At 42.7% G+C, this 144,179-nt stretch overlaps 1 protein-coding gene across 2 annotated transcripts; it reads right to left on the bottom strand.

Annotated features, from left to right (window-relative positions):
- Positions 1 to 23,362: 23,362 nt before the first annotated feature.
- Positions 23,363 to 129,463, bottom strand: negr1 (neuronal growth regulator 1). 2 transcript variants are annotated; one of them, XM_076151314.1, is made up of 8 exons: positions 129,075 to 129,463; positions 95,014 to 95,252; positions 77,493 to 77,618; positions 65,906 to 66,037; positions 54,000 to 54,120; positions 51,185 to 51,333; positions 43,436 to 43,477; positions 23,363 to 23,589 (listed from the first exon to the last, which is right to left on the bottom strand). In XM_076151314.1, exons 1-8 carry the CDS (start codon positions 129,242 to 129,244, stop codon positions 23,489 to 23,491), a joined length of 1,080 nt encoding a protein of 359 aa, XP_076007429.1. In that variant the 5' UTR covers positions 129,245 to 129,463; the 3' UTR covers positions 23,363 to 23,488. The 2 variants fall into 2 exon arrangements, with proteins under 2 accessions (XP_076007429.1, XP_076007430.1); XM_076151315.1 differs by lacking the exon at positions 43,436 to 43,477.
- Positions 129,464 to 144,179: the final 14,716 nt, after the last annotated feature.

Here is a 144,179-nt window from a genome sequence, read left to right as displayed (position 1 = left end):
AGTCTCGACGGAGCTGCGTCTCGTATCTAAAGGGTCAAACTGAACCGGTGTTTAGAAGCAAACACAACAGCAAACGCACAAGCATCTCATTCTGACCTTTTATACTTTACACTGTGTGGGTTTGTATATTCATGTACATATCTCCCTTACTTTGCCACGGAACTTACATCTCTAAAACCTGTGAAATACAGAAAATACATATAAATAACAAAGGTCTGCGCCTGACTTCAAAACAGCCTCATTTAGCAATCCAAACCCCCTTCAAGGTTCCTCACCTTTGCATGATTGCATAGTTCAACAGCAGACACCAAAATAAACGTTTCCTTCTGCCAAAAATCACATGGCTGCAGTCTGATTGCGCTATTGTGCCCGTGCGTGTGTATGTGTGTCTGTGTGTTTGTGTTTGCTTGTTCTGCGGCTCAGCGGATGGGTGTGGCTGAACGCTGAGGTGAAAGGATCAAAAATAAAGAAAAAGCAATTTGATCCCACTGTCAGTAAAGCTCCATGTATACTGCTGCTGTGGGAAATACTGACACCATTTGTTTCTGTTATTGAGCCGTGGCTGTAATATCTGCGTCTCTCCGCTGGTTCCACACGGAAATTGTGGGTGTGTGTGCGTGTGTGTTCAAGTGTGTATTGCTGATCCAAGTCATTTTCATGTGTAAAAGCAGCTGTGGCACATTTTGACCCTGAGCAACTCCAAAATGGTCATTGTTCTACAGTATTCATGATTGACCTGAACCTTGGGGTCATGAAGTCCTCGGCTATCAATTGTGAATGTTCAGTAAGCTTCTTGTTTAGGTTCAGTGTCTGTGTGTGTGTGTGTGTGTGTGTGTGTGTGTGTGTGTGTGTGTGTCTAATAGACCAAAAAGTAGCGGTTTGTGAGATGCAAATTGTGTTTCTGGCTGGAGGATAAAACTATCTTTAGCGGGAAGGCAATTGTGTTATTGTCTAATTGCTTCATGACCTCAGAGCTTCAGCCAGGGAAAGGTTGAATAAACTCTCACTTACCAAACAAATCTTATGTGCAAATCGTTACAGCGATATTGTATAAAACAGTGAATTAGTGAATTTGTACATTCATGGCATTGAAGGACAATACTGCAATATAAAGACACATCTGCCACATCTAAACATGGATACTGTAGAGGAGCAGACGGAGGATGTAGGAGGTTAAAAACATGCGTGGCCTCATCCACGCTGCTCCATCCTCATCATTTGTTTTGTTTGCCACAGTAGAAGCTTAGTGTAGAGACATCAAAGTCTCTTCCACAGGTACGGCAGGCTGCAATTTAACCAGCAGCGGGGTTGTTTGCCGTTGTCATCCAATTAAAAACAACAATGTTTGCTGTCTTACCTCTACTTAGTGAGTGTGTGGCGTGTGTGAGGGCGAGCGCTCTTTGCTGTGCTGTACGTTCCTCCATATGCCATAGAAGCTCCCGGATGCACCCAAATCGTAATGGGATTCCCTTTCACATTCTGCACAAACGGAAACCGCAACAATCCTTTTGCTGTGGCGCTCAATCTATCATACAATGGCACATAAGCTCACTCTATAGGACAGCGCACCTATTAGCGTGTACTTAATGTATCTAATCTATCACGGTGGACATTCAATCGTTTCCTTTGTCGCCTCAGACGACTGCGACGTCGCCATTGTGGGCTCCCCTGCTTCCCTCTCTCTCTCCTTCTCTCTCTCTCTCTCTCTCTCTCTCCCTCTTGCAGGCTTGATGCGAGCATATCTCTTTTACAGTCTCATTTGACGGCAGCGGAGTTAATGTGGCAGGTGCCAGTCGATCCACACACACACACACACACACACACACATGCACACACACATACGCACACACACACACACACACACACACGCACACACACACACACACATAGGCACACACAAATAGGCGACAGGAGAGGAAAGCAGGCAGGCGGACCACAGTGGTTTAATTGGAATAATGTATGAAATGACTCCGGCTGGCAGGCAGGCAGTGTTAACTCTCAGCTGTAGCAGCTTCGACAGAGATCAATGCACCTAACCTCAATTCAAGAAAACATTCTTTAATGGATCCCCCCGAGGATCCGCACAGAGCCTCTTCCCTTCTCCGGCACTTATTTATTTATTTTAATCTTTTTTTTTTTTTTTCCTTCTTCTTCTTTTCAACTGCAGCGCACACTTTTTAATTATCCGCCTGAGGATTACCAGGCCAGTGGGAGAGGAGGGGATTTTTTTTCTCCTTCTTTTTTTAACGCTGTCACACCAAACAATACTGTGTTCTCCTGTATTCTGCTTTCATGCTGATGTTTTTTCCGAGTCGTCACGTGTTTCACTTGACAGCGTGATCTCCTGCCGCCTTTTAACTTTACCTCATCAGCCATTTTTGAACATGAATGTCGCCTGTTTGTTGATCAAAAAAGAAGACTTTACATTAGAACGAGACGTATCAATAGAGTTGAGTTCCCCAAGTATTGCAGTGCAGGATATCTAATTGTGTCTCTGTGTGTGTGTGTGTGTGTGTGTGTGTGGGTAATCGGTTTAAGAGATGGGACGGTTCTCCTTCGTTTGTTAATATTGTGTCGCTTTTTGGTCGTATTTTCCTCCCACGCTTCAGTTTAAGTGTGAAACTAAATCAAATACACAAACATCCGTGTTATTTGTTGAGCTTTTACAGCGTCGCTCACAAAGAGCTACTACTAAAGAGAACTACTACATTAGGTGTGCTCCGGTTTATTGCTTTTCTCTGGCATTTAACTCGCAGTCGTCTTTGTGTGTTCCTCGCTGTTCGGCGGCACAGGAACACACACGCACTCGCACTCGCACACACACACCAACCAAAAAAAAGTCAGAAAACCACAAGAGTTGACTGACAAAATATTTGCAGATGCGACACAAGCTAGCATGCTGATCCCTCGCTGAGAAACAAATATCTGATAAGAATTGTGTTGTAGTTTACAGTACTACTTCTTCTTTTTTTTGCCTCTTGAGGGATATCAATTATTCATAACGGCGGATTCTCAGTCAGGAAAATGATTCCAAACAATTTCTGCATTTGACAGAGCTCCATTAGGCAGTCACACTGTGTCGAGGCTCGGCTGGCTTATTATCCCTGGTGCCTTCCTGGTTGTCTGCTCCGCTCCACGTCTGTCCAAATGATTTAATGATTTAAGGTGAATAACTAAATGCAAATATCCGTCGTGTAGCAGAGACGGTTTCAAATGTCTCCGTTATGACTGTCTCCTTTCATTACCAAAGGACATAGAAATGCTTTTAGGAGAGGAAAACAATTACAACACTATTGGCATTTACGACGGCGCCATGCCTGTGGCTGTCACTGAGCCAGTGCAGCGATGGAGGACAGTCACGGAATGTTGCCAACCACATGTACTGTGATCTAACATCTTGCAAGTATTTCATGGTTGAACATAAGAGTTGGAATTCCAAGGTCACAGAAGCAGCTTTGTCAAGTTGGAATCTCACTGGTTGGGTCCTGTGATGTTTAATCTTCGTATTTCACAGGGAAATATTTCTTGTTGTAGAATTTTGGGAGGACGTCTCGTGCAGCCTGAGGTCGTGGAGTAAATGTCCTATTTATTTTCCCGCATAAGCTCCGTTCATATGGTAAATGTTCCTCTGGGGAGCGGCGCGTTCGTGTGTCCTCCTCTGCGTTTGGCTCTCGTGCGGTAATTGAAATCGCCGAGGACGGGCCGTTTTTTTTGTCGCGTGACGAAACCGCTCGGTACGTTTATGAGAAGTGCTCCTGCAGCTGCTGCACAGGTCCTCATTATGGTGTCACACAAAAAAATAGGCTACAGGCTACACACACAGCGTGAGGGCGTGTAATGGCTGGAAGGAACAGGCCCCAAGAATGTAAAAATGTTTGATACATGTTAAGAAAAATCATTTACTAACCGGGCAATAACAACAACAACCACACTGTGATAACAAGATCAACAGGCTGCTCACTTACACAAAACAAACGTGGACATGCGTGAAGTATTCAGTTGCATCCGTGTTGGCTTGAGAATCCGTGTTGGAAGTGGACGGAGCTTATTAGTCGGCTTGATTGACATTATTATCAGTCATTATTACACGACCGCTGTGCTGCAGGGCTCACACTTGCGATGGCCACAAGCTATGCGCATATTTGTTTGCATATTCATGCATAAATAAATCAATAATGCAGCGAACGCCAAGAGTACGGGCTGACAGGTCGGCGGCTGCGTGTAACAGATGTGACAAAGCCTTCCCGTACGCATGGATCACTTCCTGTCACTTCACTGCCGCATCATCCTCCGGCCACAGCGGACGAGAGGCATTGATCAAGAATCCAGAGCTGTCACCGTAACCTGTCGCTCTCACTACTGTACCTCAATCTGCCTGCTGAGAGTGAACCCAATACTCCTTCCTGTCCTGTCTTACCACTGCTGCTGCTATTACCAATAATAATAACAACGATAATAATAATGATAAAACTGTAACTTCAATCATAAATCACTGTGATGATCTTCTTTCAAGTTTTACCAAAGGAATAGATGCTTTCATTAGCTTCATTTCAACTACACTACCCATAATTCTGTTCACGTAACGTCTCGTCTCTTGAGTCAGATTCATTCTTTGTGGTAAAGAAACACAAATGGCTGCTTTGTCCTGGGAAAATTGAGGAGCTGAGTTTCCCTCAATCTGCCGCTACATGTGGCTGCTTCTATTGTGGCTCTATTATGGTTTGCTGAATGCAGTGATTGTACCAGTGCTGCCAGTGAGGTATCTGTCCTCTAGATATGCATGAAGGACTCGTATTGTAGTTTGATGTGGCATTTCCGTCTGGGCTACGCTTTGATCTGAAATCACTCTTATTTAGAGAAAGAAACTAAGATTGTAACATTTCGCATATGTAAAATATCCTAAAACATTATTCAGCACGTACCTTTTTAAACCAATTCCCCCTATAAGGTTAATAATGCAACTTCAGCTCTTCTGCCTCCATGTGATATATATTATGCATCTTACATGTCACAGTCATTTACACATTTGACACAAACAAGTATGGAGCTGCGTGGTGAAATGATGGACACGAGTCTGTGCGTGGACACATTTCCATATTCTTGCTGATGTCGATGCCTCATTCATTAGGCTGCCTTGTTTTGTCGCTCCATTGATATCAACCAGATAGCAGCAATCCATTATGTAGAGCTCAGATCTGATAGTTGACTGTCTGCAGTAGGTGTGTGTGTGGGGGGGGGGGTGGAGGGTAGATACTGTTCCTGGGGGGCTACATGAGAAACCAACACTGCAGTGACATCATGTGCTTCTCTAACCTGGTTACTCAGCACCTTTGGCTGTAACCTGGTTTAGGTAACAAGGTTAGACGATGATTCTGGCATTCTGCTGAGGTAACACACACTCACCTGGTCGTGGAAACACTTGACCAGAGTGTGTGTGTGTGTGTCTGTGAAAAAGAAGAAAGAATATGAAGAAGGTAAATTTTGGAACGGAGGAAGTGGAGCGGATCCTAACATCTACCAGAGATGAAACTTTGCTTTAAAACACGGTGAGCAACAAATCCTCATATTTACTGGAGCGAAACTGAGCTAATTTTAAACTTTAAAACTTTGAGTGTCAGGGGGGCTGAATTCTTTGTAGAAAGTATACAAACAACTATAAGGTCAGGCTGGTTTGAACCCACATATCAATGCAACTTTATATGTATTTACAGAGGACGTGTAGTAATGATAATATAATATTTTTAATAACATGTGGTACGATTCCACCCCAGACCACCTGCGATTAAGACCCATCATGTGTTTAGATGGATGGAAACAGCGCAGTGCTAATTATCAATAATCCAGTGGGTGGTAAATGAGTGAGGTGTAAGTGTAACAGCACACTAACAACCCCATCATTCAAAAGGATCCATCTTTGCCTGTAACATCCTCTGACTCCTCACTTCACAACTGCCAAGAGAGGAATCAGGTTCCTTAGGTGGTGAGTACAGTGATCTAACTTAACTCCTTTAACTTCTAAGATAGAAATTCGATTGGGAGGTGTTTGCTTTGTGTTAATACAGCTGTTTGTGTGTTGATTTGTGTGTCTTGATGCCTTTTATGAAAACATCTGGGGAAAATCGTTTGGACAATTGGGCATCATAATGGAGCTGAATGTACCGGAGCATCACCTCTGTGTTTGTGTGCACATAATTGTCTTCAATGACACCTACAAACGTTACTTATTGTCCTCAGCTTTTTGACACTGGGTGAAGCAGAGCCAACTGTTCTTTGTGAAAGGAATTACGCTGTCAGTCAGCAGCTTTGTGTGAGATTGTTCTGCTCAGACCTGTGCCTGGGTTAACATACAGAGGAGAGGAGCGAATGAAAGAGAGTGTAGAGCTGCGATTAGCTGCTTATTATGTCAAGGTGCTGTGGCAGAGCTGAGGCGCGGGGCCATAGGCCATCATTATTTTAGACACCCACTCTGAAATCATTAATGAGCCCCTGACTCATGGAGGAATAAAGGGGAGGAAGGAAACGTTCAGCATGAAGAGCAGAAAGCAACAATAAGCTTGGTCATAAATATCAGATGTTGTTCGGTTATCAAAGGATTCAATTATCAGTTTAGTCGCTACAAAGCTTTTAGTGTTTTTATTGTGATTCGTCTGCATTGTTGTACTGTGTTTTGAATTAGCAGTAACAACAGTGTTCCTCACAGCGCATTGAACTATAAGTGCTGAAGTCGGGCTCTTAATTGCAAAATCTTCTGCTGTTTACACCTCAGCCTGCCCGACCAAGTCACATCCATCTGATCACCGCAGCAGAAAACACTTTCACCTGGAGACATTTTGCCACTTTACACATGCGTCTCCTCAGGGAGTGCGTTTGTGAAGACAGCCAATTTATCAGATAATAAAATAATGATAATGGTAATTTGATTAATTCCCCCGATCGTGAGCCGTGCACTTTCAACGCTGATTGCCATGTAAACACGATCTCTGTGTGATTTTCCAGCCTGATAGCTGCATGACAGAATGAAAGCGCTGCACGTGTGCGCCAAGGTCTGATGAAACAATAACTTTAAGCCGCTCTGCCACTCAGGCTTTACTCCCGCTTCTCATAGTGCTGCTCCACTAACAACCGCTCTCTTGTCTGCTGTGAAACATTAGCCATCAATTAGACGCTGATTAAGAAGCATCCAGACTTTGGCACCTAAGACCACATTACATCCTGCATCACATTCACTACAGTCGAGTGATTTCAGAGGATTGAAAGGAAAATGCAAATCAGTTTTCAATTTGGAAAAGTAGTGCAGGCTAATTGAATTGACCCTAAAAGTGTCTTTTACTCAAGATTAACGCTGCAGTGTGAATCAGAGGCTTTATTTGTAAAGGATCAAAATGGATAACTACGCACTTATACTTTCACCAAGGCAACCACTTCTGTTATCTACTCATAATATAAACCTTATTTCCATTTCATGGCAAATCAAGCAAGCAAATAGACCCTAGCTGACATAATTGTTGCGCTGCCAGAGTCGCTTTGTGTCTCAGCTCGGCCTTGATGGGGAGAAAATATAAACCTCAACGTTTAATGTCTGCAAATGTAAAGTAAAGTACAATACAGATTCCATGTTTGTTTTGATAAAAGGTGACAGCAGTTTCACAGCTTCTGTCTCACATTCACCAGTTAGCCTGCTAGCATGACATAGCAGGTAGCCTCTTCTTATCACGTCCCTGCTTTCTGTCACTGACTGTGTTTCTCATCTTTGTGGCTACGTTACTCTTCATCCTTGGTGTTACCTGTTGTCATGGCGCGTGCCAGGAAGTGACTCAGCACTCTGGAAGCAGGTACACACATACACACACTCTCACTCTTGCATGGAAGCAGAGTTTTGGTCTATCAACTTCAATGACAGTAAAAACTCTTCATCCACATAAAACTAACTGATGCACAAGTGATTTGTGCCTCATCCTCACTGCTTTAGCTTAGTCATGCGTTTGCTAGCACAGCAACACATTCAGCAAGCTATTCAATGTCAAGACAGTTTGTCTCAGCGTTATACTTTTATAATTCACAAGCTTTCAGGCAGACAAAGTCCTTTTTTCTTAACACAAGGGAACATCGGTGGGATTTGACATTCAGAACAGGACGTCAGTGTGGTTGAGATGTACACGATGTGCTGAACACTGCTAACACCAACAGGATCTCATTGCTTATCTGTGCAGACACACGCAGATGTTGCTGCTGTTATATTGCCTCAGTGCGATGTCGTCCACCCTGCAGCTGCCACTATAAATGATCACCTGTCATATCCGTGACATTTCAGTGAAGGCATATGATGTGATGATACTGGAGATTTGTACTTTGGGTGTTTTTGGGGGGTGGGAGTTGCATCGCCATCGACCCCCGGCTACTGCCTCAATTTCAGGCTTTACCAGGCTATTTTAAGAGGGCGGGTGACATCGTGAGAGTGCTGCCAGCGTCTTGTCTGAAGAGAGATCAGAGGCTGATCTGAAATGCACCACCGTGCCAAATATGCACCGAACGCCACGTGTTTGAAAAGCGCTCTGGGTGGCGAGTCCATTAAGAGGAAGCGGCACTCTTACATACAAAAGCTCCGAGCCTGAGCGGAGAATCTAAAACATTGAACAAAGGCAGAGCTTGATTAAAATCTGGATTCAAGCCTGTACAAGCGAGAATAACCTTGACTCAGATGATAATAAGAAACACTTTGTGATTGCTCGGAAATTTGGAAAGTTCTGTGACAAACAAGAGACCAACCGACCAGGCAGAGTTACAGCTCACGTCTGCAAGTAAGCTGCATTCCATCTCTCTAATCACCCAGTTTGTCCGACTGCTGGCCGAGATGTGAGACAGAGAAGCCAAAGAGGGACGCCACGTTGTTATTATTCGCATCTGGAATTCTTTCTTCTTCGCCCCACGTTTCCCAATGATCAGTATTTGCTGAGAAAATCCCAGAAACATGATTCATCACCGGGCAGAACTGCTGAGTGGAAGGGAAAGATAGAAAGTCTGACTGTGAACGATCGTTCAGACCAACTGCAGTGAAAATCCTACATCATGTTTTCACCAGTCTAAGTCAATAAATCTTCTTAAGAATAAAACTGCTGCACACTCAAAGATGTTATAAAATCAATAAGCAGTCCACTTTGAATTTATCGTTCTATGCACAAAGTCAACTGATGTCGAAAATGTTCAGACATCAAGGGACAAAGAAGAAGTTTCATATCACAGTGACTTCTTTCATACTCCACATATGTTGGAAATAGAAATCATAAGCACTTTAAGCTAATTAACAACAAACACAGCCGATATTGTCCTCACATCACATTCTAGTTTGCATTGTCTGTGCAACTCAGAAAGCTCTGATTAATTTCTTTCTCTTTGGATCCATTTCAAAATTTCAAGATTTCAAAAGTCAGATTTGTCTAAATCGATGCTTTTATTCATGGTTAAGTTCATAATGACTCACTTAGACAAATCATAACCTGATTTCCAGTTTTCAACCTGCGCTGCCTTTGTGAACCTCATGTGAACTCATATCTCTTGTTGAATAGTTTAGCTCAGAGGTTTGAGAGTTGCAAGGACAGCTGGAACACTGAGAGACTCAGGCTCAGACTCAGACTTTGGTGTCTTCATTGGACTCAGGAAGACAGACGGCGCTGCCTCGGCTGTGCTTTTGTTTCGGCGAGATGAGAGGAACACGTGATTTCCACCAAAGGCCGCCAGATTGACTTTGATACGCTCCTATCAATGCTTCAAACGCTCTGACAAACAACCAGGCGAGGAAACATCTTCAGTTTTCAGATGCATAACCAAAACTAACACAACTACGGAATATCGTCTGAATTCTCCCCCTCCAGCTTTAGGCGGAAACGTCAAAACACCCTGTTGTGTTACAGTACTAACATTAATTACTGTGATTGACATTGTGTAAAGGCTTTTAAACTAACTCTTCAGGATGGTTCCCCCCCTCCTCCTTTGTTTTGATAGTTTGAGCTATTATTACCCTTTTAATAGCATGCCATTCATTCCACTGCCATTTTCTTGTATAGGGAGGTGCCTAGCTAACAAAGGGAGAAGAGAACCCATTAAAGCAGATGACTTTTTAATCAACAGGAAGATACCAAGGCACCAAGAGGCACAACTTCTATGAAACCCTCTTAAATCATCCAACAAACACAATTATCACTATCGTTTGCCTGTGAGCTGAGCCTGGTCCCTGTTAGTCCATGGTTGACATTTACTTTTATGTGATCAGAGCACAACTCCAAAAGATAAATCTACACTAAAAACTTTGGGATTGTTTTATCAGATCAATGCAAGAGATAAAAAAAAACTTGAATTATTTTCATCAAAAGTAGATTTCTGAAGCTGTTGTTTTGTGTTTGCTGTTTTAAAGCTGTGAAGTCAACAAATGAGCACTGAGCTTCTTTCTGGTTTGTTGCCAGACCACAATGCTCAGCAGATTCGTCTCAGTTTAGAGATACAGGGAGGATTTAAGTCCATTTATTCATGAATTCTGTGGCAGCATATACAGCAGCCATTGTTCACAGCTACTTCAAAAAGCAGTTCAAGTTTGGATTAATGAGCCACGCCCACTCACCCTTAGGGAGCCACGCCCACTCAACCTTGGCAACCAAATAAAGCAAAGGACAAAGACACAACTTTTGTCTGACTTGGTCCTGGAATTGTTCCTTTAAATTTTTGTGACAGTTGATTGTGTTTGTAATTGTACAAGGAGATACAAAAACATTGCTTTGGAAAAATTCAAAATGTGGGAAAATCTAGCTTTTGCACAAATAGGTGTGGCCTTTTTGAAGGAATCCGTGGGAATAGTGTTTAGATTCTACAATGTACAGTTAAAAAGTTTTAATGGTCTAAAAGATAAACACCAAAGTGGTGATTACAGCGACCACCTCAGGCTGACCAGCATGGCTTCTTCCCTGCATCTTGTCCAACATGACCACCAAGTCTCATTTCATTCTGTCGTTACTTTCTGACTCATCCTGCTTACAGACAGACAAACAAGACTGAAAGCTCCGGTAACAACTGTTTAATTTTCTCAACATCTGTGTGGGAGGCGAAATGAAAGAAATCAACATTGTATATTTAATGCTTTAGAAATAATATGGAGCTCAAGCAGTGCGTCTGTGATTCCAGATGACAATACACCAGGCACACAGTCTGGGCTCATGCAGTGTCTGGATTGGTTTAATGGCTGTTTCTCATGGGCTGCCAGTTCAGGCAGATATGCGACGTGCTGACAGTTCTGAAGCTATTTGGTGAAGTCCAACAGCTAGCTGCTGAGGACCACAACAAGAGTTGATTAGCAAAGGCATGGCAGGGATGCTGCTGTGTAAAGCTGTACAGCTGTACTGACAGCAAGGTATCAGCCGGATTCAAGCAGCTGGAAAAACAAGAAAGTTACGAGGGGCCACCAGTAACAAGCAAACAAGCCCTGCTGCAGTTGTGCGCAGGCAACAGTTGTGCAGCTCCCTTGACAGCTTTATTAGCGCTAATGACAGGTTGTGTTATTGTGTCTTGCAGTCCAGGTGCATCTGTGCTGCAGGGCAAATTAACCACCGGACCAGCATGGACGCACACCAGAGTGCAAATTACACCCATTCACAGGTAAAATAAGGGAGAACACGGATACAGAAGAGAGCAAAACCTGGACTCGGAGGTGTAATTAACCGTTTGACATCCGGCACTGTGGTTGTTGTTTTGCAGCCCATTCTTACACTGTTTGGTTCCCTGTTTGTTCTTCCCAACCCCAGATTGAAAACAATCTACAGCTGATTTGAGCAAACAAGCGATGATAAGCCCGTCCTGTGATCCTCATCCAGCACGAGATGATGAAGATGGAGGAATTCCAGCACCTGGATAAAGATGAAGACGGATATTTTACTCAGGAGTTGGTGGAGAACAAATCAGATCAGGTTGACAGCAACATGAATCAACTCCTAAAAAAGTTGATTTGCACTGGAAACTGGTTAAATATTTCATTTAAGTTTTAAGGTTACGTATTTTTATACAAACTTTTCATCCTGCTGCATTGTTTTATGTGGAATTTCCTTTGAAGTTGTATCATACATGGCCTGACTGCTGTTGCATTGTATCTTTAAAAACGTAGGATGAAGGCACAAAGCTTCTTTTTTGGCTTTATTCTGTAAACCAACTTCACAAGCTGTATTTACAGACCACAGGGAACTATATTACTGAGCTGAACTGTCGGATCACCTTCTCTGTAACGACTTGGAGCCTGACTCTGAGTCTGTTTGTCATTTTAGAGTGCCAATTACAGATCCAGCCAATACATGGGGGTCCCTCGGCCCCGTTGCCATAGCGCTTGCCCCAATGTTACAAATCCTTGTACTTTCTTGCACATTGTGGTGCAACATTTATCAATCTCTTCCGTCTTTATGTCTGCATTGTAGCTCCTGTTAGGTATTTTATGTGGATATTGGTGACAGTGGCTGCAAAACTATTAAGGTAACTTGAACTATATTAACTTGATAATATTGTGCATAATATGTGGCATTTAAGACTCACAAGCAGATAAAACTGACACAATAAAATTTGATGTGATCTTCTTCCTATATGAATTTTAAGGTTGTAAATTTGTGTTGAGTGTTTGTGCACGGCGAGCTTATGTTCTGAAATGCCAACTGTGGCTGAGTCAATTTACTTACTCTATTAATCTAGGCTCAGTGCCATGGTGCTCAGGTGCCACTGACGAGATGTATTCAGAAAATGAAAACATTTCTATGAATAACACAATTTATTCCACAAATGATAGGCTGTGAAATATGGTGCACAGCACTTCAGAGCCATCAAATGGAAGCTTCAGGGAGCAATGCTGGAGGAGGCATTATCAAGCATGTCAGCATGGCCTGTCTAAAATAAATATCATTTGCATCTTTCTTCTATTTATCATCTGTTGCATTATGCCTGCTGTCCTCACTCGTGGCTGATTAAATTTCCATTAGCCATGCTTACGCCTTGTGCCAGGGAGCGAGCTGCTGAGAAATGCTTTTCAAACGTGGTTGCTCTGCGAGTGTAGAGGAGGTTGGATAATAACACGGTGGCCTGGATTTGGGGATATAAACCACGTGAGTGTGTCATTTTGATTGTCTGTCAGTGGGAGCATGAACATAGAAAGAATGAAGCTGTAAAAGATTGAGGACGAATGGGTGGACTGTTAAAAAAAATAATATTTTTCACTAATCAAGTATTTAAAGTGAACTGCTGCTTGAATCATTAAATCTGTGTGAGAACAGACACAGAGACCAGCATTTACACTGAAATAGGGCAATTAGTATTCGATTTTATAACTTACAAGTCCATAAACTTCTCCAAAAATTTCAAGCCCAATACCACCATTCACCACAAGGGGCACCTGTACCTCACCTGTCAATCATGTCTGGGGATCTCTTTGTGGAGGCAGGGCTGAGGTGCAGCAGGTCAGATGGTGGAGAAGGGAATCAGTCGTTTAAAGCCTCATCTTCCCTCACTTCTGCTTACATCATTAATGCGCAACAATTAAATAATACAGCTCCGATTTATGCCTCCCATTTTTAAACTTGTTTCATTGGCACTGGGGCACAATCGTCCTCTTTTATCACAGTCTTCAGTCCAGCAGATCTGTGACACTTATTGCTGTTTTACAGGCATTTACCCTCATAAAAAAAGATCTAATAATCAAGCTGGAATAAAAAAATATTCAGCAAAGTAGATTTTTACTGTTTGACTACACACAGATGTGACATGAAACATCACTAAACTAAGGTTCACATTATCCCATGTTGTATTATGTCCTCGTTTCATTTGACAGATTTCTTTTGCCAAAACAAAAAAGCTGCGTTTCATATAAAATATCAAACATTTATTTTTTTTATTGTGCATCAAAGTCAATACCAGCCAAACTTCACGCTTCATTTGTTTTGTTACTGATGTAATTATCTCCCTTTATTAGTATTTTCGGCGAAGTTCAGTTTGTTTATATTGCTGAGATGCACAATATTATACATTAACATAAATTTACACAAATGAACCCTTCACATATTAGAACAAATAATTCCAAAGGAGATATTTACCATCAATAAACCACTGCTAAAGTACACATTCACTCTTTTCTACTCTTTGTTGCTGACTTGCGTTAGACAGCGTTAATAAGGTCATAATAATAATCATAACAGTGCCTCGTGTGGAAATCTGCTGCTGTAAGGAAACTGAGTCTTTCCCAGAAAACAAAGCCCTCAGCCACAACATTGGTTTGTTGAAAGTTAAAAAAAGAAGAAGAAGAAAGGAAGTCTAACTTTAGTTGTAACAGACGCCGAGGCCGAGCAGATTGAGGGTTCAACTCCATCAACCGAAAGTCCAAAAGGCGCCTTGGTGCAATCTCTGAGGAAGCAGCGTCAAGCATCTGACAGAGAAGAAAGGAGAGGAACGAAGAGAAGGAGCGACTCATAGATCTTACAGATGACCACTCTCATTGTTCATCAAGTATGAAGCTGCTGCTTTGTGAACCTGCAGGTCTCCTTGGTTTCCTTAATGGCCTGCTGGATTGATTAGTGCAGGGAGGATGGGCGGCGGCGATGGCGTGGCCCCGCTGCCTCATTACTCTGGGTTTTGCAGGTGTTGTGGACGCTTCGGTGCCCGTGCCGCGTTGGCACGTGGAAGACAGAGGACAGAGACCAGAGCCACCTCGTTCATCTTGCGAGCTGTGATGGAGGTCACGCAGGAAAGCACTCTTGCTCAGAATAAGTCTCCGGGAGTGACAGATGGAGTTGCAGTGTGGGAGGGGAATCGGCTCAGGCTCAAAGTGTTTCATTTGTTTCTCATCTCGCCCAGGCAGCTGCATGAGTACTTCTGATGACAAGGCTTGCCAGGCTCACCGTATGCTTATATAAGGCTCCCCTGACTCTGACTGCGGCTTTGAATTTTACTACATCTTGATGAAACTGCCGGCATGTGCGCTGATTGTGAGCTGCTTGTATGTCAGTGACTTTACATTCATACAGCGCAGCAGACAGCAGCACTCTGCACTCTGATGCTATTTTACAGAGAGGAAATGCAGAAGAATACAAAAATATATTTATTCTGTTGTGACTGTAGTGACGTACATATTATTATTTCTGATGGAAATACTACAATATTTACTCCACTGCATCTATCTGTTGCTGTGGTTGCTATAGTTCTAGATTGAACATGTCATATTGCTGTCAGGTCAAATCTTCCACACGCTTTAATCAAACTTTTTGTCAGAAGAAAATCATTGCGTCTCCAATTTTACATCCAATTTTCATTATAGATGCATTAATGTGAGGTAATGAATCAGTGATTTAATAGGCTGGCAGGGATCATCCTTCACACTGATTCATCTCACCGTGGAGACTGGACCGTAGCAATGGAAGGTTCCATCTGCCGTAAAGGATTCAACCCCTCAATGTGCAAAATAGTTTATGTGCATTACTACGTTTTGACCACAAGGAAATGAATCTGAATGCTGGCCTGCTCCTTGAGTGTTGACGGCGGTGCAGACGAAAGTTGGAATATTAATCTAACATCTGAAAGCTTGTTACCTGTCAAATAGGAATGACATCATTTTGCCAAACAGGTGAGTTTGTCCTGAGCTGCCTTCCTTCCTCACATGACACAGTCTGCAGGCGTGAGGGCACCAGCAGGTCGCCCAGCCTGTCACCAGCGTCCTAATTACTGCTTTACAAACGGAGATGCAGCTCTCATTACTTTGACTTTCACATCACAAATACTCAAATTCTCCCGACAACTCCTGTCAAATACCGTTCAATCTCCTTGCAGAACAGTTCTGGATCATAAACTCTCCCTCCTCCCGCTCTCCCGTTCTCCTCAGCCGCCGTCTCAGGTGAGGAGAGGGGTCGACCGTCACACAAACGCTGCCGTCCTGCCGGTTGAAAGGACTTCATAATGAAGCTGTTTGACTGGAGCGGTTGTTTGCGTCTCTTGCATTTGTCCACCTTATTGTTGTACAGTGCTTTATCTTGACTGATCTCTGCAGGCTTTAATTACTGGACCACTTAAAGTGTGCTGCAGAGTTCATCAGTGCTCTGTAACACTCAACACACGACTGCCAAGAATGAAAGGAGGCGGTAGAGGGGAGTGTGTATGTGTGTGTTAGTGTGTGCGTGTGTGCATGGGGGGATGGGGCAATTAGAGTGTAGAGCAGCTTCCACTCAACTCGCACATCTCCGAAGAATTCTGTCCTCACATTTTGGTTCCACTCAATAGTTCAGCCTCTGGTTTTAACCATTTGTCATCGTATCAAACTCCCCATTGCCGGTGTGACTGAGGCTCTTAGAGGGGCGAGAAAAATCGACTGTTAGGGTGTAACGGTGCATTCAGAACAGCTGGTACCTAAGGAAACCTTGCCGTTTCATTGGCTGGACCTCTGTGAAGCGACTGATCAGAGGAAATAAACTAAAAATAAATAAATAAACCGTTTTCTTTAAGTGAGAGAACTAATGGAATATGTTTCACTGTTTACCAAAGCAACACGTTTCAAATTAGAGTGGCACGTCTGTATCAAAATAAAACTCTGCCTGCAAAAACAACGGAAATATTTGACAAGTTGCTTGAGTTACATACGACATGTGTTGATGTTTCTCTTCCAAACACAGCGAACACGCCTTCTGCTGCTGTCAACAACCGCTCAAATGTCACAAAGTATCTGTGCATTAGAAATGACTCGGGGCTATTTTTAGCTCATAAGCATGTTTTTATGAATAAATTATCCCACAGTGCTTCTGCTGCTGCTTCTGCTGCTGCTGCTGAGCGACAAAGATCTGTCAGAATGGAGTGAAACCCTGCAGATATCAGAGTTAAAAAGTAAAACAGGTCAAGTTACAATTCCATCATCAACTGCCATTTATTAGTATCAAACCACTGCTACAAAATTACATCAAACATGATGAGAATGGACTTGCATACGTGCTATACACAATGTAAGCTTTAAAGTAATCGAAGTACATGGATATTCTTATTTTTGGACAAATATCAATATATATAGATATATATAGATATACTGTATATCAATGCCACTTAAAGCCATATATATCATTCAAGTGATCTAGAGCCTATAAATGTACAACTATATCCCTGGTGGCTAAAGGACCTTCGTACACATGAAAGGAAACACATTCATTTCAAACTTCTCATCACATCGTTTTTCTCAGCAGAACGACTTTCAGAACTTGGAACAGAAAAAATGAATGGTACAGGAATGTTCCATGTTCCAACCTGCTTGTAATGTCCAAATGTCATTTTTTTGGACAAAGCAACATAACAATATATAACATAAACACAAGCAAAGGATGCGTTTGGAGAAACAAAATGAAAGAAACGAAGAAGAAACAGACTCATTTAAGCCGTTTTACTTATTGAGAGAGGATTAAATTAAATTGACTTTTCTTTTATTCTGCTTGAAATACTGTTGCTAAGCAGAACAGTCCTGTCTTGTCACTCAAGTGTAATCTGCCTTTCTGAGCCCCGAAAACACAGAAACTGAGATAATATTTGGAATAATACAAAGGATATTTTCTTTCCTTTATGGCAACCTGTTCGATCCTTCATCAAACCTTCCATCCTTGGGTGTGAAAACACTTCTGACTGTGTGATTGAGCCACGGGAGCAGACCTGCTTAGATAGCTTGCTGTAAAAAAATAAAAAAATAAAATAAAACCAAAACAACGGGGCCATTATCTCGGGGCTCTGCATCGCTGGCTGGTAACTTATTTTCCAGTTCAGGACAGGTTGACAAATACTCGATGCAACTTTCTTTTTTTAAAACGCCACGTCTCCTCCGCACTGGCAGCTGCCTCGCTATCAGAGAGGGGGGGGGGCATTGCAAAGAGAATCAAGAGTGAGATGCAGTCACGCCCGTCACAAATTACTCTCTGGTTAGGTGTAACTGTCGCGAAACCCTGCGGCCTTTTTCAAAAACCCTGACACTTTTCCCCCGTTTAGCCCTGCATCCCGCCTGCTTATGGAGATCTTTCCCTCTTTCTTTCTCTTTGACAGGACGGATGGTGTTTTCCAGCTGTGCGACAACACATATCTAACAAAATGAATGCCGGCACTCAAGAAACAAGAGGGGTTGTGTGTTTTTTTTTTTTTTGATACTGTCAGCTCAGTATGCTGCTCAGGGAGTTGAGGGGCGAGCGAGCTCAGGCGTTGGCGGCGGGGCAGCAGCTCCAGTGTATGACACAATCCCCCGGTTACAAGTGACAAAGGCACAGGAAGGCTTTCATTAACCTCGGGGTGGGAAAGATCACCTGTCTCCCAAACTCCCCCACAGCCTCCTCTCCTCTTCTCTCCTCTCCCTCCTGACACGCCGGCGAGGAGGCGAGCCGGCGTGGAAGCAGAGGGCTTTGACACCATGATGATCACACTATCTATCTATCCATAAACCACACTATACGTTTTCATATATATGTATATATTAATCTGAGGCGTAACAACATACGATACCAGTTCCAATCTCAACAACAAACTAATTGGTTGGATATTTGTATGACTCGCACAACAAAAGGGACCTGAACAGTAAAGCTCGTCACGTCTATTTCATCATCTACGCCTTAACGGTGTTGCCGCCACTTGCAATACATTGCCTCACTTTCGATCATTGACTCCTATCTGCCATACAGTGTGTTTGTGTGTCTGTGTGTGTGTGTGTGTGTGTGTTTGTGTGCTTCCGTTTGCTCGTTTGAGTTTGTTGTGATGTTTGTCACATCCAGTCACACTCCTCCCCCCCCGCCTCCCAGTCCAAACGCAGTTATGTCCGTCTCAGGAAAGATGAAGGAATTTCGCCTGTGGCCTTGATGAGATTCAACCTATGTACAAACGCGTTGAGATTTATCTTCAACAAATGGTAACGCTGATTTAGTAACGAGAACCTGACAACATCTGAGCTCAAACTCTCAATACGACGATGACGATTACAATCTGAGCCCTGCTTCTGTTTCCTCTCCTCTGGAAGGTAAATACACGTCACTCCATCCAGACGCTAACCATGATATCAGTTACAGTGTTGAACAGATTCCGCACATAAGATAACATATTTGAGATTTAAGTGCGTTAGAGCTGTAAACGCATCTTAGAACAGATTGTTTGCGTGTTTAAAGATCGCAAACAGCAGCTTAAGCTTGAGCTGTTTCCACGTCTAAAATTGGGTTTTGGTTTTGGTATTTAACTGATTGATAAAATACCTGAAGGCACATTCAGTACAGCGCTCATCAGCCCTCCTGGATTAAGCTCGCCTGGCTGTTCACACACAAGTCAACAAATTCAAGCTTGTAATGAAGGTATTTAGAATTCAGACAGAGCAGGAGCATGATGATGATGTTGATGCATCAGCAGAGGTTCAGGAGGAAAGCTTTGAATCAGGCTTACAGAGCCACAGGGGGGGCGGGTTGGGGCGGGTTGAGGACCCGGGTCTGGCCTGGCCTGGATGGAGGAAATGTTAACCATGAATGTTTAAAAGCCTCTTATCGGAAATTGAACATGTAGAGTTCTTTTCTTTCCTCTCAGCTGTGTTTCTATCTGTAAGAGGATCTGTGCGCGTGGATGCCAGCTTGTAAATCAACATGACGTTTTCCTACGAGGTGGGTCACAGCCACGGGTAAGTGCTCGGCTCATAGGACGCTCAACAGCCCGGCGCTGTCGGGGAAAATCTCACATAAACAAGCAAAGCCACTCTTTAATCCGCACCGCATTGCATTCTGGGGAGGGAATGAGCAGCGGCGTGTGTTCGCGAGTATCCGCAGAGCAAACACGGAGCGACTATGCCGTGTAAACGTTGAGTTAATGCGGCGAACTGTGGCGTCTGACCATCTGCGCTCAGTCTGGGTTACAGTGAGTGAAGCTGTACTGCTCATGAACTCAGATATGGGTTTAAGTATTGTAACATGAAGACTTTTATTGCAAATAATAGTGATCGGATAAAAAGGGACTTATTAATACCATTATGGAAAATAATCAACATCCAGTACATTTCAGAAGGAATACTATCACGGTCGCAACTGCCTGGACAAGCAACCGACGTCCGACTCCAGACGCTCAACCAGTGTGCCACAATAATCATGACGAGCAGTTCAACAGTCAAGTAATATCACAGAAAAACAAAAAAAAAAGTAGGAGGTTATGAACTTTTAGACCGAGTCGAGGGGAAAACTTGCTTCCATTCACCAAAAAACAAAAAAAGGAAATGTTTGTCAAATGGCCACCTCAAAAAACACAGGTTAACTTTGACATGCAGCACAACCATTCGCTCTGCACATCGTCAAACACGCGAGTGTGTGTGGAGAACTAGGGACTACACACCGGCTCTAAAGATCAAAAGGTATCCTATTTTCTTCAAATATACACACACATCGATTCTGTTCTATAATACTGTTTATATTGGTTCACACCCTCTTTGTTTCAAAAAGTAGATAATTTGATTGCAAAAAACGTCGTTCTTTTCAATGTACTCACTCGTCTGACAAAATCAACTGAGATCAAACGGAAATCAACAGCAGTGATGGCATCTAAATGAACCAGACAACATTATTAACTATGCCATACTTCAAATAAATGTCACACATCCAGGTTTTACATGTCTCAAATGTGTGTGTATGTGTAGTGTTTTTTTTTTTGTACATTGTTTTCATAAAGGAAGGAAGGAATAAATATACTTCTGACCCATTTTCAATATACCTTAGAACATTTAAACAAGATCACATGGTGCAGTATTTCATAAGTTGTAAAACAAGTCCATAACAATTCCAATACAAACAAAGTCGATCAGATTTTTTTTTTCTCCCAAAACCAAAAAAAGAATAATCACCACATCAACATAAAAGCAATAACAGTGTTTTTGTGCTTTCAGACTTTTTAAACTGTGATGGCTATTTCTCTATATAGGTTTGCAGTTTACAAGTTCATTTGGAAATACTGCGTGAACTTGGGTGCTGTTAGAAAGTCCCCAACCCCCCGCCTTTCCCCCCCACGACCCCGCCCCCAAATAAAAGAAAATCACCTTTCAAACATATTAAGCTTTATGATAAATACTGCATTTTTATCATTCTGGCTTATTTGAAAACTTTGAAACTTCTTCTTCTCATAGGTTTCATTTTTAAAGACACCAGCTGAAGTTTTTGGGTACGTTTTTTTTAAGTTCTCTCACGCGTCCAACGTGTCCGCATCATCTGTAGGAGGCTAATTTAAATGTCTGTGGTACTATTAAGGCATTGCAGTATCTCTCTTTAAACCATGGCCTGGAGTTACTGGAGGATGAATATGTTATGCTGACGCTCAGTCCATTACAGTAACACTGGTTCGGAGCCTTGATATGGTCACGTTTGGATGAAAAGCTGCACTTTCTCCCCCCTTGTTTAAAGACCGTGTGGTTCATTTCGATCATTGAAGGCGACTGTCGATGGGCTCGTACGCGCCGATCGCCTGTTTTGTGTTTGCAGACCGAGATGAATGTTTAAAAGCTTTATTCTCTTTTATTCTATTCTGCCGCCTGCATTTAAAGTGAGTAGGAATCAGAGAGGGATCCAAGCGGGTTTGAGCACTCGACTGAACTCTTCTGGAGATCATCTTCTCACCCAAACACCAACATCAACTCTGCCTCTGCATTTACCACAAAACCTCTCTAGAGTTCGGTTAATCTCAACAACCGAAGTAGACGTGTTTCCCCTAAAAGAGGCTATTAGGAATTTTCCAACGACTGAAAGGATAAATAAATAACTGCAGCACTGCAGAATGCCGCTTCCACAGAAAAACATGTTGAAATCCGACAATTACAGAACCAAAGATTCAAGCGAAAAACTAGTGCATCTGTCTCAGGGGCTTTGGGGCGATGACAGTCAGACCCTACACACACTTCCGTACGCGTTTCTGTGCAGATGATGATCAGTAGGTACAGAGCAAAGTGCGCTGACGAGAATGTACAATCTGCAGCTTTGGGAAGGAAATAAAAACATCTAATTTGTGTTTTGCTGGAGGAACATGTTCTCGAAGGTGTAGCAAAACATTCCCCTGTTTCTCTTTTCCATCCGGAACAGATTGAAATGATGTTCACATAGGCGAAAGAAACTGAGTGTATAGTATTGACCTTTCGAGAAAAATATGTAAACATAGGGCAGCTAAGTTCTTCCCTTCACCCTGTACAAAGTCTGTTCTGGTTTCCATGGTAAGTGGTTAATGTTCTTGGTCAAATGAGAGAAACTGGTCCCACTTCAAACAAAAACCTACACTATATTAAAATATAAAGTTACAATACAGTTTACTTTGCTACTTTGATGGCTGCCTGATCGAAGGATGTGAGGCAGGGAGAGTGACTGAAGGAATCCGCTTCATAATACAAACACCGCACACCTTCAACACTGTTCATCCATCTATCACCGAGTAATCAGGACAATACACATTCTGGAGAAAGTCCTTCATTTTGTTCTTCTTCTTCTTCTGTTTTATCTTTTTTTTCTTCTTTTTCCTCTATTTTTTTAAGCACAACCCATAATCAAAAGTTGTATTGTTAGGAATCTAAATATGTGTTTTCCTTGTGTTTGATAATCCATAATACATTCAATACAACATGTGTATGGTAACTCTGTGTACTGACAGATTGGCACAATTGCTTCTTTTAGCATATGTACAAAAAAAGAGGCGAGAACAGTGTCAATTCTGCACCGTCGACCTCCTGGATAAAGAGAGAGAGAAGGAGAGAGAGAGAGAGAGAGAGAGAGAGAGAGAGAGAGAGAGAGACAGAGAGAGAGAGTAAGAGAGAGAGAGAGAGAGAGAGAGAGAGAGAGAGAGAGAGAGAGAGAGAGAGAGAGAGAGACAGAGAGAGAGAGAGAGTAAGAGAGAGAGAGAGAGAGAGAGAGAGAGAGACAGAGAGAGAGAGAGAGACAGAGAGAGAGAGAGAGAGAGAGAGAGAGAGAGAGAGAGAGAGAGAGAGAGAGAGACAGAGAGAGAGAGAGAGAGAGAGAGAGAGAGAGAGAGAGAGAGAGAGAGAGGTGTGGGAGTAACTCTTTTTGGGAAGGATTTGGAGCTTTTTTTTTGATGTGACTGGAAGTGGAGTGGGAGGAGCGAACACTGATTCACAAGGTGGTCAGTCAATCAAGAAAAAAAAAAAAAATCAAATCAAATCAAATGAAAAAATAGAATAAAGAAGAAATAATACAAACATCTTATCGTATTTACATGACAGAAATTTCACCGGGAAAAAGAAGAAAGAAGAATACTTCCCCCCCCCCGCCGCCCACACAGAGTAGTGCTGATTATTCCCCCCCCCCCCCCCCCCCCCCCCCCTCCCCTCCCCCCCACGCCTTTCAAACTAACTGTACCAGGTTGGACTCCAGTCGTCAGCAATGTCAGAAAAAGGAATCATAAATGCTCTTGACAGTCATTGTGTGTGTGTGTGTGTGTGTTGTGTGTGTGCGGGCGCCGTCCTCTGCTAATACACACTGATGTAGGAGGAGAGAGCCAGGATCAGGTATCGGCAGGCCAGGGGGACGTGCGCGCTGCCGGAGCTCCCATAGGGTGCAGTGTTGAGGGCTGTGGGCAGGAAACAAGAAGGAGGAGGAGAAGAAGAAGAAGAAGAAGCTGCAGTTAGTCACCATCACACTTTCAGTTTCACTTTCACCGACTCACTGACCCGCATTCAGCCAAGCACACAGAGGAGCAGGATGGACCCAAACCCCTTAACTAAGAAAAAGTATGGAAAATGTTGTTGTAAACTAAAATAAAATGTTAAAATGATTTGATTCAATCAACGAAACAAACAAAACAACATCATGTCTCTGTGGCGCCTCCTACTGATGGAATCTGTTGATATCTCATCTTCCAATCAGGTTTCATGTTCTCAGGTGGGAGGAGTTGTGTAGGCGGGTGGGAGGAAGAGGAGGAGGAGTTGTGTCTGTTTGGATTGTTTAGTTTGAAATGATGAAGTGTATTGTAAGTAGTGGAGCAGAGTACAGGAATATAGAAGTAAAAAAGTGCAGGATCTGAATACTTTGCTCCTCAGCAGAGTCATATTAGAACAAATTCCGGAATGTTGTTCCCTGGTTCCCATCCCTCCTGTAGCCGGGTGTCAGATCATTTCACCCTTCCTCTCTTTCATATTAGCTTCCAACAAACTGTGAGTGGAATAGATAAGGTTTATATTGAGGTTTTTACTTCACTCTTTTCAAAGGCGGCTTTGTTTTGGGCTTTTTTGTCTTTCCCGGACCAGCAGACAGCCACAGTAATATGAACAGGTCCCTCCGGAGAGCCGCGTCAGGCAGCGAGAGGGCAGCCTTTCATTTAGAGCGGCTACCCTGCCTCCCGCTCGCTTCCTTCCTCTTCCAGCAAGCGTCTCAATAAAGCACACCTCACACGTTACAAACACTCTCATCGCACATACCTGCACGTATAGGTCACATGCATGGAGACACACACATATACACACACGCGTGCACCGTGCAGCTCTGAAGCTCAGCAGTGCAAACAGCCGTTGTTCTATCAGGGGAAATCATGCGGCGTACAGCCCATATCAGCAGGGTGCCTCTATTTACACGGCCATGTAATTAGTTCACAATGTTACTCCTCTGATGTGGACCTCACGCTGCACAAACACACACCACACACACGCCCGCTCGCAAGCAACGCCAACGTTAGCACACACACCGAGGTGCTTCGCTTGATGTTTTGGCGTGAGCTGGAACGTTGCGTGTGCATGTGGTGCTTTGATGCCAAAAGAGCGCCAAAATTCCAATGTGATGTTTTTTTGTTACGATCCCGCGCCGGTTGTCAATATTACGACATACGGCTGTTGTGTGTGTGTGTAGCAGCTGCAACATAATAGCTGGTCGGCGAGTATTTCCACAGGACGTGCCGGAGAGAGAAGACACACTTGCTATTATCGTCTTGTGTACCTCGGCGATCGCTTGATATTTCCGGACGTGTTCTGGTGCCACCGAAGTTGTTTACCTATTATAGGGAAAACTATAGCACCCACTGACACTCTGGAAGGCAACAAACAGAGAGGGAGGGACGGAGCTGAGGAGAGAGGAGGAGGAGGAGGAGAGCAAACGGGTACAAATCCCGATGATGTGTGTGTTAGATGCATGGCTAGCTTGTGTGAAACCCCCAACACACACTCTTTCTCCTTGTCTCTCCCTTTCTATTTCTATCGTTGTCTCTCTTTCTAACACCCCCCCCACTCCTCTCTCCCTCTCTATCTCTCTCTCTCCCCCTCTCTCTTCTTCTATCCTTAGCACAGGATAATGACACAGTTTTTCCTGGGCTGTGAGAGTGAGCTGAGAAACGGTAACCATGGCAACAACTCCTGTCCTGCTCAGCCCGGCCCGCTGCCTGAGCCGGAGCCGGCGCCCGAGCGTTTGTTGCGTTCGCATTGTGCTAGCCACACGAGCACAATAATCATTTGGCAGAGGGGGAGGGAGGGAGGCAGTGGGTGTGTGCGTGTGTGTGTGTGTGTGTGGGTGGGAGGGGGATGAGGTGATGGGGGCGGAGCGGGCGGGTGAGTCACTAGATGGGGAATATGCAGAATTTCACTGATCCCCCCTCCCCTCCCTTCCTCTGGTTCAGATTCCCTGTCTGATCAGTACCGGTGCATCATCTCGTACACAGCAGCTTAGGGAGCTCACGGTGTAATTACTGGATCTGCACTGTGACTAATGTGGACTGAGAGAGCAGCTCGCCCAGTAACGACGACAACGACGCCGACGCCAACGACACACTGTACCTCTCCGCTCAGAGCGCTTCAGGGGAGGAAAGTGTCAACCTGTGTCTGGGGACAGGCAGCATCAGCCGAGTCTAGAGAGTTCTTTGCTGCGTGTCGATTCCGGGCTTGTTTCATATCTCCCCCAAATCACTCGGAGAGAGAGAGAGAGAGAGAGGGGGGGCGGGAAAAGTAGGGCCTCGGATGTTTCCACTGTACTGGTGGTAACTTCCAATTCTAATTAACTCCCCGAACCAGGAAATGCCTGCTACGCCATTTTCCTGCTCATCAACATGACGCGCATATAAAGGGGGAAGAAAGAGGCAGAAAAGAGAGACAGAGATAGTGTATATGTGTGTGTGTGTGTGTGTGGGCAATCAAATGAAGAGATGTGAAAAACGACAGTGATTGAAAGAAGGGGGGAGGGCGAAAACGAGCCGGCGGCGGGGCGAACCTCTTTGGGGTTTGAATTTAATTGCTGCGTACGTCCTCGTCGTGGAGATACAGCGACGTACGAGAATCGCAGACAATACATCATAGAGAAACCAACAGTGTCAAGATGTGCAAATGCAGGGAAGAGGCGCTCGGCGCTCCAAAGGGAAGAGGACCGCGCAGGAGATAAGTGGAGATGAAAGTGATACAATTCAATTACTGTTGGACACCAGAAGTGAAATGAAAAAAAAAATACAAAAAAATGGAAGCATCCGGCAGCCCAGCAGAGATCCACGTGAAAATAACAATCCCACTTTCACTTTTCATGATTCTGGAGTGCTATCTGCCTTAAATAGCTTGTTGGCAGCGTGAGCCGGATCTTTCTCTCTCTGTTTCTTCCAGCCCCCCCATTTCAATTTTCATCTGCAGCAGCTTTGTCACCCGCGTATCACAAACACAACAAACGCTTAGGCCGCTAATGCCCGCCGGCATTGATACCGATAATGAATTGGAACTGGAACATGGAACGCTGTTGTGAGGTTTGCGTTGGGCACAATCTCAAGGTTTCGGCACCATGATTCCCTCAAACTTCATCACTGACGCTTCTCACAACGCGCCTGCTCTCCATTCAACAATATTTAGCGGCTACTATGGTAGTTCGTACCTACGCCAAGGCCAAGCAGCGTGGCCTATGTGGATGGATGAGGAATGTAGGGGAAAAGTTTGACGTATTGTTCAAAACGTATAGGACATAAAAGTGGTTATTACAGTGCCACCATCAGGCTGAGCAGCACAAATTCAATGGGCTGTTCCTTGGATCGTCACCAACCTGCCCACCAAGATTCATTGAAAACTATCAAGAACTTTTTGAGATATCCTTCTAAACATGGCCTGCCTGGCTCAGGTGCCCAACATAGCAAATATTCAAAGCAAAGGCAACACACGGGTCAACCTGGGCTCATCAAATCTTTGGAAAATGACACGAATGTTTGAAGAAATATATTGATGCCGCTCTTCTTCATAATCACAGAGACGGCAGCCTTCCACCCTCACAGATCCATTGAACATCACACGTCTGTGACAGGCTGAGGCTCAGAGACAGTCTGTTAACATCTTCTGCTGGAATCCAAGTGGAAATGAAATGACATTTCCCTAAAAGTCTCAGGCTGTTAGCATTATAATGGCAGCTGTTGGGTTTGTGTTACATTAACATGAAATACGTTATATTTAATGTTATTTCTCCACACAGGTTTGTTTATAAATTAAATAGGTTATTGGACATGACACCTGAATTGAACTTGGTTTTTGTCTCCTTTAGGTTCCTTACGAAGGCTCTGCTGCCATATGCTCCACCATGACCTACTAGTTTCCATGGTAACCACATATAAATACCCTAATACCTAAATATGTTTTCACCTTTTTGTGTGGTGGAAATGACAGTGACCCTGAAGGGTCACTGTCATTTGTGACAGTGACAGGTGTTAAAGAAAATAACCTTGAAAACACAAACATATCTTCCAACGCATTCATCAGATAATGTCAACATCGAATTCAAAATGGTTCCAAACATGTTGATGGTATTAGTATAAGTAATACTCACTCCAAATGGATCATATTACAAATCATTGAATGTCTGAATGTATTGAATCTATTGGGTTGAGTCTTCAGGTCGTTGCTTATAGGCGATCGGTGTTGTCGGTCGTTCTTCAAGCAGCATTTAACGAGCGGCACACAGATGACAACAGACCAGGATGCAGTGAAACCCCCCCCCCCCCCCCCCTCACCATCCCCCGACTCGTACAGGGCTTCAGCGATGGGGGCGGGGCTCAGCGTCCTTGACCATCAGTCAGTGGCCTCCAGGTCGTCCCCTCTGCAGCTCCCCTGGGAGAGCCCACATGAGACACTCCTGAGCCAGAAGTGATCCTGTACACGCCGCGCAGTAAATCGGGCTAAAGCTCTCAATACGTAAAGGTTCAGGCCGGCGACCAAGGCACTGCCTACATGAAAAGCGTTTCTCATCACACCATTTGGTCTCAATGGAATATCACACTCATGCTTTAAAGTGCACTTTTGTAGGAGACATTTTCTGACAGTGAACTACACCGGGCCGAGACACACACATTCCATCTGATTCCTCTTCTGTAGCGCTCGGCCGTAATGAGGTGACGCACAATTGAGCCGGTGAGCCTCGACTCATCTGTCCGTCGCTCCCAGCATTCCTCCCGTTTCCAGGCGAGCAAAACGTTCATCAGAGGCTCTTGACCAGTTATGATGTTTGATACTCATCACCTTCATCTCCCGCAATGATGAGTACACACTGTGGGTCCTCTGAGCCCTTGCTCACATGGACCTTGGAGCTCATTAACCCCACCAATCATTTGCATTAGTGCGGGTAATGAAAAGCCTCCATTAATAAGATGGCCTTCAGAGATCGTTTACTTCTCCTCCGCCTCCCAGTCCAGCCGTATCCTCAGCCCCTCACCCCTCCTACCTTGCCTCCACATTGAGCTACCTGCGGGTTATCAACACCCCGCAGAATGCTCCTCGGGCCTGGGCTCTAATAGCTCCACTCGCCGTCTGTAGTCTCTTACTGCAGAGAGTGAGTGAGTAAGTGAGACGGGTCACCTGATAGCTCACTGAGCTAGTTGAGCGAAGAGGCAGCTCTCGATCGGCAGCAGGCTTTGGCCTTCAGCTTGACTTAATCAACGTCTCTGTGGGAATTCTGGACACATAAGAAAAGCCTCGGCACAGTGTGAGCTCGTGGAAGGAATCCCGGCAGTGGAGACATATCCGGCACTCGTTGTACAGATACTGTTCTTTTTCATTATTGATGGAGTCTCTCTCACTGTCCTCTCTCTCTCTCCCGCTCTTGTTCCCGCTCGGCCTCCCTCAGTATATTGCCTATAAGTCTGCGTTCCCTCAAAAGGGCTGTGCACTGCATATCTATCTCTGTCATTTGAATAGCCCAAGTGCCGAGAGAGAATTCCCAGTTCGGAATGACCTGCACGTGCGATTATTGCACAAATCAATTCAAGGACATTCTTTACCCGGGAAATCAATGAGGTCGCAAATGATGTGCTTCATGCTGTATGCTGCCATGATGGATAAATCACCATTTTAGAAACGTTCTCAGAGCAGCGTTCATTCATCTGCAAAATCCTCATCAACGCGGGAATAGAGACAATGAAACAGCGCCGACTAAGCAAAGGGTTTAATCACAGAATTTCCAAAAGTAATACAGTAATTATGACTGTATGACTTTGACTGTTCCCTCTAATTCTGTTTAATGTAAGAGGCTTATTAAAAAATGCACAGGGACGCAAACAAATGGCGTCAGCATATTGTTTTAACAAGTTCACGCTTTTCTTTCCCGTCTCACTCCTCCTCTCTCTTTCGAATAATCTCCCTCTCATACTAAGGGGTTCTCTCTCCCCCTTTCGCTCTCCCTCCACTTTTTAATGCTTATCAAGGTTTTATTTCTGTGCGAGTCCCGGTGCAAGCTCAAGGATTCTGCCGAGTCAGCTGCTGCTTAGCGTCTGGGCCCCTGTGATGACGGTGACAATCTGGCCGGTTATGAGCAATGTCTTATTATGACAAACCCAACGCTTCATGCATTTCCATGAGCTGCTCCATACACACACACACTCCATACAGAAAGATAGTATCTGATCTCCAGCCATGTGCTAACCCTCTCCTCTCTGGTTTGCCCTATCCTTTTGCCCGTTCCCTCCTAAAATAGCAATTCCCTGCCGTTATGTATGTAGGCTTATGATAAGACAGCTCTCTCTTATCAGTTTCCATTATGGTGCCGATAACACAGCAGGGCTGAACACACAGGGTTAAGTGCATTTTCCTCTCGATGGCTATAAGATAACTTTATCACAGCAGACTTCCTGGGTATCGCACTTCACCTGAGGCTAGTTGACGCAAACTAGAATGTGCTGCTGCTTAGTATTGCTCAAATTTGATCAGATGGGCAAACAGTGTGTGTTGCGATCTATACTTTTTGTTCATATTTACCTACCGTGAGCTGTTAATTGATTTCTAGATCAATTCAGCCGTTTGCAGGGATTGTTGAACCAAAAAGGGCCAAATCAATCGGCTAGTGATTAGCATGTGCAGTGGATTATGTCTAACTGAGACACTGTATAAGACCAGAGGAAAAGCTACACACAGCATATGTTTACATTAATTATTGCGAGCTCAAAGTCTGCTTTGGATAGTGAACGCCCAACGGCTGTGTGAGTGTCACACATGAAATATTCTTTTATTATGCCAAGACAGAACCGCGGGCACTCGATACACTCCAGTTTACTCCCCACCTTTTTACTGGCTGCCTCAGGGAGCCTCAGATAAGCTATAGTGTCCTGAAGTGAACACCATTCATTCAAAGGGGTATTTCATAAAATGGTTGCAGATAGTTACTGCCAGTTGCTGCCGGGGTCACACACACACACACACACACGAGAGAGCCGAGAATCATTCTGCTCTGTGTTTGTGAATATCTGTTTCTTTCTCTCGAATAATTTGGTTAAATGATTTAATTGTTGGAAAATTGGAGATTTGGACGTTTAATTCTCTGCACATGTTTTGAGACGCGCGCACACACACACACACACACACACACACACACACACACACACACACACACACACACACACACACACACACACACACACTAATCCTGCTGTCACGACCCTCCTGACAGCTCTGGGAGATTACTGCAGGGAATGAGAATGAATCTCTATTATACTCAAACTGGAAAACTAATTGTGGCTCTGTTAATTAATTCTTAATCAACTCTGTCTGTCATCTTGGAGACGGTACACAGACGGTTTTGAAAAAAAAAACACGAAAAACAACACCCGTTTAGGCTGGACAGAGTGAATTTTCTCCATGTTTTGGTCTCAAGTTGACACATTTCTGCTGCTTTCTGCACTGGGCTGCAGCAGATGGGGAACAATTAAACACAAGTTCAGCCCTGGAGTTCTCGATTTCATTACCCTGTTAAAGATAAATAAATAAAATCACGTACATTCCTCTCTTTGGTCTGTGATTACGTCGGGGCTTTCAGGTCAATCTGAACAGCCCGGCTTGTTTTGAAACCCTCAGAGGCGTCAGAACGTGCTCAGAGCAGACGCATCAAGGTTGTCCTGACGCAACCAAAAATTGCTGACGGTGTGCAACCGGGCAAATGGAAACAGTGGGTGTGTTTGCAAATTAATTATGACACACCAAATTTGCTCTGAGTGTGTTTCGGGCTATAGGTTATTCAAGATTTAGATTGCCGAGTCGTGCGCTGCCACTTGCATAATTAATGTCGAACACTAATGGATTGTTTGGGGTGCATGAATAAAATAGTGAGGCGCGAGTATGAAACGTGTCAGATAAAAAAAAAACCTTCAACTCTTTACATCCCCTCCTCCTCCCACAACACACACACACACATTACATTACAATCATTTGGCAGACGCAATTGAGGGTTCCGTGCCTTGCTCAAGGGCACCTCGGCAGGGACTCGAACCGGCGACCCTTCGGTTCCCCAAGCGGAAGCTCTACCACTGAGCTACTGCCTCCCCACACACACACACACACACACACACACACACACACACACACACACACACACACACACACACACACACACACACACACACACACACACACACACACACACACACACACACACACACACACACACACACACACACACACACACACACACACACACACACACACACACACACACACACACACACACACAGGGCTTATCCCCTCTGCCATCCTGACACTATTGATGTGCGGCTTTCATGGTTGCATAAATACCGCAACCAATGATGGTGACTTTCGCTTTGATGTGGAACGGCGCTTTGGCGGCTGTGGCCCATAAGCCTGTTGAGTAACACACACTCTTTTTTTCTTTCTTCTTGCGCTCCTGTTTTTCACCTGCAGTCAAGCATTATTGACGGGGATCAGTGAGGGGAGCGAGTGTGCCTTTATTGGCAAATCAGACGGGTGGATTGACCCCTGCTTACACTCAGCTGTGTGCCAAGAGCTGCAAATATCAATACACGTATTAATCATCATATTCTTTTTCCAGAAAGCAGACCGGATAGATGCGTATACATCCGGTATTCATCTGCAAATTGACTCGAGGCTTATGTGACGGTGAATGAGAACACGAGCGGAGAGGAGATGAGTCGAGTCGCACGATCGGGGGATTTCACGTAAAAGTGAACACCTACGCACATTCGCATATTTTCATGTTGACAATACACTTAATGCAGCAGCCCATGATACACACGGGCATAAAGCAATGCCAAGTCTTTCTATGGGGAAAATTGACAGAATCAACAACAATTATTGCAGTAAAGAGTTAAAATGCAAATATCCCTAAGAGTTTGAAAGCAATGACAGGATGTGCAGGATAGAGGACTTTATAGAATAAAACTTTAGACCCAGCCTGAAACAAATCTGTGGTAATGTGAATTTTACAGCAGATAAGCCATTAATGATTGAATTACAGAAAATGTTCAGTGAGTCCGGTGTCAGGTTCTCTCCATCACTCTGGCCAGTGGAGCTCTTGGGCCCGAGGTCCTGTAATGGACCGGTGCAGACCTCTGGTGCAGGGTCACAAAGTATCCACATAAAAGTGTTTAACGCCATCAATGTGGAAAGTAATGATCACACAACCAATTTCAAACCTGCTGTTTTATTGGTGAATAAGACCCTGGATCCAATTACTGAGTTCCTCTATCAACGTTCATTTGTCCCGTATAATGTAAAAGGAGAAGAGCGAATCTGAGATTAATTAAATCTGTACTTTCCCATCAGGACTATTTGTATTGTTGAAGCTCCGTTTCCAATGAGAACATTGTCCTGGAAACACACTGTGTGGTTGAAAGAAAAGCTTATATATACACATTCATTCTTACAAAAGGAAAACAACAACAGCAACTAGCTATCATTTCCAACACACTGTCCTTGTATGATTCATGATAACTGTCTTGTTTAAGGCCAGCAGCACTCAGCATCTTGTATGCTGTAATTGAATAATTTTTCACCTTGAAAAGCAAATTAGTCAACCTGAAGCCCCAATGCAAGGCAAGGCATCCCCACAACCACACCGCTCTCACTTCACTCCATCTCAGCCTGACACGTCCAGCCTCAAAGTCACACTTAATGACTGCAACCAGACTTCAACCTCTGAAATCAAACCACTTCCAAAAGATAAAACATCACAAGCTAACTTTTTGGTAAACCTACATGGATCATCCATATGTCAACAAACAGAAGAAATCTTACACAAGTACATTTTAATTTCTTGGAACACCTGTACAAACAATAATAAAGAAAGAAAGACTAAATATTCTGCTTTGCCTTCTGCTAAAACACACATTCCATGTTGGGATACACATATTTGGCGAGCGGCCCATAGGGAGCAACCCAGCTAGCGCTCAGATGAGCTGAGGCGAGATTGCCCTAAGAATCAGATATGTAAAGCTAATTCGCTCGTCTCATTTTAAATGTGTTGAGACGAGAGCAAGCCCAGATGCTTCGCAGGCGCTAATTAACGGCGTCAGCGGTGACAGGACTCTGGCTCGTGAGTAGCTCAACCCATTGATCGCCTCAACCACCTTAATTCAGCACAAAGGGAGGGAGTACAGGGAGATGAAATAGCTGTTTATCACTTCAGAGGACAGGGCTGCTTTTGGGGCGGCGGGGGGGGATATTGAGTCCCAAGATTATTTGCCAAAGGCATCTCTCAGCGTGTTCACTGACCTTTCTTCATCATTAGTGGATGTAAAGAGGGTGGGATCCTTGTCAGAAAGCCTTGAATAACTCATCACACACAGGGGCCAGGGGACTACTAAAGGGTTAATAGTTTCAGTTTGGACCCTGCGTGGCTTTACACTTAAACATTGGCGTTTTGAATACGCCGCTGAGGACGACAGGCCAGACAGAGGGGCACTGCGTGTGGCGCATTAAAGGGTTTGTGTGTATCGTTAGCTGTCAACAACAACCCCCTAGCCATCTTCCACACACACACACACACAACAGCATTAAAGTGCTCATTTGTGTGGGTGTTCATGTGTGCGAGTGCGCCGCCGATGCACCTTTCTTCAGCCGCTGGGGGAGTGTATGAACACACGCTATCCTTGAAAACCTAACCATGTTAGGATAAATGCTCATTTGTGAGTAGGTTTTCATCATTTAACAGAGGCCTGGTTACTGCTGAGAGCGCCAAACAGTTTAGATATCAAGCTGAAAGAACTAACCTTATTTAACGGCCAGGCATGGCAGCCGTTTCCCCAAAGAGAATGGCATTTCTGAATGTCACGACCTTTTCTAACCGCATTTATAAACCTCCAAGGTCTTCAAGGTGTGGTTTGTCAATAAAAAAAAGGGAAGGATTTTGAATACACGTAAGGGGTTTGGTAAGAGACGGGAAGGAAATGCAAACGCTTGGCTTTCAAACGGGCGGCTTATTGTAAATACTGTCACCGCGTTGTTGTGCTGGGAGATTTTTCCCGAGGCTGATGACAGTGATTGAAGTGGCGAGTGTGTCGGGTGAACTTTAGTGCATCACTTTAAATAGCAAAAATGCGAGAGAAATATAAAGAGACAGGAAACGCTTTGGGGATATGTGTGTGTGTGTGTGTGTGTGTGTGTGTGTGTGTGTGTGTGTGTGTGTGTGTGTGTGTGTGCGCGTGTGCAGAGGCAAAAGTGTGTGACGGTCAGTGTAGGTTGATTTACAGATGCTGGTAAATTCCACTGTCCAGGCCTCCTCAAGAGATAATTGGGTGCCAGATTAAAACATTGTGCAGCACCACTGTAACAACAAAACATCAAGAGAGGAATTCATAAAAAGAAGAAGATGAAGAAGAAGAAGATGAAGGATCAGGCATCTCAGGTGTGATACGAGTGAAAGAGTCGTGCTGGTGAGAAAATGAATCAAAACCCCACCCAACACGTCTCTGAGCCTACATTTCACCTTCCCCCTCCATCTGCATGAATGAGGCGACCCGGCAGAGTTTATCTCCAGGCTGCTGCGGTTACAAGTGAGGGCTCCAATTATGCTTCAGGCAAATGTGCATGAATTGTAAATTAGAGGATACAGTCGCTTATTTCCTGACGGATAGACATTTTGAGCTCATGTTTAACTGATGGGAGTGAGGTGAGGACCTAGCAGGAGACCTCTTGACGTCCTGCCTAAGGACTCTCGCTTCTTCTGATCAGAGATCCCCGAGGCGACGTTTAAGAGTGCGGTGACCAATGCTTTGTAGAAAATGGACCTTGACGCCTTTGTGATGCTAATTCTCCAAAGATTCCATATAAATAAACGTTACCTCACTTTACCTAAATAACTATAATATCTGTGGGTTTCTTAAGTGACTGGTGCTTGGATCAATCAATGCATAACCTCAAAGAAAATGCATGCAGTAACCTATCCCACTGTGCCACACATTAAAGAATCAGTGTCTCACTAAGAGCTATTAATACATTCTGTACCTACAAAAGGCTGTTGCTATTTATTCCCAGTGGTTTTCATCTCGCAAACTTATTTCACCTCTGCTGTCACTAATCTGCTGGCAGAATTAAAAAAGCCTGAAAAGGACGCGTCCAGGGATTTCACTAAAATAACATCTCAAATGTAGTTTTAAAAATCATGGTGCTTGTGTATTTGCTGTACAAAAAGCCAAATAAAGCCTCAAATAATCATTTCTGTGCAAATTTGGGAGGCAAGTGTTTAGCAGAGGTTACTTGTGGAGGCGGTGGGCACAGTATCTTTACTCTCCAGGCTTCTTCCACTGTCAGTGTCAGTCAGGGTCTGTTTAGAACGGGTAAACTAATTACTGTGTAATTCTCAACCCTTATCGTGGAGTGACATATAGGCAGCCCACCCTCCCAAGATTCAAATACATAGGGGGAAGACATGTCATGGGTGGGCAGCACTCCAGAGGTTAAAGTATGCATGGGATAGTTGGAAACAAAGACTTTACCCCCTCTGGCACAATCACATGAAAGACAAGTAATCTGTGAGCAGCCAGCTGTCATATATGAATATATATGAAACTCCACAACAAGCTGTCGACCTGACACTCACACGGAGTGCGAGAAAATGCAAATTGCCTGATAAAAGCTGTGAAATAAATCTGTATGTCACCAGCATGAGACGTTTCCGACATTGCAGGATTCTTCACTGGGAGGGCGTAAAAGTCAGCCGACACACCATGTGATGTCTAAATGAAACTTTGCTATCTTAGCTGCACATCCAGTGTGGAGGCTCAACCGGTAGATGAGAGCTTCCCTCCTTGCAACCCAGCGAGGCTCGCAGAGGCCATTTACCGTATTTCCAGGGCCAATGACAACATGTCCAAAGCCTTCACTCCATTACCACTAAAAGTGTTCTCCCTTTTACCTTAAAATTACAGCCATTTAACTCTGCTGAAGAGTGCTCTCCACGGAGATGGGAGAGAGGGAGACCTATAGCACCGCACAGCGTGAACCCAGTACAATCTACAAATTGGCCAAAAAGCCATTTTTTCTGATTTACCATGGCCTCTACTGTAAGTGTGTGGCTTTCTTCAATCATCCTCCTTAATGCACTAACCATTAGAGTCTGTCCAGAAAGAGAATATACCCTGGTGTCTCAATTATAGACCGAGCCTGAATCTCCACAGCAGCCCTTTCGTGCCCATAAAAGGAAATGACTATCCATTTTCTGCTCCAGCTCTCACACAGCCACTGCAGAGCTCTGTCTGTCGCTGTCCGCACCGGCAGCCATCTTTCCGACTGAATCATCCTATTAATCACCCTGACTGGTGACTGTTGTGCCAATTAAAGTTGGGAAAAGATTTGAATTGACAAAAAGCATCCCCCCCCCCCCCCCGTCATGGACAGCGACTTCACTTTTGTTATCTCTCCTCCTCCTTCACCAAACTTTGGCTTCATCAAATGAGAGTTTTAAAAACAGTTGTAAATACGGCTTCAGAAATAGAGGGTGTTGCAACCTGAAAGGGCTGCGGCGCGCCATGTGCTTTGATCTCCTGTGTGCAGAGATGAGGCTCGGCAAATGCAGGAAAGTAATGCCGGAGGGAAAAGTGACAGGCTTTCTGCAGCAAGCTGAGCTATAAAAGGCATAAACAAACACATAAGAGAGCAGATTTGTGTCATTATTATTCTTGAGAAATACCAGAACAAGATGAAGCTATAAACATTGGGTATGGGCGAAAACAGAGCTGTTTGTGATGTTTTTATCCGCAATTATATGTGTGTGTGTCCGTGTGCATGTGAGAGTGACAGCATGAGCAGGTTGGCATTAAATAGCAAAGGAGATGGTGGCCGATAGCGTGGGAGAGAGTGAGACAGTCAGGTTTGCGAATTACAGTATCAAGTGAGAAAGGGCAGTGTCATCATTTGTATCAGAGACAGACAAACAGGTGAGGGAACGCAGAGAGAATGAGTCTTTACAGGGATCAGAGGGGAACAGCGAGGGCGAAGGACTGTGAAATATGAACAATAATCAGCATATGGAGTTAAGGTTGGAGGAAAGGGAGCTAAACAGGCCTCTGTGCCAGCTCAACATGTGCTCTGAATGCTCGGGATAGATAGATAGATACTTTATTCATCTCCTTGGGGAAATTCAGGAATTTAGCCTCTATGAGAGTGTCAAATCAGCAAAGAGTCTCACACAATAGATCTTAATTGATGCTTTTCCCCAGATTGAAAAGATTTCCTTTGCTAAATCATATGTTAAGTATGTCATCATTATCCAAACAAAACTACGACGACAAAAGCAACAGCAGACTTAATTTTGGTTAAGAGGGCCCTTCCAGCGCAACAAAAACCAAACAAAACAAAATAATAAATCTCAACAGTTTGGCAGACATTTCGCTAATCAGTATTGCCAGCAAATATTGCACTTTCCCTTAATTGAAGGTTTGTCAAAGAAATGCGGACGGAAAATGGGGACAATCATACAATTCCTGTTATGAATGATGTCAGAAGGCACGGCCACTGTTCAATTATCAATCAATTATATTAACTCGTGCACTCCGGCTGCATTCAGAGCCATGTTTAAAAGGAGGATTTGTGGTCCGATTGTTGCATATATTAAAATCCCTAAAGTAAAAATGGTGAATATTAACTTTGTGCAGTCACAGTAACACTCTCTCTCTCTCTGCACAGCTGCGTCTATAGATCTACAGTCCCACAGGTCCAAGGAACAAAATGTATATGTCCATTGTCTACATACTGTACATTGTGTCAGATTGGGGGAGGAACACTCGGACTGGGAATTAAAGTGGTGGAGAGACGGTGTGAAGGCTCTCCGCCCGTTCCTCTTGATCTTGTATCACCGTACATCTAATGAGGCCAGACAAAGGGGAAAAAAATGGACTTCACTTCTTGCACTTCAACAACTCTACTCTGTTAGGACACATCAGGCGACTCTCCAACTAGACGCCTGTGGTATCTAATCAGTGGGACAGATTCCATTCCTTTTGCATATTTCATAAGAGCAGGCTATTTATTCTGCCATTAGCTGTTGGTGACTCACAAAAGCACCGAGTCCTTGTGTAGTTATACCAGTGACTATATGGTAATGGGCACTTGACACAGCTCATCCTGAGGCTGCCGGTTCTGGCTACAGATGCCCTCCAGTGGTCAAGTGGAGAGGAATAGTGTTCAGTAGCATTGTTAACGCTCCAGTCACCTTTTTGCTGTGTGAAATGCTGATAGGAAGAAGTTTTCAGAGACTGCGAGCTCTTGTCACAGTAAAAGTCTGAATCAATATCTTGTACCTGCATCTGAGCAGGGGACCGAAAGACACACACACACACACACCGGCTTCCAAACGCTTTTAGTCGAGCACTAGTTGGGGAAAAGTCTGCTTGCAGGTTGATGTATACGAATTGGGTTTGGTGCTGTGGGAGGAGGCAGAGTCTCTGCTGTGTGAAGATAGAGCCCAGGGAGTGTGTGGAGGAAAAAAAAGAAGCTTGTTTTATAATCTGGTACCTGGTTTCTATTTGACTCTCTTGGAGTGTCAGGCTGCTTATCTGTGGAGGTGAAACCCCCTCAAAAAAGACATGCTATGGGAGCTGAACCCAGTTTAAGTTTGAGGGGAAGTCGTAGGAGTCGAAAGAACAGATCGGCGCCGTGTTACGCAACTGCTGATGGGCGCAGAGATAGACGGCGATTGGTTTGATTGACTGTGCCTGGGGTGAAGCGAGACACGGGCAGACATATCCGCCTGATTCAATCAGGTCCAAGGTATCTAATATCCATCTCTGAGTATTATTAGTGTCCTTCTGCACAAGGTTAAAAATAATCTTCATGGGAAATCTATGGCACACTTTAACTGTGTAATAAAGTCTAACATTCTGGGTTTTTTAACACCCTTTAATTAAGGATGACCCTGTATTTGAACTATCAATAATAATCAGCATTCCAGTGATGTGGAGATGTAACACATGTTGGACCATATGTTTAGGAATAGATTGCACTAACTTAGTATGCAACGGTGCAAAGCCCGCAGGCAGGGACGCTCTGCCCTTTATGCAGTTGTATTTTTAAGGGAAAACGAGCATAAAGGAATTCTCTACACAGTCATTAGCAAATAGACGGCAATATTCAGACAGGGAAGTTACTCCTCCTTCACAATGGACTGCCTCGGTTGGACAATTTTAAACTGAAAACGTGTTAATTTGTGGATTAGAGGATTGTTGATTCAATTCCGGGCTCCTCCTGGAGAGAGTGTGGAAGTGTTGCTGAACTGAACCCCTAACTGCTCCTGGTGTGCAGGCTGGCTCCTTGCATGGTACGTGCCTCCCATCAGTATGTACAGTCCATATATACAAGTACAGTCCATAGAATTCAAATTGTTTCCTGCAGCAAAGGTTGCATCATCACTGCAGATCCAATCGCCCTGTCTTGCTCTACATAGTTTCAAAGACAAACTAATTTTGCTTGTGAGCTTCTTTGAACAGTTAATGCCCATGGGACAATTATGATGGAAAACTTTGTTGTTTATTAAGGAGGGTAATATCAACAAAATGTGCCGGAGGATTCAATTGGAGAGGTAAAAACATACCATAAGGCTGTTTAAAGTTGTCAGTCATCAGCCCACTTTCAGGCTTTCATCCAATGAGCCAAGTATCCTTTGATTAAAGAAGCCTTAAATGCTTAGTCAAATAATTTGATTAATACAGCTCGGCTCTGTGTGCCTTGGGGAGGGAAGGAGTCACTTCCGAATATTCCGAGGACTCGGGTAGACTCCGTAATTAGGTAGATTACCACTTTGATGTTGTGTCCTGGACCTCTATTAAAGAAAAATGAATGATTGGCCCTGTGCCTAAATCAATCAAAGAGTAGCTTTTATTAGGCGAGCGAGATTCCAAAACAATTACACTTATAGCGCTATAATCCGATTCTTTGTTCCTTTTGCAAAAATGCACAAAGAGAAAATGTGGCCTGTCGTGGCAGATTAACAGATCGCAATCTTTAAAGGTTGCTCCGTTATGTCTCGCCTCGTCACAAAGCAGATCAGTGTTTTATGGCCTCTTCCAAGACATTACCAAGACACATAAACCTCCATGAACTCATTAATCTCTCTTCTTCCTGTCTCCCAATGCTTGAAGCCGGATTGAGGTGGGAGGGGGGGGTCAAATAAGGCTTTGCATGTCAAGCTTCCAAGATTCATGACGGCATTAGATTTCCTCCTCTGTAATTACGCCTGCCTGATTAGAGCAGAAATTACAGGAAAAAAAAACAATTAATTCACAATGAGGATTATTCAAAGCAGACATGAGGACTAAAGGCAGGATTAAAGGGGAAAAGGGGGAAATCACGCGTCTTCACAAAGAAACGCAAACTGAATTTGGTTTATTTGAGTTAATATGATACGTTATGTCAAACGTGTGGAATAATCCTCCAATCACAAAGTCAGATTTGCTGGAAATTCAATACACCAGTGAATCTTTACATTGTTTTGTGACTGTCGAGCGATTTTCAGAAACAAAACTGAAGAGAAAACCAGTGGGACCGTATCCTGTTATCACTTCAATAGATCTACATTTCCTCGCGATGACAGGAAGGCACCACGCCAGCTGCTGTAGGTTATTGGAGACGTGTATTATGTTTCATTGAATACATACGGCCCATATGCTAAAGATAAAACAAGCTTAAGACCTTAAGACCTGCTTATTACAGCTGCTAACGGAGGGAGGCGGCGTGAATTCTCCTCACGCCGGAGACAAAAAATAATGCTGTTGAGCGGCGGTGACAAGTGTGAACATATGAGTGCATGTAGAGGTTAAATGTGATTTGTTATGTGGATTTATCAGGATTTACAGGGGTCAGTTATCTCGTGTAGCTGCGGCGGAGATGATTTCCGTGACGAGTTCAGCTTCGTGCAGGATTTTAAATACCTACAAAGCACCACAATCCTTCAAATAAGCTCATAAACTAACAATCTAACATGCAATGGGATAGAATAAACCTACATAATTCAGATTTTGAAGGATATAAATTGACTGGTTAGACAAAAAACCACACACATACACAACGGTTAATGCTGATGCCTATTAAAGTTGATTCCTCTTTAGTGGTTTTGTGGTCATTTACACTCGATCAATGCGTTGAAATGTGCAGTGCCAGCGCTGTGAGGAATGGAAGCGTTTTTCCACCTCAGATCTCCCAAATCACAGCGTTCCCTTCATAGCACAGTCGAGCATCTAACCAAACCCCTTCACGGTCAATAAAAGATAATAACACGTTGAAATTAATGATGAAACTTGATTAAGGAGATGGTTGGCACGAAAGAAGCATTTGTAGGCGTCTCATTTGATTCTCTTTGCCAAACTACTTACTGTACTGAGGCCCACCGTCAAAATATTAACTTCAAATCCAAGTCGGTGCAAAAACAAGAACACAGAGACACCGAGCGAGTTTATCTCCATGATTGAAACCGCTGGTGTTCCTTTGGACCATGAAATTGTCATTTGTTCTGCAAGTGTTACATCAAATGAGAGTTCGGGGCCATGCCAGGACTATTTCGCTGATGTCGGGCTTATTCCAACTTGTTATCAGACAGAATCTCCATGTATAATTATATTTGGCTCAGAACAAACAGGTAGGAGAATAAAAGGCGTACACATGCTAACCCAGAGCTACGCTACATCGCCATAGAGTGCTGCCTATTCATGGCAAAGATGAAAGGTCACAAAATGACTTTAAAAATTCATACGATAAGGCATGTAAGTGCAGGTGAGTGTGTTCTGTGAATATTTCAGCGTTTCGTTCCATTATATGAACCCGTGCGAGCAAAAGCTTACATGAATGTGCGTGCGTGAACAGCATTAAGCAAAATAATGTAACCGGCATGGGAGATTACATTGTGTGACTTGCTTAAAACCATTAGAGAGGGAGAAAAGACGACCCGGCAGAGAGGATTACTCTGGGCTGGAATGTGGAAGCGGCAGACGAGAGCGAGCGAGGGAGGAACAAGGGCGGCATTGACAGCGCAGCGCCAGCAACGGCACCCAGCAGAAGAATAGGCTAGAAAAGACGGTGGCCGAGCGCCAATTGATTGCTCTAGAAAGAGCGGGAGGGAGGAGGAGGAGGAGGAGGAGGAGGAGGGTGTGCACAGGTTGAGAGAAAGGGAGAAAGACAGAGAGAGAGAGAGAGCAGAGATTCCATGTTGCAAGTAACAAACCAAAGGGCCTCGCCTCTGACTGCATCCTGCCTTTGATGTACGCTGCATTTAGCATTAAGGAGCGGGAGAGTGGTGGAGAAAGCCAGCGAGAGGAAAAGGCCATCAGCATTATGAAAAGCATCAGGCCCAGAGGCACATGAAGCAGCCACTTTGATGACGCTACTGTTTGCTCCACGAGGGGGAGGGTGGCGGTGGGTGGATTTGTAATGGAAGGGGAACAGGAGGGGAGGGAGGGAGGGAGAGAGGCAGAGAGGCAATGATACAGGCTGCAGGGAGGGAGGAGGAAATGTAGCCAGTCAATAGAAGCCAACCCAAAAATTAACTGAGAGAGAGAGGAAGAGAGAGAGAGAGGAATGCACAGAAAATAGAGGAGGAAGGAAGGACATACAATGAAGCTGTACACCCCAGCAGGCATTCCAGCCGGGCCGACTGAGATCAAACCAGGATGGAGAGGATTTTCGGGGGTTAAGTTAAGTGCGAGGCGGCGGACCTCGTTTGCTGATCTGGTGTACAGCACAGTGACATATACTGACCTGGGCTTGAGACAGCACTAGTGGTGGTGGGTTCAATAATTGCTACAGGGGGGAGGAGAGGAGGGGAGGAGGGGAGAGGGGGGGAAGGAGGGGGAGGGAAAGAGGACATTCATGTATTATTAACAGAATGGAAGACGTAAAAAAAATGAAAAAAAAAGAAGAAGAAGAAGACAAAATAAGAGAGAAAATGCATGCAAAGGACAAAAGGACAGGGGATGGAGACAAATCCTCTCCATGCATTAAGGACTGGTGTCTCTGTGGCAAGATGCAACCTCTGGCATGCTTACAAACATTTCATCCCTCCGTTTGCCCCGAGAGTTACCGCTTCTCCAAAAACAGAGAATGAGTCCATTTGTGCTTTTGTTCGATTTCCTGATTCGTAGGTTCAGATTTGCTTAACGCCCTCACTCTCAGGAACCTCCCGAGGTTCTCAGGTTAATCGATTCATTCAGAGTAGGAATCAGAGGGGAAACTGGGGTTGATTCGGCTCGGTCCTTTAGAGGAAAGGAGGCGACCAAGTCGACGAACGCCCCACTTGAAGTATTTCTGTTTCCTCTTGTGTTGGAAACTTACTGCTGGACTGTTACAGCTCAACAGTGCCACTCCATTACAGAGGAGGCATTACAATAACATGAGCAACGTCTTACTCGCTGATTTTAAAGATTCGCTCACTGAACAAAACTGGCACATCTCATTTAGTTTCATTTTACCACTGGAACGAAACTTGGGGAGATTTTGTTAGTGAATGAGATCAGAACCAGTCTTGCTCAATTATCCAAAGACTGAAAGAGGAAGATCATACTTCTGGTGGGGATAAATAGAATTTCTTTGAGAAACGGAGAAGAGATGTTTGTTGTTTGTTGAGGAAATTCTCTCATTACTCTTGAGTCTGTCTGGATCGTTAATAGGAACACAGGTTAATCAGGCTGCACCTCATTCGGGGCAAAAACTTCACTGAACGATTTTTGTTGCTGAAAGTCTCCATCACTTATTATATTCATGATTTCCATCTGGTGTGATGTTTTTCTTGACCCTGAAGGCTTTTGCGTTCAGGTCAGAACTTTTTTCATCACTGGACTGCCTCTCTCGCTCTCTTTTGATGGTATGAAATTACACTCTGCTCAGTTAGCACTCGTAATTTCATCTGCACCTGCTGGGCAGTTCTGAAATCACATCAGTTTAATGTTATTTCCACTTTTTAATAGATTACAGCACAATTTTCCATATCGTGTCCTCCTTTTAGGTGCGATGAACTAGCACCGAACTGAGGCCGAAGCGAAAAAAGAGGAACTTCCAGTCTGTCTTTGATCCCTCTGAGGGGGGAACTCAGACTCCCAATCTGATTACCTTTTGAACTCATTTCAGGCTGAGCCCACCAGTGGCATTTGGGAGATGGAATAATGTGACATCCAGAAATGCTGAGTCCAGTGTGTCAAGCTACTCCAGCCGAATGTGTCCGCTGAGCAAAGGCGGCAAATACATTTACTTTACTCTTCCAAGTGCAGACGTTAAATGTCAGGCAGAGATCGATCTTCATGCGTAGACACATTTGGGGCTTTCAGATGCAATATGTTAATGCAGATATTGCCACAGTATTCAACCTTGGTGGTGATTCTACAACAATGCTATGATTCAGAGACATCAGGATTGGAAATGTGTTTTTCCTAAAACCATAATGCGTTTGAGAGCTGGGAGGTTGATGGAGGATTATGCAAGACTCCATAATTACTTTCTGACTTTCAAAAGCTTTGTCGCCCCATTATTCCATGCTTGTTTCTTATGTAAAAGGTGCGCTGTGGGGCTGTAGCGCTTTTGCAGTCGTGCAGTCGGTAGCCGTTGTTCTCGGCCATGCAATAAGTACACTCTCCATTTGAGTCCATTTACACGGGCACTCAACACGGTCATTTCCATTGCAGGGTAACATTAGGTGTACTGTCGTCCAAACACACTCATTCCACCGTCTCTCTGTCCTGGAATAACTCTATAATAAAAGTGCTGCTATTAAAAAAGACTGCTGCTCCACCATCAACAATACAATATTCGGTTTCATTTGATTTCATCACTCTGCTTAAAGCGGAACATGTAGGAACAGTATAGAACATAAATTGATGCCTTTTTCCTTTCTGTGTATTGGTTGGGGAAATGGTCAAATTCCTCTTTTTATCCACAAATGTTTCCACTTTGAGGCCTTGCGGGGGGGAAGAAGACCATTTCTTTTTAGTTCTCTCTTCAAACAGTGTGCTATCTGATTAATACTTGAGCGTGAATTCACCAGTGAATCATTTCACGAGCTCTCAGACATTCCTCCATTACTGAGGAGCATGATATCTTCTGACATGCAATCTCTCCCCTCAGAGCTCCAGACAGACTCCTTCTCTCATTCAGCGGTGCAACACATCATTTCACGTACTGAGCATGGCAGACGACCTCTCACACGCCCCTGCTCACTTGCGAGATAAAACACATTTCGTAGCTATTTCGGTTGGTGGATTGGTATTCTCTTTGTTCTCCGAAAACATAATAGATGAGATTTATGTGACATGATTTGACAAAACAGATATGTTATGAGGCCACGTGTAGAGTTGAGTTAATCATGTCTAATAAGGAGTCTGTGCTCAGGCTTATCGCTGCTCTCAGACTGGAGAGTAACTGGAGAGATTTACCTATTTGAGGCAGATACATAAGCCAATACAAGCAGAAATTTAAAAAGAGACAAATATCAATGGAGGCTTTATGAATATTTGAACAGGTGAAGAACATTTTCGCCAAAACTGTCTTGGAAAGTGAGTTTTGAAAGATCCAAATCCTAGCAGCTTGTGATTCACTTGCTGAGCCAAGGATATTGATTGTGAAGCTTATCAAATTGAACAATTACAAAAGGATGGCTGATACTGTGCTGCATATGGCACGGTGCTACAGTCTGACAATCTGAGTTGGGATTGTAAAAGTTGTGGATTTACTGTTCATGCAGGAACACACATGAACTTCCTCTCCTGCATTTATCCTGGTATGATAGTAGAATAATAAGTGTTAAACACTGGCTCTTTCTCTAAGCAGGCTAATTAGTCATTCTCATATGATTTCAATGCTGCTCAGTGTGTGTATTATCCTATGGGCATCCGCTGGGCTCAGCCATCCAGGGACAGACATTTGCATTCCTAGCCACGCGTCTGGCCCCCCAGAGGTCTCAGAGAGAGGGAGGTCATGAACTCCAGTGCCTGCTGGGCTGCGGGATGAACATTCTGCTACGGCAGCAAACATTTCCTTGTCTCAATGTGACGGGAATATGTTAATAGATTCGGCTAAATATAGAAACTCACTCAGGCACTGGAATTCTAACTAAATGGTGCATCACTGTAAGGGAGCTTTGGTAAAACACTGCAGTCTCATAATAATTACTATACAGACATTTAGAGATTAAAAAAGCTCAAATCTATATCGGCGAATAACTGAACACTTTGGCGGATTGAAACATTCACAATCAGCTGAATATCAGCAGGGAGAATCTAGTTTTATGATGATGTGGGCAAAATAAATGAGTATTTTTACACTGGGAGGAATCCAGCTACATAAAATGTGATACAAAACCTTCCGGCCCTCATGCGGCTTCAGTATTATTTCCTCTACATAAGCTGTTATCCCGCAGCCACAATTCAGGTTGCACCTTTGGCTCCCATTTCCAGTACATCTCTGCTCCATGACTCAGGTACAATCACGCTGTGTGCAGGAACAAACAACATCACCGACAACAAATGGCAGATGAGCAGACATGTACGAGATGACACCTACACACACGCGCGGTGATTGATAAGCGTGACGAACGAACATGACGTTCATTAACCAACTAGCCAGCAGTGTCTCGCCCGCCTGAGGTAGGCTGAACAGTGAGGAAGTGAGAGCTACTCTTTTTCTCCCCATCAGTCTCTTCCGATTACTGCTCGGGGGGGAGGGGAGAGGGAAGGAGAGGGGGGGTTACAGAAATAAGGAAAAAAGGAAATGAAGGCAGGAGAGTAGGCAGAGAAAATCTCCTTCAGGGCTAAGCCGAGGTGGGCTGGGGGATAAGAGCTTGACCAATTAAGCTGGAGGACTCCTTGGAAAATTGGACCGAGCCGCTTCCACTTTTTTTACATTATCGAAATCTAGTTCCATCTACCATCTGAAACTGAAATTGAAATAAGGATTTGGCTTTTGTTCTATCACAGCTAATATACCACACAGTCATCAATGTTATTTAACTTCCTCTTTAATTAATTTTTACAAATTAAATGTTTGTTTTACTCCAGATCTCCGCGGCGGCCAAACAAATGGCGTCTTTTTAGGGTACTTGTTGTTTTGTTTACTCTCCAGGTCGCTTTATTCATTTCTGCGTCGCACAGATGTTCATGTTTAATTGTTGTCATTCGTGTCTCTGGTTTTTAAAACCAAACACGGCAAGATTTGCTCGCACAAATGTATAAAACACTAGAATCTTGCGGTGAAAGCACAGTGAAAAACCACAGTTTTGCTTCCGTTTGACTCGCAAACCAGGAGGAGAGGAGATACAGACAGAAAAGTAAAACACGCCTCCAAACGATTTCATTACTTCATCTATGGTCTCATTATCCAGTTAAATAGGAACCATTCAAACAATTCCTATATTCCTCATTATTGGTTCATTCACTGACTGAAGACATCTTGTATTATGTTATTGAAGGAGATCGGGCGTAATAAGAACACACCCCCACCAACCCACAGACACACACAGACACACACGTTGATGCAGAGTGCTCCGACAACTAGTGGCTAAGAGGCTTGTTTGCTTTCTTTCTGGTCCAAAGAATCCAGTTTGTGTCTCACCGCAGCTTTAAACACACTGCTTAAAGTGGTGCTTAGCTGAGAGATCACAATGCCTGACTAATGGTTTAACAGCACAACCCACAACTGGCAGCAGCGAATCCAGACAAAGATAACAGTATACAGTGAAGACACAGCTACCCAGCTCAGTTCAAACATGAAGAAATTAGTCAGAATCTACCATGTCAACACTCACTCACTCACACACACACACACACGCGCGCAGGCACTCACGCATGCACAAAGCCAGAATGCAAATTGTGTTTTTCATCCCAGTTTTATTTGATGGAAAAGCCAAACTAACTGCCTTCCAGTAGCTGGCTCGGAAAGAAGGAAAGTGTGTTTGCTTTCTCGGGGAGCAAGCTTTCCACAGTTCGTTTCATCAGTTACGATGGCAACATCCAGGACTAATTCAAAGGGACAAAAAGGATTTATAGCAGAGGATAAGGAGCTTTGAACTTCATAGTATGATGTAGAAGAGGGTATATAGTGTAACCTAAATATTTTACACTGGGACTTTACTCAATGAAAGACTCTTTTTTTAGGACGGGGGATGCCTCTTACTGTACCCTATATTCCCTATCTGCCTAAACCTCTCAGGGTAATAGAATCCTCCAAGGAGACGACTTTAAAATCCCCAAACATATAAATAAGCATAAATCCTTTAGGAATGCCGTGGCCACAAATGCAAAACCGCACATTTGTTGCCACTTACAATTCACCCCAAGGTATGACACTTTATCAAATATGCATGCCCCCTTTTCTCCCTTCGCATCTTCCTCATCAATAGCAATCGACTAGTTCTAAAATAGCAATCCAAAGTCACCCGTGGCGAAATCTAACCTCCGGGTTTTGGTTATTTGCGTCTATGTGGCGGTGCGAGTGCAGTGGCGGCGATTGCTTGCCATTTCTCATTAAGAACAGCAGTGGAATTGGTCTCTGTTCCATTAGTGCTGATCATGAGAAGGGGAAAGAAAAGGGAAGTGCGGAGAAAGAAAGAGGGAGTGGAAGAAGAGCGGAGAGAAGGAATGAGAGACGGAAGGGGCGAGGACAGAGGAAAGGAAGATAAAGTGGGACAGAAAGGCAATGAGATAAGAAAATCAGATATAGAAAGTAAGACAAAGATAGAGAGACACAGAGAGATAGAGGTAATGGATGTGTGTGTGTGTGTGTGTGTGTGTGTGTGTGTGTGTGTGTGTGTGTGTGTGCATTGGGGGGGGTGGTCTGTGCTGCTCTGCCTTTGAGGGCCTCACCAGTGTCACATTAAGATCATCCATTTGAGGATCTTAGACAAGCCTTTGATGTTCTTTGTGAATACACAAACAGGAAAGTGGAGAGCTCCTTTGACAATTGCCAACTCTACAGAAATATCTTTTTGTTCTCTGAGACTCTGGCCTGCTAGGGACAATGTTACCATCAAAGGCTGCGGCGCAAAAACCGGTGAATAATTTAATCCACCTGTTCATATTTCATCACCGAATACATTAGGCAAAAATGTTCCATTGCACGAGGAGCCGTTAAGCGGAATATGTTCCCCCACCCCCTTGCTGTCATTGCATATTTTGCTACTTGACAGGTACGGGGAGAAGGAGGGATACCTAACAATGCATGAACATCAAACAGCCAGTTAAGAAGTGGGGCCCTTCTTCTGGTTTCACAACAGCTTTGGCTTCACTTGGAGTACTGTCAAACTTTTGTGAAAGGAAAGTAAAAAGGACTTGGACATCTTTTGAGTAGCAGGAGTTAAGTGTCCCTAGTTTTTGGAAATGAATGTGGTGAAAAGTTGCTTCTCATAAGATTCAATGATTTGTGTATAAAGGAAGAGGCTGTAGATTTCAGATTGGTATTCTTGGACAGTCGTCATGGGGGCAGTTATTTCTTTCACAAATTGAGGAAAATATGAATAGATCTTACGTTTGTGCCACTGAATCCACTACAGAATTGCCTTGACTTAATATATCAGTGAGCAGGCCGGTGCCAAAAAGAACCACAATGAAGAATCTGAGGTATTTTAAATGGAGAAAAAAGAAAAAATCATTTAACCATCTGACTCAGATACAAAGGTTGAAGGGCAGAGCCACATGGAATAAAAAAAAGGATTATAACTCAAAAGTAAATGTACAATTATTATTTATTTCCTGCTGTTAACCATGATTGTAACTTTTACGCCCAAATATATTTCATATTTGAATATAAATGACTGCAAATCAAAATGCAGTTCATTTATGAATACACATGAGCTTTTCCTCCCTAAAGCAAATAGGTTTTAAAAAGTTAAGATTATTCACAGCACTACACAACCTTTACTACGGCTCAAGGTTTGGAGTTCTGTACTCCAGGCTACGACCTTTGAAGAGAATCTCTGCCAGCACTACAAGCTTTTCTGATATTCATAATGGACTGCGTTGGTTCAGGCTGAGTGGATGTATTTGTTTTGCGGTGTTGGGCAAACCTGTCAATGTGATCTTGTCTGCAAAAATGCAAACGTACGGAGATTGATCACCCGTTATTTGGCTTGAGTGGACCTCTCATGGGCGTCAAAAACCATGGAAGGGTCAAACATCATACCTCGATATAATAGGACATCTGTACTAAGTATACAATTAATTATTTACACTTTTTGTTCAATACACACACAAGCACACACATTCATGAACACACGCAAACACAGAACAACCGTAACTGTTATAGGAAACGATTAACCGCTTCTGTTATTGAACACCCAGGATGCAACTGTCTCTATTCTCCTAAAGCATCACCTCACAAATACTGCATCAGAGATAAAAAAAAAACACTTGTTACTGCTCCAAACCCGCCACCCGACCCCATCCTCACACACACACAACCCCCTTTTTTTTTAGTGCTTTGACTCTCCTCTACTCCGGTCAACCACAAGCAGGTACGATGACAACTTACGAATGAGAGGCACACTGGCGTTGGTCGACCCCAGCTTGTTGGAGGCGACACACGTGTAGTTCCCGTAACGATCCTCCGTCATGTTGCTCACTGTGAGGACTGATCTGGAGCTGAGGTTCTTGATGTCCACATCCTGACCCTTGGTAATCCTGTGAACGGGAGGCAATCGCAACAAATGAAGCTTTTATTTCTCGCCCATACACAGTGTCAAGGGGGACGTGATTGAGTCACAGAGAGGGCTGAGTAGGCTGGTTTGTTGACTTTAGTGGATCTTGTAATATACAGTCCTTCATCACCCTCTTCAACCCCTCTATTTACCCCTTGCTCTGCTTTGGAGCGATGCTTTGAAGCAGGGAGAGGAGAAAGAAATGACCCAGAGGTGAGCCAGCTGGATGCCACTTGACATGTTGTTCATCGTTTTGTCCTGGCTATTACAATAAACCTGATTCGAGTCGTCCCTGGCATCTGTGCGGGTGAAATTGCCTAATGCTCGATTGCTAATTTTGTCAGATGATATTTACTTGCCTGTAGAGATGGAAATGTGCGGCGTAGGAGCATATGCCTCACATCCAGACCGGAGGATTACTGTGGATATTACAGTCGAGGTCCCATGTGTGTGGTTGCTTTCACTGCTAGTTTCATGTGAGGCGATATAAACCACACAAATCTTCAGCAGAGAGGACAGGTTTCGGTCTTGGCCTTGCTGTGCCCCCCCATGAATTGGAGCTTGGCTTTGCTGGCACATAGAGACGCTCTGAGCAGAAACACTATGTGTGACCTTATGTCCAGCAAATATCTGAGAATTTGTTGTTCCCGCTCCCCCGGTGGCTTCCTCAAATGTTAGCTGAACATTCACTGATCATCTCGGCAGGAGTCTGCGAGTTTGCTCGCCTCTTCCCTAGTTCAACATCAAGCTCGTCAATGCTGCCCTCTGTCATAGTGAAAGCACCACCCGCACCACCCGCACCACCTTCCCCGCAACACTCACAGTCGACAATTCAAGTCCTAAAGTGACGCCTTAAAGGAAGACTTGCTTGTCGAAGCTGTCAGATTGCTTCTGATAGAGACACACTGGAAGTAGCACTGTTGGTTTGGGTGCAACCACTAGCAGCTAAAATTCAATGCGAAGGTGTTGTTATCTTCTACATGCAGCAAATGGGTAATGGAGCAACAGGCTGTGCAGAAGCTACGTCAGCGATATCTTCTTGTCTTATACCAGTGTCCTTTACATGCACAAAACTAATTGAAGAAATCACCATTTAGCTTTGTAAAAAGTCACCCAGAAAGAACAAGTCCTTGAATTAAGTAAAGACTGGAATCACGGCAACATGCCTCCTTAGTAATTTGAATAAATTGAATCCACCCCATAATTACAATTAGCACAGTGTGAGCTGATGATTGAAATTGTGCTCACCAGGAGTGGGTAAATGATGGGTAATGGGGGTAATTTGGTTTTTAAATTCAAGAACTGACACTTGAATCCAGGCTGATTGATGTATGTGCTGCGAATGATTTAAGCCAGTTGCCAGCAAACATTTCATTAGGATGCAAGGTGAGGACAAGGCACAAATGAATCTTGCTGGAGCACTTATGTGGGCTCTCCCCCGAGGCTGGATGAATGGGTGGAATAACCAGTGGAAGAAGACAGACACCATCCCCTTGACATGTTTACACTTATTATCTACTATCAAGTATCAGCTGATTAATTCTCGATCAAAGAACGGAACTTGCACATTGGTTTTTGCAATTCCTTACAAAATGATTACAACAGGCCAAGCCTTTATACTCTGCCATTACCAAGGGGGCCTGAATTCCTAATCGTTTTGGTCACAATTTCGCAATTAATTTTTATGAGAGCAGGGCAAACTTGAAAAAAGTTTATGTTCCTGCACTTTTTCCTCCCTTCTCATTTCACTCTGTTGCACTTGAGTATGGCTACTTTGCATTCCCCCATATCTCCAACGTACTGTATATGAATAAAGCTTCTGAAGTAGGCGTGGTTGCTCATTCATTTCATTTGGATGTAAAGGCCTCGTCCTCATATGTGTACAGTATAACCCACATAGCTACCAAATGCCTGTATAGATCTTTACTGGAGGTTCTGCTACATTATTTATATCGTGTTTGAGAATTTTCAAGACAATAAAATAATTGGTCACCAAAAAATCCATGGATACAAAAATCTCCATTTGGTGTTTTGAGCTTCCACATAATTTTTACATTCATAGAGCGTGACTGAGCCACAGTCTGAAGAAGAAGAAGAAGAAGTCTGAATAATGTAATAGATAAAAACAAACCATTATATCCAAGCACGACCAATACTGACAGGATTCTCTCTTGTAGTGGTGCTGTTTTATGCAACTATACTGAAGGCTCCCGGGGCTTCCTGGGAGGCTTCCTGCATTTTTACTGCGAGCTGGTTAACAGCCATTAATTGCTGAAGACTGAAAGTCTTAGCTTTCAGACGCAAACAGAATGACAGCCAGCTATTATGTTTTCAATTTTAGAGCCATTTAAACGGGCTCAAGGAAAATCTCTCACGGACAGGCGGTCCGAGTATGCAGAATTAATACATTTCAGTAAAGGCATTAAAACCATTTCAGTTCCTGTCAGTCACACAGAACTGTTGCTATGTGCTTTGACTGACTGAAAGGGACCCATTTTTCTGTCCAGAATCAAAAAGTCTCATTCACCTCCTCCTCCATTTACGTATCACAAACACTTTACACTATTAATGTATTCTATCAACAGTATATTGATGGATTGATGCAAACACATTGCGTTCAGACTGCTCATACGGTCTTTCAAACCTCACCTTTTTCCACCCTTGTACCACTCGAATGTGGGAACTGGCACAGCAGCCGCCTCACACCTTAGCAGAGCTGTGCGTCCCAGACCAACTCCATGGCCTTTCATCTCATGGATGGTCGGGGGAACTGAAGAAAAAGGAGAATAATAAAAATGTTAGCAGGGAGCAACTTTTCTTTTAACAGGTGCAATACAAGAGTCATTTTAATTCCAACCCTGAGCACTGAAGACGGAGGATTGCTATTGTCTGGGGCACATATTTAGTGTGAACTCAACACATATGCTCTACAGAGGCAGAGTGAGGGGCAGAGGGAACAGCATGGCTTGGTGATTAATGGCTTAATAGCAGTTCAAAGACAAAATAGCCAAGGTTGTTTTTAAGAAAATGTCTTGTTTCATGTGGCAAAATGTGATAAAAAAAAAATGCAGGCTCTTCTGGCGAGGCTTTCTTCTGCGTTTCAGGCCTTTTGTACTTCAAATGTTTGCTGTACCAATAGTAACATGGCTCTTAAAAGAAATGGAATTATTGAGCTGAATTCACATAGCAATCTAACAAAACAATTTTCTGGAGTCCAGTATGTAAAAGCTGCCAGACAAAAGAAATACCTGTATTTTCTCACTGCCATTAGCCACATTTACGGCATAAAAACAACTTCTTTCACTTGTAATTATCAATCGTTATCAGAATAAAGGTGACATCAGGAGTTATGGAAGATAAACAGAAGAAAACAACATTCTGTGAGGACAACAAGTGAGACATGCGTGTCTGACAGAGCTGAATATAAACTGGGGTTGATACCCACTGGGATTATTATCGTTGGTTCTCTGTGCTTCTTTTATATTCTGTTGATTCAAAAGGCACAGGGCTTAATATGACACGTAGCAATCTGTAAAGTTGACTCGGCTCCCCAAAGGCTCCTGCAAATAGGGAAATTGGGCTGGACATCCAGTCGCATGCAATACAAAAATGGCAAAGACGCAAAACTACTTTAGGGCCATTGTGATATACAAACACAGATTAAAGATATACAAAGCAAGAGTTAGTCTGTCCACTGAAGATCCAGCTGCTAGCAGTCAATTGCAAAGACATGTCTGAATGTGCAATGGGGACTATAGATACCTGGTAATGAGATCTACCTGTCAATCAGTAGTCTGAAGCCAGTGGAGGGCCTGGCCAAGCACAAACCTACCAATACTTACTTCCTATGACACTTTCTATGGTTGGTATAAAGATGCCTGCAACTTTCCTATAAAGACACAAACCTAATGTGCTACTTGGGCATCAGAAGCCTCACGTGTTGGACTCAACATACAGTATATGACATGGTCTGTTGGGTTTGATGTCCACTGGCTGTGCATATTAAGCAGACCTACAGTACACTTGTTACTGAATTACGACTTCATCCGAATCATTACAAAACTTTTTCAGCTGACTTTAATTGGATTGTTTGTGTGTTTGCTTCTTAGAGGGATTACTCAAAAGAATTCGGAACAGATTATGAGGAAACCTGCTTGGAATGTGGGCCCCGGTCCAGGGAAGAACCCATTAAATTCTGCTACTGATGTGAATTTATGGAAGCAGAATTTCTTTTAAAGATTCATTTATTTTGGGAAATTTTCCAAATGGGCATTTTCCATCTGTTTGTCACTTTCTTCTCCAGCAATACATTAATAATCAAAGAAAAAAACAAAAAACAACCTAATTCAGACATATCATACATCACAAACAATGGAAAGGCGAAATTCGGTCCAAATCAAGTTACATTTTTCAAAATAATATTTCTCATGGCAAATAGCACTTTCACTCCCTCATCTTCTCTTGGCAAGAAAGGTGTGGGTTTGAACTGTGCTGCCCTTTCTGGAGCAGCACATTTCCTCTGCATCCTAGTAGTAAGGATGGGCCAGGTGCAGAGGAGGAATTGTGCACTGAGGTGTGGAGTGGAATTAAGAAAATACTATATAAATATATTACAGACAGAAGAATAACTTGACACAGTAATGAGCTTCTTATTCAGAGACCCACTTGCATTGATTGAATTACGGAGAACATATTCAGACATGTTTTCTAGGTACTCTAGGTATCATGCTTTCTCATAGCTCACATGGTCGACTTATATATGTTTTTGCGGGCATGCAAATATAGCCTACATTACCAAACGAAGAGGCGTCACTTCTAATGAGCAGAGAGCAGCATGAGAACACAGCGAGTTTGGTATCTCTGGCAACTTGTGACAGTCGGGGGGCGAGATAGATGAGGTGGGATGCAACAGATCTGTGCAAGGTGAAGAAGACACGTGTGAGCATTTGTACATGCGGCGTATGAACATGTATGAGAGGCGCGCTGAGGTGACGGTACAGCCTGTGATGATGGATGCCCATCCACCAACCTTCCTCTGCATCCTAATGAGCACATTCAAATGGCCGGTGTAGTTTTGATTTTCCGTCCTTGCATATTGTGTGCCAATTATAATATAATATTGACTCCTCTGGCTAAGATGAAGGACTGGATATAGTGACTCTGCTGACAGGTGATACTAGAGCCTTTCCTGGTCATTTATCACTGTGTGAAATGCTGGATACCATGCTGGGAGGTACAGTATTGGTAGACCTTGACTCCCTGTCTGTATGTGTGTGTGTGTGTGTGTGTTTGCTGCAGGTGTGTGTGTGCATATCTCCCTGTGTAATATATAAGAACATTTCACACACCAAATATAAGATCCAAAATCCAATCAAACCATCCAAATATGCTATTATTTTGAAATAAATCACCTTTGTGTCACGACGGGTTATCTTTCTTTCTTCCTTTCACACTAAAGTGATATTTGATGCAAACCACCTCCAAAGTCACCCCATGCTGTGTGTGTGGGCAACAATTCTCATTTAGTTTGTGCAATAAACATTAGGTGTGCGAGAGCAGTCGGGAGTAACCTACTAAACAAAATAAGGTGCTAAAAAAGGGAAAAGTTGATGCCAATGCAAAGCTTTGAACGTAATTATATCAAGCTCGTATTCCAAGTGCTTTTTCTTCATGAAAGTTAGCGGTAAATTCCTCTCATAATTCCAAACCTATAGAAGCCAGTCTTCCATTTGGCATATATATAATCAATCAAGCAGTTCACACTTTAATGAAACTGGCTCACCTGTTACTCTAACAATCTCCGTCTGCCAAAACAGACTGCAGAGAATTAAATTATTGAGCTTTTTCCAAATTTTAAACTGCGTATGTCTGCAATTGTGCAGGGTGCAACATTTAGATGAGACGCTGGGTCATGCTATATAATTTTTACTGCTAATGAGCAATAAGTTATTTAATTAGTGAAGTTGTGATGCGAGTTTGGCATTGGCATACTCTCCATCAGTCTTCAGTGGAAGACAGCAATGTGAGAATAATTCCCCCTGCTTTTCTGTTAGAAAGGTAAACAGTAGGCGCAATCATGAACCCTGCTGAATAACATCAAAGACAACAAAAAGGATGGCACAGCTGAGCCGCATTGTTGGAAAAAGTCTGAAGATATGAGGACATGGAATTCATCCAGATGCATCAGAAAGCAGCTCTTTAGTGGAAGGAAGGGAAAATCTCTGTTTTACAGCACCGACATAGGAGGCAATAACAAGCACGGCAGAATCGATGCAAAACGCCGATCGTCAGAAGCTCAGTGAATGCTTGTAATCCTCCATTGGTGTCATTGTGTAAGGCCATTGATTATCAGGACCTGTGAAAGTGCCAGCGTGACCTGGCTGTCTGGTTGTACAGTGGCTAAGACAGTGGACATGGTGGCAGGGGCAGCTATGTCAATACTTGAAACCTCTACGAAAGAGCAACTGTCTCTTAAGTTACAAGCGAGAGCACAAAACTATTGGCAACCGCTTCGTGTTGTTGGCTGTGTAAATAAGGGCTGCGTTTGGTCGGGCTATTTAATTTGCTTCCTTTAAAGTAATGACACTACACTTTCTGTCTGTCTGTTGTTCATCTGGATTATTGTCCTTTAACAGATAGAAATTCTGACAAGCTGAACAAGAGTCCATCTATCCATTCTCTATAAACACTTATCTTGTAGGCTGGAGCCTCACGCAGAGACAGACAAGCTCAATCAATGATTACATGTGGACAATTTAGAGTTTACAATTCAACTGGAATGGGGAGAGATGACTGTAGAGTCATGCTGACAGATGGAGAACATGCAAACTCCACTCTCCAAATGGAAATTGAAAAGTCTGTTCACACAAGGGAAGACATTTCAATACTGCGTACCCTTATGTAGAGCCGACACTAAAACTCTGGCAGTCAAAAGGAAATACACTAAATGTAATCATTATTGTAAGAGCACTTCTGGTAAGAAAAATCAACTGATGTTTTATGCTACAAATGGAGAGAGGCGGAAGATAGTTTGGGCCTGAATACATTTCCGTTCTCAATATTGAAGTCATAGCAGCGCTGCAAAGGAGAAATAATATGCCCAAAAATTTGGAAGGTGGTCCAAAATGCGATCTGACTCTTTATGCATATCAATAATATCAAGTCCTTCCAATTTAGGCCTTGGCACGGACATCTCTTAAGACAGATCACAGTCATAAAATCCAGTCCAATCCAATAATACCAATTTCAATTTGCTGGCATGTCCTACATCATCATATATATATATCAGGATTTGGAGAGTAATGCAAAGTACGGCACTAAAAATCACCAAGGCCCAATAATCCAGGTAATTTAGTGTCTAGAGAATGCTGTGGTGGTGCTGTAAATCATGCCTGGAGTCATGGTGACTCCACCAGATGGGGGTGAGGGGTTGGGTCCAAGAATAGAACAGGCCTGGTAGAGAAATAGGTGCTGTGGGGCCCTGGCGGGTGACAAATTGCTAGCTGTGCGTCGATCACAAAACATTCCATTACATGTGCATTATGCAGACCTTGCCATCAAAACAAAGATTATTTTTCCAAAGGAACACCGGTACAAAGTGCAAAAATACAAGCATGTTAATGCTGAATAAAATGTTTGACCTCCTATCTAATATTAATGTGAGTGGTTTGTTCAGAAAGTATTACACCTTAATGTAAGGGCTTCACTGATTCACTTGCCTTAAGCAATTCTCATGTAACTATTAATGATTAATTGGTGTGCTTCAGGACTGAATATGATTTATTTAGCTACAAACTATTGTTTGCCAAGAGAACACAGGCAGGCATTTTAATTAAAAGATCAATTAATAACCCTACCTCTTCAGCCAGATTTGAAAATGAGTTTTCATTGCAATTAAGAAATGGACTCATTGGTGCATGACTTATCAGCTTACACACAGAGACACTGTTCCCCACTGCCATCTGTGGGCTTCATTGTCCTGTGTGTGGTTTTTTTTTGTCAGTCAGGAATGGTTCTGCTGCCAAGATTTATTAATTCATTAAGATTTCTATTCAGAACAGCTAGAGAACATTGTGTCCCTCCTTTAATACAACCCAAGGTATACAAATAACTTGCTTTGCAGGCTCTGTCTGTGTACGTTGACAGGACCGGTGACTCAATCTGTTGTCTGTGTTAAATGGGTCAAGATACACAAATCGCCACCCATCTTCGTTAATGAGGCGGTCAGGTTCTTCTGCTGAACAATCACAATGTCCTTATCCCCGCGCTACCTCAAACTGTGAGCACACAAATCATCAACAATAATGACGATATAGCCGGGTTCTTATGTAACCCAGTCTCATTTTGTGTTAGGTTGAGATATTATAACTAATTGGCTTTGTCACTTGCATAATATTATTTTGCAGAGTCAGTACAGATTACAAACCGCACTGAGAGCCACAATGGTGGGCCCTAAATAGGAAGTCGCTGAGGATCTATTGACGGGAGATGCTGGCAAGAACATTTATTCTGCAGAAGCTGAAGATTCAGTTCATTTATTCATGCCCTGCATACAGCAAGGAATCCAAATAGCAATCAAGATGAGAGCTTTGGAGAGATGTGGAGAGATGGATTTACATCCAAAACAGCTTGAGGGTACTGGCTTTAACTCCATATAGGATTGGAGCAGCATACAATTGTAGGAAACACTCTCTTTTGAATTGTAAGCCACAGTCTTTGAGTGGATACTTCAAACTGTCGACAAACGCAGTTCAGCTAATACCGCACAATGTTATAATTCTCCTTTCATTGATCTGATTTTTATTCTACCTTTGATCCGTCAGTGCCATCAACTTGTACTGAGGCATATCTCCTGACCACCTACACTCACAGACTCATTACTTGTCATTGTCATATCAAACGGTCATAAATATGCCTCTCCTGACCACAATAAACACATTTAGCTCCTTATTTATGAGCTGGTCATGACTCACTCTGCCAGGTGAGTCATTGGACCATGTTGTGGGTGTATAATCCATACGAAACACACCAAGGCGACTGCAGCTTTAAAAGGAAGACAGGGTCGGAACAAACAGGAGGGACGTAAAGCATTTTGTACAATCTACAATAAACCCCAGTATTTAAATGACGCTCACAGATCGATCAATACCATCATAGCTGTAATTGCTTACAGCAGTTATAATGTGCATGCTCATAATTAATTAAAAATTATTACAGTCTTTTGACGGCCTATTATTGTTAGCGTGAAGGGGGTGAGGTGTATTTTTCTCCCCTTCCCCTTGTTCGTATAAATAGCAATGGCAATATACGAGCTGAATTCACAGCTGCAGGGCACTGGAGGAGGGGGGAGGTGTACAAATGGCTCCAAACCCCAGAGGCACACAGGGCGCGCAGGAAACCTCGCCATGAAGGGGAACGAGTGAAAGCACTGTCACACCTGTACGCCCAATCAAGATGGAAACAGAGAGATTTCTACCAAAAAAGTGTCAAATCCTCTGCATCAGAGGTACCCAAATGAAACCTCCCGTTGGGTGACAAATACAGTGCTATTATGGCGCACTGAAGGGAGGCGCTGAGCTCTGGATGCTTTGCTCTAATTTCCCCAGAAGTACGGTCGTTATATAAAGAGAGGATGCATTTTGAACAGCAGATGTCCAAAAAGAGCCAGGATCTACACAAAATCAATAATTCAAAGGTCTGTGGCACTAACATGGCATCAACTGATCTGCTGTCTTTACACGTTTGGTTGCTGCCAAATTTCATGTGATTATCTTGTGGCTCAAGAAAGACAATCAGAACATCTGGTGGTTGTTTGTTGCAGTTGAAAGCCAAAGCATCGGAAACAAGTGACAAAGAAGACAAGAGTTGATTATCTTTGCAATTTCCTCATGACAAAAGGTTTCTCCCACTGCCAAGACATGTTTAAGATTCATATGATATAGTTCAAACTCATAGGGCCAGATTTACAAAGGGTTTTGCAGATGTTAACGAGACAAATACAGTTTGTCCATATCTACCAATGTGACACACCAGGGGTTTGGGCAGGTGAAAAGAGAGAAAAGCTGCACCCATACATTCTGCATGTTTGGGTGATTTTTGTAATGATGTGAATCCTGATAAATGACCAATCCTGATGAATACTGATTCATCAATGCTGGTCATTGTTGCCGTATTGTTACCATCTTTGAAAAGCAAGGGTTTACGTGTTTGCGGCTCTAGATTGTAGCCATGGTATCTGTTGTCATCGTCAGCACGGCCCATAGTGTCAGTCACAGTTGAGAGCAGACAGCTCTCTACAGAAGCTCTCCAACAGAAGAAGGTCACAAACCTTTGATTTGTTGGCCAAAACACATTTTCAAAATCATTATGTAGTTTGTAATGGACGCCCTTCATTTTACAATCAAGGGGCTTCATTAATTAATCAAACGCTGCCCTTTTATCTCATTTGGAGGTTTTTGGATGGTGGATCCTTTCTCATTCATTCTGACTCCGGCACCTTGATGTGATATTTATGCCTTTGAATCCCACTATGTGGTGAGAATTTCAAGCAATAACGGCACCCACCTGCAGTGGAGATGAGTATGTAAATTAGAAAAGTAAGTCAGAGATCAAATTTCATCAGGTAAAATCACTGCTGAAATGTCCTTTAGTCAAGCAGGGATTTTCAGCCAATCTGATTGTAGCTTGACCTTCTAGATGACTGCCATAATTCAGGTTTGGATGATAAAAGTATTCACTTCCTATTCATTCATCACTGGAAATATAAAGACAAGCGGCACAGACGGGGGCTGTAATTTAATTAGTATCACTCTGATCTTTTGAGCACTGTTGGGATCCATTCAGTGGTTTGGTGCGCTGGACACTTGGAGATGGCCGCACAATGAAATTGCCTCTGACCTTCTGCCTCTGTTCCTCGTATCATAAGAAGACAAATTGCAAGCTTAGTGTCATCAAAACTACAAACAAGCTGCAGCTTAATATCATTTTTAATTACTTTGGTTTGCTTATTTTAATTAGTGGTTCTAATCTGCAGTTAGTACAGAGGTGAACTTTACTTACCTACAAAGAAGGAAATGGATGGGAGAAAGAAAGTATTAAATTACAGCCACACAATGTCAGTTTGTTTTGTCTTGATCTAATAATATAACTCTTTGATTTCACTGATTCCTGACGTCAAAGGTGGAATTTGACCCATCCTCACTGCTAGGATGGAGAGAACACAGGAAGTCCAGGCTCTAAAGTGCTCAGGCCGCTACAGGGATTCCAGTCACCCTTATTGCTTACTGCTGAGAAGATGAGAAAGATAAGACGAAACAACAAGTAGGCTGTATAAGTGACAAGAAACAGTAGGTCTGATTCTATGAAGACCTTCCAAAACTTAATAATCAATGGGGAATTCGGAGATCTGCCCCATTGACACCACAATTATTTCCTGTGTCCATGCCCCACCCCTCCACCAAGTTTAATCAAGGTTGATTTAGAAATTCATAACTGTGACCCTGCTAATAAACAAACAAGCCAATCGACCAGCGTAGGTGAAAACAAAACCTCCATTGCAGAACGGATTTCACTCAAATTCAAAAATTTGCATCACAACAATGTTCAAGCTGGGACATCAGCAGGGGAGCTCAGACTAGAACTGCTGCTTCTTCCATGCAAACCAAGCAGCTAATCAGATGGCTCCTGGAAACTTCCCCTGGGAGGTCTTCCAGGCACGTCCAACTGGGAGTAGACCACGGGGCAGAACCAGAATATGCTGGAGGACTTATACACCCCATCTGGTCTGGAAATGTCTTGGAATCCCCCACGAGTTGGAGAGCGTGGGGAGTGACATCTGGGCTACTTTGCCTAGCATGCTGTGAGGCAGTCCCACATAAGCAGCGGAAAATGGATGGTTGGATGTTAATAACCAGTTCAATTTAGTGTCAACAGATAGTGAGACAAAAGGTTTGTAGCGCTTTATTGTCTTTACTTTTGTTTACTCTTTACTTACTTTCTCATGTCACATTTGAGGTCCACAAAGTTAACCTGACACTTGCAGACTTTCCTTAGAAACTTCCAGCATCTCCACTTTACCTTTCTTTACTCTTTCTTTATTTTAGCCCTCATCACCATCCCAGTTTCGCGAGCGTTCTGAAGATAGCCAGATGTGTGACAGTAGAGCTTGAATGATCGATGAACACAGAATCCAAACGCAAGTCTTTTCCCTTCACAGAGGGAACATTGTGCTATGGTAGTGAAGAGGCAGTGAAGAGTGGCCACCAGCTGGCTCAGACTCTGCCTACGGTGGCCACATCAGCTGCTCCAATGGACAGCTTGAATTAATTTATTCTGTCCGTTTATCATTCTAAAAAAAGAGAGTCACAATTTACTACGAGAGGAAGTGTCTCAAGAAAGAAAATCTTCAAAAATCTGCTTAAAGACATGAAAGGCTGACTATTTAAAGCTTCATTACATAAGTTCACATTTTTAAACATTTACTGTTATCATTGTTGCCATTTGAAGCTGCCAAACTCTGAAGTTGCCTTGTGCAGCTTGAAATGTCAGGGAAATTGTTCTTTTGCATGCACGGCTCATAGTTTGGAATGAAAAACAGCCACAATAAAACCTAGAATCTTTCATGTACGAGGCAGGAAAATTCAGTCCCAGGGGCAACGTGTCAGCCATAGCTCAAACAAAACATGGAGGATGACGAATTGTGACCCGGGGAGGAGAGAAATCATACGCATTCTGTAGATACAAACTGCCCCCTTTACCTATGCTCAGCTAATTATCGCAGACAGATTTTGAAGAAAGAGATGTCAGACACAGTATGCACAGTATGTGACATGCATTGCAGGAGGGATTTGGTTCCCACCAGTGCGCCCCCATCATTGCTGTCATCTATGAAGCTTTTACTGTATGTCTAATTGTAATTATCTTTCACTAAAGTTGCAGCACTAGATGCTTTCACATGGGTTGAGAAGATCATCTCAAACCAAAACTGATATATTGGAGATTTGAAGTTTCTCCCCGACGGTGAATTAATGCTGTTAGTATTCAATCATACTGGGGGCTACTTTGTCTAAAACCAATTATCTACCTTCGTTATAAATTCCTTGTATTTCTCTGCGGATGCCTGAAATGCCTGTCGTTAGACTGGGTGCTCAATTTTTCAGTCCAGAAGGCAGAAGTAATGTGTGTGAGCTTAGTCAGTGGTGTCCTCTGCCTTTTATTAGGGACATTATTGTATTTCTGGAAGCGAAGAAACTAATTGAGACTGTCATAGCGACAAGATTCTGTAAAATATTGATTAAAATTAAGTGGAAAAATAGGGAAATGCGCTGAAATTAACACTAAAAAGTAAACAAAAGTAACCTCAAATGTTCTCCTCTGTGGCACGGATCAATAAAACAGAATGAGTCACTGGTCAATAAAAACTACAGCTCTGGAGATTTGTCAACTTCACATAGCTCTGGACAGCAGGTGTGTATAGGGGCAAAACGCTCCCTAACCATGAACAACATTATGCTACCACCCAAAGGATCCCTAAGGTGCCCAGGCACCGGTGACACCGACCCCCACACTCTCCCTTTAAAGCTGAGCTTCTGGATGTGACACCCCTTATCAATCATGGGGAATATCTCCTTTGTTCTGTAACATAAAGGCATCGCCAGTAGGTGTAGCATTTTTCATCCTTGCACCCACGTCTCAATAGAGCTATAAATAAATGGACTCTAAAACTCTACCCTCGCCCAGCTCATTAGAGCCAGGCACTGCACAGAAATAATGGCTGCGAGTGAGGCTTACTGCTATAACAGAGCCAGAATCAAAGTTTTCATGAAGCAGAGACAGAAACATGATCTGATTTTAGATTGTATTCGGTTTTCCAAATTTTGTATATAAAATTGAGCAAACCGCATTCTCTAAAATATAAATTTGGAGATTTGCATGACTGACTTCAATGATGTGAACCAATAACTGGGCCAGGCTCTCTCTCTCCCTCTCCCTCTGTCTCTCTGCCTCTCTCTCTGCCTCCTTTTCCTGTGGCTGCTGACTGACGAGCTTTGCCAAGAGTGACATATAGCACTGCCATCTACGGAGGCTCCACCATGAATAACAGTGAAGTAGGCAAGCACTTTTAAAAAGAGAGGGAACGGCAATAATTGTCAAGTGTCATTTCGGCTCAAACTCACGAGTGGTGAATTCCACGTGACCACCACAGCTAAAGCCCAGTATCATTCATTAATGCCCTGGCTCCTCATTACTGTCTCCTCACATTTTTGAAAGACTCATTACCTGCATAATGGAATAGTGCTTAGAACAGCCAGACCTTTCCCTTTGCGTGAATTAATCTCCTACATGCACAGACAAAAAGGGAATTCACACATTAAAAATTAAAAAACTTCAAACTCTAGCTTTCTACTTTCTCAAACTTCTGGCTGGTTTACTTTCTTGAAGTGCACGGTTAGGGACGTGACATCGATACCGCTGAAGAATGACCCTGTGTCTTTCATGCGCCGGCAAAACCTATGTGGAAAAGAGGAAAGGGAAGAAGGAGGAAGAGATATACTTACAGTTGACTGTTACTTTTACTGTCTTGGTGTCGGGAGAAGCAATGTCATTTAGGGCACTGCATTCATAGTCTCCGGCCTGGTCCCTCGTGATGCCGGTAATGTTAAGAGATTCGCCGCTGTCATACTTCCTGGCTGGAAATAGAAAAATTGAGACACAGAAGTTTCATTTTTTTATCCAATAACTTAGCAAACACAGACACACACACACACGTATAAATAGAAGACTGTTAGCCCTGGGCTAATGTAGTGATAATCCCTTGGCTAACAGATTTCACACTCGCAATTTGAAATGCAAGCTGGGTTTAGTTGTGCAGACTTTAGAGGATTCGTACACTCCCGACCTCTCTGGGTGATCCACAACAACAAAGGGTTATGATCATTAGTATGAACTGAGGGCAGAGCAGAAGCAATCAAATCTCTACATGCCACATGCTCGGGGGGGGGGGGGGGGGGTCTCCAACTTAACTCTTGGCTTACTCATAGCAACGGGTTAATCCATATGAACCATGTGATTTGAGATGTAGTTTGCCCTGCTCTTTCTGTGGGCTTGGGTTAAGTTTAGCCCAGAGCTAACTGACACAAGCTGGAAAGGACTTTCAAATTAAAGGCATTCACAGGAGAAGTCTGTGTGTACTGTGGTGCATTGTACTGAAGGCTTTCTTGCACTTTGAAAAGATTAGCAGTGCATCGTTGCATCAGTTCATTTTGCTATGATGGCACAACAAAATACTGCAGAGCACACTTATGGGAAATAATTAAAGGAGATTGGGGCGAATATTCAAAATATTTTGAGAAAAGTCAAAAAATTACAGGAATCAAGAACATCATAGTGCTATAGTAAAATAATTACAGCCACATCAGTCAAATTCCATGACTAAGCACAGGCAGGCAGATAGAAATTGCAATTCAAACAATGATTCATTTGATGTGCTTGTCCAATAAATAGTTATAGAAACTTTGCAGGCAGCCCTGTGGATGACATACTGAGACATACAGTTTCGACCCAGTTGCGCTCAATGTGAAATCTAATCATATTCCACTTTTTTAGGGTGGTAATGGTGGGCTGGGAGGGAGCATGTAGTAGCATGTAGAGTGCAACATCAAGCAAAAAAAACCATCTCACACTGATCAGAAAGCCACAGAGAATAGACACCGACTCAGCAATATCTCTTACAAGAGGAGCCAGAAACGAGATAATCCATGCTTCAGGAGGGGAAATACTGCTGCTCCGACCCCCTTCTCTTCCCTGAGAGGCAGCTGAGCACCACTTCCTTATTCCGTAATGCTGCTGGTGGCTTTTTATCAGCTAACTACAATGTCAAAAAACTTGAATAAATCCCTGGAGGCAATGTCGATAATGACCTTTCCTTTCTCTGGTCACACTGTTTTGTTAGCTACAATAAAGTGCAGGCGCCTCGGCAATGACACTGCATAAACAACCGCAAAGAATGTTTTTTTTCTTTAAATCCATCCACAAATAAGTGCAGTAAAAAAGACCAGTAGATATATGAAGTGCTGTAATTGCACAAAGGTCTATTTTGCACCAAAATCACTCATTTTGCACATAATGTTGGAGAGCTGTGTAACACAGGGTGTCTCATTAGTGATACAAGTGAGATTAGAGCAAGTGTGATGTCAAAGACGACAGGGATTCACACGGACATGGTGCAATGTGTAGCCATGTCTGTGTTGTATGAACTTAAAATCAACACTATTCACACGATTACAAAATTAACCCAACACATTTTATGTATAGCAAATTTGACTTAACCTATTATTTTTTTTGCTTAAGCAGCCGCAACTTAGATAGACGGAAGACGTGCCAAAACGTCAGACACATTCACACAGAAAAGAATATTTTTCTCTTTAATTGGTGTGGAAGCAGCTGACTGTATTTGGTCATGACTCATCACAGCAGTGCCGCGCATCTCCAACGATAACAGATTCTGCAGGTTCTCACCCTGTTAGCACCGGTGTCATCGCTTTCCTGAGCACCTCTACCCATGACCACGTGCCATTGACTGTGCTTCCTGTGATGCACCACAATTTTACATGTTAAGTGGCATTAAGAGCCTTGTGACCTGTATGCAGGATATACTTGGATTCGGTTTCATTTTCATTGTCTAAATAATGCAAACAAAGCTTTTATGGATTTTTGTGGATCATTTAGAGTTGCACTGTGCTTGGCCCCTTTATAGCATACAATAATCTATGACATAACACGAACACAGCAGAGTTATGATATGAACTGTACTTCAGTGCCTTGATTTTTTCCTGTGCACTTAATAGTTACATAACATGGCTTAGTGTAGTGCTACATTATCTTTACTATAAAGGGACATTATGATTCCAAGCATCACCCTTGAACTTTGAGTCTTCCTACTACACCAATACAATTGCTGAGGTACAACACTGTACAAGCTACCGCATGTTCACACTACAGATATTTGTTTCTGTTCATAATTATGTATATGTGTATTATTATTATTATTATATTAAACGGCTAAACATCTAAGTGGTCTCCCTTTTTGCTGTCCTGCTCTTTGAGTCAGGGTTGTGACATCAACAACATGGACTAGCTCAAGCCAAATTTGACATTTTGCCTTTTTTGTTAGCGTTTGACATTTTGTCTGATTAACTTCACTTTTCTCATTCGTGCGTAAAATATTTACCTATGTTGAACGCACTTCTTGGAAGTCGCTTTGGATAAAAGCGTCTGCTAAATGACTGTAATGTAATGTAATGTAATGTAATTTGCCGTTGTCATATCTGTCATATTGTGAAAGATTACGGGCAATGTTTGGAGGCAGTAATAGAGAATAGTCGAGGGAGATGGGAGAGCTGAGACACAACAGAAGAGCTGTGAAACAACCACCGTTTCTGTGTGTGGAGCTCCAGTTGGAAGGGAGTTTGTTTTTGTATATTTGGGGGGGGTGGCTGTGTGTTTTTGTTACCCATGAACGGCTGACGAGAGCCTGGACTACTAGCTCACTCAGGGGATAGTCAGAGCTGACCAGTTGTGTGGCATGGGACAAGTGTTGTGTATCCCGCCGTGAGCCAGTGAACAAGATAAGGCCGTTGTTGCTTCTGCGGCGATGCACCAGAGCTCTGGCTACAACAATATGCACACTGGCAGCAGCAGCTTGGACAGCCTGGACTAGGATTGGGCTACCATTTAGTTTCCATTCCATTAGTTTTGTTTACATTTTTGTCCTAACCTGCTGAGGACTGTGATATTATAATTACCAGTGAATCACTGAATCCATACAAAAAAAATGCATCATGCATGAATGTCTGAGGACTTCACGGTTTTGTCAAAATTATGACTGGGTTGTGATTGTTGGGAAATTATTTGGGCTAAGTTCAGAGTTCATTTGTGATATCATCAGGACAGCAATGGCTTGTTCTAAAAATTAGCACAATCTCTAAAAAATAATAAAGACAGAGTGGCCAGTTATTTTTTTGGTATCATTGTAGCCATTAAAGTGAGCATATTTAGTTGCAAAGTCTTTATTATTAAGTAGTTTCTTTTCTCACTTTGCTAAACTATGAGACACATTCTCCAGACTACAAGTATCTAGTTAATATTCATAGATTAGATAATTACCTTATCTACATGAATTCAGTTTCCTGCACAATTCCTACTCTATAAATATAAGGACCAATATAACTGGCACGCTGAAGAGAAACAGGTGTGAATAATAATGACTCCCACTTTCAACAGTGCCCTCCAACGGCATCCACAGGTGGCACGTAAGCTTCCAATTACACTGATGGAGCTAAATATGCCAGTTTGCAAGAGCTCACAAGAGTAGAGGATTATACACAGTCTCCAAGTCATTTGTGGAGTACTGTGCTGATGACTCAGCAAGCGAGAAACCTTTGAATGACATGTCTTAGATGGTCTCCCAGATTACTGAAACTGAATGATGAAGTTGAGCTATATATGACATTGAATGTGTCATTGTTGCTTGTGGCTTTGTTGTGCTCTTGCATTGTTCTGCATGTTCATGGTTTTCAGAAGGAAAGATGCAAGCAGAAATGAGTTGGTTGTTCTTATTTAACAATGGCATTGATGTGTTTTGGCAACAGTTTGTGATTCTGCAACATCAAAGGACCAGCCAGCACGTCTCAGCTGTGTGAGGATCTGCATGAAGGACGTGGCAGCAAGAGATGAAAATACTTCATGTTCCCATCTTGGAATTAGCTGTAAACACTGCAAGGCCGACGGCTTTGTGTTCAATCAACTCCACTGACAATCCTCAACAATCAGAGTGCTAAGATTTTCTTCAGTTTATTTTTCCTCCCCTTATATGACAAATTTCCTGTCATTTCACTACATATATGTCTGCCCAAATGTATAGGTATGTGACAAATAAACATCCTGAATCTCTGACTGGAGTGTTTGCTGCCGTTTCACGTCCTCTAGCTGCTTTGAATTACTACTGCATGAGTAGGCGGAATTCCTAGCTAGCTACAAACTAGCATTACCGTTATGGCTATCAAGCACACTGGCGACAGGAATATTCTGAAAAGACGTCTCATTTACTATGTCAGATTTCACACTTAATGGAAATTAACTTTAACTCTTTATTCCTCAACTACAGTATGTAGCTTTTAAGTCGGTATCACTCTGATGCCATAGTTAGCTACTGGGCTGTGGCAGAGTAAGAGAAATGGGACTAACTCCTTTAAAATAAATGTACTGTGTGAAATTATTTATTTAGTAAGCAGTTGTATAATAAGTGGGATAACATATTGGTGATTATAGTGGAATAAACCTAGACAGGGGGATCAGGTCAGGAACAGTACCAGGAACAGGGGTAATCACCCACTGAACAAAACAGCTACTTACACCGTTATATCTCTTGTAGATATAAAAGTAAATAAAGTAATAAAATGTAAGAAATCTTGGCACGAGTAGGTAGCTTTATAACATGCATGTCCCTATTTCTATAGTTCCCGTCTGCCACTAACTTACCATATAAATGTGTGAGCTCAATTTCGGAGTAGTATATAAAGCAGTTTAAAGTAGTAATTACGTTGTCGTCTTGCATGATAGCTTATGAGAGCTAATATATTTATAGTGGACCCACTTGCACTATCCTGCTCAGGCTGCTGCTAATGATATTCATATAGATACAGCAGGAAGGTGGCTTTGCAAAGGTCATAGATACCATCAAACAGAGCTTGTATCGTTACATTAACAACTTTACAAGTTAAATTTTGAACCTTGACATTGCAGAACAACAACACAGACATAACAGTACAGTACATATCCCGCTAAAAGATGAGAAATTTAAGATCTAAGGGAAAATCGCTTCCACTGCTAGTGTAAATTAATGTGTGTTGAGTGGTTAATATATGTGTGTGTACACTGAGAGATATTTACGAGAGTGACAAAAGCCCCTCTCACCTGAGGGAGACGCCACTCTAAGCAAATTACAGAAATCATAGCAAGGCTAATTTCGCATTCAGTGCCGACACTGGCTAAGTGCCGTTGCAGTAAGTAATTTCCCTACATTGTATAGGGGAGCTGTGAGTACACATCCTTCAGGGCTGCAATACACAGATAGGGCAGGCATCACTGAAGAATCCATTATAGCATACAGCCACATCAATTTATACTTTTTTTTTAACTCCTGAAGATGGTAAACAACTCTTGCAGCTACATTGAGGGTGGTTGCCTTCTGATTCCAGCTCAGGGTATGGGCCAAGACCAGGGCTACACTCTCTCACAGTGTGTGTGGCCTGCATTAGAAACTGCCAGTATGCTGCCCTGATACATCAACCCTTCTCTGCTCCCTAGCTGTCAATCTGTGGCTGCTTAAAGCCAAGAGAGTGGAACTGGTCCAAAGCAGCCTCAAGTCATGTCCGATTGGATGTGTTTCTGCCTCTGCGACCCGTAGAATTACCTCACTGTTATCCTCAGTGTCAACATATTTAGTCTTATGTACTGCAGGGAAATTAAATTTGAAAGCAATAGAGTTGGCAGGATTGAGAGATCCGTGCAAATCTGTGGTTATAAAAATAGCTAAGACGAGAAGGCCAGAGGCATATGAGTGTATTCAGTATTCGGCTAAAGACAAAAACCAGTTGGAGGACAAGTGCGCCTAGAGGAAACTATTTTATGAACAAGTGTTATTAGTTCTATGCATTCAGACACTTACATTTCAGTGAGAATACTACACTATATAACTGAATTAGAACGAAAGAGTCTCCAGGTTGACGGACAATGAACCACAACTTAAGAGTGCTTGTTGCCTAATTAACCGTCTTTGCCAACACACTTGGATCAAATCGGTCTGCCAAGTTGGGGTGGCGCATGAATCAAATGGGTGGTACTTCAAAGGAAGAAAAGTGAGTGTGTTATTTCTGTTTCAAAATTGAGAAGCCCTATCAGACCAGACAAGAGGTCACAGGAGCCAATCTGTTAAAACAAAACCAAAAAAGAAACGCAGAAAGACGCAGGGGGATGTCTGCACAGCTGCAAGACTCCTGATATCAATCAAACCTCAAGAAACCACCCCATCCATTTCTGGTCTTGTATTGTATAGTGTAGTTCTTTGTATTTCTTTGCATAAAAGAGCAAAAGCAATATAGCAGTCTTCTGCATCTCCATGGCTACACCTTCGAGGCATTTCAACACACTGTAGTTGTCGATATCATCTTCCAATGAACACTGGAATGCAAGAATATGTCAATAAATCTACAAACCATCATTTCAGAGACACTCCAGTAAAATCTGAGTCCACTGAACTCAACTGACTTCACAACACTCCGCTCAGTAGCTACACAGCAACGTATTCGACACGGCTCCTGCGGCAGATATCTGACTGCTGAATTCTGGTTTGCAACAGCTAACTCTTTATCTTTCACCTCCCATCGTGTTTAAAACACGCTCAAGTGTCAGCTCCTGAGCTGCACGCCTATTCATTGTAAAATATGAGACAAAGGAACCGAACGCTGAATGAGAGCTCCCCAGGGTACAAACCGCCAAAAAAATTACTTTGCATCTTGTAAGGAGCTGTCATGGGAGTCACAACTCCAGGTATGTAGCAGTAATATAAAATCAAGTTTGAATAATTCATCACACATAGCGGCTGACTCTGTTTCCAGCAGAACTACTGTACTTATGCACTTAAGGTATTGCCGTACTTAGTTCAGGACCGAGCAGATTCTGGTGAACCTTGCTTTAATAAAGCTTCAGCACACGTTTTCTGGTCGAGCCATTTTGCTGAGGATGTGTTTATGAGAGTGAGAAACAGCCCATGCAAACAAAGGAAAATGCATTGATGCAACTGAGAACAGGACAGAAGCTGGTCCGAGAGAGAGAAGGAGAGCAAGTCGGGCGAGAGAGAGAGAGAGAGAGAGAGAGAGAGAGAGAGAGAGAGAGAGAGAGAGAGAGAGAGAGAGAGGGAGGGGGCGGGTGTATCCCTGTTGATTTCTATCACAGGAAACAATCAAATATGTATTCTGGTATTCTAGTCAGTCTTCTCCAAAGGTCACGCTCCTATCCCGTGGATTCAAATCTCAATGGAAAAAGCTTATCAAAGCAATTCTGCCCAGCCATTCAGCCATCCAGTCAACCAAACAGAAGTGGAACAGGCCGTGTTAAAGGCTATTTCCCTCTCTTTCTCCCTCCCTCTTTCTCTGACCTATGAAGGAATGGCAAGGAACCATAGCACAGTTTTCCATGCGTAAGCAATACTCTAAAAGGCTGACATGTCACCTCAGCTATTGTAAGCTTTGGTCGTAAATTAACAGTGTCAAGACCTTAATTAATAATGATAGAGTAGCTACTACTTGTGCTACCACTGTAATTTTTCTTATAGCATTTTTGGTTTTGAACTCACGTTTCATTTCCTATGACGTATTGATTGGGAACATTGTAATTGCTGATATGAACACACGAAAGGTAACAGGGCTGAAGACTTTTATTGACACATTGGTGGTGGTGAGGAGGAGAAGCACTTGGTCGCTTTGTTGACTCATTTCCTCCCAGGGCTCTCTTTGGATCACATACGTTGAATGTTGTTGTGTTCTTCTTTCATTTTGTACTTGAGAACGTGTTTCCTTCAACCTTTAGTGTCTCGCTTAATTAGTTTTGTTATTTCCCTTTTCTGCTGCAGGCTGTCATACCATCAGCGGGTCGTGGATGTCATCCCATCGACCTTCTCATCCCTCATCTCAGCTCAAATCACCTTCATTTATAAATACTTATGCGCGGGTGATTGTAAACACGCCAATAACTACTAGGTATTTCACAAGTGTTTCGCCTGCTCTCATATATTTCTTCCTATATTTTATTGGAGCAGATTTAGTGTTTATTTGCACGGACGTTGCAGCATTTTTTGCAACTGGGCACTAAACTCTTGTGAAAAACAAGAAAAAAACACAGCAACTATAAGAAACAAATGTCCAACGGCAGAGCCTGACAATCCTCAAAGAAAAGTGCAAAACCCAAACCAGGAAGACAACAATGCCTCGTTTTTGTTCGTTGTAGACACTTCTACAACACCTATCTCTAGGCTCCAAAAGGCACTTTTATTAACCCTGAGGAAACATATTCCTTTGAAAAGACGACGCCATTGGCAATGCTTGTTTGTGACAAAACAAAACAAAGATTTCCATCGCTATAATTTTCCATTAAAGTAGAAAAAAACACCACGAGGGAAGAGCCGAGTGTGTCTCAGACTTTCCTTAGGGTGTGATACCTTCAGAATTGATGTCTAGAAAGTGTTTATCACGTTCTTATGTGTTGAAGATGTTACCACACTGGTGTTTCTCTTTCAATGCAGTGATTTTATTATGAGTTCACCACTAAAGATTCAGTTTTTAGATGTTCAGCTGTTCTCAGTCAGGGGTTTTTGACATTTACTTGACAGGCTAAAATGTTTTGTAAAGTGGGACAATCTTTTGAAGGTGGTTGATTACTCTCTCATCTTTCGTCTAAATTGTCTTCGACCCCTTTGCAACTCTCTCTTCAACCCGGCGAAGATCAAGGTTTTTCTGCAGACACTGCTCCACCTTGCTGCCAAATCTTTCAGCCGCTCCTTCAGTGCCCCGGCTAAGTGAGTTTACCCATCATGAAACGTTCGCCGCGCCAGATTTCCCTCCTCTAAAAGGATCACAGTAGTACCAGCTCACTGGTACCATAATGAATCTTATTTTCAGGTTTTACACTGTAAAATGACTCTACACTTCCAATATTGCCTTGCAGCTTTGCCAGAAGCACTCACCATCCCCAGCAGCTGAATGGAAATCCTGTTTAGCTTGAAACCTTGCCCATGGGCACATCAACATCTGCTGATGTGGATGCAATCAGCTGAAAAGTGAATCCTAACTAACCAACCAACCAATCATGCAGCAAGCAAGCGCCTTAAATGTCTGAGCATTTCATTGTCAGTCACATATATGATATGGAAAATGAAACTGTTACACAGAGCAACAATATTTCTTGAAGCATATTCAGCTTGGGGCATACTTGTACATGGGAACAATTCCCTCTATTAGAAGCGTGCTAACAAAAATGAATGTTGATTTCAGCACATGCTTCTTTCTAAATGAATAATACATGTTGACGTTATATGAAGACAGGCTGGGCCAGATTATCGTCTCAATAAAAACACTACGGCCACACTTCAGTGGATGCACAAAGTTTATTATTAGTTGGCAGTTTGCTGCTTGGCAAGAAAGGGAGAGACAGAAAAAATGCAAACAAAAAACAGTTGGAGTGGGAATAGGAACTTGACAGTCCGTCAGGGCAATTTATCATTCTGTCAAACTTCACTGACTGCCGCTGCAGAACTATCTACAATGCACAAAATATCCCCCAAAATGGCTGACTGTTGGAGAGAGTAGGCCAGCAAATAAATACTGCCATGTAGACATGTTTGTCACTTTAAAGCCATTTCACCTGTTTGGCCTTTTATCAATAACAGCAGTTACTCATACCACCTAGAACCACATAAATAAGATGAATTCCTCTTACTTTTGTATTCGTATTGTGCCTCAAATCTCACCTTCGACATGCTCATTTCTCCTTTTATTTATGTCTGTAGGAGACTTTAAAAGCATTTCCAGTTTGTCGTGTTGAATTGTGGCAGTTCACTTCAGGTCAGCTTGTTATTTGACCCATCACTCACATCTGACTTCATTTAAAGGCAGTGGATGTATGTTGAGGTAGTTCCCGCTCCGTTTTGGCAGATTGAACGGCATATCAAACAGAGTTAATAGAATTCATTCAAGATTGGTAATTAGTGTATTTTAACCTTTCAGTTGTACTTGCTTCTTTGGATAAATCACCCTTACTACAATAACTGACTCGCGGATCCCCTGCCAAATGGCTTCTTTTTGATGTGCTGTGAGACCGTCTGTGATTACGTTTAGTCTTAGCCCCTTTGATATGACCAGCATATCATTCCTTCCCTGGCATACTTCAAAGTGTGGGCACTTCAAAGGAGAATGAGTGACTTCCACTCGGACCGTGTGGATGGCTCTTTTGATCATCTTCTGAAAAACTCCCCTAACGCAATCAGGGCAAGAGCGCCAGAGAGGAGGATTTGACAGCCATAAGATAAATGCAGTCGTCCTAGCAGCGATCAGATAAGCACAGCATGCTCTAATCCATTAATATGAAAATGAGGGGGGACTGGAAATGGCAGAGTGGGGTAGGGCTTGTAGCAACAGTTAAATGCTTTGGAATTAAGTTTTTCAAAGGGAGGATTTAGCATTCAAAGTGCTTAATGGCGCGCCGTCGTGCATGTGTGCAAACTAGCAGCAACCTCAATAACAACACAAATATTCTTTATTAATGCACCTCAAAAGATGCTTTGCCAATTGCCAGAGTGAATTGGACGACTCCCCGCAGTGAGGAAAACTGCAATTTGTATACATAGAAAGCTTCCTGATCATTTTCGATTTTCAGAATACGCATTGGCAACAAAATAGCCAGTTCCTTTTAACAAGCCACACAAACCGTGGAATAAAATGTTGTTTATTTTAGCGTCATTGCAAGATAGGAACATGAGGCATTGTCCAGAAAATAGCAACATTCTTCAAGCTATATTTCATTTTTAATTGAACATTTATCACAGTATCACTGTAGGAATGGATTCCTTCACCGCTTGTGAAGAAAGGTGATACGTTCTGTAATGTCTTCTGATTTCATTTAGTTTTAGTAACTCGTTCTCCTCAGTCCACTCACAATGCACTCAGGTCTCATGCTCGCCTTCCTACTTGTCCACTTGGATTCATTATTCCATCCATCCGTTTCTCCCTACCTCCTTCTCTTAGGGGTCCACACACACACACACACACACACACACACACACACACACACACACACACACACACACACACACACACACACACACACACACTCTAGTTTATCCATGCAGCCACCAAACCATCCCTTCCCAAAGTCTCCTCATTTGCAACACATCCCCACCTTCCTCACTCTATCTTCCCGTCCTCCCTGTCTTTGCTGTATTCATCCATCCCTCCATCCATCCATCCATCCATCCACCCTCCCAGTGCGTCACTCCATCCATTAGCAGGTATGTGAGAGGTGAAGTGAACTCACCTAATGGGGTTATGTGTCTCCAGGAAATGGCAGGCTCAGGTTTCCCACTGGCTGTACAGATGAGCGACACGTTGCTGCCCTCATTTACCGTGATGTCAGAGGAAATGTCATATATCTTAGGAGGAACTATGAAAGAAAGGAGAGAAAAGACACACAAAACAGAAACAAGATTACCATTTGAAATAGGAAGCTTCAGAGGGTCATTCGCCAGGATAATTCAGCGGTCATAATTATACATTTGCAAGTAAACACAAAGGGAAGGTCATTGGGGTGTTTTATCTGAGATGTCTCTTGACTTTCTTTCATGATTTTGAAAAGAAAAGTGAAAATGTCTTCTATTAAAGCAGCTAATCAACAATCCAGGCTGGACATCATCATGATAATTACAAAGTTTCTGGGCACTTAAATCCTTTTGGAACATTCAGGTTAAAAGCTTTGGCATATAACCAGTTCAAAACAAAAAGACACAAACACACACACACACATCTACCCACAAAGGCTTTCATACGCATTATTGGCACTGGACAGGCAGGTGCAGATGAATACAAACACACACACACAAGCACGCGAGCACACACAGATTTTGGAGAGGCTTCTCTAATTGGCAAGATTTGTATCTTAGAGGGAGGTTGTATGCAGAGGCTTGTGCTGTACAGTAATGGCCTCCCAGTCATGTGGGGTTTAAGCAAACCATTCTAACCTCTGATCCCTGCTGAAACTGTCAAAAGAAAAGTTGTATCAACCGTCTCCCTGGTCCCTGTTTAGGCCCCAGCAACACTTCCAGGGGTCACACGGGCTCTTTTTGCGATTTGAACCCTGTCTAGTTTCACTGCAGCCTCTCTCCCACTTCACTTTTCAGTCAAACACGAGCAAAATAAAGAAGACGTTGCCGGGGCTATACAACTCATGAGAACATCTCTTATTTACACAATCCGTTTGAAATCGCAATTCTTGTGTCCTTCCTCCTCAAATCAATGTACAGTCTAATCACTTATGCTGAAAATAATGATTTGTAGCTGTGAAGGTCTGGACTGTGCAATATAAAACCCTACAGAACACAGTAAATCAATCACCTGTTCAACAACAAGGGCATTACCTTTGCCAATAACCCAAATGTTTTTATGTACACTAATTGTACACTAAGAGCAATAGCCTACGGTCAAATACAGAATGATGCATTTTTAAAAGACTCTATCCTCCACATCTTGGCTCAAGAAAACATTTCTCACTATTGGCACCGTCTCAGCCTGTATTGACCCATCTGAACACAAACTTAACCCTCGGTGATATGAGGGAAACATCTCCGCCGCTAGTGTTTTCTGTTTTGTATAGCAAACCTCATTTCAGATCAACAGATCTGGATCTAAATGAGATGAAAGTGGCAGACCTTTGGTGGGAGAAGGCCGGGGGCGATGTTGAATCTAGGTTATTGCTTGTCAGACTGGTGTGTTTACTTGATGTAGGACCCCAATGTTGACACATCTCCTCGGTGTCCGATAGCACAAAATGGAAAACGATGGGGTTGTCTACTGATCCTATCTCGTCTTTGCGGGGACCGAGAGGTTTTGAAAGCTCAGATGAGTCTTTACGTTGAGGGCTGCTGTATATCCTCTCGTTTAGATGGAGAGAACACTGCTGCGACAGTCAGGAAGACGAATTAAAGTCCAAGAAGAAACGTGAAAGTATAATTGCTGTCAAAAAGACTTTCACAGTCTTTGGAATGGAGCTGTCTGAGGGGAACTGTGCCGTAATTTATTCCACAGCCATGCAAATTGTTCTTTGTCCTTAAAAAAATAATAATGTAGCAAGATGTCGTCAGTCCACTCAGACCTTTGACATGACTGTGTGACCTCAGGCCAAACTGCTCCGGACGTAGAATTAGACCATCTACAAACACAATTTCATCTGACGTTCATCATTTAAAAACCGGCACGCAAAACAAGCAATAGTATATGTGGAGGTCCTGTTGCTAGGTTACGGCGCTGACACATAGTAAGCTTCAGTGCCGGGGGGCACAGACAGGAAACTTAATAAGGCAAATCTACGGGAAATTCCCCACCCATTGATCAGAAAATTATGTCGCCAAATGGCCACAGGAGTGAAAGAGTTAACTCACCAAATTATGTGAAAATCTGAAACCTGTTGATGCAAAAATAATTTCTTTAATGTGTGTGTGTGTTGACGTGACTAGCTTGGATCCACATGGTTGAACATGGTTTTACAAGCTGTACTATTTGTTAAAAGTCAAAACAACGGAAGCGGCACAGTCACATAAGTGTGTCTACAGTAAATGGGGAACTGGGTGCTCTAAATGAGTAAAACACAGCGTAATCCACACACCGAAACTGTTCCATCAGCACAGAAGAAATTAGGGAATGAGATTTCCAGAGTGTAAAATGTGGATTTAATGGTAATGTGAGCAAGTCTTTCTCTCTACACACACATACATACACACACATACTGCTGGCATTTCAGAGCAGAGGCCACAGTGGAGTGAGCTAATGGTCAAAGGTGTGGTTGCACACATCTGTTTAGAACTCATAATGTACATCCATGCACAGTCTTTGATTACACATTTCTGCCTCTCGCAATCCCCTCACAATCTCATCTTCATCAACAGCTGTGGCACCAGCAGAGCAGAAAGACGCTTCGTGTTAGTAGCAAGAGAGAGCGGAAATTGAACAGAACATAGAAGAGCACAGATTAAACACCGCACCAATAAGCAGTATTGACCGAGAAGTAGTTGTATCGATAACGTTCCGAGGATATACGCATGCTGCGATTTAGAGTGAGGATAATTACGTAGGAAGGGGTTTGAACTCATCCTGATGAAATGTAGTCGTACTGGGAACAGTTAAAACAGCATCTCTGAGCTCTAATCGTACTGTGTTTTGTTACTTACTGCTAAATCCGAGTAAGTTAGTTACTGACAGAGACCATCCAATCAATTCCATCACTTCTATTGTATTTTGATGGTCTGATAGCGGATGTCTGAAACACCGTTTTACAAAAGGAGGAAAGCAGTGCAGCCAGACTGACACCTGACCATGAACACAACAGGTTAATAGTGGATCAACGTGTTCCAATCCTTTCCCGACAAATATCACCATGATGGCCTCTGGAGGGGATTAAAAATGTAATAAACCAATAGAAACATTGTTTGCACACCTCTTGGTCGTATTTCCTCTATGTGCTGTGCTTGATTCCTAGTTGCAGTATCAGAATAAGCCGGGGCAAAAAGGCAAAATTGCTAAAAAATGCTTCTAAAAACTCAATACATGTCAAAACATGTCATACAAAATGTTATAAATTAATTCATAAATTTGATGAATCAATGCGCATGAACGACAGATAAAACACTTCAAATGAGTTCGAGTGATATTTTCTGTCTCCGGTCATGACCTGAGAAAATGGAACTGGTGCGTGATGAAGCAGGCAGCGGGGTGAAGTTATTAACCAGTCGTTTATCCATATATCCACTTTAAAACGTTATTTTAGGCGAAAGCCAAGGTCCCAGTTTGTTTCTGACCTTTCACTTCTGTTTCGCTCGATCCATTGAGACCTCAGTCGACGCTGCTTAATTGCTAATCTTTCTGCTGCTTAGATCAATGAGTTATTATTCAGATCAGTAGAGATGTTAATTGTTTTGTGTCACAAAGTGCCCCCAAACCCGTTTAAAATGCCCCCGCCTTTCAGTTATTGAGGGCAAAAACTGCCATATTAAATATTTCTTCATATTTCCTACTCTGATCTTATGTGTATCTAAAGGTTTTATTGGGCTGGAGCTTTCTTTCTCTCTCTGTGCAATAAAGTGAGAGCATTAATACAGATATTTGTAGCTGGCCTAAAAAGTTTTAGACGCGCAGGGGGAATTGACTTGAAAGCTTTGGTTACCAAACTACAGAACATCTTCAGTTGTCCATAAGTCATGTGGTCTCTGGGGGATAGAGCTGTGTATGATCCCTTCAACGCCTCCTCCACTGTTAAAAAAACATCACTGACACTCATGGCTGTGTTGCTCCTTCAGCAACAGAACATTACAACCCTTCCTGCAATACCCACGCACAGCTTGTTGTTTTCCTTGCGTACTAATTCATTAACGATGCTATGATTGTCATGTTTGCCCATTCCTCTCTAATTTCCCCTTCTCTCGCCCTGCGGGGAGTGCAGGGAGTGAGCTGCCACAGCTGATCTGGGCGGCATCATCTCCCTCCTCGCAGGCGCCTTGGGTGAATAAATAAGCCTCTAATAACGCCACCTTGAATTACGGAAATGCTTACAGCTGCAATATTAAAATGCCAGAGTTTTCTTTCTGGCGCTAAAAAAAAAGAAGCGAAAAAAAAAGAAATGCAACACACAGAAGTGGGATCTTCTGTGAATTCTGACAGGCTGACTTCTGCTACCAAATGGAGGACCCCATTACTGACTAAACCTACTGCCAACCAGCTTTCCAATTAGAGCACAGGGGGGAAGAGGCTTTTTGTAATGGAATTCAGGGTGGGCACTGGGGAGGTAGAGGAAGAGGAGGGGGGAGGGAGTGACGGAGGAGTTACACATTTCATCTCCATTTTCTGAAATTTAAATCCTTCGTTTGTCCAATTCCTTCCCACGCATAGCAGACGCGAACGAGGATACTCACACTGCCCAGAGCCGCTCCCATGTCTGTACACAATAAGACATAACAGTCTCGCTAAAATTCAGATGTTTACCGATATCAGAGCTGAAACTCTTTAATTAGCGACATGCGAAAACTTCGAAATTGGATTAACCGACAGATTTTCAGAGTTTCTTTTTTCCCGTTTCTATTATACGCACAAAAGTCCTACCAAGATCCTTGAATAGCACTTTGCAGTTCTCAAATTACCCAAATCCAAATCCTCCTCAAAATGTGTGTTGTCAAAGATGACATTGATACAGATACTTGCGTTTGCGGAGCACAATACACACCTCCATAATGAGACACTTCCCAAACTGCTATTCCTAAAGGTTTTCAATTCCCTGTCCCCCACTGCAGCCAGCAAAACAGAACCAGCTTCCAGCCTGTTAATTAGGTGTCAGACACAGAAACTAAACATAAACACTGACAGATTATATTACTCAGAGGGATTACCTCCATTTGCAAAGAGTTAAAGCAGGCGCAAACAATTTGTAGAGCTTAACTTTCGCGAAAGGTTCATCCAAGTCGAAAGAGAAATCTGTCATTATCGGCAAATAGACATTACCTAGGTTACCTTAATGGCTGCAGAATTTAAAAGTTTTTAATTGGCTGACTTTGTTTCATTTCATGGACTGGAGTCTGAATAATTAGACGAGTTGAGACACTTAAATAAACCGACACAAATGAATAAACGCCTAAATGAACAGGTGAGAGACGACTTATTTATTTATCGGGTAACGTTTCTGGAACACTGACGCAGCACACGCTACGCGACCACCGACCCAAGCACACACACACACACACACACTTTGATAGAAGGCTTTTTTCTTTGCCTGCCGTCTCTTCTCAATGGCATTATTAAACCTATCAATCTCAATCATGCTCAACAGAAAAATGCACAAACCATATAACAATAATAAAAAGCAATAAAAAGGTTTCAAAGAAAGGGATGTTTTCTCTTTCTTTCTATTCATTGAGCCCGGCAGCAATAATGGAGGTGGGCTACCTGCTGGAATGGCAGGGCACACGCATAAAACCTCATCAGGCATCATTGCTCGTCTGTGGTTGGCATCCTTTCTTATTTCAAGATCTGCTCGTGGCCAAGATGTTGGATGGGTTAATAAAGCAGTAGGGAGGAGTGGTAGCAGACAGCAAACGGCCGAAGACATAAATAGATTCCAAGCAAGTGCACATTAGCTGATGCACGTTATTCCATAATGGTATCATTATGTATGATGAATCCAGTGATTTGCCCTATTAATGTACTGCAGGAATCTTGCCTGAGGTGTTCCATGATCGAGTGTGAGAACGGAGCGTTGTGATGTATGTCAGAGCAGCTGCACCAGGTTTCACTCCGACAGAGAGATCAGCGTTTCATGACGAGGATTTGTCTGATAGCGCACTGCTTCTTTTTTTTCTTCTTAACATGGGATTCCACGGTAGCAGCTTCTCTGTGTTTCGAGTTTGGCCCCGGTTGTTTTGGCTGCTGTGTCTCAATAGGCAGAGACACCTCATCGCTTCGCTGCTAATGCACCTGGAGTAAAACGTTCAGGCAGAGTCTATGACCAGAGCTTCTCTCAATTTATTTCCATGGCTCCCACTATTTTCATTTGTAGGAGTGCTCCTGTACTTCTGATTTGGACAAAAATAGGTAACAAATAGTGATAACAACAATGTTCTAGTCCTTGTTTCCCTGCTAAAAACTTCGAAGTTCAGGCACTTTGAGTGTTGTTATGTGGATTTTGGTGTCTGGTTTGTGGAATTTAAGCAGTGAAATAATGAACATTCCACTGTTGAACTCGCTGAAACCAAGCGTCTGTCCTTGCAGAAACCTCGGGATCTATGACCACCAGTTTAGTTCAACTTGTCATTAGACGTTCGTTTATGATAATATTCCTGTCATGACCTAATGGTGCAAATATAACATGCTTCCACAAGTGTCACAGCTGATACATATGATGAGTAATTGCAGATGAGGTTAACGATGCAGAAAGTGAGATTATGGAGAGCTTGTTACCAATTTCATGCACTTCTGGGGATTTCGTGAATTAAGGGAAATCAATTGATGAGAATGAACTTTTCAAAATACCTTGTGAGAGGCAATTAATCTTGAATAGGAGAGCAGCACTGGGCATGTAATTCAAAGATAAGCTATCACCCACTTATTGAAATAGCTTCTAATTTATTCACGCTAATCAGTGTCTTTCAGCCTCTGCATCATGCTTACGATAAACAAAATTCCTCCGCTGCACGGGCCAGTTTATTTTCCCTCAAGAGGATCACAGTAGCTTTTCAATTAGCTGCACGACCACAAAGAGTGTGTGATAGGCGCAGTCACGCACGGGGCTTATTTCAAATAGTTTAGTGTCAAAATGAAACAGTGAGGCTGTCAGAGGGCACACTGCTTTCCAACAACGAAATATCAGTCTGTGACCAGATGACCGTTGCTATGGTGACTCACTGTACACCCCGGCTCTTCATGTGAGAGGATTGTGTTTCTGTGTGTGAAAATGGATGATCTGATGTGAGGACACAAAGCTGTGTCTCCATCTGTCACTGGGCCTTGATGCAGCGCGAAAGGTCAAGGTTCACACTTTAAAACCTGGGTCGTGATTAATGGGGAGAGATCAGCTGGCAGCCAGCAGACACACACTCCTCTCAGTGAGAGGAAAGCGTCTCAGCACGACTCCAGGTTTTAGATTTGTTCTTTGTTTGCCCCGGGTTTATCAGTTTGTCGTTTTTTTGTAATATGTGTACCAACACAGAGTCAAGACGGCGCTGTGGTGTTATTATCTAGCAGAATGAAAGAGAAACAAAAAAGGCTGTAGATGTGATGAAGGTTTAATCAAAAACTCCACAGACAGGAAATGAAGAAAACACTTCCTGATCAAAGAAACTGTCATTTTTCCCAAAAATTTCCCTTTAAAGGCAAAAATCCAATTATTGTGCTGAATCAGTGGAAGTCTGCCGCTCCCCGTGATGTAATCTACATGATGTAATCACAGTATGAAGCCATTTTGCCCATTGAAATAAATGCACGAGGAGGCAGCACACCCCGATTACATGCCTGAGTAAATCGATTTACATTGGCATAATCCAGGTTTGTTACTCTGAGTAATCTTACTTTTGATCTGGATTCACATTAAGGTGCATACACCTTACGGCGCACTGATGCTGATACCAAATGTGCATGCAAACAAAGTGCCTGACTGGGTTATTTGACAAAAAACTAAATAGTTGCTGAAGGAAAAGTTACATCTTGAAACAAAGGCAGTTTACAATGAGACTGTAAACAAACCCAAGCATTCTCTCTCCCCCTCTCTCTCTCTCTCTCTCTCTCTCTCTCTGTCTTTCTCGCTCACTCCCTCTGTCTCTCCCGATTTATCTCTGTGGTGAATCATATGATAAATAGCACTGGCTGCCAAACAAGGCAAGGTTTAATGAAGAGGATTTGTGATTATCCTCAGAGTGTCACCGTGTACCTCCTGTAACCAAGACAAGCTTGAATGTGTAGCTCTTGTGTGCGTGTGTGTGTGTGTGTGTACCTACCCACAAACACTGAAGGTGTGTGCACACAGCAATTGGAGGGTTTTTTGTGTGTTTGTGTCAGCTGCCACAGGCATTTTCGGATGGTGCCCAGTATTGAGCACATTGTTGGCTGATCTGCCCCACAGGATGGTGGGAGAAGATTTGGTCTAAGAACGCGTAGGTAATATAGGCAATTTGTACCCACTGAGGGCTCTGGAAAGGCCATAGTCATGAATATTCAATAAACCGTCATTATTAAAAACGCCTGAGCTTGTACTTTGCAGAATACTGATGTCAGGTCACACTGCTTGTTTGCTACATAGCTCCAGAGTGCTGATGTTCAAATAACTTGAGAATAGCATCAGTTACTACGACCACATTCAATAATTATAGTGGGCCTTCTGTGATATTTTCATATTCTAATGTATTCCCTGTCACACTGGTCGATATCCATAAATGAAAACAAGATCTGTAACAAAGCAGGGAGTGTATAAAACTGGAATCTTAACCCCAGCTAAAAACCAAGAAAGCTGAATGAGAAATTAAATCTCTCATTGATCTTTAATGGCACCTTCAGCCAGGACCCCACAACCTGGTGGTCAGTCTGCATTCAGCTTGATGTATGCAGTACCGCTGCAGGGCCAACCGAGCGCTGTCTGTGATATTTATCTGGCCAATTAAGGCCAGTGTATCTCTGAGCTGTAGACCAATGCGTTGGCCCCCACCAAATCTCCTCACCAATTGTCCAACTGAAGGCTGTAGCGCATGATAAACTCTGCCCATAGGACCACGCTTGGGTCCACAGAGAAACGAGAGAACCTGAGGTCTCTGTTGTGATTTACAACCTTTGAACCAGCTGGTTAATGCTAGAAAAGCCATAGGCAGACAAGCCGGCGGATAGACGTTTGAAACACTTCTGTATTTCATATTTTATGACTTATATGATATACACGTTGCCTTGCCCTTTAAGAACTGTGCAAGTGTGAAAGTAAATAGAGGGTTCAGGTTCACCTCACCTAAAGGACCAGTGGCTCAGTGGGTAGAGCTTCCACTTGGGAACCGGAGGGTTGCCGGTTCGAGCCCCTGCCGAGGCGCCCCTGAGCAAGGCACCGAACCCTCAATTGCTCCCCCCTCTGCGAAGGGTGGTAATGTAGTGTAAGTCGCTTTGGATAAAAGCGTCTGCCAAATGATCGTAATGTAATGTAATGTAATATTCATGCTTCTGTTCCTCCTCGAACAACAAGGAAAATAATGACTTTTAGTGCTGTGGAATGATGATGCCTTCATGTTTCTGATATACTCGAATTATAACATTAAAACCTATGGGTAGGACCACACATTACTGTTGTAAAATACACTAATTGGTAGTATAGTACTACTACAATAAGAAGCCGATACAGTGAATTTTAGTTATATTTCTGATAAGGATATTCAGTGCAGTTTAAGATTTAAATATCTAATATGATATGCCATACTAATACATATATAATATAATACTATGTTGCTGTGGATTCGGACATCAGCCAGAGCACTGTGAGGACTGTTCCCTGACATTCATGTTTCAAAAGTGTGTTGTTCTCAGTGTTGCAGGACAACACAAATGAAAATCAGCATCAGGATGCTCTATATTCCTGCACTGTGACAGCTTGCTGTGTTTCACTGAATATTTACCACTATCTCCAGCAGTGAGAGACAGCAGAGATGAGTGTGTCCTGTCCATTAATCTAATGTTATCCACAAGTACAGGCTTGAAGTACGCAACTACAGGATACGTAAGGCAGTATCCAAGACATCTGTTCAGGCAAACTCACTTTTCCAAACAACCTCCATTATCTTCATCTTGGTTTTGATGTAAAAAGGTAGATGTGCATTGCAAAGTACACAGACTAGAAATGCGTCATTCTAACAGGCAGCGACCATAATGCAGGGCCATGATGGATGTGCAGAGATCAGCCAGTTTTACTATAAAGATCACACTTAATATAGGATTATGACAAATCAGATGTCTTGAGCCACACTAGTTGAAGATAACGTGGTGGAAACATTAATGTTAAACAGTTTTAATCTGAGCATTTCCATCGCACAAATAAAACGCCAAAGTTACTCTCCACTCACGTCGTCTCTATTCCATCTCTAGAGAAGAGAGACGTGAAAGCTGAGTAGCTGACCTTTGTCCTTATTCATTTTAATTAACCACAGCTAATATCAGCAATTCGGCGACTCGAAATTAGCGGGAGTGCAACAACCCACAATGAAATACACACACACACACACCACACACACACACACACACACAGAAGCACCTGCATAAAGACACATTGTATTCACGCGTGACTCATAATAGGTGGAAACAATTTTACAGGCAGTACGATTCACAGACTCACACTTAATCTCTCTCGCTCTGAAACACGCACACACAGAAACACACACACACCCTAATGGCAATGATTAGTTGGTAACTAAATGTCAGGGGCCATAATGGCAAATCTGTTCCTTTAGGCACACTCTCTTTAGGCACACTCTCTCTAGGCCTACCCTCACTAAATCCCCCCTCCCCCCTTGTGGTATCACTGCCGTGTATTTTAATGCAGTATTGTTCTGTGATACACACACACAGTGCAGCTTAGCATAATCACACCTGATCCTCATTTTAGTACTCAACCATCATATCATACAGTACGTACAGTCAAAGGGTGACTGCCCTGGTATTAGTGTTTTTACAATTTATCAAACTCAAGTTGAATGAGGTAAAATTACACTATGATACCATTGTAAGATAAAGGAAACATCAGGCAACATCACAAAGAAATTGGTCTTGTTTTACCAACGCGAAGCCCAAAACATATCCTAAACATGTATTATCCATAACTTCAATAACTGCAACTTGCTGCAGAACTACCTCAACAACTCCTTTGCCATTGCGTGTGCTAGGCTATTCTAGGTCAATAGGTGGAAGGCACACATTCGGTCACACAACTTTATGTTTCTGAGAGTAATAATTGGGTTCAATCTTTCCACCAGTCCCAAAGAGGCAAATACACGCAGGCATTTGATGAGAGGCAATAGGCCACAAGCTCAGCAAGGAACTGCACCATTGAAACAGTGAGTTGTTAAGGGTGTAAGGATGTGGGGTTCAGGGGATCAACCCTGAAAGAATAGGGCATAGGACAACTTGGTTACTGCTGTCGAAAAAGCCTACAAAAGACAAATTACTTGAAAGAACATTCTCTGCGACTGTTCATTTATTACATGTCTTAAAGTTCATTACGGTATAATTCACAGTCAAGTAGCGGCATTCAATCTTGCCTCAGTGAGTGACTGTGACTATTGACAGCATTCCCTGCAATGTTTCAGTTTCAATGGACCACTCAAGACCCTGGAAAAGTAAGAGAACGGGAGAGAATGGGAAAGGATTTACCTGTTTGTAAAGCAACATCTGTTTTTAAACAGAGTGCGGTGTGAGGTAGAGCTATAGTAAATTACATAGAGAGGCATCAGTACTAATGAGGGAGAAATGTCATAGCAAAGGTGTTCATCCCCTCACGCAATTCAGAAAATAATGGAAAATGCACCTGAGGGACTGGATTTGTTAAACTAGGGTCATGAGAAAATGAAACGTATTTACATGTGCCTAGCAATTAATGTGAGCCACTGAATCTCAGCTCATTACAAATAAACAGCGGTTTTGCTGGGCTTTTTCTTACGGTCCACTGTAATTATCCTCCATCTCTGCCTTGACATCAAAACAGAGAAGCTGCAACCTGGAGGTTTAACCCTCCATTTCACTCCGCACTGAGAAACACTCACCGCGGACTGACACTCTCCATAGGCGTGGGCACAGAGGATTCACTCTGGATCTGTATTTTCATCACAATACGCCAGGCATTTTCAAAAAAACACTAAATCTATGAAGCGCTACACCATACAGACGTATTATGTAAAATCTAAACACAAAATCCTCTAGATGTACTGCTTAACCACCACTGGTTTTCTTTCCCTTTTTTTTTATCACGCATAATCCCACTTGATAAATTCAGGAGAAGGTGCTTAGAAGAGACACAACGCTGTATATTTAATAACATAAGAGATTCGGTCTTTTGCAACCTATTAACACACTTGCCCTAAATTAATTGCTTTGGGGTTTTAATGGTGGAACTTTGAAAAACATTACCAATGCCTGTGTGACCAGATCCTGGCAGAGGGAAGTGCAGCCCATCCTCCCTTTCCTTACTGTGACAAGATATTCTTAGATGAAAGGTGCTGTGCATATTTAATACATTATCACATATACCATCTTAATTAACAGAGAAGGGGATAAAGAATGGTGGCTGAGTAGAGTAGTCATGTGATGTGTAGAAGGCGTGTTTCGCCTGAGACTAATCTCTCATTCCTCTCTGAATCGCACATCAGATGACGTGAGGGTAGACTGTAAATAGGGCAGCATATGCACAGTTGAGATGAGGATTTGCACGCAAAGGCCAGTAGTTTGGTGCAGAGATGGGGAAAAAAAGGGAAAAAGATCTGGGTTGATGCAGGGCAAGGTCATAACTGATAGCGGCGTGAGAGCAGATAAAGTTCACAGTGATGTTAACGATGTCACCGAAATTCGGTTTTACACAGTAATTACCGGATTTCACTCGGAAGATATAGATGAATATTTAAGGGAAAGAGATTAAAGAGATATCCAATCTAGGGCACTGACATTGTTTTTTTTTTTTTGAAAGTTGGATCATTTCGGAGTTATTTGGCATTCAGATATACGGCCGTAAGCCTCTCAAATGACCCTTGTGGATTACAGCGCTATTTCTTCAACAGCTACACACAACAAAAGCGAGACGAATCTTGCGGTTGCCGAATGGAACTGTGTTATGTTACGTAAGGTTATGTAAACTCTCTTTCCCAAGTAGACAGAGAGTTGTTGCGTGTAACTTGCTCTTTACATAAATGGCCTATACCACCTTCCGATTAGCACTTGAAAGCAGCATGGATCCCATATGGCATAGTGTTATCCTGGTTAACAATAACAACCGCGCAACAAAAAAAACATGTTTGCTTGAGCAGGAGGGTAAAATGTGTTTAACTGAAAGGACAAGGAAGCTGTGCACTCCGTCGCCAATGCGCGTGAGGCCGCCCACGAGAGATTTATTGACATACTTTAAGTAGTCGGAGGCATAGTAATGTGTAGCTTTAGTCTACGTGCTGCCAAATCAGCATGTTTGTTAGTCCTCAGAGCAAAGAGGCAGGGGTGGGGTGCTGCGAGAGACAGACACACGCCGCACGGATAAATAATTAATTATTCATAATTACGTAATTACATCACTTGTTAAATATTTTCTTAACCGATTAAATCCATTCAAACAGTTCATCAATAATCGGTGAATCATTAACACCCCTGGTCTCCATCATTTTCTCTCCACTAATGGGTGCTGTTTAATGACGGTACAGTGAACAGGGGAGGAGAGGCGCGGATGCAAATATCTAATTTACCCGAGGTGACACAGGGTCTCTTAGGGAAATGAATGTCAGTTAGCTGCAGTCCAGAACAGTCCTCATACTAAGGTGGCGATCACAAGCCTGCTTCCAGTAGATTGTACAGATTTCTAATCAGATTGGAGCAGAGCAGTTCTTCATAAAAGGCATCCCCACCGACAGGCTCTAGCCCTGCCTGTTTCAGCCGCTCTTATTTTAAAATTCATGTCTTTTATCTATTTTCCTTTTTCCCGATCATCCACTCCCATTTCTCCACAGCTGCTCCTTTTCGTGGCTGTGGCTGCAGTAGTTATAGCTGCCATTTCTTCTCTAGGGTCCTCTAGGGCCTTTTCAATTGAGGCGCTGACCTCCCATTTTTTGACAACTGAGATGAAATGATTCTGAGTGATGAGGGAGCAGGCGCAGCAATATTTAACCCACTTCCTCACATGCATATCCAACAGCTTTTAGTGGCACAGCATGCAGTTTATGTGTTAGGAGGGCTCCGCCTAACTAGCTGCAGAGCTATTGAACGTTCAGGTGAGGGGCTACTTTGAGTGCATGTTTGCTGACACACACAGGGGAGACAAAGTAAAGGAAACGGGACATTGAAAAGGACATAAATCATCATGAACCACCATTAGCAGAATTGCACATGTAGGTAATTTCGAGGACGTGTCTCCGCGTTTTACGTTAATGACTCTTCAACATCCGGCTGGACAGCATTTCAGCCTTTCCTCTGTTGTTTCCATCCACTTGTCTTCAAACGACAATGGCAGCAAAGCAGCCATCCGGCACTGCTGACAGATAAGCATTTCCGTTTGGAGGACTTATTACTGGATGAGTGGGTCAAGGCCTTGCAGTTCACCCAAAACTGGTTCAGAGCAATGCATGACTTTTCTTTTTTTTTTAACATATAATCCCCTTTTTGCTTCCATCTGCTATGCCCCTCCTCATGGTTCACCATCTCCTAAAGCAAAAATAACACAAAAAAAAAATCTAACACCATAAAATCCTTTTGCTTCAACTGAAACATTTTTGTAGCAGCATTAATAAATATGCTATGCTTGGACTGGAGAGCCCAGATTAAAGTGTCTCATTTTTTTCTTTGCAACTCCTCTCATTTCTTTCAGCAGATGAAAAACGACACACTCCCAGAAGCCTCTGCGACATGACAGAGCTGCTCCCCTGCTACAGCTCATCTGTACAGAAATCCCCCTCCCCGTTCTCCATGAGAGGACTTAACCATGTTTACACAGGAGCTGCACCGTGACAGGTAATGATTCGCAACGCGCTGTGTTTTGACAAAGCAAACAAACAAAAGTACAGCGCGGTGTAAAAGTTCTGGCTGTGCCATAACAACCTACAGCATGTGTTGTGGCCATGCAGCAACAGAGATGTAAGAGTGGCTGGCAATACAATGAAACGAAATTCTTAACGACCGCGAGTAGCCTGTCAGAGACGTGGCTGCCGGCATTTATCAGTTGGAGTGAGTCGTCCTTTTGGGGACGTACTTCCTCCCTACAGCACCCTCTTTGATCCATAGCGCTGCCTCTCCGCCTCACCAACTATTCACTTGATGACTCACCTGTAGCAGATTTAGATAACAGAATCAGGAAACAATAAGGTAGTTTCATAATAGAATATGACCAGCAGATATGTACCACATTTAAGGGTCAGAACGTTCAAACTAAACCATTTTGTCTGAAGTGAAAGTGTTTTTTTTCCAGAGCCTGATCATTATCTCACTGGCTACACAATGCAACAGCTTGACTGGCCTCAGCACTTTAAAGTGATACTCCTGTGACTTTACAAAATTGAATGATTTTCAGGGCAATTGCATTCAAACTAGATCACGTTTTCTGTAGGTTGGAGGGTTTTGTTGATACCTGGCATTCACTTACCTCGTCCATAGTTGACCCATTGTCTGAATAATGGACTACTGAACATGATTCATGGAGCTCTTGTAAAAGCTATTCCAAGTGAAGTTGTGTTTTATTTAGATACAAATGTGTTTGCCGCTGTTGATCTCGATGTTGCCGGTTGTTGATTGGAGCCGTATGGGCGGTGGTGAGGGGCTTCCATGACACCAGAAGCCAAATGACACCAAATGATGGCAACTAATACTGCCTGCCAAGCAAATTGACAAACAGTCCCTCCCCCAAGCAAACAACAATCATAAGATATTACATTACTTTAATCTAGTTTATGGCATAATGACCCATCTGTGTCCCCTTGTCAAGTATTCATGTGCTGAGCTCAGGTGGACGACAGCGGCACAGGACAGGGCTTTCTTACCCAAATGACCCTGTACATATTGGAAGTTTGATGTTGTATCCAACCAACAGCAGCGCTACAACAAATCCCATTGCAGCCACAAACACTCAGGTTACCCAGACTACACACACAGTAAATAAAATTAATTAAAAGATCAAGATAATTGAATTAAAAGCCTTAATTAATTTACAGAAGCTACAGTCTGTACAAGTAAACTCCTTTAGTGGTGGTTTCATTTAATACTATATAGATACAAACAAATGAGCTGTTGTGAGTAACTAAGCAACGTCGCTGCGACCGATAATATAAATGAGTACATATTGTTTCCATTTCAGATTTCACAGTAATGCAGGCAATGTGTCACTAATAGAAAAGCGCTGGTTATTGTGCCGCCTGTGTGGTGCCAGGCACATTTCTGGGGAGGAAAATAGAACGAGAATAATTCTGTATGCTCTTGTGATACATATTGTTCCTGCTTTCAGGCTCATTGATTAGGGCTACAACCAGGGAGAGGATAGCAGACAATGCAGTAGTAATAAATGTGGCCCGTCACGCTACACCGTGAAATAAAACTGAATAGAATAAACACAGTTCCCTTGACAGTGGGACTAAATTCATATGATTTTTGATATTCTTAGCTAAACATATTTGGAGCCAAGTGGACCGTAAATACTGCAAATCTGTGCATCAGCATACTGAAGAAATAGAATGTGGCGTTTAGGAGATGTCCTGTCAACGAGGCTGTTTGGTGGTTTACCCCAACAGGAAACAATGCCTTTGCTATCTTCAATTAGCTCTCTGTGGACACAAGAGACAATCAAAAGCGTGTCCAGCAGGAGACAAATACACCTGATGGGACGAGATATGGTTGAAGCTGCGGTGCAATGTGCAGTCTTGCAGAGCTCAGCGGTGGTTTTATTATGTTAAAGGCTGAAATCCGACGGTTTAACTCATTCTCCTAATCAATGCAGTGGCATATAAGTACGTCAATAATACTGAGCCCAGCTAGAGATTCAGCTGAGAGACTCCCAGGAATCAAACAGAATTTTGTTACTGCTGTGTCCCAGGAAGGTGCTTGATTAAAGTTACATAATCTGCCTCCAGTCATTTAACCCAAAAGATTCTATTTTGTGTTGCATCGCCTACAGGCACAGTGTGTATCCTACTACAATGTCAACGCGCCTCCGTAGAGAAAAAGGCTCATCTAACAATATTCGTCTTTTATTTCACACAAAGCAAAGTGGTTCAAAAACGTTCCCTGAGAATAAGTGTTTCAGCACCAACGCTGCTGCCTGTGACCAGCTACAACAATTCAATTCAAATCCTCTATGATTGCAATGACTGATCATGGGGGATTGGACAAATACCAGCACACAAAAATGACCAATACAAAGGAAAAGCAGAAATAGCACCAATATAACCCAGTATTCCATCAAAATGTCCAACCATCCAACTGTTGATGAAATATTCAAGTACACGTAACATACAGGTGCAGACGATTGGGATTCATTAATGTTTTATCATGTAATACTACCTCATGAATAAATACACACACCCAAGTCTGTTCAGAAGAGTGAGGAAGATACGCACCTTTTACGATAAGGTTGAGGAGCTTTGGCCGTGGGTTGCGCTCGCTCTGAATGGAGCATATGTACTGGCCATCGTCGGTTACATCCACTTTCTGTATCTGGAGGCTGTACTCGTGTTTGTCTCCCACACTGGACACGATGGACACCCGTGGGTCCACAGACCACTTGTCATTCCCTGCAAATATGATGCTGGTGCGGTTCAGCCAGGCTCCTTTAGAGATCCCATCCAATAGGTAGCACCTGCAATGACAGGAGAGATTTGGGTGAGATTTGGGGAAGGAGACTGACTAGGAAGACATCATTGTGTAGTTCTGCAAACGTGTTGAAATTAAGTACAAGCAAGTGTATATTCCTTTCATTTCTTTCAATTAGTTCAGTTTTTCTTAGTTTGTCTTGTTGGCATAAAATTTAATTAAGTACGATTACAAAAACCCTCTTAGCATATGATTTGATTTGTTTTGAGGCCGCATTTTCAGATTTACAGTGAACATATGACAAGGAAAATGTCTAACTTCCAAAGCAGTTGGTAAGGTGCCAGAGTCTTAAGTCAGAAATCTCAGCATCTGGTAAAATCTTTGTTCAGTTATTGGTTCTGATCAAAAAACAACAGATAAACACTGGATGTGCAAAACTTTAAAGGCTCTATTTACTGATAAAACAAATCCACAATCATAATTAAATGCTTTTGCAACAGATGGCTTGAGGAAAAAAAATTACTTCTGACAAAACTGATAAAAAATAAAACAAAGCCAGAGTTGTAGAAAAAGAACATATCGGGGAAGTTATTGACCATAAACACGCAGTACATTTTTGACTTCGCAGCCACAACCACTAACTGGAAGTGTTCACAATTTATGGAGTCCTAACATTATGGAAAGTACACCTCTGACAATGTTTAGGCCCCCAGAACAGACCAAACAACCATTACGGTGAAACTGTAGGACCTTATTTCAATATGTACGGCAGCATTACTGAGTATAGAATATTTCATATTGTTGAATAATTGACTATTTTCCCAAAGCAGTTGTTTTACTCATCATTCCGGCACTGCTGGGACGTATGAAATGACATGACATCCAGTCGCACAAACTGAAATAATGAATAGGAAAAGAGACAATCAGGTTTGGCTCTTTAGCTGTTGTCAACATACCATCCTGACTGCCAGCACAGGCAATAAACCCAGAGAGGAAATCAGTTTGGCACCAACCTCAAAGCTTTCTACACTCCACCTGCCAAGAAAACGTCTGTCAAAGGTACATGTTGTAGTCCTGCTGCTCTTCCCAAGAGAACACATTGCCCCAGTAAACAATGGTGAGTGGACAGTAGTGAAAGTAGTACAAAAGAGGACTTCAAGTTGTTTTGAAGTCCACATGGACCCGTCTGCAACGTCAAACACTGACCAGCTGAGCTGCGGTGTTAATGGCCCTTAAGCAAGACTTACTTAAGAACCCCCCCAAGCAAGTTTCAAAAAATGTCTGTATTTTTGCCGACAAAACACCTAAAAGAATTCCAGTACTATACAGGAGTTCTTGTGTTTTCTAGGAAATAGTAGAACTACAGGCTAAAAGCGGAAAAACACTTCTCAGAAAAAAAAATCAAATGTAGCTTGGCGTGCAGACCATTTTCTGCTGAGAATCAACTTCCAGCAGCGCTCTGGCAACTTGGACCAACACTGGCATATCTGGCTCCTTTGTTACTGAAAATAAGAAGTTTAGATTGTGGTTTTTGAATTGGTTTACTGAGGCTTTATCTTTTCCCTTTTTCACGTGGAGAAAAAGGGAAAACATGTTGGAGAACAAGACCTCTGCATCGGAAGCTGGGTTGGATTATGCTGTGTAAATAACACTGCTTCATAAGAATGTCTCATTAATTAACTACAACAAATATCAATATTTAGAGTATTAAATGAAATAAAAGCCACCCCTAAGACCTTGTGGTCACAATGACAATGTGTGCAGCAACTGCTGCCAAGTTGTACCGTCAGCCAGTGAACCAGCAATTCAAAACCTCTGAAACCTTATGTGGGCTCTGCTTTCATCGAGTACTTTTCCTCAAGAAGCCAAGATCCCGACTTCCCCTGGTTAATACAAAGCTGAAGTAATCATTTCATAGATCCCAGAGCATACACTCTGAAACAGCTATGATACCTAAAACATGCTCTAATTGATACTTTTATTTTTCCGTGGTTCTGGCAAGTGATTGCGGAGGAACCAGGCTCATTATCTGCATTTGTTAGATTCTGGCCCGTAAACGAACAGTTTTCCATTTACAGTGTGCAAAAAGGCAAGTAATAAGCTGGTATTCGAGTAGCTCACATGAATGGAAAATGATGAGAAACAATTACAGCATGGTAATTGATAAGAGAGGCAGATTGTAATCCATTTGGCCGAACCAATTCAAACTCTTTGATAGGGTGCCATAATTATCACTGGCCTTCACGTCAGCTTCAAATTTGTTTTTTTAATGGATTTCTGGTTTCATGGAGAAGGTATATTCTTCAGAGATCTCATCTTGCAAAAATGTTGTGTTGTTTTCATGGTCCATGAGTTCACATTAAGCAGATTATAGTTTCTCCACATTTGGCAGAAAAAATGAGTTTACTTCTGGATGGGACCCTCTGTGGTCAGAGATTTATGTGTTTGTAACACTAATACAACAGACCCATATGGCACTGAGACCCCACTTTCATTTTTTAGTTATTTCGAGGTTTACAGCAAAGGTTCAACCGAACACTACAGTTTTGAGGAAAATAAATATTACTGCTGTGATATATTATGTTGAAAAGGAGAAATGTAGGCATGTCTCTGATTAATGTTATTTTGTTGACCCTCCTAATTTTTCCACATACAGCAAAAATAAAACCTACAAAACCTACACTGTGTAATTCTTTTGGAAATACATTTTAGAATTAGCTGAAATCCTCATCACTCTATAAAAAAATTGATACATTGAATGCTGCCTGTGGAAAATATGTCACCATAGAGCTTTGCATATATCCTATTGTTAGTAATAATGGTATATATAGAAGAAGAATTGAAGCATATGAAGTGATGATAGTTACATGAGGTGAAGAGGCGAGCAGCTAATTTGTGGCCCAAGGCAAGCAGGCGAGTGACGCTGACTCAGCAACAGCTAAGGCATTAGCATTAGGATTAGCTATCAGCAGTGAAAATTAGCCAAGCAGTGACTTTTTCTCCCACTAATGACATGATGCAAATCTGAAATCCAATTTATCAAAAAGCTTGACTTAAATACCTCAATAACTTTCCAACCACATAGGCAAAACACTGTCTGGCTAACTGTAAAGCTAAAACAAAAGAAAACAGCTAATTACCAATGAGCGGACACAGAACGGAAACAATTGAACAACAGTGAATGTGTTCCTGTTTTAGACCAAAACTACATCAAAGTCAGTGATGTGTTTGCGCTTTGCGGATGGCTAATTCCTCTCTTTTGTGGTAAAAAGGAAATGTTTTGTGTGTTTGCTGAGCCCCCTTGATGCTATTTATGTTGTAACTCTCCATCGTGCACAATGCTCCATACTGTCATGAATATCGTTACAGCACACCAAAGGCTAATTTATATTTAAAATAAAGTGTGTTTTGTGTTTATAGTTCAGAGACTGAATTACATTTCGACTAGAAATCACAGGGGTTTATTTAAATTCCACAAAAGAGAGAACTAAAATAGCTCACAGTTGGTGCATCCTCTTAACACAACAAGCGATGACACAAGTAGAGTCGAGGCTTACCAGGCACATGAGGGCATTGAAGGAGAAATAAATTTACTTTTTGACAGAATATCTGGTAAGCATTTAGTCCATTACACTCACGCATCAATCACCAGCCCACACTAGTCTAGAGGCTATTTCAGAACATCTCTCTATCACTCTCATCCTGTTTACCAGTTATATTCTAAATAATCCAATATCCAAGACAATGAGCTCAAAATATACAAGTGCATATTACATAACACGCTCCACCGACGCTCGGATGTCAAAACTGGCAACGATGTATCACTGTGTCCCGTGGCATGTGTGGTGAGATTGTTGATTCAAGCATAAATTAATCTTGAAACAGCGAGGGGTCCAACGGGTAAGAGTTTGCATTCTAGTGTTTGTGAAGGGAGTAATGACGGTGGTTCATGGTGTCATTGTAGTGGAACAGCTGCTCAAAGACAATGCTTTTGTGTCACTTTTAATAGCGGAGTCCACTTAACCCGCATGAATGGAATTTTAAAGAGCATAATGAGAGAGTCTAATTCATGCGTGAACATATTTGAAGAGAACTCTTTGAGCATCAAGTCAGGGTGAGATGTTTCATTCCACTGCTGCTGTTTCTTCACTCATAAAGAGACACCTTCATGATTGAACCTGCACTATAATGTGCTTTACAACCTTTGGTATGAATCATCACCCACAACAGAACTCTGATGTCCAATGACTCCTCAAGTGAGAAAACACATTTCACCGAAAGTGGATGTTGAAGCGCTGGTGAATAGAAACTATGTGCAATGAATGTGTGAAAATTCCAGGTCTACTCCGCTGTGTAGTCAGAGTGCTAATCTTTTTATATTGTTATGGGTTTATTTATTTTTTGGGCTCTATTACAGTGCACACTGGAGAATAAGCGGAACGATGGAAATGAGGAGGGCGAGTCCTGAGCCTGATTTACAACAATGAGAATCCGTGTAAACTGCTTTAATCAGCTCAGATATCAAAGCCAGTACATGTGGTGTGGCTATCATCATGACTGCTTTGCGGTAAATAATTGAAACAATACACACTTGTGACCTTTAGCAGTGGTAAGTCAGTAGTTTTGAAACAATTGACATTGACACATCGCCCATTCTTGCTGTTCCCTGCTTGATGTTATTATGGGGATGGAACCGCAAAATCATTGGTTGAAATGGTGATAGATCACCATGCAAAGAACTGGGACGAAACATGGGCCTGTTACTTGTGATCAATTGCTGTTTCTTATCTGTAAAAACCAGACGTGCATCTGACATGCTTTGCGATGTTGAGTCCTTACTATGCACTGATGGATTATTCCATGTTACAAAACAGAATACAAAATACTGCATTTGGAAAGTAACACATGTTACTGCGCAGCCACTCCTGAAGCCCTGCCACACCCACATAAAGGTCATTTTGTTTGATGGGCTTCCAGTCTCACTTGTCCTTTTAATTGTACAATATCTTACTGTAGAAACTGAGCTATCCCGCTGTAACGTGGTCAAAAGTTAAATTTCAAATGAATACCAATATCCATCTTCCACAGAATCAATTCTAAAGCCTGTAATTGAAAGGCGATTTCTGATTCGTAATTTGTACTGTGATTGATCGAAGTCTGAAATTTTGTGATTGCGCCAAAGCCCGTCTTTTGTCCCTTAGGTACTGTATATGTGCAGTTATGAGTCTGGTTGCTGGGGGTTGGGTTTGGAGGGGTGCACTGCATTGTATACTGAGGGACTGACGACATAGTGCTGTTCATCTGAGGTACCGAAAACCATGTTCTTAATCCCTACAATAATCCTGTCAACTATGGCCGGTGGGACACATCTGAAAACTTCCAGCCATAATCCGCAAAGACCCAGTGCTGAGGCCAGCACATCAGAACAGACACAGAAAACGGTACAAAAAAATCTCATTCCCTTTAGAAATTACAGTTGATTGTTTTGTTTGGCGTGACAATGAGTTTGTGAATAGGGAGGCTCGAATAAAAAATCCTGACATGTGAAATCAATGTAACCACTCTGTTGTTACCATTGTAGTTAATACAACAAACCATGTACGGTATTACCTTGCCTTGCCCCCCCCCACTCACCCTCCTCCATACAAGCGGTATGACATACAAATGAGATGACCCTTTCTGGAGAGGCGTTTCATGGTTGAATGCTTCTGTTTTGTTTCACATGCGTGGATGAAGCTCCGTCGACATTCCTTGTGAACTGTGAAAGGCATGATTCCGCCCCTATTTCCCTTGTTTATACCGCTCACACATGCGCAAAATTTCAGGAGCTAATTTTTTTTTTTTCCATTTTGATCATGTTACAAGTCTTTCCACAAGAGCTAATTTGTGTACAGAAAATCGTTCAGCTCTACATGAGTAAGCTCTAGATTAACTGACGTTATTGATTCTGTTTTGAGGCTCTGACACTGACTGAATGGATTCAACTTAAAGTGAATAAAAATGAATGGGACTTGTGAATTAGCAGTTAAATCAAAGTTGCAAGCTGGAATTCTGGGTGTAGAAAAGTTGCCTTTGTTGAAGCATAATGGGCGAGCATTTCCCCATCCCCGACTGTTCCACTATATAATGAATGTTCCTTGGTTTCAGTGTTCATGCGTAACTGCGTACGTGCACACGCAGCTCAATCAAATCCCATTCAGGCCGACACCCTGAGTCCACTACGCACCCAGAGGCTGTTAAATGAACATTCATTCAAAAAGCGGCTAGACAATGTACAATCAAGCTTAAAACCAGTCTACTGTGCCATCTGTTATCTGTTAAACAAATACCACATTGTCTAGGATTCTGTTTCCCTAGGCAAACTCAACAAAGACGTATTCACCATCACTCTCTGATAAGACAGTTGTGGGCCACTAACTCGGTACCACTGAACCACAACCACTACAAAAAGACAAGTTTGAATAGTGGTGCTTTTTTCCACTTGCAGTCAGTAGACAGTTCTCATTTGAACTTCCGGTCCTAATAACGGCCCACTCACAATGACAAACACTACAGAGATAAATACATCTGCATTCCTCTCATGAGTGCTGGAGGCTTGGGATGCATTTGAAATCACTTTGGTTACTTAAGTTTTTTTGGAATCTCCTGCGGCGCGAGGCAGAAACGATTTCCTTCTTGAACAATATGCTACACAATACTTATGCAAGACACTACATTTTACAATACAAACTAATGATCCCCATCTCGTTCGACTAGACGGAGAGAGTATAATGGCCCTCAGCAGTGTTTCCTCAAAGACCGCCGTTGCGGTTCTTTCATTAATAATATTGAGTTCCCAAGTTTACAAAGACTAAATTTCCCTTTAAGTGTCAAATGCAAAGTAAAGCCATCTGAGAAACCCCAGTCCAGAAGTTATTTATCCTTGCAATAAACCAGGACTTTAACCTTGTGTCTTTCCTTTTAACATGGCCTTGAGGAGTCTTTGAGTAGAGCTTTGTGGGTTCTACCTCTGTGTATCACTAATATGAGCCAATGCTGGAGAATAACCAACTAAAAAGCACACCTTGTCCTTTTAAGTGCCTGTCAGCTTATTGTAATTACTTGCACATGCAGAGCCCACCAACAACGGATCTCCCAAATCAAATAACCCCGTCCTTCAAAATCAATGGCCTCGACGCTGAACATTGCTGCCTCCCTGTGTTTTCAGCATTCTATGGGCATTTGGGTCATCTTTGAAATTAAACTGCTGTTCGTCAAACAAACAGAGAGGCATTTACAGTTGCAAGGGTTTGCAGTTTCTGTTTAATGCGCCAATTGTGTCCCGGTAATGACTGACTGGCATTTGACATTCATCATGAATACATGTCTCTGTAATTCCTCCCTGGGGGGTGGGCATAATGCGTGCGATAGCCAGAAAGGAAAGGGATGCAAATACGTCAGAAAACTGTGTTTGAAGACGGTCTGATCAACCAGGGATCAGACTGAGGCAGGCAGTGGGTGGTCGGCTAACCCGTGACAGGAGCACAGTTCAGAGCGCTGTGATATTTCTTAGACCATACCAGAGGAGAGTGTCCTGGATTTTCCCCGCCAGGAAGGTTTATCATCTTCTATTTCTTAAACTGGCATAACAGTATAGGAATGAGACTCCACTCACAGATCAGTAGTACAATAGCTATTTTGTGTGTAAAAGCAGATAACAGGACAATGAATGGGGAAAAACACAGAATAACATTACGTAACACTGCAGAACACTAAATGGAAATTCTGCCAGAGTCACGTCTGTCACTTTTATTTGGCAGAGCACAACAGCCAAATCCCCCTGGAAAGCAACAGACACGCATCCCAGAGATATGGAACACACATATAATGCATAAGGAAAGAGATGCCACTGCCAGGAACGATAAGACACTCGAAGAGGAGGAGCTGGGGAGGTGGCGGGTGGGGGGCGAGGGGGGAGAAATCAATCAAAACCACCAGCGATGTTGTAGCAGGTAGGAGACAGACAGCACGAGTTGCATCCGTGGCATAATGATCAGAGGAGTGAGAGTGAGAGCTTGTCAGATTATGAAAGCTGCCTCATCGTCTTGATTGAATGTGATTCACAAATTGTTTGAACGTGAACAGTGATTATGAGAGTCAGCAAGAAGTAAACGCAATGTTTCATTGTTGGAGTGCTGCGTAATTAGAAACCAACGCGCCGTTCAGCTCCTACTTGACCAGAATGTGTTAGGTGCCCAGATCAAATAGCAAAGGCCGCAAAAAAAATCAGCATTCATCTTAGGAGACGTCAGTTATTTTCGGTTTTACTATGATGCCAAAAATATCCTCTGACATGCTGCTGTAATAAATGAAGAGGACACCACATTCTTACGGTATTTTCCTGATAGCTCCAAATCGAATTACTTTTAAGACACACGCACACAGACAAATCCTAAACAAAAGTAAAGCAAATCCCTAACACTCCGGTATGCTGTTGTCAGAATGTTTCCAGGGTACGCAGACACACGCACGCACAGTTCCATAGGGGGTTGCCCTTTCCCTGTTTTGTAGCATTCCCGATCAAATCTCTAAGCATGCAACGCATTTTTTAGCATCTGCTTTCCCAAATCAAGCCACCCGTTCTGAGGTAGGCTATTTGCTTTGCACACTGCTGTTACTGTTTCTGAGCTGGCAGGGACTACCCTGAACAGCTCAGCGGGGACATCTGCCTCCCACAGCCATCTGTGTCCAGGTCCTACTTGGCCTCTCTCTCTCTCCCTCTCTCTCTTTCTCTGCGTTAACCTTTCACTCGCCTTTCTTAGACTTGTCTCTTCACTTCCCCAAAGACACACATGCATACATGCATGCCTGCAAATATGCTGTACCCAGACCAGGTTGTTTTATAGGGCAACATTTGGCCTAATTGACCAGATTTGGTGGCATTTTTAACGCACTTTGACACATCATTTTGTGCCTTCCTCAGGTAACCCTCCAAGCATATCATCATTTGAGTAATTTCATTGGCGCCAACTTCATTCTTTGACCCATTTTTAAGTCTTTAAGGGCATAAATGTAGAATATAGGGGCGAGTTTTGCACACGCGCACTCACACACACACACACACACAGCAAGACTCAAAATAGCACTCTTGCCATGACACCAGCTAAAGAACCTTTCACACCAAATATGTGTACGTGTGTCTCCATATGTGCATGCACATGTCTGTTGACATTTGTGCATGCTTGTACATGTACAAGCCTGGTTGGATATTCTGCTGCCATACAGTTTACCCACACCACTCGCCACCCAAGTGTCAGGTCAGGCTTGGCAGAACTCCAGGGAAAGCGTGAAGTGGAGTCAGAGGGATGGGTCATGGCTGGATGTGGCGTGGAAACTCTCACAGTCTGTTAGCTTCAGACCACCGGGGTTTTAGAAAAGTTTACGCTGGTAAACAACAGAATGGAAACCACAAAATATAATCAGAAGTGTTGTCTAGACTGTGTGAGGACTCTTGAGATGTTGAGTCAGGCTGTATTGGCTACCTTTTCAAATGTCATTGCAAATGACTGCACAGTGCATGCTGAGACTTTTTATCTGACAATTACTGACAATTACCTCGACAATCACCTTAGATCACCCAGGCATCGATTAAAGATTTGAGTCTACTTTCCAAACTTATTCGCCTCTTAAAAAGAACACACACATGAAACGGAGACAATGTTATGGGAGTTACGGAGTAAAGGCCAGGTTCTGTTACTGGGTTAACAACACCCGGGTCTCTGAAGAACATTGGGACATGCTTGTATGTCTACATTTGTCATACATCCCTGCTCATGCATTATGTCATTGGCTCGTCTCCAAATAATAGCAACACCGTAAAATCCAAGGTTGCCATTTTTGCTGAAATTTACCAATAAATTAAGAGAGAAAGCGATAAACTGTGTGATGTGGAAGATGCTAATGGGTGGGTGTTCAAATGGTTTGATACTCATGTCAAATGATTTTCATAGCAGTGGGAGGATGAAATAAGAAATGCTGAAGGGATTTCATTACTCTTACTTTAATAGATTTGGACATTAAAAATGGAAATACTTGTTCAGATCGTGAAAACATTTTTCTGGGCTGGAAAAGGTGAAAATTACAATTGCTGGAATTTCATTTGCATAATTAGTTCTTTTCGTCTGTGAATTTTTTCCTGCAAAACACAAGTCATAAAGGTAATGAATGAAACTCCTGTTAAAATACATCGAAATAGTTTTTTGAATTAGACTATTTTTCAAGACAGTTGAGGCTGATGCTTGCTTGGGTAAAGAGGCAAAACCTGACTTTATTCCCTTGGGAGATTATGATGATGGTGTAAAATGTGTATATTTACTTAAGATTGAGCGAATGTGCTCTCTAAGAGGAATTTGCCACCCAGGACGACATAGAAAGAGGGCAGTAAAAATAGGAATTCCCCTGGGAAAACTAGAAGGGGTGGCAAATGTGCCTTTGCCAGCTTTTTTCTGACAGCATGCACTGCAAATTGGACATCACTCACGTTGAACAAGTGCCACCATTTGTTGGCATCATAATCACTTTAACACTTTCCTGGCCCCACATAACCATTGTGAAGAAGTCCCAACGTGAGTTTCTCCACATGCAATCTTGACACATAAATTCCGACGCGATCGTTTCTACAACATGTCCGATCAGAATATTGTGATGTTGAATGTGTGATTTACACCGACAAGGGTTATTCACTACAGCCCTTGTAGACGTCGATCTGAACTTCCAGAACGGACGATTGACGGATTAAAGACGCTTGTGGTCTATCATGGTTCATGTCAAGTGGTGTCAGGAGTTCAATGTATGACACCAAAAAAGCGCGCTGTAAAATACCTCGTCATAAACAATGACAGTAAAAAGGAAGTTTGTTATTGCCTTCCTGCGGGGCTTTATCCAGACTCTTTGATGTGCTCTGTCCATGGTACAAATGGACAATCCTTCATTGTCAGAAGACATTGGAACCCCTGCGCAGTCCGATAGGTGCGACCACATTCATCATCCTGACAAAGGGAAATAAGCAATTGCCACCGCACTTAACTGGCTTCACTCATCTGCAAATATTGGAATAAATACAAAGAGAAGAAGAGAGGCCCCCCTAGGCATAGTCATATTTTACATGCCCTATTTGTGCTTTCTCTCTTGCTTCAGGGACAGGCCTTTTTGCTGCGTGTCGAGCAGTGTTACACACATGCGTGAAGCACTCATACAGTTCCCCTCTCCTAGCTTGGAGTGTGGGCGAAAGAACTCGGTTGAAAAGCGCGAGGAGCTTCGGCATCCTGATTTCCCCCGTCAAGAAGCAGGAAACACTTTATCCAAAACCTCTCTAATATAGTGTAATAACTATGTAGCCTACTGAAGATGTGTTGGGGGTGTTGAGGGAATGCCTGAGGACTATTGCTCAAGTCTATACTCACAAGGGGATTCAGCAAATTTGCCTGGCAGGCAGAGAGTAGCGCATGGGTGTCAAACATTCCGCTACATTATTCTGACACAGCGTTGTGATATTGTGATGTGTTTTCAGTATGGATGAGAGTGTATGTGCACGTTTGCTTGTTTGTATGGGAGGAGGCAGAGGGTCGGATGAATACAGAAATTCAGTGAATGCTCCTCTGCTTGAAATGCAGAGCCTGTGTGCTGGCAAGGACCAAAAAGTCCTTAGTTAAGCTAATCGCCAGTCCATTTGGCAAGGATTATGCTCAGTTTAGGGTTCCTCCTATGAACAGGGTCTCTGATTCATAACAGCAATCTGAGGAAGTAATTTTACTGATATGGCAAATAATTGATTTGGAGATCATCTCAGTCACTGTAAGGTCTCCATGGCAACGCATCAGTAACAGTAAAAGGCAATTATAGTAATTAAGGATATAAATGTACTACTGTGAAGTGTACTGTGTGCGTGCGTGTGGGTGCGTGTTATATAGCTGGGTTGACTTGAGGACAAGTAGTGGTGGCTAATGGCAGCCAACAGGGGGCACGATAAGGTCAGGAGGGATGCTGATTTGCCCCCCACACACTCTTCCAAGGCTCAAAGGCTGGTGCACTTAAATTCACAGGAGGTGTTTGTCAGCAATGTGAAAAACAATCCAATTACTGCAGGAGTCTAGTACAGGTGTACTGTTCCTGCTGTCAGGCAATCCCAAACATGAGCCACTGCGTGCAAAGTAAGCTTGGCCACCAATTGCAAGCAAAACAATGAATGTATGCGTAATGCTTCCTTGTTTTATGCTGAGGTTGAGACAGTTGGTGATCTAGCGTTGGGGTTAGCTTCTATTTGGTAAATCCCCATCAACTCCATGTAAATTGTGTGAACTCCAAATCTGATAGAATGACGTTTGTTTGCTGCCCACTATCGTTGACTTAGTTGTACGTAAAACGTCGTTGTGATAAACCCATATGCCCATATTTGTTAAATGGATCCATGATGCAAATGCACTTTGAGGGATCCTTCACTCAGAACAGTGTCTGTTTTTTTCCGCTGAAGGTTACTTCTTTCGAATGTTTGGCGTTAAACAGATGGCTGTATGTGCAGAGCTGGTAATTAGAAGACTGCGTTGTCATTCCGCTCCTAAAGAGGGAAGACCTCTCCATTCTGTCCTTTCATTCTCACCACATTCAAACTGGATGAAGCACTAACTGTTACTTTTACAAGTTATTCCTGTACCACAAGCACAAACATGATCAAATGCAGCAAATTCAGGTACACTGCCTGTGTAAAATTTGTCACTATAACTAGGTAAATGTGAAGCTGTGTGCTGCATGATCTGCCAACTTAACCTGGATAATGCATAGTTGACAATCAGGGAAATTAATTAAACCGCACACAAGGTAAAATAAGCTTAGCAATAACATTCTGACGGAAATAAGCAGCAGATTAAAGAAGACATTGGCATCATCCAAAAGGATTCTGTAAAAACCCGCCATGTGATGTCGTTAAGAATAATTATTTGGACCAAAATAAAAGCCTGGAACAGACTGTATGGTACAACATTTTTATTGTCTCTGGGCAAATGTGTTCCAGACAAGCCCCGGCTAAGTATACGCCTCAAAACCTTGTACATAAACGATGCATTCCTGACAATAATCTTCCAACTTATTTAAACACAATAATTTGTCATTTTTGGTTTAATTCAATAACCTACCAGAGTCCTGATCAATTCTTCCCTTTAATCACTTTAATGACAAAGCCAATCCAAAATCCTGGAGAAAATTACGCTTCTTGCTTCGCTTATCCAATCAATTGCATTAAGCCATTGGAACATGTGCCGAGGTAATGGCACGGCTCCAAAAGGCACAAAAATATATTAGCCATCCTGCACTTATTTAAGGCTTATTTCATTATGGATTTGCGCTTGATTTCTCCCTGCCCATGTGTCAGTAGTAAAGCGAAAACAGAGGGAGAATGCATGTCTAAGCAAACAGGTTCATTAAACCCATGTAAATTGCTACAGCACCCAGGAATTTAGCATCCTGCCAACTAGGATAATAATGGTAAAGAAGAAACACTGGGCGGAGAATCCATCTTAGCCGTTTCCTTGGGCATTATTATACCTCAACATGTCTGGCTGTTCATTATCGGCAGAGCGCACAGTCAAATCGCACAATATGCCGCGCTGTAGGGGCTGCATGGGTTACAGAAACCTCACCCAATGGCTGGCGGGGAAAATAAATAAATAAATAATGCGGCACTCCACTTCGTCTCAAACTCTACTTTCTTATCATTATTATGTCTGGGATCGCGGCACAAATCTAGCCCCTCCACACGCAGCTTATAGTGTATTCAATTTCAGCTGAGGGTAAAACGCCTGATAAGAAGTCGAATAACTAAGCTTTTAAATTGGATGGTTACATAAGCACAGGAATCTAAATAAGATGTATGGGCCTCGGTCTGTAAACCTGCGTGAGTTTTCCTTATCAGTTTATGAAACATGCAATTAGTTGAAGACAGCCTGGAGGTTTACTGAATAACCCTGTTAAAGAGAACAGAGTTAAATAGGGAGAGTGCCTCCAGGCAAATGTAATGGGTTTTCCATTGACATGCTTTCCACTTGAGGGGAGAGAATGCTTTCCTTACTCTTAATTCGTTCATTGGACACCTTGAGAACGGGTGTCATGTGTTTATTTCATAATTTAAGAATATCGTTCTCGCAAATATGAAGGCACAAAAAAACACAATTGAACTGTGACACTGTGATACTCATTCCATAGCGCACAATCAGCAGCAAAGGTGTTTTTAGACGTCCTGTTGGAATGGCCGAATGTGTCTTTCGCGCGTCTTCTTTAGGGTTATGATTGGAGGAAACGTGGAGGAAGACTTATTGCAGGCTCTCGCACTATATGTTGGGAGGCAAATCACATCAACACTGTGAAAATCAGGGCTTAATGGAATCTATTTTTAAACACAGCTCAGCAAAGCGTGGCTGAACAGAGCTGAAGCTGCTTTCTGCCTCCCCCATCCAAAGGGTTTGGTTTACGTTGCCAGGGAGCCAAGAACTTCGCAAAGGCGCAGTGGTCTTTTCCGGTTGCTGTTTTTAGAGGTTGAACCCGTTTACACTGTTAAGCGTATATATGATAACAAATCTGTATGATGGTAACAAGGTATTTTAATCTTTAATATCGCGGTTTAACAAGGCGATGCAACCCGCCCCCGCGTTCCCCAAAAATAGGATCCACCGTCCTTGACTGACAGGATTGATTGTGTCACACCTTCCCCTGGAAAAAGCATTTTTCCAGCAAAGCTTTTTCATCCCAGTTCACAATTTATGAAATCGTAAAAAGTGCACTGGGATGACTTACCTGCAGTCTCTAAACAATTTTAAGGTGCAGTGAACATTGCTTGTGCTAGTTATTTTTGCTGTCCCTGGGGGCCAGCTATGCAGGGTGAGGGTTCCCAGGTGTGGGTAGCAAATCCTAACGTGGTCTTTTTTTGTTCTGTGGTCCCAAAAGTGGAGGAGACGGCTGCCACACAAATCTCCAGACGCTTTCAAAAACAATCCTCCAACGTTGCATTTTGCTGTATAAATATGAAATGACTGTGACAGGGGTAAAAAGAAGCGAGGGGAATAGATTTGTTTAAGCTGTTTTAAAGCTGCCACTCAATTGTACCAGCCAGGGTTTGGACGTCAATACTGATAATGTACAAGCTTTGAATTTATTTGCGAGTGTAATCTAATCCCAGGCACACGCGCGTCCTAACAGGGCCATCAATTGTTGTGAGAACAACCACGTGAAAACAATGGAAAACTGCTGAATTATAGGCATTGATATAAGTGGCCCGTGAGATTCAAATTAGCTGTTGCAGCTCTTCTATGAAAAGCAATCAGCCCAAATTGAGATCAGCAGGTTAGCAGAGAAAATTCTAGCTTCGCACAATTCTGCAAAGAGGGATGAGCTGGGTCTGTGAAAAGAGGCCTGCGGCGATATCACAGTGAAGTCCATTATTTTACAGGACTGTCTCCACATCCAGATTCCTTCAGAGTATTCAAGCAGGATACTAAGATTCTTTTCTGTGTGTTTGCATGTTGGTGTGATCACATATATAGTAGTCTAGATAAACACTGACAGCTTTTTTGCTTTTTACAGTTTTTCAACAGCCAACTTAGGTGCTGATGTATTGATAAAAACACGCCATTGTTGCTTGGCGACAGTGGGTTTTGCAGCCTAAGCTATATACGCTCGTTTGGAAATGAGGCAATTTCTGCATTAAAGCCTGCAATCTGTTATCATCTCCCACAAACGAATGGTAGAGGCTAATTGCCAGGCTCAGCGTTTGTCTCACTGAAGCCTTAACCATGCTTCCCCTTTAGTGAGACACACACTTTTCGGAATAAATACATAAAACTATTAATTACCACATAATGAATCATATTTATATACATTTTTGAGAAAATACATAAAGTTGTTCATTACTACATAATTAATCTAATCTAATGTTATCTAAATATAATTGCAGTCTATATTTAGTTTTAAGAAGTAGAACTGCTGCTCGGATCAGCTTCGCCAACTAGTGGCTACATCATGGTTAAGTTATGAGACATTGGTCATTCTGAGACTGACGTTTGATATCATGGGTGTAAGATTGAATATGGGGTGTTTTTCACAGAGCTCAGTAGGTTACCACTCTGTGATAAACCTGGTAACCGCTGACCTTGACAGAAAGATAGGACGGCCCCCATCCTGAAGGCCAGATCCTCCTAACCATGTCATCCATCATGGTGCCAGTGAACCACATCTTAAACCTGATGTGGGAACCCTCACATACACATCACATAAAAACACAGCTCGAGCACACGCACACACACACACACCCACACACGCACTTCCACCTGCTTGCCCCTCACACGCGCCGGCACACAATGGGGAAAAGCCAGCAGTATGGTCTTTTACCCTTAAAGGATCCAGCAGAATGTTCATTTTTGTCAGCGATTAATGATGTATGGAGCTCCACGGCAGTGTGGGAGATAGAGCTGTCAGTCATCCCCCCCTCCACACTCTCTCTCTCTCTCTCTTTCTCTCTCTTTCTCTCTCCAACACATGTGCAAACTGAAAGTGGGAGACACACACGGACACACGCATGCAGCCACACACAAGCGCTGATCTCCTCACATTCTCCTCACATCTTGAAGACCCTTGCCCACAAATGTGTTGCACACAATCATACACGCGCCGTTTGCTTCTTCAGAGACCCCTCTCCCTCTCTCTCTCTCTCTCTCCAACTCTCTTTATTTATTTTTCTCCTTGGGCTTTACTAAGATAGTGTGCAGCTTCAGCGTATCACCTCCGGACAGAAAAGACCTCAATTTCCCACCAGTACACACTAACAAGAGACAGAGTGAATCCTCCTTGCAGCATGTAGGTCAGCGCTGCCTTTCATGGCTGACAGTCAAAAGAAGAGGTTATTACCGCCAGATCTGAGCTCTACTCTCGCTCAGGACGCCTCTTTCACCCTTGTGTGATTGTTGATTAATAGCACAGGTTACTATGAAGTTATGTCGCATGATTACAGTCGAAGAAACTGCTCTCCCGCTGTGTCTGGTTGGAATATTCAGCTGGCCTGGGTAATATCAAAGCCCTGCCATTTGTATCTCCCTAATCAGGTGAAACCTCCATTGCTGCCGTTACATTCATCCCACCGCCAGCAAGCGGTACAACCATCACCAGGGCCATATGGGCATTAACATCAAGATAATGTAGTTAAGCATAATTTGTGAGAAATTAAATATCGCCCTAATGGAGGGATGGAAACTTAATTACACCGTTCAACAAATGATGATTGTTTTATGAAGGGCAGGTATTAGCCAGATGGACGGGACACCACAGGCCATAGCATGTCGGAAAATCGGGTCTTGGTCCAGAATGACCGTTTTGAGTATACAGTTATTTGCAAAGGTTGAATTGAACCATTACTGCAAATGAGTTATCATCAAACCTAATCCTTTCTATCGCAGGTCTTGTCTCATTGCTCTGTGTGAGGGCAGTGTGTGTTATATCTCATATTACTGTACACCTCCCTGAGGAGGGATTATCTTAAAGCATATTTCCACATAGACATTTTCCGCTATAGAGTCGAGGGCATAAATGAACAAAAAGACTCGTGCCAGGAAATCTAAATCCAAATTGAGAGAATGCGGCTGTTGCAGGTTTAGAAAGTGATACAATACTCCAACGATAAATTTCCAAAGAGATTTTATTTTTAAGCTGTGTGGAAGAAATGAGCTTTCATTAGCTGATAGTGACACTGTCAAGACTATGACAAAGCAATGAGAAGACTTACTAAATGGCAGACAATGATTAACTGCCATCATCATTATACCATCCATATCGCGCTAAGTACTCATTTTTGGCAGCGAGGGTTACGCAATGCCCGGCACTAAAATCCAAGGAGAACATTTGGCTTCTTGATGGCTGCTGAACGCGGGAGGTAACTGGCATGTAAACATTTGACATGTTGGCGGTGACATTTAAAGTCACGACTGATACATGTTGTTGTGATAATAGCGGCGGTCAGAAATGGCATTAAAGACTGAAAAAACTGCTTTGTCGGTGACAGAATGACCCAGAAGAGCCCAGCTGAATGCATATTTAATGAATCTCATATCTCGTTTATCTAGCCTAAAGGAAGTGAAAGAATGAGCACCTGATCAAAATAAATAGCCGTCCCTGATGTCCTACACTTGGTTTTGACGCCGTCAGTTGTCACTCCTGGAATTGGCTGCCCACTGTCATTTTCTCCTCTCCCTCTCCTTCATCGTTCCTCCAGGTAGGGGAACAAGCCTCAAGCAGGGGTGATGATTGATGACGTGCCTCCTCTGGCCCACACTTCCCTGCTGACACACTCTCATACTGCTACACTTTTCTGCACTAATTGGGCAACCCTGTAAACTCCCCTCCCAGAGTATGTGGGGTCCAGGGTCCAACGGATCCACCTGCTCAGCGTGTGAGCTATACTGTCCAGATTAGTCACAGCCCAAAGGCAGTAACAGTAACTATAACATGCTGTGATTGTTTTTAGTTTGTAGTGCACTTTTAGAGGACACTAAGGAGAAGACCACCCGCCATATATACTGAGGGAAGGTGAGAACCGATGGGTATCCCTTTGGAGTGGAGCCATTTATATCCACTAGCAAAAGGGGTCTCAATGCACCTTAAGAATGCATTATAGTAGAGCCTGAAAACAATGACAAAGCAGTGTAATCCAGGCGATAGTTGGCCTGCACAATGTTACACGAGCAATTGTCATATCGCATGAGACACAAAATGTTCCAATTTTCCAGGGTTTGTTCCTTGAGACTGCACAGTGTCGCCATTTGCAGGCAGTTGGGGGATCGCAGCGCTGCTCAAAATCAATACACATTTCTCCCCCGTTAGCTTAGCAACATAAGCTCAGTGGGACTGCATGTGTTCAGTCTGTATTCCTGGCTAATTAACCACAACTGTCATTCCGGTAACATTTTACTTCTCGTCTAATATATTGTATTGTCCCCGGTAGAAACAATCAAAGACAGCATATTATCTTAAAAGGTAGTTTGCTGTTGGGTTTCTGGCACTTGCACTCATGCAGTGGGTGTTAATGTTTACGTCGCAGCTTCTGGGAGGCGAGGGAGACAACCCCAAGCAGGGGAATAAGGCTGTCTTTTATATGTTTGAAAGGAGCGTGAATGTCCTGGCACCTGCTGGTTGCAAAGTGGTATTTTGGTGAGATTTCAACTCCTTTTCTTGTTTTGTTAATGTCCCAAGATTTATCGCATGCATTTCAAAGAAACATTTTTACAATATTATGCCACTTGATCTTCCCCAGGAGTCTGTTGCAGGCAAAGGCAATAGTTGCTGCTTGCATCATCACGGCCGACTTAAACAAACTCAGATATGTGTGAAATGCATTTATGGAGATGGATTTCAACCTACACCATTTAGGTTAAGGGCCTCACTCAAGGACACGTCTGTAGTATGCGCTGTGCTTGTATTTGAGCTGACAACCTCTGGATCTTTCATCCATTTATGGCTATGGGGGAGGGGAGGGGGGGTTACCGTGGGGTAAACAGAAGGCCAGTGTCCTTTAGAACTGTTTGCTAAACAGCACAGCATGTTCGGATCATGAATTCATCCACAGTGTTCTGTAATGCAGGTAGAGGCAATTACTAAGCTTGCTAACCATATGGTTGGAATGACATCTAATAACAGTCTGCTGTATGTTCTGCGGGGGTTTCAATGAAGGACAAAGGTTCAGCGTATGGGCTGGGAAATTGTTGCTGTGCACCGAGGCGTAGCTGATCAGTGAGCACAAAGACAATTACATTAAAAACAAACGCTAACTAAAGTATGCATGATGTGTCTCTAAATCTGATTACAATATCAAAACAGGTTGAAGCAACCATTACCATTCATCTCTCTCTCCCCGCAAATCTCTCGCTCGCTTCATCGGCAAACCCAGCAAAATGTGTTTTTTTGCTCTTCAAATCCCCGTCTCTTTCATATTCTACCTCTCTTTTCTCCTCTCCCTTCTTCTTCTTTTATGTGCTGCCTTTATTCCTAAGTAATTGTTAATTTTTAAGTGTCTCTGGGCCCCCAGACTGTATAATTAGGACCTGTCACTTCTTCACAGGCAGAGTAACCAAGGGAGGCTTCAGCGTGTCACGTCTAGGAGAAAATCATACGAATATGGATGGAGGAGGAGGAGGAGAATGTATACACAAGCCTTTGAATTTATTCTCCTGCTGGCTCTCATCCTGGCTTAAATGTGCACTTCTGAGGAAGAACTAAGAACTTTAGGTCGCTGCCTTACTGTATACAGGCTCTAGTTGATTAGCTGCTTCAAAAGCCATTTATGTAAGCTTACAGTGTGAATTATTCCGATTCTGCTCTTAATCTCTACAAAGGAATGTCTACATGAATAATTCATACCCCTGTATATAGTCTACTTCTTATTAAATATAAGATAAACTGTTTATTTACTGTATATGTGGAATGATTTAGCCGTCAGAAACATCAGAAGTCCTTTAAGCAGCAGCTGAGTTGACGCGCAAGGGGCGACACATTCCAGTTCATCGCTGAAAATGAAATCAATTCGTAGGAATTGGCGAGTGGCCACACGAAATGCTCGAAACATACCGTCACAGCGAAGGTTTCCATGCTGTCAACTTTAGTTCGAAATACATAAACAGGTTTGGGAATGTTTACTCAATCTCCGCCTGCAGCATGTCACTGTATCGTGATACTATAAACAGAACTACACACACACACACTTCACAAATACACACTGTGACACTGTTGCTGACACAAAATGAATCTGTTGGTCTTCAAAGAGCTTCATGAGCGTCAACACACACACACACACACACACACACGCATACACACACAAAGAGATATTTATCATTCACTCAAGGCTGTTATAAAATTGAGCCCTACAATTTTTGATATCTCTCCACCTGTCTTCGCTCTTTTCACACCATTGCCATGACAGCTGGAAATCACAATCTAAGGCAGCATAATAAATAATAAATATAGTTCTTACCACCCACAAACACAGCCTGTCAACAATTTTTTGTGTAAGTAGCTGAGGTGAAATTAAACCTGAAAGACAGCAAAACAGAATTCTAACAGCTGACAAATAACGTTGACACAAGTAGCTGCTCACAGATGACTTTACATTAACGGGAAAATACGAAGGATCCACATCTTTTCAAAATCCCAGTGATGTCATGACTTCATACCATAATGGAAATGCCACTGCGATAGCACACATCCATTCTCATTATGAAGGTATAATAACTCACTGGCCTTCAGAGATATCACCTTGTTTCAGGCATTTCCTCCCATTTCCTTCCTTAATGTCGCCAGCACTGTGACACACTGAGTCGGCCTTTTAAAGTCTTAAGAACATACTGGCAGTGAATCATACGTTCCAGAGAAACACAAACCTGAATCTCAGGAAAATCAGAGGAACATCTGCGGCAGTGGCAGCTTCAGAGACTGCAAACTTAATTTTCTTTGCATGGCCACATCAGCGTGTCAGGCAGAAGATGGCTGTTTATCAGTCATTTTATACATCAACTCCTCTGAGGGACTGTTTGAAAACAAGACAAATTTCAATCTGAGAGCAGTCATTTCCAGGATTACAAGTGTTTTGAGAACCACCTCCCACCCCCTCACATTGGTCTTGTAGGCTTGCAACACCCGATGCGGTGAAGCATCTGGTACAGATATTCCCTTAAGTGGGCCATTACATGTCAATAAATTCATACAACACAACTGTTCTTAGCTGTGATGGCAGCTATGCAACACAACAGCCACGTCGAACCTCACAATGTGCAGATTCTGCTTTTGAACTCGCTGAATAGCCCGGAGATGGCCTCGCACAAAAACAGACAGGATTATCCTTTCCAGGCTACCCATTAGCAACTGCGCTCGCGTAGTGAATATTCTAAAATGAAAGTGACACTTCCACTGTGCAGACAAGGAGGCGGTGGGGGCATTCTGTTCGAATCAAAGACGGTGCCTGAATTGAGGTTTGCGGTAGGGAGACACAGCCCACACACTCCCAGTGAAGACAACTATTTTTCAAGAGAAACCTGAAACTGATTGCATGCCTGAGGGGAGTTCTGCTACTCCTGTGTCAATGTGTGTGTCACAGCATGAGACGCAACCGTGTAGGTCTTAAATATAACATCTGGCAAAAACATTTTAGCATGACAGATTTGTTGTATCACCTACAACTACATACTGTATATTTTTGCTGCTCCTAGGTTTGGGGCGTTAATTAGCTCGGAGCTATAATCCTCTTCATAACGCTAACAGGGATCTCTAGTAAGTGTGATGGAGCTGAGATGATAGTTAAAATGATCACCTGGGAGAAATGCGATAGTGCTCATGATTCAAAAGCCTACAAATTAGCTCAGATGGAATAGGCGGATTTATTTTTACCATTCTCTGTGGGTTTTGAGACATCGGTAGCAGAAGAGTGCACTTCCTTCTGTTGCTAAAAACACAGCCTTGAGTTGCTGCTTATGTGTGTCCACGCACTAACACGTTTTAGCTTACAAACCATGTGTCTTCCCAAATGTTCACCAACCAGACCATAAAACTCTTAATAAAAAAGCTCAGTTTTTATTCATACATATAAACAGAGTAAATATCACATTGCTACAAGGTTGGCTGACTCAAATGGCACTTACACCAGGATAGATTTGTAAGGAAAGGGCACATCGTTAATTGGGTTTATTTAAAGGGATAAACCTTAACTTTTCGTGCATGGTCTACTTCAAGACAATGGCAGGAAGATGCAAGGAGAAGAGAGGAAACTTTGAATGCACAAGTCTTGTCACCACCACAGGTTCAGAAGATGGCATCTAGGTACGAAAAGAAAGCAGTCATCCACATACATCAACAAGAATATATGCAAGCTACTCCTTCACCCAAAGGAGAAGGAAGAGTAGAAAATCCTTGCTAGACCACCCTTGTTGGTTTACTACCCTACCAGCTCTGTTAGTATTCTGGTTTATTCTTGTACTGGTTCATTCAGCCTTGCCTTTGTCCTTTAACTCTGCCCATCTGTATGTGTTTGTGTTTGTGTGTGTGTAAGCAGTTCCAAACAAATTGCCCCAAGCGGGATAAATAAAGTTGCATTGACTTGAAAGCTGGGAGTTGTTGTTCGTCAACGTGCTTTCATTACCTCCTACTACCTTTAGATGTCAGTCACAAGAGGAAGAACACAAACCTCAGGATTATCGCTTTATGTTGTCACAGGAACACACTTGGCATTATTTAACATAGTGATTGGAACACAATTGAAAATGACCAGTTATTTAAGAACACCTCTGATGGAGCTTTGTGAAAAAAACAAACTATATAAGCTTCCCAAAAGCAGGCTTTACTGCTCTAATCTCTTCTAATAAAATGACGGGCTGTATATAAACAGACCAAAATGCTACAGAGAGAATGAAACGCACAATTTTTCCAGAGCAACTCGTCCATATCTTGATAGGGACAAAAGTGCTTTTGCTGTGGTTACTCTGCCCTTAAGATGCCATTAAAGCCCTCAAGGAAAGAGATAGGCAGAGACGGCGAAAGAATGGGAGGGGGAGAATCAGAGAGAGCGACAAAGAAGTGAGGAGAAATCAAAGCCCCTTTATGAATAGCAAAGAGCCCCCCCCCCCCCCCCCCACCTCCAATATCGAGTCTAAAATTGGAACCCTAATGACTGGCAGACTCAGAGATAAGTTGATGAATTCACTGTTCTACATTAGCACTGATTGAGTCAATTTGCCTTTCGTGGCTTGGTTGGGACAAAGCTTGACTAGTCTATTGATGTCAAAACTTTTTCTTCAGTGTTGCACTTAATCTGCTGTGTGTTTTGTTGTGGTGAAGAATTAAAACATAATTGTGTCGTTAATCCAAATCCTGACGGAAAATGTCCTCAATGAACACACACCCCTGCTGTTAACTGACACAAGTAAGGGACCTTTCCAAGAACACAACGCTACAACCTTTGTGACTGATTGTTCTGTTGTGTCTTCCCAGAAAATGGAAAGAGAACTGCTGTTTAACGGGATTACGCCATGACAACAAACCTCTTGATCCATCTTTGCAAAACAGTTAATACACTGTCTTGAATTAAACAGCAGAGTTTCCCCTATCTTTCAATAGCCTACGGGGTCGTTGCCGGGGAGACTTGCATAATGGTAGCAAATATATCTGCCGAGTTGATTCTCAAGGAGCATTTCACTCTTAATATGCGAGGGGTTTCCAAGAATGTTTCTCTAGAAATGCTGCCAGCCTTTAATCATGTGTGATTTCAATTAGCACGACTGCTTTACCTGGCTGTTAACGTTTTTGGACTGTGCCAAAATATCCCATTTGCGAAAGGCTGCCAATTAACAAGAAAATCCATCGTCACGTCTGGGAGAGCCCAGTCCTTGAAAGCTAGAACAGGAAGTCAGCTTTGGGCAACGTCTGGCTTGAAGACCCCAAGCACATTGAATGGCTGTACTCCACTGCTCATGGTTAGTTCCATCCATCCATTCCATCCTTCCCACAGATGGATTGTCAGTACACATGGATTTATATGCTATAGTTTTAACGATTAATAAGCCAGTTTAAAGGATGTGGAGGTGGCTTTGAAATATCTTTCCTTTGATGTTTATGGGAAACTGATTTGCCGCAGTGATTTAGTATGACACCATGTTTGACTTTTAAAGGATCTATTGCTTATATTCTGATCTATCTGTACCTCTACATGTCACCTCTAAACCCATAAATAGGGTGCACTGATTCATGCACCAGTTCAGTACCCTCAACCTGACTGGAATTTGTCTCAGGAGTACATTGTATAAAACAAATATCCAGTAAAACACATAGTACATGGTGTTCATCTTTCATTTGTTATGTATAAATTTAGAATGATATTAATGACATGTCACCAATGAGGCTTTTGTTAATCTCAGCGCAGCTCTGTTACTCTGATTTCTGACCCCAACAGAAGCAAAGGTAGCACTATACTGAGTTATACTGATATGCTCCACTGCCTCTTCCTCATTTTACTAATAATTACCAATGCAGGTTCACCAATTACTCTGCCCCAACAACATTTACAGCAGTCTTGAAATCCACACACTCATGCAGATGACACGGAGGGGAAAAAAACTGTGAACCTGCTTAGAGCAACTCCAATTAAAATTCTCTAGCCATGCCAACGCAAAAACCAAATGAATTATGACAATGGCCCCTTTAGCTACTGGAGTTTTAAATCAATTGTGAAAGACCAGCCATCATGAACATATTGTGAGCGAAGCAGAACAGCTAAATATTATAGTTGAATAGTTGTAAGGCTCCCTAATTTGAACTTGACTGACACTGGCAAACATAAGAAAGGTGATTAAAAAGGTTTTTTAACAAAACTTTTAGAGCAGTCTAATATTTGTGACTCACTGACAAAAGGCCACATCTAAATTGTGGGATTTATTCATTCATCATTAGAAATCAGGATGAAAAGCTGAAATACTGCATCCCCTGTTTGCAACTGCAGACAAACAACTATGCCAACAGTGCCACGACGGATTACGCATTTGACTTCAAAAAGTGTTTATCTGTTGTTGTTCTGACAGAGGCGGAGAGGAGAAAACCATCTATGGATATAAAAGCGGATTTGATCAAGGGTCAAGACGAGTCACTGAGAAACACAGAATTACTGATTACAAACAGACGGTGAGGAAGATGACCTCGTTTCACTGGAAACAGATGTACTGTATATAATCATAAGTTCCCCACTTCAAATACTTTTTTTATGATTTATGTCGCCTCTCATAAAAAGGTCTACTAATGTAAACTGAAGGTACGATAGTAATGTTGAATTTCATTAAAGGACAATAAAATACCCTCTACGAGAGATGAAACCCCTCTGGATTGTTATGATTCACTGAAGGGCATTGCTAACACGGCCACGTGTCAACGATTCTGATCTATTATTCTCACAGGATCAAACTAATGTTTACCCATGGTCCCTCTGGCCTGGACCCATGCTCGCACATAAAAATGCTGAATTGAATATAATGACAACGGCCTCTCTGTCCTGAGAGAATATCTCCCACGGTGATGATTCCTCTCTGTAAAGGCTACTAAATATCACTGGAAATAAGCCTAAAATATCTCGGAACAGATCATCTCACACTCGCTTGGTGTATACAGTATGGAGATTTTGATCGATCAAACCCTCCTCTGGTGGTGCGCATGATGGCTTGAATTTCAATATGATTAAATCAAAAACAAAACTGGACTCAGAAAATATGTGATAATGCCCACTGTAGAGGTTTTCATAGCGTCTGACGATTTCCCACGTTTTCCAAAAGGCTTATGAAAGGTTGTCGGGTTAAGGCCTTTTCCATGCTCAGCATACCAAGCAAAGTGTGCGTGTGTGTTGTGCCGCACTACAAACAGACTGGCCACTTCTGCACTTTTTTGTTTTAAGAAGCATCAGTCAGGGCTCACTCTCGCATCAGCAAGTCTGTCTGTAAACCCCAAAGCCCAAGACACCGCCGGCATAACGTTGGCTGGAGTGAGGAGGCACAGATGAGATTATGTAATGTTGTTGGAGCGGCACAACTAATTAACATGTAACACAAGGAGAGTCTGACTGATTGATTAAGGATTTTACTTGAAGGGGCTCTCAGGAATCAGTTCAGTCAATCCTTTGTGATAAAAGGCAGGAAATCATATGCTTACACATCCGAGTTATTTGTGAAAATGTGCAGCAGAGAAGCTTGCACAGAATTCGAATATAGAGTGCGGGGAAGTGGCTGCGATTCCAAAATATTCACCAGGACATGGCCAAACAAAAGTTGCAAGGAAAATAACGTGTTCGGAAATGTGCTTAGACTGATTCCTGAAACCAGAACAACACCCTCTGGTCAGCAGATTTTAACTTTAATTGTGAAATTGTCTTTGAGGAAGTAGCTGTTAGAAATCGCAAGGACAGCTGAGAAAGGCTGAAAGTGACCTCGGAGCATGTAGCAACAGTATGCCTAGAAGAAGGTGTTGTTTCAGAAGGTGTTACTGGGCACCTTTATTATCCATCCACTAACATTCATTTGGTTGAACATATTCACACTCAACAACAGCGAGTGTGAACTGTGGTAAGATTTAAAAAGGCTAAATTTGTTCAAAACTGTAGCTTTCACTCCATCCCTGTCAATGACGTCAAAATAAATCACACGCTCGCAGTTTTGGAGACGTGATCTTTCAAAACTCAATATCAAGCAACTTCATTTGCCCAAAATTGCACCAAAAGATAACCTGTTATTGCCTTTCCAGTCACTCTCTGGCAGGTTTAATTTTGAAGGCTTATAGCTTTTCTCACAACAAAAAGCACTCCTTTGAGACTTTCCTGTGGAATCATTGTAATTATGTGGATGCTTACAGCTGGGGAAAGGGTAAAAGCCCCATTTTCCGCCCTAAATCATTTTTATATTCCCTATAATTGTCTGATTCTAACAATATTAGTGAGATGCTTTAAAAGCTAGCATCGCATCCATTTCCAGCCAGGGATTTACCTTGAAAAAGCATTTCGATTTAGGCTTTAATTCACCAGAGCACTCAATCACTTTAGAGCTAATTGAAATATATTATAGATAATTTTTTAGAAAACTAAAATGGATCGACTTGCCTGAAAAATGATGACTGTGTCGTTGATGTAATCCATTTAGAAAAGGTTTACAGCTTGCAACTTTGCCTTTGGAATGTATGTTTGTCCCTGAAATTGATAACTGCATTAGGCTGCACACTATGACATGTGACTGGAAATCTCTTAAGATATCTTACATGTTGTTATTGAACATTTGTGACATAAATGCATATAGATCTGACTCCTGCTTGTAATGAGACTTTGATTTATTTCATTCAGTGACCCTTTATGTTAATTGGAAATGTAGCGCATGGGGGGAAAAAGACTGAAGGGTACACACATGTGAGATAATGTTGATTCAAACGGGAGACATACTGTATATTTATAGCTGGTAAGCTCTTTCAAATTGCCTGCGATAAAATAGCATTAAGTATACTTTGCCTGCATTTACTGACAATAAGAGGGCAGGGAATTAAATTGCGGGATATGTTTCTATGTTCATTCTATGGACCCAGACATGTCAAATTCTCGTAACGTACGCCTCAACGTAATAAAGCAAATGAAAATGCAGCAATGTGAAACATGCAAAAGGCTGTTACACGCAAGCATCAGTGTAAGTAACAGTCATAACACAAGTAAACGGTCAAGAAGTAGCATGAGATTATTTAGTATTGGTAGAAATGTGTGTAAATAAGGTTTAATCGTCCAACCACTCAGAGTTACAGTAATATCATAGTACATATTTGTTGTGTTTCAGTCAATCTGATGAATTCAATACACACAAAAATTCTCGTTTCAGCTCTGTTTCGGTTGGCATGAAAAAAAACCTGGTGTATTAATTTGTGACATGCTTGTCCAGCGACATGTTTACTTTGTCACTCATTCATTGTGTATTGGGAAAGCTACAGTAACGCACCGTTCAGAGGGCTTATCAGCATTTGTTTACTGGAATCTGCTGCCTGTGGTTCTTCCAGTGTTGGCAAAAGGAAACAATAGCAGGGTTTCCTCTGCCGCTACAAATGAAAGGCACGCTGCCCACTAATCTCAGGACCCCACTCAATAAATGGCCACTACCCCCGTCGACACTCACCTTCCGTCGGGAGCTGTATTCTGCTAATGAAAGTCGGCTGTTGCACTACCACATCCTCCTCCGCTATACTTGTTCATATTGTTTCTTTATATATTCACATATACCGTATATTCACTCCTCAGCTCCATTACCGTCCACTAATAACTTGAGTCCAGGGGAACAGCATGTTTTTGAGCTATAAAACCAAACTAAAAAGTGGTTAAAGACCCGATAAAGCTGCAGAGTTGGATGAGTCTCCATGGATTTGTTACAACGAGTGACCTTTTCACATTAATTGGAGTCACTGGACTCGATGTGAATATCAAAAATAACTATTTCATGTTTTGGTTGGGTATATTTGCAGTGAGGCAACTAAACTAGCACACATTCATATGGTTTATTGGTTCATGGAAGAGCCAACACAATTTGTTTTCTATTTTCCAACCAATTATGGATTGTTGTGTAAGTAAGGGTTGCTGTATCTAATCATAACAGTTGCATATTATATTAAATTGGCACAGAGATTTTGGTTTTTCACAGAGACACATACTAACTTTGTTTATATCCATCTAAAGTAAAATCTACTTTCAGAAAATTTTGTAAGAAAAAAAACCTTCAAAAAGTCACAAGAGGATTTCCGCTGTAAATATCATACAAAGGTTTGAATGCAGAAGGACACAAGGAGATCTTGAAGGAGGTGGTTGGAATGAGAGGATTCTGAGCCTCTGCTGTAGTCTGCCACTGTCAGAGGAATCACATCAATAGTAAAGTAAATGGATGCCAGAGTAATGAATGGGATGAATTCCTTAGTACAGCTCGCCTCCCTTGGGCAACAAGCGATAGACCGTATCTCAAGCAAGTGCACCTGCCTTTCACTGTACAGGGGGGGGTTAAAGGGATAGTTACCATTTAGTGGCATAAACTGGAGGGGATTCAAAGATACTGGCTGTGGCTGGCGTGTCCTGTGTTCAGACATGTCATGCCATGTGGTGACTGGTTCGTCCTAAATGCATAAAAGGACCGAGGCAATAAAACGAAGACATTTCAAGTCTTTTCAGAATTCCTTGTTCACATATAGAGGTCAATTAAAATCAAATCACATATATCGTAACCGTCCTAATTACCTCATTATCACTGTGTAAAAAGCCTGTATTACTACATTATTGTATCTCATACGATGGGTTCTCGGCGCACAAGAATATTATGAAAGACAAGTAAAATTATGCCGACCGATGGGTGTAAAACTTGATCCTGCAGCTTGGAGACCGTGATGAAGAACGAGGACAGTGAAACAGAGCAATATTGTTCTGACAGCAACACTGATTGCATTAAACATACGGCGCCGACAACAGGCAAGAGAATTTTGGCATTTAATTAGCAGTGACACATTCAAGTGTGGCCCCCCCAGATGTGTTATAAAAAGGTAAAACAGGTTTTCTCTAAATGAATGCACGGGACTGCAGATATTTGGCAGATAACTGACGTGTTGAGAGCATCCACAGTGTATCTGCTACATCTCCTACCAAGCTGTTCTTAAAAACACTCTCGCTTTTACCACAACTGGCAGTGGCCTAATTAAAAAAGTGCTGAAATGCACAAAGGAAAGATGGTGCTTCTCAGGCCACGGTTATGGTGTGTGTTAAGGAGATAAAGTGAACAACTCCTTCTTAAAACTGAGTCCTGTGGAGTTTAAACAGTCACTTAATATTCCTGTATTCTGTCTTAAGAGCATCTGTGCCGGCGGTGGAGACACCAGGGCCATTTAAGCTAGATGTTGTCTCTGGCACAAGTGCTTATAGCAAATGTCAAGACCTTTCATAGCAACAATAATGACACAGTTGAGGAAAATGATACATGGCACCCTTTCTTTGCCCCGGACAAGGCAAGAAAACACCGCTCAGTACAATCATGCACGGCCAGGAAAGATTTTCATCAACTGGCCTTTTGACATGAGGCAATGATTTTAGATTTATACGAATACCAGACTTTCCAAGTAGTGACAGGTCAATTTTGCACCATTACAGAGAATAAGGCCTGTGGCACGGACCTTATTTTGCAGCTGAGGGCCAGCTGTCAAACTAAATAACAAAAAATAAGCCAGGATCATTGTCTTATTCCCGGCGTGTGGAGCCTTGTTGGCTGCTTTTTTTTTTTTAACCTTGTTCCTATTTTCTACATTTGTACGATGTATAGTACAGCTTTTTGAAACGTTATCTGTACATGTTATCTAGTACTTGACATCTGATACAGGTTTGGCAGCGAAAACAGACAAAGGATAGTTGTAGAAAGAAACAGAGATGCGAGATATAAAAGCCCTACGCAAACTTTGAGAGAAGAAGCTAAACCTGCATCCGTGAGGGGACATAACCTGTGCTTAAGATTGCTGTCTACTTGATCACAGCTGCTTATCCGCTAGGAAGAGGCTGCCACTGGTATCTTGTGTTGCTTGACAGCCCAGGGAGCTGTCTTCTCATTTAAATGTCCCCTCAAATTCTTAGCCAGATGATATGTTTACTGGAGAGATGTATTCAACAAAAAACCCAGTGACACCAAAACTGTAATTGGAGGGAAGGAAAGTGGGGTGCAGCTGCAGTTAACGGCCTGTTTCCAATGCCAGCTCAAAGATTTTGAACTGCTTGAATATGCAGCCCGTATGCCAATTATGTGCAGCATATGTGCTAATCTATACATGAGAAGCACATACTGGCTGAATATGTTGACCCTGTGAATGTGTCTCCACTGGCAACTCCCTCCACATACAGGGGCCTTTTGTGAAACGATGAAAAGGACAAAATTGTGAAAATGGCAAAGCTTTTAGGTCAGCAAGATTAAAAAGGGACAAGATACACATTCATTCCAAAAAGCACAAACGCTTTAATGGATATGGAGCCATCGTCCAACATAAATCAGGGATGCAAGGAGGACACACCGGACTGTTGAAGAGGTGAGGGGGAAATGAGCATAGGACGGTGGACACACCTCTCGGGAGCCATTCCATAATCCAGAGGCGGTGAGTAATTATCTGCTTCTGGGTTTTGTCACAATTTGAGCATGCTCACATTTTTTTGCAGCCAGTCAGCTTTAGGGAAGAAGAAAATTGCCCTCTAATAGTCTGCGTTTGACAGTAAAGAATCTCAACAAACAGGCACTGTTTTCTGCACTGGGGTCCATAAAAGAGACGCTTCATGCTTTCATGTCTGCCTCTCAAACCAAAGGCAGAGGGAAGAACGGAGGAAGAGACAGATAAGTTAGGCAATTAATGTGCCAAGAGACGGCAGGACTATATCAGCTATTTGGTGGCAGCTATGTTTTGCAATTAGATGCAAACCAGAGAGGGAAGCAGAGCAGAATAAGTGGTTTACAATCACCATTAGGTCAACAGGGCTCAGCATAGCAAAGTGATAATGTAACAATGGCTGGATTCATGACACAAGAATGAGAAAACACAGCATTTCAAAGCAGACCCAAGGAAAGCTCAGTGCTGCATAACCCACAATTTAGCTGTGAGAACCCCTCAAACGAGCGCATCTCGCATCTTGGTCCCCCCCCCATCTATGTCCTGGATTTCTACTTGGTATTTATGGCGGCGAGAGATGCCTTATTTAGGGTGTGGGCGGCAACATGTTTATGGAGCTGATTCATGGCATAGGGATAATCTCTTGTCCAATAAAACCGACGGGATTCGGGCACAGCTTCCACTGCCGATCATAGCCGAGCCGGATTGACACCACAGAATTAGACGCCTTCTCTAGAGAGACTGTCAGAGGTGTAAGTCTCTTTGATGGGACAGCTCTCAGACAGGAAATGGTAAAGAAAGAAGAAAACAGCGAGCACCCTGATGCTGTCGCTGAAGCACCCAAACATTCCAACCTATTTATATGACGCTCCTCTCGTGTCACGCAAACAGGATACGACAATGACTAAGACCTGGGCTGACTTTAAACTTTGAACAGTTGGCAGCTCTGTTCTGTATTCAAGTCCCCACCCGGGCATCTCTGAGTCAACATCTACACAATTCATATTCAGATAGGGCAGTGTCAACCCCCCACCTCCACACCCTGACACCAACTCCCCACCACCTCAGTCTTTACTCCCGAGCTATCAAAGTGGATATTTGACATTGGCGGAACAAGATTTTAATCAAAGCACTGCCAAGATTTCACATACTTGATTAGTGTCACACCAACTGTCTTCCGAGATCAGACTTTAGAGACACCAGAGCAGATTCTCACCAGAAGCATTCAATGGTCTTTTAGCAAGTGTTTGGTCATTTATATTGCACTATATTGATTATTTTGGATCAGGGTTCTCAGTATGGCACAAGCAAATGGGGGGAAAACGTCGCTGTCACACCCCCGGGATCCGGTCCAAACCACGCCCGTGACACTCTCATTTAAGCCGTAAAACGGGCAGGTAGCGCCGGGCAGAGTACGTGATGCTGAGGGTGATGGCGAGAAAGCGTCATGGCCACAAAAGTCGTCGCATCTTTGATTTTCAGCCCTTCCAGCTCCAGAGCGGCCACATACTGTACACACACACACACACACACACACACACACTCTTCACCCCCAACGTTTTGAAACTGCGACATCACGCTATGCAGTCGTCAAACTAGGGAATTAGCACTGAAAAACAACAGTGTCACGACTGTTACGGACTTCTTTGCAGCATTTCCGAAGTAGAAGAAGAAAGAAGAAAAAGCGCGGTCAAAATGACAACGTTAGCGATACTGTGCAAAACAAGATGCCGCCCCGCATTTTAAATAAGCTGTCAAATCTTAAACAGAACTAACAACACCGCACGTCGTGAGTCCTGTTAGTTGGTACAAAGAAGAAGGGGAAAGTGTGTTAAAAGTTTGCCCCGTCAAGAAGCAGCTCCGGCCGGGCTACAGCATCCTGCGTAGGGGGGTCCGCCGCTGCACTTGCTGCCCCCCTACCGGCGCAAACAAGGACGGGATGGAGGGGAAACGAGCCATTGTGTGCGTTTATCGTGCTCACAACAACCAGTATAATAAAAAGTAGTTTAACGTGAAAGTAGTCGAATCCCTGCGAGCGAAGAGTGGCTGAATTCGGCCCCCGGAGGATGGCAGCACAACTCCGGCGGCGTGAGTGAGTGGAAAGCGAGTGGAAGTGGAAGTTGTTTGCGGGGTGTTTGTTTGTCTTTACCTCAGCAGCGCCGTGTCGCCTTGCCGGCTCACCACACTTTCCACCGTAGAGTAGCCCACAGTTTGTCCGGCGGGCAAACAGGACGGCAGGAAGCAGCACAGACCGAGGATGATCGCAGTGAGCCACTGACCGGAGACACAAGCATCCTGCACCGCGATCATTATGTCCATCACAGCTTGGGGGTTTTGTTGTCGTTTCACCCTGATGTTAGCGTGAAGAAAAGGGGGGAAAAGGGGGAAGAAAAAGAAGCCTTTGACACGCAAAACACGACGCGGTATGTCCACCTCGCCTCGGAGCCAGTAAAGAGACGCTTGTTCGGCCGCGGTAGTTTCCCCAGGTTGGTGTTGTTTCGCTGGATGCGGAGCCCGCTGTGAGGAAGTGTACTCTCCAGTGGCTCGCACACCATCTAGTGAGGAAATGCGATGCAAAATGGGAGCAGACCTAGAAGCAGACAACCCCCAGGCTCTGATCCTGTTGCCATGCGGCCGTTTCCCGGGCAACCCTGTTCCCAGTTGCTTGTGATGGAGCAGTAAAACCGGTAGGTATTGATACAATCCAACATAACCCGGGAGCAATTACAGATATCGACCGGAGAACCACCCCCTATCTATCCCGCACACACACATACACACATGAAGAAATACAACACAAATTGAGATTTTTTTGTTTCATAAATGGGGCTAAGTGGCGTTAGTGAAGCAGGAAAACTAACTCGTTTTACACACATAACTAACTATATAAACCCCGTGAATCATCCAGTCATTTCATAAGAGGGCAAGTAATCCCACAAAGTACAATTAACAAGTCCGCCCGGAGTTAATCCCTATAATCTTTATATAAATATCTTGGGAAATAAGTGATTTTTCATTAAGGTAACCTGCAGCAGAATTTAAGCACACACACACACACACAGCATGAGAGACACACACACACACACACACACACACACAGGGGACTTGCAAAGTTTGTTTTAGAGCAGTAGCCCCTCTGCATTATGCTGCTCTAAGCCTTTTGACTTAGCCTACATAAGGCTTCCAACAGCAGGCTGTGGAGGCGTCACCGTGGAACTGACATACATTTCTCTGAGGTGACATTGCTGTGTCCCACCCCCCCTAAGCTGTTGAGGATGAGACATGACTCATTATATCTGATGAACAAAATCAGGAGAACGTCCCCGTGGATTTGCATAGATTATAAAACCCTGAATCAACCAGTCAGCTTATTTCACAGGGGGAATTTGTGCCAAAATTGAAAAAGCACCTATTTAAGATTTCAGTCATCGTTGTCACTGTGGGTATACTCAAAATTTATAATCAATACCACATTGAGTCACCCCAGCTATTTAAGTCTCTGTTTAAGTAGAAAGTATTGTATTTACATATACACGTTTGAATAATTTTACATTTCCCTGCTTCATTCTCTTGGTATGTCGGCATTATTTTTTTCACGTTTGGGATCAATTCAGTTTCATGTCATGTTATCTTCCAATCTTATCTCACGGACCAGAAAGCCATGATTGCAATCAGCGATGTTATCAAAATGCACTGTGTGGAGCTACTCTACTGGAAGACAGTGATTGTGAACTCCTGAAAAAGTTTTCATTCAACAGCATTGCATTGCCTGAAGGAGAAGGAGAAGAAGAACCATGACCTTACAAATTCAACCCGGGCCCAATGAGAGCTGCTTTTCCATTTTTGGGTATTATTTATGTCTGGGGATAAATTGTGTATCACTGTGGTATGACAGAGCAGGAGTTGAGAGCAGCTCTTGCATACTGGCCAGTCTGTTACAGAGAGCCTCGTTTGCAGACGTCACCTCGGTGGAACTGGAATCCACAGCTACTGTTCCGTGACCAGTGGAATTAAAAGAGGGGTTCATCTTGTTGCAAACACAATTCTAATTTACATAGCTGAAGCTCCCTCTGCTGTTAATAGCTGTGATAATTTCATTCATACTTAGTCGTCGCCGAGTTCCTTCCATAAAGGTGTTTCAGCACGAGTGTGTAAGATATTTTCCGTCCCTTGTCAGTTACAGCAATGGATGTTTTTTTTCTTCCGAGCCCTTCAAATTACCTCAGAAAATGTACCTTCCCATGCATGAAAGCTATAATTACAATGACTCCATTTAGTGTTAGTGCGCCGTGCTGAGGGGAGAGAAGAATGGCAGCCTCTAATATTCAACTCATAATAACCTCAGGAATTATGAACAAGATGAAAGAGATCAGGCACCGGACTATCAGAACGTCTGAGCTGTTTTGAGTAATGGATACCTCAGACATTTTCTTCCCCCTCCGAGCTTTCATAACCAGCCATCTTTTGAAAGCCAGAGTGGAATTAATGCACAGACTAACGCTTTCATTCAATGTAAATGAATTGACACAACAAAATTGACCATTTTCCTCTGAACAAGATGTCTCCCTGATGGATTTATACTATCCACTCAATGTGCAGCACTAAAAATGTAGTTTTTGACCCGATTTCATGCGGTCGATGTAGAAGATTCAGACAGGGATTCTGCATGTTTCTTCCTTATTTTGACTGAAGAGCAACTGCCAGAACATTTCACTCAGGTATATTTAGCTTTATTGCACTAATTTAACATCGGTAATGCAGCATATTGAAAGCTATTGTTTGCTGAAGTAGTTAAGTGCACGGTCATTTTTCTGTAATAGTGATTTGCCTGGCTATTATGATAATGGATTGCTTCCAGCCGAGACGTGTGTCAATCGATCACAACAAACATCGGACTACGAACGCTGAGCAGTTGGTCCTAAATGGATCCCTGAGCACAGGCCTATCTGGTTTTATGGGATTATACCAAGATTCAGTAGTGTATATTAATTGTGCCTTCATGTTAGACATAAGGAAGATTGATATCACTTCCAAAGTGACACATTTTAGTTACAAAATGAAATACTTTCCATACTTAAGCTTGATGACAGATTTCAAGAAACAAATTCAGCTTTTTCAGTGTAACCAAAAATTATGCAATTAATACTTTCAACATCACTGGAGCGAGTCAGAAAGCATTTTCTTAGCCCTTCCGCCACTCAGCAACTAATGATGATGTTCATTAACAAACAATAAATCCCTCTCTTATAAATCCTCAGAATATGGATTTACTTACTGTATCTGTGTCCAAGAATGGGATTTTAATACTCTTACTTTTGTTCCTTTTGTTCGAAAACTGCCACTTGTATGAGTGGAGAATAATATGATACAATTCTTCAAGCTGTCAAAGTCCAAACGCACATTCATAACGTAGATGTGGGCGGACAAAGCAAAATTTAAACTGAAGTGAGTTTGATGTATGTAGCCCTCAAGCATTGATTTATTTTGAGCTTCTCCTCTCCTCGCCTTTCCTGTACTGCCCATGAGGGACAAAACCTACAGCACTCAAGAGTCATACCAGATTTGTACTTCCTGACAGAACCTACCATACTTCATACATGCCTGATTGTTCATAAAGCTCTCCTGCATCATTAAACATAGCGAACAAGTGGTTCTTTATCCCCTGGAGTGGTGTTTACAACGTGTTTGTTCCTGGATGTGCAACACAGTCACACAAGCAACATTTACAAGAAAAAAGGAGGCATGAAGCGTTCGTCTTGTTCCAACATTTGCAATAATACGCAATGCTGAGATGTTACTGCCCTCTTTGTACGATGGAGTATACTGTAGTTCCTTGTTACTTGCCATCGCTTAAATGTGGAGCAGCTGTCTGGAACAGTTGAGTGCCCAGTTGGCACAACACAGAGTGGTCCACGGTGTACCAGTTCCGCTTTAGGCTACATAATAATGAGACTCTGTGAAGGAAAAATAGATGAAGCCACAGATGATACCGCCATAACACAATACTGATCATTTTCAGATCTCAAGCTGTCTAGAGTATCATCCTTAATAGTGCAATGTGACAAAGAGCAGGTTGGTTTTGACCTTCGAGGACATTCCACTTGCATGCATTTTTCTCCTACTGACTGTGTTTTATCTCACTGTGTGTGCTAATAAAATGTGTTTACGACAACAGGTAAAATGGGAAATGTTGTTTCTGAGACGAAACAGTTCATAAAGTGTTACTTTAGAGGATGTGGCCAGAGTTGAGTGGAAGGAAATTACAGTTCTTCCCACTGACAAACGCTCTGCTCGACTCCGAGGACTCCATACATTGTATAGTCGAATACGTCCAGGACTTGAGCCGAACCTAATGATGGTTGAAACTGCGACTGCAATCAGCTGAGACCTGTCATGCCACAATTAATCGGTTGTTCATATGATGTAGATTAAGTCCCGCATTGTTTAAAGCTGCTCTAAAGGGCCCATGATATATAATTCATACAGAGCCGCGTTTGAGCTGAACAGTCCTCTCGACGGTGCTGCTCTTTACTTTTGCTTTGTTGGTTGCAGTGCCATCTCTGTTGTAGCACTTTTCACACAATACACGCGTTGGTTACTATTTAATGAGATATAATAACCCAGAGGACGTTCTTTACTGTTATTACATTATCAGCGCTGCCAAGGTACTCAGACCTCTCCTGTGAAGTCGCTGTATTGTTCATTATTACAGTGAAGAGGGTCCTTTAAGGTACCATCACTGTGGTGTCTAAAGTCATTTTTAGTATTCATTGACTTTGTCTTTCATCTGTTCCTCTGCCAGACCTGCTAACAAATGAGGCCTCAGAAACAACAGGGTTTGTGCAAGAGGTATGTTATATATAGCAAATTAAACTGTCTCCCGTGTAAGGTGTGGAGTTCTTTAGGTTCCTCCCTAAGTGGGCCTTTGTAACAATAAAATTACCACCTTCAGAACAGATATTGTTGTAAAACTGACAACCTCTATACTCAGGTCCTCGGGAGGCAGGTAACGAATACATTTATCTGTACTCCATCCTTGGATCTTTAGTAAAATTAGCACTGAGAGTGACTCCTCCACATGCTATCTTTATAAAGCTCTAACTGTTCTTAACAGTGTCTTAAACTTTCACAGTGTCAGATAATGTCCTGAAAATTATAAACACGTCCCTTGAGGCCGGGGTTTTAATGACTCTTTAAACCCTTGTTGTTGTTGTTAAGTCTCCTTAAGAAAGTAGACAAAGAGGTTCTTTATAGGCGGTATCAAGTATTTGTTTTATAGGCAAGATGCAAGAAGAAGCCTTTAAAGAAGTTAACAGCTCTTTCAATGAAAACCAAAACCATACTCTGCCAGACTCAATTCCAATGCTGATGAGGTTCCAGGTCTGTTTTTTTTTACAACTTAGTTTTGCATTTTTAATCGATCACAACTTTCTTATAAATCTCTTGTACAAATGGATGGACTGTTCCATTAAGTTTGTTTCATTACTATGGGATAATTTAATGTTAGCCCTAATGTCTATAAGTACCTAAAGCTCTCATGAGTCTGTGTTGTTTGTGCTCCTCATGCCATCAGACAACATAATGCCCGTTTCTATTGGTAAACTGGACACACCGTTAAATAAACCAAAGAGCCAAATTATACAAATGCCTGAAGGTCACACAGCTGGTGCTGGCAAGTTTGAACCTTCTGCTGTTTCTCCACATACTGAGTCTGTGCTCCCAATTCATTCAAACCTTTTGAGTTTTCCCCAGTCTTGTCCCTAAATAAACGCGTAATGTTGTTTTGTTGTTGAAACATCAAAGCCACTAAACCCTGTAGGAACAGCATCTCCCGTCATGTGAGACGGGGTGCAGTACACAGCATCAGTGCAGTGTGTGACTGGCTGTCTGCAGTCACTAACTGGATGAGTAATAACTATCTAAAGCTCAGTGAAGGCGAGACAGAAATACTTGTGCTTTAGCTCAAGGCTAAAACAGATGCACTCTTGAAAGCACTTGATCTCTGACTTCCCAGCATAAAAGAAGATGTTACAAATCTACTGTAAGTTTGATCTGAGACTGAGATTTTAAAAACACACATCAGCACAGTGACCAAAGCAGAACACGTGTCATCACAGTGTAGTGGTAAGAAATATGAGCCTGTAGTGGCGACAACACAATCACGATACAGAGACTGAGCCGATCATTTTGAAACTAAAGAAAATAAGCTTCAAAATAAGCTTCTCATAAAGTTTAAATGTGCTTATATTACTTATAATCTTAATATTATTAATTACATTAATAGTACATAATCCTTATCAGTGATTATGAAATGTGCTATTGTCATACACACACTGCATATGGGACATACAGTATAAGATAGATCATTGCTGCTGTGTGAAGGTTTCAGGTAGTTAATCAAGTGGACAAAACTCTGCTCCACTCTGCTCAAACGATTATGTTTGAGTCCCTGCCTTCAAAATGTCTATGCTCCATTTTGATCTCTCAACCATCATTCCACATGTCTGTTCTTCTGTGTATCAAGTATGCTTGTACATCAACATATACACACGCACACAAACATGCATGTGGTGTAGCTGAAGGTCTCTTAAAGAATGAAATAACTATGAAGTTACTTATTTTTGAAGTCAGCAAACTGCGTAAATAAAAAACCCACCCACTGAGAACCCCCCCGCCCCAACAGGAAGGGCACGCTGACTCTCAGCCCCTCACTGTTTTCCAATACTATTAAAATCATTTGAAGTGAACACACGCCAGGAAGAGATGAATATGGGAAGACAGTTGTAAATGGAATATTCAAACCCTTTTTTTTGAGGATCTTGTTGACAACCGTCTGACTTCATCCTTAATCATTTTGAGTTAAATTTAGTTTTGTGTTGGGGGAGAAAGTCATCATGAGAAAGTCATTTGTGATCGAATGTGGGCTACTTGTTATAGGCAGAGCAGTGACTTAGTTTGATCAAAACTATTACACTCCTAAGTTTGGTAGTCTGGTACTTTTGGAGGAGGGCGGGGACTTTACAGGTGGGTTTCCTCCGTATGTTCTAGTTTCCTCCTACAGTCCAAAAACATGCCGGGTCAGGTAAAATGGAAATTCTAAACTGCACCAGGTGTTAGTGTGTGTGTGTGTGTAGTAGCCCTGCAACAGACTGCCAACCTGTCCTACATTTTGCCCAGCGCCAGCAGGAATAGGCTCCGTTCCAAAAAGACTCTGAATGGAACTCACTATACAGCTTAATCGTGTCTTATTTTTCATCTTGTGGTCATAGATTTAAATTTTAGTATCTAAATAGAATTTCACTTTCAATTTACAACAAATGCAGCCTTCCCTTTTTTTCCGCCAGAATGCAATAAAAGACCGTAAATGTCAATCTTACGTCCAAATTTAATTTGTTCTGAATACCCTTTGATATTTACCAAGAGAAATTAATTCAGCTTAGGTTGATTTGCTTTTTTTATCTACAATTAATCTTAACACCAGGCAGTGACCTTTTAAAGTATTCCAAACAACCACCAAGGTCATTCAAGATAATCATTTAATATTGAATACATTTTGGGGCGGCATCTAATTTAAAGTGGAATCAAACACCAGCTAAGGTGAGACCTTTATAGCCTAGCTTACCTCTGTACTGATTTCTTTGGAAAAAAAGATGTTACTTTGGCTATGTTATTACAAAATTAATTTAGCCTTTGATCAGGTTCAAATGGAAAATAGCTGCGATAAGGCTAAAATGATTCAAATGAGGGAGAGGAAATATTAGTTGCCAGTTGGTGATTTGTCTTACTCCAGACCAAGCGGGTAAAGATAAGTGTGGCAGAACAGAGAGCTGGTGAAAGCTTGTACACAGCTGAAATGAAAGTTTCTGAAAGATGAACGACATCTTGCAGTGGCTTGAAACGATTCCATCTTGGCAGCGGGTGTGGTCAAGGCGAATGTACAAGTACGAGTTGAAACTAAGCGAGGGAGGAAAGAAAGAAGTGCCTGCGGACTAATTAGACAATTTATTCAGCCATGTGTTTTCAGCCTCACCCTTTGGAATGTGTACCGCCAAACATTCACGGGCTACGCTACAGCCTGCTCCCTTTTTTGGGTGTGAAAGTGTGACCTTCACACCAGAGGAGACAAAGTTAATTTTACATCTCATTGAGAGTTGCCTTTCAGAGGTGCACAGCTCCCCTGCAGACAGCTGTCATGGAAAACTGGGATCTTCATCGCAGGGTTTAATCTGTCTGACCTTCTGGCACGGGGAAATAGATTACCTACCACACCATCAAAGCCCCCCCTCACTAACTACCTGCACTGCCACATGCATACCAACGAGGCCATCACACTCACTGTGCTGGTTTGGCCCTTCTGTGTACATCATTAGCCATATTTGTTTTGTGTCAATGAGGGAGCTGGTGGGTAACCGCAAATGTAAACGAATTTGTGCAAAATTCGAAATCCATCACAAAATGTATTAGCAGAGAATGAGAGTGACTTGCAACCTATTGTTTTTTATCACTTTAATAAGTTGAGATGCACCGCAATGCATGTCAGATTTACAGTGGATAAGCACCAGTGTGACCTCAAATGATATCTCAGTGGATCATAACAAACTATTCCAACGAGCAGCAATGAATAAACAATCAAACATGCTGTCTCATGTAATAACAGGGGGGGGGAAAATCTAATTGAAAAACATTCCCGATCACCTTGTTTGCCCAGGATGACAAAGCGCTATCAGCCTTGTGCCCATTAACAAATGATGAACTATTGGGAGGAATAAGGAGAGGAATGAGCAAACGATGTGATTAAATTGCTCAGGAAACGGCACCTAATGCTTTAAACTTCCTTACATGTCGAGTGTAGCGCACACATAAAAAAATAAAAAAATCAACCTCAGGAGAACTAGTGATATGCCAAAGCTTTGCCGGGGATAAAGAAGCCTGAGGGTATCGTGAATGCCTCTCAAAAGTGCAGCACTGACTCCAAATTGGATGAGCCTTACATTCACGACAAGCGTATAAAAATCCAATTTATTCCACCGCTATCGGCCCCCGTGCATCCTTTATTGGCAGGCTGACCCGACATGGCCAAAGACAAGCACGCCTACAGCATGTTGTTTACCCCCTTTGCATTTAAGTGTCGCAGCGGATTAACCGTTGGAGTTCTATGTCGCCTATACGCCCCTGTGTTCACCCTTCACTTGAGAGTGATAAAAATCCTCAGGCAACTATTCAGCAACACTGACGGAGAGACGGAACAGGGGACGCTTGACATACAACGGCGCAAATAACTTCTTCCAAACTCCAGAGATCCGAATCCTGCTTTGTTACCCCAGTTGCTCTGTGGTCACAAATGTAGTTTTCACATTGTTTTGACGCTTTCATTTCCCTGTGGTTGACAACCCGTCTAACCCTCGGCAGGATGGCGAGGATAGAGGTGAACCTGTCAGTGTGAAATGAAATGCTCTCTCTCTCCTGAGGGACGCCGCCGCTCTATGTGGCACACCACTCAAGGAGAAATAACAATGTGGTGTGTGCGGATTTGAGGGGCAACCCGGGTCAAAGCGTGGATGTTTGACTGAGAGGTTAAGATTGTATCGGTACATGGAGAAAATACTGTAAAAACATAATCACGGAGGGGCTTTATGTCTGATCAGTGATATCTCAGCCTCCACGAGCAAGGACGCCGAGATTTAATGAGCTTTTTAAATGATTGAGATCTTTGCTCCTGATGAGAGGAACTTTAATAAGTTTCCTTTTCATCTCCTCCACAGATGCCTTTCTCACCCATGACTTGCACTTTTCTTCTGGCGCCTGTAGATATTATTATTCTCCAGGTCAAAGATGCTTGAAAGGTCGATCTATCGTGTCGCACTGTGTAGCGACGTCATTTTATTCTACCCGCTCGTGTTGTTCACGGGTCACAAGGGACCTGAGCGTATCCCAGGAGCAGCGCTCACTGGATGAGAGGCAGGGTAAGCTCCACAGGGGTCGCCTCACATCACAGAGCAAACACGCTCACACACACACAGTTACACAGGCAAATGTATTCAGTCTCACGTTCACACCTATGAGAGATTAAGAGGTTCCGCCAATTCATCAAGCCTGCATGTGTTTGGACTGCGGCAGGGAAGCGGTGCACCCAAAAGAAACTCACACACGCCCAGGGTGAACATGCAAAGTGCACGCAGGGAGAAAGGCCCCAGGCACTGATTAAGCTTTCCAAACCACCAACCTGACCATTTCTAAAGGTATGCAGTACCTGAACCTAATATATTATTCTGAAACACACCGACTCCAGTAGTTTCTCTGCTTAGCTGAATTTAACTTCTTTGATTTGCGCTATGAATACGTTTGTAAGAGTAGATGACACCTTCAAAATCTTTGATGATAACACATTTTGGTAGGTGAGGACTTCATTTAAAGCGCTGCTCAGCTTTCACACTGAACTTACTCTAAATTCAGGCAGTAATCTAGGATTTTCATCTCTCCAGCCGTGCAGTTTGCAACGTTCCGGCACACTTTGCTGAAATGAGGAGCCGTCCTTATCTGAACGTTCACGCTTCTTCTGGATACCATTATTTCAAGTCTTTCTGTCCTCACCGTCAGCCTTTTCTGTTGCCTAAGGCAATTATATCTTTAATTGAACCTGTTCACTGTTTAATTGGACACTCTTTTCTCATCATATAACATTATTCGCAATTTAATAGATATTTTTGAACTCTTTCAGGCACATAAAGGCCCCCTCAGAATTATCCAGCCACCTGCCTGGGAGAGGCGTAGTCAAATGTTCGGTTGAAAAAAAAAAACGAAGTCGTATGAAAGTATCTGCTTTTGCCGATTTTAATAGGGACACATTTAAGGTTATGACATTTTGTGTCCGTCAGTTGGAGCTACATTTCCTTCTGCTGGAAACACACAGCACACTTGAAAGGGGAGAGAAGTTTAGCTTCAAAGCGCGGAATTCAGAAATGTATTTATACACCACTGAATATGGAGCAATCTGCCGTATCAATAGATGAATGATGAGGACATGATTGATCCTTCATTGTGACGATTTTGGATGGCGCGCGTTCTCCTTCACAGGGAGCTCAGATGACTCAGAATGAGCTGCAGAAGAAGAACTCCTGGAGCAGATGGAGGTTTGGCGTTTTATTTTAAGTGTACTTCACTGCTTGCTTGCTTCCCTATTTACGCCTCCTTCAAGGCCTTTGTCAAACATACACTCTCCTTATCTAATCTCTCTGCTGCTACTGCGTTCTATCCAGAGACAATGTAAACATCATCTTAGAATGCGCAACATCCCCTGTATTGTGCCTGAACCTCAGCTGGATACATATTCATATTCATAATTCTGCTTGCATGTATTTACAAAGGAAAACAATGGAGTGACAGCTTTAGTTCAGCAGAAAGGAAAACCTTAATTTCATAGCCTTTCTGTCTTTCATCAGTTGGCAAACAATATGACAGAGAGGAGGGAGGGTGAAGAAGAAAAGGAAAACACACAAAAGTCACACATACTGTAGCTCAATACTGTCTCAGACTTCTCAGTCGCCTTCTGGCATTAGCAGCGACTTCACGCGACACCTTTAGTTCAATGTTTCAGACGGCTTATTTGCTTTGACGAAAGAGATTTTCTAGTGAAAGCAGGGATTCTAGTTTCTGATAAAGTCAGTATTAAAGTATTTGGAGAGAGGGAATTGTGATAAGGTCGGATGATGGTCAAATCAGTTTCGAGGTATTAAAAATCAAATTGTATTGCCACCTGCAGTTTATCCAGTTTCATTTGAAGTCAAATTTCACTGCTTCTTGTTGAACACAGCCAAGATACTTGACATAAGTAAATATTTTAGGAAAATAATGGATTTGAGGCAAATATTTGGCTTCAGTTTATTCGTCTATATAAATCCAAGAGGTTCACTACATACATAAGTAATAACATGAAAATGGAAAGGTATCTCCTCATCAGCGATACTTATTGTTTATTCTTGGCCAAAAGCAATTTGCCCAATGTAAGCATCTAATAAATAATGGCGGCGCGGCCTCTGCTCGGGCTATATCCCCACAATATGAAGGCAATTTGTAGTAGAGGGATTCAAGAGTATGTGAGGCCAAAGGAAATCAATAAGAAAGGGAGAGCGTAATGATAGAGCTTCTAAAAAAGTCCAGCAGTGCGTCGTCGAGGGCCTCTGCCTCCACTGACTATGAGCGACAACACATTAAATGAAAAGTAGCATTTGTATTCTGCACATAAAGTGTGATACAGTGCAGGTAAAGCCTGTCCGCTCACCTAAATCAGTGTGGAACATGCCAATGATTAATATCATCTCTGGTCAGGAGATACCGATTTTTACCTCAAAACATCCGAAATTGCCTTTGGTTGTGTTTTGGGGGGAGCATGTGTGTGTTTGTGTGTATGCATGGTTTCATCTGGGTTATGTATCCAGGGCAGCTCTGACCGATGTTCTCTTGTAGATGTAATTTATCGCCTGTGTATCATCAACACAACTGCTACTTTCTCGCTCTGAGGTGATTTGGCAACAGGAGGGGCCCGCAGTGTGGAGACAGATCTGGAACCACAGTTGGTTTATGTACAGTACACAGCAAACACACCGCACACTGTACACCCGGCTCGTTTGGTGCCTAAATTAGTATTATTATCTAAATTATGAAGCGTTTAGCCCCAAGATTGGTTCGTTTGCGCATGTGCAAGCACCGCAATCGCACTCGGACCGGAATCAAACCAACCGCTCCACGGAGATAATGACAACAACTCACTTCCTGTGCCGTATATTCTCTGAAAACGAGTTCGCTGATAATGTCTACAGGCTCATACATATGGTAAATATCTAACCAATCTTACCTGGTGCGTCTTCAGGAGAGAAGTTGTTGTTGAACCCGTCGTTGTTTACCTCCATCTTCTCGTGCGGGTGACTAGCTACAAATGCGCCAATCACGCGCATTTGTGATGTTTGTGATTTAATGCAGGCGAAGAAGAAGAAATCTTGTTCCAGGTAAGAGGTTCACTTCCCGCTCAATTCTGACCAATCAGAACAAGCGGCAAGTCCACACAATTTTGGCCCACATATTGTTTGTAAACAATATTCCCGAATCGGAACAAAGCATAAGTTTGAATACAGATTCTAGAAAAAATATCCACACTATTAGATTTTCGGTGGCAAGTTGGGTTTTGTTGACTTTTCAAACAGATGCTCAAACTTTGATTTCATGAGCTAAATGATTTCAGGAAGCAGTGAGGAGATGTTCCAGGCGTGTCCAATCTCGTAGAGACCATAAAACAGACCCGGAATATGGTGGAAGCTAATCCCCAAGAGAGAGCAGGAAGATGCGGCCATCATGAAATAATAACACAATACAGTATTGGCAGTATTGACCCTGGCTTTACAATTTTATTAAATAATACAAATACTATGTTATTGAAAAAGCAGTATGAAAGCCTTTGAACAGACCCAGATCTATCTAATACTAGTGACACACTCATACACGAAGACACAGTTTGCAGTTTCACTCTTCATCACGTGTTTGTCACCTCATGAAGTGTGTTCCTATGGCAGCATGCACACCCCCCAGCAATGTTAGCAAGGAGGTGTGCACCTTGGAAGGAGCGGCTGAGGAGAAAGCCAAGCCACGGGAGGAGAAGATGGAGTGCAGCTCCTCCCTTTCTGTCTCAGGGTGACTAGCCGCTCCTCCACACCTTCACATTCTTCTAATGAGGTGATAAAGTGAATGAATGAGGCATGAAAGGAGACATGCTGCTGGGGCCCGCACGCTCCCAAGATGCAACTCCCTGCCCGCAACCTTTTGCTTCTCTGTGTTTTGTGGACGAGGACAGTTGGTGGAAAACCTCATAGGAGAATGAGGCAATTTCTGCAATGTGTCTGCAACACATTTATCAGGACCATATGACATGCATACAGTCTGCATATGGCGTGTGTTTGTTACAGGCGTGTGAGACAGCAGGCCGAGCGGTCAGGAGTAAAGATTGGTGAAATCATTACTGCAGTCCAATACTTCTCTCTTACTATCAATGCAAGGAAACGCAGGTGTTTTACAGCCTTTCCTCCACAAACGCATTGTTCACCCGACTTAACTCTTATTCAAGTTTATACAGGGAAGAAAATGAATTCATCTTTGGACTGAGAATAACGGCGAGAAACAAAAGAGTCCCTTTCACTTTGGCCGCTCAGCCATGTAAATGTTTCAGTCTCGTCCGACTCTTTGTCATGCAAAGGAACGTATTCAAAGCCATTTTCTCAGTGAGCATGTGCAGTCAGTCTGAGAGATACTGCCGCTGTGCCGAGCGGAGTTATTAGATGAAATTTAATTCAGATGAGTTATTTCAGGAAACACACTCAGTCAAAAATTACTTCTTTCAGAGGGGGGAGAAAAAAAGCCGAACTAGAATACTGAATATTTTAAAGCGAGAGTGTTTTTGTGATTTTCTGTAACATACTGTGGGGTCTTTGTTAAGTTTCAAGGGAGCTTATCTCGCGGAGACAGAGTGAACTTTCAAAGTGCCTGCTGTAGAAAAATAAATAAAAAGGTCTTCATATCCAAACTAAAGAGCGAGCTGTATTTTTCTAATTAGCGGCACCAGACTCGCTCATAACATCAGCATTAATGTGTTTTGAGGGAAGTCACTGTGATACGATCTAAAGGTGGTCAAATCAATTGTTACCGCGTTAAAAAAAAATCAAGATGTGCCCCCCCTCTCACCCCACTTCGCCCGCCTCACCACCCACGTTCATTAAAAGTCATGAGGCATTAAAAACACGGAGTGAGCTCTTCCAGGCCCTGCACGATGTGATTCAGATACTGGCTGATTACATCTGCTACTTTCAGAAGATCACTGGATTTGAATTGTTAGGACACGGTCAGAGGGTAAATAAAGGTCTCCGTTTTTGGCCAGCGAGTGCAGATTAGTTTGCTTCCTATAAATAATGACTTTATGCCCCTTAATCTGTCAGTCCAAACACTTGGCAAGGCACAGTGGTTTATATCCCAGTGAACAGATTGGTGGATTGTCTGCAGCCAAGACAGACAGTAGACCGTATCCGCGTGTTGCCACTAGGGAGCTACAGTGGGGCTCAGACGTATTAAATAAATCCTCCTATTAAGGCAAAATAACCAGGCATTGTCATAAGCAAAACCCATCTCAAATGCAAGAATTAGCGTGATTGTTTGTCCCCCGTCTGAGCCGCAAATACCGCAGCCTTGACAATGGCGTTTACAGTGTATCTATAGT

Source organism: Genypterus blacodes, unplaced genomic scaffold (assembly GCF_046128005.1).
Source record: "Genypterus blacodes isolate CSIRO-AG114 ecotype Tasmania unplaced genomic scaffold, CSIRO-AGI_Gbla_v1 ptg000054l_1, whole genome shotgun sequence".
Taxonomy (NCBI): domain Eukaryota; kingdom Metazoa; phylum Chordata; class Actinopteri; order Ophidiiformes; family Ophidiidae; genus Genypterus; species Genypterus blacodes.
This window is presented reverse-complemented; position numbering and strand designations above follow the sequence as displayed.

Bases quoted from the DNA above. Each gene is read 5' to 3' on its own strand.
- negr1 (XM_076151314.1), bottom strand. From the start codon at position 129,244: ATGGACATAATGATCGCGGTGCAGGATGCTTGTGTCTCCGGTCAGTGG. The intron at 77,619-95,013 runs GTGCGTATCTTC...TTTCTTTCATAG, and splicing joins CCTCAACCTTATCGTAAAAG to TTCCTCCTAAGATATATGAC. The intron at 54,121-65,905 runs GTAAGTATATCT...CTTTTTCTTCAG, and splicing joins AGTAAAAGTAACAGTCAACT to TTCCCCCGACCATCCATGAG.